Source organism: Patiria miniata, unplaced genomic scaffold (assembly GCF_015706575.1).
Source record: "Patiria miniata isolate m_02_andy unplaced genomic scaffold, ASM1570657v1 HiC_scaffold_1, whole genome shotgun sequence".
Classification (NCBI taxonomy): domain Eukaryota; kingdom Metazoa; phylum Echinodermata; class Asteroidea; order Valvatida; family Asterinidae; genus Patiria; species Patiria miniata.
Window position 1 is genome coordinate 24473362 of NW_024037047.1, and position 127361 is coordinate 24600722.

The 127361-nt window shown below is 40.1% G+C and overlaps 4 protein-coding genes across 4 annotated transcripts; 1 reads left to right on the forward strand and 3 right to left on the reverse strand.

Annotated features, from left to right (window-relative positions):
- Positions 1-7338: 7338 nt before the first annotated feature.
- On the reverse strand, positions 7339-40634 carry LOC119726453. The gene is made up of 5 exons (XM_038198136.1): positions 40459-40634; positions 20433-20519; positions 15807-15932; positions 13186-13303; positions 7339-8362 (listed from the first exon to the last, which is right to left on the reverse strand). The coding sequence occupies exons 2-4, from the start codon at positions 20510-20512 to the stop codon at positions 13192-13194; spliced, it is 318 nt and encodes a 105-aa protein (XP_038054064.1). The 5' UTR covers positions 20513-20519; positions 40459-40634; the 3' UTR covers positions 7339-8362; positions 13186-13191.
- Positions 40635-66747: 26113 nt separating this feature from the next.
- Positions 66748-77152, forward strand: LOC119726454 (alpha-N-acetylgalactosaminide alpha-2,6-sialyltransferase 6-like). The gene is made up of 5 exons (XM_038198152.1): positions 66748-66853; positions 69374-69620; positions 71775-72151; positions 73751-73858; positions 74889-77152. Exons 2-5 carry the CDS (start codon positions 69375-69377, stop codon positions 75142-75144), a joined length of 987 nt encoding a protein of 328 aa, XP_038054080.1. The 5' UTR covers positions 66748-66853; position 69374; the 3' UTR covers positions 75145-77152.
- Positions 77153-107394: 30242 nt separating this feature from the next.
- On the reverse strand, positions 107395-116638 carry LOC119731973 (discoidin domain-containing receptor 2-like). The gene is made up of 12 exons (XM_038205316.1): positions 116500-116638; positions 114860-115195; positions 112265-112419; positions 111020-111740; positions 110637-110747; positions 109965-110131; positions 109379-109492; positions 108844-108914; positions 108688-108728; positions 108422-108518; positions 107704-107809; positions 107395-107466 (listed from the first exon to the last, which is right to left on the reverse strand). Exons 1-12 carry the CDS (start codon positions 116636-116638, stop codon positions 107395-107397), a joined length of 2130 nt encoding a protein of 709 aa, XP_038061244.1.
- Positions 116639-116687: 49 nt separating this feature from the next.
- LOC119726458 lies at positions 116688-117639 on the reverse strand. Its single transcript, XM_038198164.1, has one exon. It carries the CDS (start codon positions 117486-117488, stop codon positions 116838-116840), a length of 651 nt encoding a protein of 216 aa, XP_038054092.1. The 5' UTR covers positions 117489-117639; the 3' UTR covers positions 116688-116837.
- Positions 117640-127361: the final 9722 nt, after the last annotated feature.

Genomic DNA, 127361 nt, shown 5'->3' on the forward strand with positions numbered 1-127361 from the left:
TTTAGTAAATGACCAAGGTAAGTTAGCACATTGCTTACCCTGAACCAAAGACTAGGTCCAATTCCAAGAAGAAAAGAAAAATGAGTCATAATTGATTCCAAGTTTGGAATTTTGGAACGAGCAGGCTACTGTACCAGAGATGTAGTCTAGTCCATCACAAGTCCCTGTGAGTCCTGCTGTCACAATTCAACTCACAAGCTGTTCAAAGTAGCTTTGACAAAGGCTTTGCTTTGTTAATGTTCATCCACTCTTTGAGATTGGACTTGTGATTTGCTTGAGATTTACTTCTGATTTACTTGTGATTTACTTGTGATGAACGTGTGATGGACGTGTGATGGACTTGTGAGGACTTGTGAGGACTTGTGATGGACTTGTGATGGACTTGTGATGGACTTGTGAGGACTTGTGATGGACTTGTGATGGACTTGTGAGGACTTGTGATGGACTTGTGATGGACTTGTGATGGACTTGTGGCGGACTCAACCACATTTTTGCTCTGTACATAACCGACACGGTTCAATCATGTGCAATTGGTATAATTGTTACATAGTAAGGAAATTAATTGTGAAATACAGGGTGAAAAATACCCCAAAACCCAAATGTCAGGACTTTTGCTTTTGTGCAGTTCTGCATGGATATGAAAGCCCAATTCATAAGCTTTCTTTTAGTACAAGAATCATTCAAATCACTTCTGTACTTTTCAAGTTACGGAATTTTAAACACAACTACCTTTTTAAAGTTCTGTCCACAGATCACAAAAAAGTGTGCGTTCTTTCAGCAAAACGAAAACAATTCACACACATCCCTATGTGATTTGATTTCGTTTTTTTTTTACTCACCCTGTATTTTGGGAGTTGCACTTTAATTTTTCAACAAGAGTCCATTTTGTTTTAAATTTTACATTTTTTAAATCAATATAAACATGTTAATGGTGTGTCAAGTGCATTTAAATGCACTGTGTACTGTTTTGAAGAACTGCTGATTGAAAAGTGTGTCAAATTTTATCGCAAGAATGATTGATTACTCAATAATTTGAAGAAAATAAATGACTTAAATTGCAAGAAAAGCAAAATTCAACTTTTATTGCTGAATGAATTTTTTTGCCCTATGAAATATCAACTTGTTTGGGTTGGTATTTGATAATTTGAAGCATAGGAGGAGTTTGGATGTACCAAAAATATCTGGTACAAATTAGTAAAAATAATATAGGTGATTCTAAGAAGATCGGGTAACTTTCCAAAAAGTTTGATTTTGAGAAAGAAAGCTTATTTGGGGGCAATAGTTAATTTATTTGGTAAATTACCATTATTAGTGGCAAGTGGTGGAAAGATGATGGTCATTTTGACTTGAAACCGACCAGTTTCTGGCTATTTATTTCTGAACCACATTTTATAAATGTATTGCTTTTTATGTATAATTATTGTCTAACATTTTCTGACCAGCACCACAAAATACAACTTTTCAAATGATGTGTATTTATCTCCGTTTGGGGGGTTTGTTTTCCCCCCCCCCTGTTTTATTTTAGTTTTTTTTGTAGATTTGGCTGCATATGTACAATAATTTCACCAAAAAACATGAATAATATTTTCCAACAATTGTTACATATGCAAGTAAATAGCTTCAATCAATTTCGAATTAACATCAGCTTTACAACTTTCTGTGTAAACTTGTATATGTATGGATATAACATAACATAAACACTTAAAATATTTTTTTTGATATTTCGATATTATATGTAAATTGTATTGATCAAATTTACTCATCGATCAATGGTCAAGAATTTTTGAAATGATAAATCGAATAATTTGTGCTCTGTCGGCGATATTCCAAAATACATTTATAAGAAAAATAATCTTGCATAAAATATGTTTTACTATAGAGTATCAATGTATCTAGTAATGCGTTGTTTAGGAATTGTACTTGTTGGTAATGTATGGTGTCTTTGTGAAGTGCTCCCACAAAACATGGACAAGGTTAACAAATCGTTTTTAGGTTTAGGCGTTTTCAAATTCCTGTGGTTTTCAGCTTCAAAATAATATATGATTGTCGGAGCTACTGTGACCCCATCACCCCTGGTAGAAGGATTAAGTGATAAAAAGCCTGACAACCAAATTATGAGATAAACATGTCGAGACCATTGTTTTAGTGAAGTTCTGCACTTTCAAAATCTAGGATATGAAAGCCCAATTCATAAGCTTTCTTTTAGTACAAGAATCAATCAAATCACTCATGTACTTTTCAAGTTACGGAGTTTTAAACACAACCACCGTTTTAAAGTTCTGTCAACGGATCACAAAAAGTGTGCGTTCTTTCAGCAAAACGAAAACAATTCATACCACATCCTTATGTGATTTGTTTTCGTTTTGCTGAAAGAACACTGAACTTTTTGTGATCCGTGGACAGAACCTTAAAACGGCGGTTGTGTTTAAAACTCCCTAACTCAAAAAGTACATGAGTGATTCGAATGATTCTTGTACTAAAAGAAAGCTTATGAATTGGGCTTTCATATGCGAGATTTTGAAAGTGCTACATGCAGAACTTCACTAAAACAATGGTCCCGACATTTGGGTTTCGTTTTTTTTTTACTCGCCGTGTATATTGAGATGCTTCTTGTATACGTTTCTCTAAACCTGTTTGTCACTAACTCGGCCAAAAAAAGAACGAGACATTTCTGGTTGATGGATAATATTCATCTTTTGGGAGGTTGTAAAAGTCACGGTTGTTAATTTCAGAAAATGGTCACTTCCACCACACAATCACTTCACAATGCCCTATGTGCGAAAACAACTTGTGCAACTTCGTCCGGGTTACGTTTCGTGAGAGCGGATCTCATATAATGTGTCTTGAATTACATTGTAGCATCTCAGTTTTGTTTGAGCCACACATATATAGGGCTTTTACAAAACTCGGCTCTGTCTGCAGCTTCGTCTTCGTCTCCAACCCAAGATAGGTAAGATCCCAGTTACGGATCTACCGGGGGGGGGGGGGGGAGGTTCTTAACCCCCTTTTGGGCCGCAAAAAATAACAACTCGTGTAGAAAACACAGTAAATGCCGTGTACCCCACACTTTTGGCAGCTAAACCAATCTCTTGATCCAAACTGGATCCACCCCTGATCCACAGAAATTATAATAAATGTATACCTGTAATTTTTTTGAGCAATAGAGATATTTTATTTTAATGTCGACACTATACTCGACATTTTGGGTTAGAGAGGTGAAACGATTCTTGATTGTAGTGAACTTTAACTTTCATTTCTTTCCGTTGCTGAAAATGTCTTTTTGGCGTTGATTTTATATTTTAATCACTGAACATGGTTTGTACATATGAAAAGAGATTAATTAATAAAATGTATCTACTATACCAGAGAATCTACATGTATGTATTTGTTTTGATATCGAGTTGCTACTTTTTCAATTTAAATTCAGTTCAAAACAGAATGATGATTAAAAGAGAATACATGTTGTATAGGCCTGTTTGCGGCGGCGTAGCCAGGGTTCTCATCCTAAGCGGAGGGGGGGGGGGGGGGGGCGTGTGGGGTGGGGGGGGGGGCTTGAGGTTACTATGGAGGGGCGCCCAAAAATTTCATCCGTGCTCGAATGTAGACAGGTTTTTTTTCACCGGACACCCGCCCTCCGTAAAATCAAATAGGGGGGGGGGGGGGGGGACACCATCTTCCCATGGGGACGCTGTTCAAAACGTAAATCATGATTAATGTTAGACAATAATAGGAAACAAGTTTTGTTAAAAAATACGCACAAAATCGCGCAAAATGGGGTCTTTGTGTTTTTTTCCTGCTAATCATGGTAACTCTTACGGCTGTGGTTTTCTCCGGATGCCAAATTTCCAGGGGGGGGGGGGGACAACTTTTTATGGGGGGCCTGCGGCCCCCCTCTACCCCCGTAGCTACGCCGCTGCCTAGTTGATATGTAGTAGGCCTATATTTAAAACGAAAAATTCAATGCAAAAGCCCGCAATAGTATTAATTTCTTTTACTTCTTCATCGGATTTTGACCAATCCTGAATTGATTTTCCAATTTGAAGGGCCCATGGGAAAGAATGGTGCATTGGGGGGGGGGGGGGGTCGTCACTTTCTTCGTCATTATATTATCTCAATGAAGGTCAGTCATTGCCAATATTTTGAGAAGACATAATCTAAAAATGAGAAACATTTCCTATGATGTTAGAAAACACATTGAAAATGCACTCTACTCTCCATGCAGTGACTTTCTACACAACCAAATTAGAAGTTGCATCTGGATAATACATTATTTCCGGCCCATGGATGGAATGTGATTATTTTAATGCAATAATTGAAAATGCATCCGTGTGCCAATTAACCTACTTATTTTCAATTTTTGTTTTGCCATTTTCAAGGGTATTTGGGTGCCTTTTTGATTTCACGGTATGATGCGAGTTTCAAAATTCATGAGCAAAGTGTGATGTCATTTCAGGCAAAAACCTCAATGTTGCAGCTATTGTGCAGCAACAAAAGTTGCCAGAATTGTGGATACTTTGCGGTGGTAAATTTTCTTTTGTTGAGTGATTCGTTGTCTTGAGTGATTCGTTCTCACAATTAATGTTTTCAGTGAGCACATCAATTGGTTTGGTTCACAATTAAACCCCTAAACTGAACAGTGTCTTCCTGAAATGACATCACAGCAACAGTGCAGCACCCTCAGTTGTCAAGAAAAACATGGAAACTGTTCAATGTTTAAAGAATTGCACTATTTTTTTGTAAAATGAACCACAAAAAGGACGTCTCAAAAGTTGTCAGAAATTTAAGCACAAAATGCCTTCCTAAGAAGCTTCATCTCATGGCCCTCTGATACTTATTGTTTTCACACCGTAGGGAGTCAGGGTTAATATGCAGAGCCAACAAAACAGAAACTAGCAAAAGGTGTCATCGTTATCCCATTTGACCAATGACAAATATTTGACAACAAACACGAGCTTTTGTTTCGTTTCTGCGTCCCTCGTTGATGAATGAGACACCACATGTGGACATGCGGCTTCAATTGTAATCGTTAATAGGCCTCGTAAGCTCTCATCGGCCCAAAATTGCCGGAAAAACACTTGTTTTTCTTCAATGAAAACTCATCCCAATGATCTAAGGCTAATAGGTAACAGAAGACGTAAAACCCTGCACGACAAATCAAACATTTAATTGCGTAGGGATTTCCCGATCCAGATCGGCCCTTCCAATGATCGCATTTCAGGCCTCCCAATGGACTATTTCACCTCATTCTTGTGGCAGACGGTTCCGAAATGGTACCGATACATCAAGTTTGCCTCAAGTGTTACAACTGCAGCTGTACATCAGTGCAACTTGAGCCTTGAGAAAACGCAAGAAGTCAACATTTTTTTAGAGCACTCTTCCCCGTGGTAAAAGCAGGTTAGTTTCATGCTCCGACGAAGTGTGATTTCCTTGTATTGAAAACTGCAACTAGTCTGTGTTCTCGTGATCTTACCACAGATGTTGCTCGCGACCATAAATTGGCGCAGCATCCTTGAAATTCGATAAGATTGGTTTTTCATTGTAGACCCATTAGGGGGCCTATACATCAATGATTTTTGCACCTGATTCATTCGATAATGACTTTTTATATATAATTGCCAGGTATAGGATGACATCCTCGTTCGTTATCGCGGCTGCAGGTGTGGCATATGGAAATGTGGTCTTCGTAAATGATGCCTCCCAAAGCGCATTTTGCATGTCAGAAATTTTAATTTCGAGATTTTGGAACAACATAATCAGAGGTAAAATGGTAAAAGTAACATTAAACGGCAAGTTATATAAATGTAAATTAGTATCTCACGCAGGGTGACAATTTGAGCAGATTTTCTGTTAGATATGCCTGATTTTTTTTTGGGGGGGGATGAAAATAGCTAAAAATCTATTGTAAAATAAATAATCTACACGATTTCTAGGAGAATTCTGTAAAATCGGTGATCCTAGCAGAAAAAAAATGTAGAAGTTGTTTGAACGAGTTATCATTATTTCAAACATAGCCTATATAGCCTTGAACAGCGGGGGCAGGCTAAGCGCTGAGGTTCCCTGACGTGTACTATACCCAGTATAGTACGATAAAGTATGGTAGCCAGGCTAGACACACGCGCCTATTTGTTCTGATTTTTTTAACCAGGCAATTTTATAATTGTGTTATATTTAAATTGATGTATGCGTGCTTTTTGGGTGTGGCACCTTGTGAAATAGATTTTCAAATTGAATTGATATTTTTCTAGTATAACATGAATTATGAGTTTCCAAATGACACATCGCACGAAAAATCGGCCCATGACAAGTAATCGATTAATTAATTTCAACTTTTGAATTATGAGCGGGACGCTCCTACTTCGTTCTGTATAAAGGCCTTTAAAATCAAGCAAGCTTTTTTTTTTTACAGGACATTATTTTCCTTTACATTTCGTTCGGAAAAGAAAGTCGAAATTTTGAAAAAGCACGTATATACCAACTTAAGTAGGACATTTTTATAACATGGGCGTGTGCGTATAAGTGATTACAATGTATTTCGTGTAATTTTAGGTGATTTAACAGATTTTGTATAAATTAGCAGAATTTCGAAATGCATCTAGCAGAATTTTGCGACTTTCATCTGGTCACCCTAAGCTTAAAGGGAACGAGACACTCAGCCTCATGTATAGTTAGGGGAGCACATTTGCGCATTAAATTAAATTAAATTGCTGAAATGACCAAACAAAGTGTACGAACGTGCACACGCTGCGTCTTTGTAAATACTAGTCCAGATTTCCTTTTTTTGACCAAAAATCGCGACTCAAAAGGAAACTTAAGATATGAAACGAAAGCAGCAAACAAAGCTATCATCCGGTTTCACTTCTCTGATAAAAAGCTTGGCGACTCAAATTGTGCCTTAAAATGCATATAGGATCATTTGCTTGTTACCGATGATAACACCACTCAAAATCAAAGCGGAATGTTCAAAACCTAACCTGTTGAAGTTTAAGGTCAGTGGATATTACACTTGTCGAGAAAACAGTGAAAAACCATCCATAACATTTTGATCACGAAACACGATTTTAAACACACTCCAAAAATCAGTAAAACAGACTAATCGTTGGAAATCATTTCTTGATTTTCTTCTCAATGACAGCTAGCCAGATGGCAGATGGAATGATCCACGGGTGGATTAGGACAAGTGTGATCTTTAGTCCAAGTAAGCTTTGTGGATACTAATTCGGCAGGTCACTTTTGGGATCAATGCAAAAGATCCTATATGCCTTCAAGTAAACCACACGAAACTGCATGAACTCAACCATGATATGCATTGGACACAAAATGGACACGGACAATTTTGGGTGATTGCCGGTGCTTTTATTAAACTAAGGGAACCCTTCTCGTGCGTATAAAAATGCTTGTTCATGCCAGCATAACGTACACATTTTGCTTTTGTTTCTAGGGTTTCTCACTTCTGGGATTAAAATCGAAGAAAAAAAGTTGCAGCGAGGTAGCGTGAAAGTTAGGCCGTCGTAAAATTTCTCTTAAAATAGATTGCAAGATGAAATTGTTTCTTTGATGATAGACTTCTTTTAAGCTGTACAAATAAGTGTGCAGACTTCTTTACTTGACATTTCCTCTAAATTTACAAAATAGGCCTAAGCGTTGCGACTCTAATAATCTACTACTGGATAAAAGAATACTTAGCCAAAGTCAAAAGCGCGACACAAATAATACTCAAACAAAAACATGCTCTTTTCCTTAAATTAAGCATAAAGGTTTAGTGCTTCAGTGCATAATCACTTCCCAAAGTAAAGGCTGTCGTGCTAAATGTGAACAAACAAATCTATGATTGCCAGTCTCAAACCATTTCCGGCGCTACAAAACAGCCACTCCCCCAACAAAAATAAATAAAGTGAGTGCAACTCCCGAATCCAAAATTAATATTATTAACTATTTCGAAATCCCTACTTTACCTATAGTAAACATTTGAAGATCCAGTGTCAGAATATAATGGATATGGGTAGAGGGGCTATATGATTACAGTTCAGTTGGTCAGTGAAATAATGTAACAGATACTTTCGGTTGTTTTAACCAGAAGTACTTTAATCGGCCCGTGTCTGAGTTTAACGGGATTTGCAAAGTGACATAATTGATAGAATCGGATGATGGTGGGACTTCATTAGACTTTTAGAAGTTCGTTTTGACCTTCAATATTTTCAATCATATTTCATCACGCGCGGGTTCTATAGTCAGTATTTACATTGGTTCCTTATTTCGACGGGTCCTTGAGTCTGCGCAGTTTGAAGAAGTAAAGGTCACTTTGAAGACAGCCTGGGTTGTGGAGGTCAAATGTCATCCGTGTCATCCGCGCTCGCCTCAGACTCTGTTGGGATCAAAAGAAAAATTATGGAGTTAGCACCAAGCACTGAGTATTTGTGTTTTGTTCGTTTCCAATACCGCCAATCAAAATCCAAAGAAGAACGTTAAAAACCTAGCCTAGCTGTTGAAGTTTCAGCTCCGTAAATACCCCTTATGAGAGAACAGTACAAAACCATGCACAGCCTTTTGATCACGAAATACGATTTCCTTATTTCCAAAACCGGTAAATTGATTGATCGTTGGAAATCACATACATTCCTCGATTTCTTCTACATGACAGCAAGCAAGATGGAATAAAATTCACAGGGTGTTCATCAATACGATCTTTCCCATTAAGTTTTTAGAGCACAATTCGGAAGGTTACTTTTTGAGAGATATGATCCTTACTGTAGGCTTCATCCAACCTGTGTCGAGGCAAGTGGCTAATAATCCACTAGCCTTTAGTCAAGTCCCACGCGCTTACCCGGACACGTGACGCACTCCGGATACTGACGCCTAAAAACACTAGCACGAGCGGCGAAGCCGCGAGGGCCTTAACCATCTCGCGGCGAACGATTATGATTTTCTTTACATTTTGTCTACCGATTTGGTAGACATGCGTAATGCATATTACCCGTTGTGAATTGACCAATGGAAATGCAGAATTACTATTGTAAATCAGCCGTCGTCTGGTGCTTTTGCTGGTAACCGCAAACCACTGTTAGATGATTGGTTTATATTGCTTGATTAATATTACGTGAATAAATGAATAAGTGATTAGTTCCACGAGAAAGTAAAGGCCCTCGCGGCTTCGCCGCTCGTGCTAGTCTTTTTACGAGCCAGCATCCGGGGTGCGTTACGTGTCCGGATGGTCCGGGTATAGGCGCGTTGGACTTGACTAAAGGCTAATAATCCACGTGCCCTAGTGCATTCTCTGAAAACCGCGGAATTCTGACTTGTTGATTACACTGCTAAAAATATTCTGCGCTAACCACACAAGTACGAAAGCCTCAGATAAAGGATGTGTAAGCTAGCGCGTAATAAGTCATATATTCCTTGCGGTTCAACCGTACAATTCCCTTACCGCAAGAATAGAAGATTGAATGTAATTAAAGTGGAGGTCCTTAGCTTATGACATAAGCATAGCTGTGAATTGGGCCCCGTTGTATCAATGGAAATCAATGGACGGACCTCCCAAGACAAAATACAAAGTTGCAAACTAAAAAGCAAAACTACGCCCGATGCTCCATGCGAACAAGACAGCAATTTCTTGTTAACATCTAGCCAGTTTACTCAAAATTGAACTCTTTAATTTCCCGTCAGGTTACACCTTCTCTCATAACGAAATACGGAGGACCTGATAAATTTGGACTCGTATTGTCGAACAGAATTGGAAGACCATGCATGATTTGTGAAAGCTTTTAAAGTGAGAAATATTTCTCTCCACATCTGACAGACCGCCTTCAGTGGCCCGTAAAACTAGTTTCTTATGCCGAAGCGGTTTTGAAAAAAAAAATCATCAATGGCACTTCTTCATAGTTTGATTCATTGCCAGCAGTGTATTACCATGTCTTGTGGTTATACTAGTGAAGTCTGTCGTACATTAACGGAATAGGCCCATGTTGTCTTTCGATTACTGAAATCCACGAATGACTACATTTCTAATTGAAAGCTGTAGAATGGTGGATCTTCGAATGTGGAACACGTTTCGACTTGGACCGTATAAAAAAAAACGAAGGACGGAATTATTGCTGGGCACAATTTCATGGCGCTGTTTATAACAGTTAGCAGACAAGTTGTGCTTACTAGAAAAAATGTGCTAACCTTAAGCATTATTTCACGGCGTGCATGTGCTAACCACGGTCGCACGTGCATGAAGATTTCTATTATACGTCACTAAGTTAAGTAAATTTTTCCTCTGAAGTAAGCGTGCTGTTGCTGTGCTTATGCTTACGGTCTGCATGAAATAGGCAAAGGCTCTGTTAGCAGAAAATCGTGTGCTTAGCAGCGCCATGAAATTGGACCTTGGTTTTGATGTTGAATTTGGAGGGCTGCATAAATTACGTTCCGCATAAAATAAACAACAACAACACCAACTCCGAATTTCACTGTGCAGGTCAAATCGTCATTCTACCTCTCCTAAAGAGTAGTGTCTGCATTATCGCATTATGCCCGGAATCGACGCGTAAGGTCACTGCGCATGCGTTTCGTACACTTTGCGCCTGGGGCACGCGTCGCACCGAATCTCTGTCGATAGCGATGCATTAAACTTTTCCTTTAAAACAAAATATAGCAGAATTAGGCCACAAACCCAGATATCGAACATGTATCTTTACTCCCAAGCAAGATAACATTTTTGGAAAGGTAATTTCATTCTGATATTTTCTTATCAATGTTTCAACCGGAATCCCGGTTTCCAGGACGAACTGCGGAAGTGCCCCATCAACGCTGATTATTCATTGCGCCAATTTTGGCACGGCCTATTAGTCCAATGCTGTCACCAAGAGTCCTCCCTTGATGCGAGTTAGTGTCGGCATCGCCTCAAAGTGCGCCTCGGTCCCGTGTTTACATAATGATTGCCCGGCAAACTAAACGGGTTCCACTCCAGAAACAGACACAGTACATTCAGAGGATGTGCTCCGATGCTAGATACATAGTCACAGAGGCCCGAGCGGAGGCGAGGACTCAAGAATGATTGCCCCAATTCCATGGCAAGAGCAGTGATAAATTTGTCACTTAGGGGCGTGCCACTTAAGATAAGTCTAATCAGAAATGGCTCGTATTCCGGGCAACATTTCGGCATGTTGGGCAGGAGGGGGGGGGATCACTTTTGGTATGCGCTTGTTGGTTGGTTAATTCTCACTGAAACAGTTCAGTTGCACTCGCTTTGATGCACCGATCTGTAAATTTAGTGCGAGGTTCCCGAAACACGTGAGAGAGTTAAGTTTTTTTTTTTATTACAGTGAGACATTTTGCTATTGAGGAAACTTAATTCAGTTGACCACACATTATCGCACAGCCTTCCTTGATTATTATTCAACGCGGGAAAATAGACTAAACTGAGCACGAAACGATTATACATTCACTAGTTGAGGCCCCTTTCATGGCGAAAGCATGGTGCTAGCTGTTGTTCGGGTAATCCGTCATGGGGCAGTTGCTTTGTACAATAACTGGCACAATGCTTCCACCATTGAGGGGGGCCCCTGCGAAAGTAGGGAGATATTAAACGTGTCCACGTATATACGTGTTCTTTAGTACCTCAACGACTATTTCGTGTTTAGTTTGTGCTCCCTAAGATTTTTTAACACTTAACACATAACGTAGCGGGAACCGAAACATTTAACAACCATTCATTTTTGACATTCAGCATAGACAGAGTGCGAACCCTAAAATTCAAGCTTCCCTTTACGGATCAAAATGGGACGGTTGAAAAATACAGCCCTGAAAATAATACATTGACGAAGGATGCACTTCTTTTGCAATTAATTTTCATCAATTGTCTGGGAAATGCCGACGCTTTCTCCCTTGTTATTTTCTTGGCAGGCATGGAGGACAAAATGATTGCACCAAATCAATAGGCATAGTGTGTACATCCTAGGCGCGCGAACAATATAATTCATCATGTCGCGCGGCTTCGAAACCAACGTTATATTCCTTTTCCTTCTGTAATGACAGATAATAGGTTGTAAATGGTGGAGCCGTGTGCACACACCCTATGCAGAGACCTTGTTTCGGTATACTCAATCACAATCAATGGCAAATAGACGACTTGCGCGCAAACAAAATGACGAACGCACCAAAATTATATGTATAATTTGTATAAGGAAAAAAAGTGAAACGCATGGCAAGACAAAAAGGTATATTGTCACTGTAATTGAGACAGATACGCGTAGGAATGAATGATACCCATTTCACGTTGGGTGAGCAGCCAGAAAATGTCACACTGTATGTGGTCGGTGTACAATAGGCCGACGATCTTCACGCTTGAAACTGTACTTTTGAGGAAGCCAGACCCCACCAAAATATATGTCACCTTCCCTTAATCTGAGGTAATATTAAAATGACACATTTTCATATAACAAATGAAAGGATAAATGTTCAGGCTTGTTAAAACTGACTTCACGTTTATGCATCCATCATGCCTTAAATGTGGTCTGGGTGAAATTGTGAAATTCCGCTTCTTTAAAGGGGCCAGACCAGTATTTGGCCTCAAATTGCCTACGCCGGCCAAATCACGATTTACATGCCCTCAAATTCTTCGGTATGAGAGCAATTTGTGGGCCGTGAACTTGAGGATTTGTACAAAAGAAGGGTTGAAGCCTTGCACAGGGCTGTGAGCATGTATTTCTCTGAAATTTGGCCCTAAAATCGCTCTATTTTGCAATGGAGCATAGGCGTCGTTTTTCAAAATGGCGATGGTCTTCATGACTACTTTTAGGGGTGATCATCTTCGGATGCAAATTTGTCAAGAAAGGCATTGGATTACCCCCCAAAAAAATTAACAGAAAGTAGAAGATGAAGAAATAAGCTTTAATTGTATGCGTGTCTTGAACATCTCTGAGAGTTGTGAGTATAGTTTTAATAATTTTGAGAAGTGCGCGTAATTCCCGCTAAGGTCTATGGCAATGTTTACTTGTCTGGACCCTTAAAGTTTTAAACAACTGACGTTTTTCAAAGCGCCCTCTTTTGTTTCAATGTCAAATGTCATTGGGTACCCTAAGACGCCTCTTTTGTTTCAGTGTCAAAGGTCATTGGTGCCATATGGCGACCTCTGCTTTTTCAATGTCAAATGTCATTGTTCACTATGACGCCCTCTGTTGTTTGGCGTATATGTGACCTTTGACCTACCTACTCCTAGGACTGTGCATCCAATTGGTCGAAGTACCTCGCCATTAGTCTCCTAACAATCTCGCTGTCCAGTCCGTCCTTTTGGTACAAATCGTTCTCGAAGTCATTTCTTTTTACTCTACGGGAAAAAAAATAGCAAGAAAATTATTATTAGGACTCCAACATTCTTGTTGATTTAAGGGCTCCTAGCTGGTTGGTCTTACCTGGAAATTAACTTTCATTAATTGCCGACCGACCCCCGGCAAGCTCGGTGGACGAATGGCAAGATGTCTGCACCAGTACAGGGTGGTGCAAAAAGCTTAAAAACCTATTTTTTACAGGAATTTTAACCTACTTACGTACCCCATTTTAACTTTTTTTTATAATGTAGTAATGTATAGCTCTTCAACCATACGTGGTGAAAAAAAAATCTTTGAAAAATCGCAAGAATAGTGTTATTATGCTAATTTGAATACGAGTCACCAAAATCACTGTTTTCCACGTGTCAGTCTAGTGTAGTTTTTTTGTCTTCAAATCAAGCTCCGGAGCTCAGTCAAGAGGATGGAATAAAGCCGTCCGTGGACAAACAGGTTTGGCACATGAGATTGAACCCTAACTCCCTAGGGAGTGTGCAAAATTGTATTAAAATTTGAGGATTCAGGACTGTTTTTTTTTAACTACCATATCTCAGAGACAAAATATGCATTTGCAATCATTTTTTCGTCACTTAAGTTTAGACCAAAAAAAAATAAGTTTCCGGTTTCTGGTATGCGCGCGCGTCGCCGTAGCCATGCGCGTCGGCAAAATGAAAAAGTTTTTTTTTTCAATGAAAGATGATGTCTCAAAACCGCCAAACTCACTGGTTTGACTGGAATACTGCTGCTGAACAATTTTAACGTGTTTTTAGATTGGGTTATGGTCGAGAATAAGCTTTATGTGGCCTCTCTGGACTCCCATATATTTGCACTAAGTTTAGTCGGGCACCATTTGCAGTCATCAGCACACATTTGAAGCAAAAAAATCAGGTGAAAAAAAAAGCCGCGTCGCCGCATCACTTTTTGGGCAAGCTCCATACCAGAAACCGGAGACTTTTTTTTTTAGCCTTAGAGATCAATTTTTTAATTCCATTGATTTGAATTTGTGAAATATGCCCAACAAGTATAATTGCTGTAAAAAGTGGGTTTCCTTCTTTTTGCACCATACACCCTGTAGTTTGTGATAAGACAATCTCACAATCACAGGGGACAAAACTGAGTATTCAGTGTTTATAACGTCTGTGGAGGGCAAAACCTAATACAAAATTTAAATCACCCGACGCAGAAATGCGATCTGACGAAGAGCAAATTTATTAAACTCGTGCCGCCGTTGTAAACCGCGTGTTTTTGCAGCAAACAACTGTGATATTGATTTACATCGCAGAGTGACATATAGCACCAACAACTGTTCAGACGATGAAGGTGTGTGTTATATAGACAGTGTCGAAAAAAAGTTGAATAGATCCAAGTATTTCTATATACAATCATACACGCGGCATAAAAATGAGCGCATCATCATCATGTGATACATGTCACATAACCGAACCCCCCCCCCCATTCGTACGATTTATAATCCACAACTTTCACATGGTAGAATTACCCCGCATGAGAGGAGTGATGACGTATTCATGACGTCAGGAAGGCAACAACTGTGATTGGCCGTGAACAGCTGCTGGTGCTATATATCTCGTCCAGTTAGACACCAACGACCCAAACAATATGACTCATTTGACTTCCCGCTTGAAGTAAATATTTAACGCGAGGGATGAATGATTTAACTTTGTTTCCTTCTTTCTTACCTAGCCCCATAAAATGTGGCTCAAAATAGAACTAAACTTCGTCCGTATTGGGAGCAACACACCGGTGATAGCAACATATGTGGACAAGTTGTTTAGAGAAGATGGAATCGAATCCGGGACTTTTTTCACTTGATTATAAATTGTACGAATGCCTGAACATGTACTGTGTTTAGATATGTTGTTTTTTGTAAATCACTCTAAATACAGCATGCTCATTGAGTCTTACCTCGTGTTATGTACGTGTGACTTGACCATTCAATATTGTTCTTTGTATATTACTTCCTTTCTCTTGATTCGGGCTCAATTAACGAGCTTCGTAATGGGCTCCTCTGCAGTGCCTTCAAAACATTCACTTTCTATAGTATATGTAGGTTGTTGTATTATTTGTAACTATTTTCTCTTATTGATTGATTTTGATGCCGTGGAAATAAATATACCTTGAACCTTGAATCTATGGAGGATGCTTACCTGGTTACATGTAACATCTAGGAAACATTTAGTTATGTACCTGTAGATGTTTAGTTATCCTGTAAGTTCAGGCGATGTTTGCAGAGAGTTCTTCCAAAAAAAGCTGCAGTATTTTTCTCAAGTTCGTGGGTTGTGACCTTTGAGCGTTTGATTTTCTCTGGTTATTAACCAGGTAAGATCTTCCATAGGAATATTGAGTAAATAAGCAGTCCCGATTTCGATTTCCTTAAAACAACTTTTCCCACAAATGTTGCTATCACCGGTGTGTGGCTCCTGATACGAGTTCAGTATTCGAGCCACATTTTTTTTTGTGGGGGTGGGGGGAGGGGCTCTCTCTTACCCTGATCTTTTTCCAACTGACTCCATCATATTATCCAAGAAACTCTTGAGTTCTTGCTGTCTCTGCATCTCCTGCGCGGCGTTGTAGTTGGCCTGGAAGAAATCGTTGTCTCCTATTCTCTTCTCCCTGGTAAATAAAATATGATACCATGATCTTATGCATGACTCACTGAGGGCATTCTTTTCTGATTTGAGGGCGTTCTTTTCTGAAGACCAGGCCACAATTATTTTTTGTATGCAACCAGGTATAGTCAATGACTATAATGCGCATGCGTCAGTTGGTAACAGAAGGGTTCTCGGACTTAATTCTTCCCTTCTAACAAAACAAAAATTAAAATCCTACAGTGACATAAATTAGGAATAAAAAAGTGAAATTTATTTCATCGATGGATATAGGACATGATTAACCACAATTTGAGATTCAAAATTCGCTCACGTGATATATTCCACGCACGCGTATTGAGGTAAATGACTTTATTAGGCTGGTCAGAGAAGAAAATATTGCGACCAGGCAACGTGCTTTGCTATCAATGTGAAACAGTTGCTACACGCAACAATTGAGGTATGTCGCATTGTAGCTCACGCCAATGTGTTCATGAGTTATTTTGTTTCCGATAATTGCCTCCCCTCTAATTTCTGAATGGAATAGCTGAAAATTACCTTGTCACAACTATAACTACTCAACATCACTCTGCACATAACCCTTGCATTAAAGGCAGTCATTAGCGAATTGTGTTAATATTTTTTAGAAATCGCCCGAAGTTGTAATTAAAAAAAAAAATTACCATACGTTTAATTTTCTATTGCCTCATTAAATGTTTTGGTACGATTTTGATTGATTTCATGCATTTTACTCATTTTGTAACTAGCATATCTAGTAAAAGTAAAAGAGAAAAAAATACGGTAAATAAATTAATATTTACTTCATGAATAACTCCTTCATTACAACGAAAATGCACAAATATCCTCTTTACCTTAATTTCACTTTAAGTAACAACATTAAATGGTTAAAAATAATTAATGTTTTGGTCCTGTCCACTTTGTAAACCCTTGAGTCTCATTTAACATTATGGTTTTCATTTTCACCAAAATTTAATTTTCTGATGCTGTATTTTTTTGTCATTTTAATTTAAAGATTAGTTTTGCGGAGGCGGACGCACATTTCCTGGATTTGCAAGATCCGGCCGAATATTAAGCAGAGTCAATAATGTCGTTCCGTTTTTTTGTTAAATTCGGCAAATACGGATGTCAGTAAAGCCAGTCACACAGGTTTTGCAGATTATGTTGTTTGTCGACTTGGCCATGTCAGCGTCCGACGTGACTTCGGTCCCAATTCAGCCGAGTTAATCAAATCGATTGTACATGACACTTTGTTTATTCGGTTATGATCGAAAATGTGTAACACGAGAACACTATCAATCAGTAGGCGAAGCACCAAGGGGAAACGGAAGGCCAAGCTCTGGCAAATTCATGCCCCCGCCAAAAATTATTTTGACATTTTATTTTCAAATTCCAGCTCTCGGCCAAATCCCAACTCTGTTGGGTATTGTCTGTAACATTTCTAACTTCCAGGTTATGTTTTTTCAACCAGAAAACATATTTCGTTTCTTCAACAAGCCTTCTTGTTATTCATGTTCAGGGGCCAATTTCGTTGCTCAGCTAGGTACAAAATATAGCTTTAATGCCAAACTTATATGCTTGACAAAACATTAGCTGAGAAATATTCACCAACACCTGGCATAATCAATGTAGGTCCTGCGTCAATTTGCTTTGACCGATTCTGCTCCGCTCCTTTGTATGATAAAGTTTCGACCGAAAATTGGAAGTCACTTCTTAAAAACTAGAAATGTTGTAGATGGTCTACCGGTTTCCACTCCACTGTTGTATGGAAAGGGGCCGAGATGTTTAATGTCACTTCTCACAAATTTGAGACTAGGAACCAAAAATGACTGAAACGCTTGTGTTCCGTATTAAACCTGAAACGTGAATGACGATCATAATTTCAGACATTTGGTCACCGTTTTCAGACATTTTATATCAACCTGTAAAAACAAACTTACGTTTCCGACATTCTGCTAACCTCAAAATACCTGAAATGTAAGCCTATCAAAAAACTGGCTATGTTAGAATTCAGACATTTCAAGCGACTGGCATGCCAGTTTCTTGATTTAATAAGCATTACTTTTCATATATTTTAAGGTGATGCAAAATAATAATCGCCATTGTTCGCGTTTCAGACATTTCGAAGTAACGCCCAAGTTCACGCCAGTGTTACTTCGTGAAAACCGCTACACATCGGGCACTGAGGGGCGAACGATTTTCGTTTTCACTAAGTTACAACACTGTCACGGAAATACTATTTGATAAAACGTTGAATCCGTATTCTTGTGGGATTACAGACAATGAAAGCCTTTAACCATAAAAGGGCCAGGCTATTTTGACCATCTCTCAGCCGGGGGGGGGGGGGATCCCCTCCCCCCCTTAAGATCTCGGCCATCGAGTGACGAAAAATTATGAAGCTCGGTACATGCAACAACTATTCATGAACATACCCATGAAATTTCATCTTGCCATTCGTCCACCGAGCTTGCCGGGGGTCGGTCGGCAGTTAATGAAAGTTAATTTCCTGGTAAGACCATAGAGTGCACCGTAGTGTACATGAGTGTAATACTTCGTGATTTCAAGCGAAAACCACTCGGTTCTGTAAAATACTCGCGCGTATAGCGCGCACTCAATTCCACTCGGGTCTTACTTCGTACGCGTGGTGTCCAGGGGCGGATCCAGGAATTTTCGCAGGGGGTGGGGGGGGGGGGTGGTTCATCAGCCAAAAAAATCTGAAAATGTACACAGGTTTTTTTTTCTCCGGGCACTTAATTGGCCTCCGTAAATTCCAAAAATGGGGGGGGGGGGGCCGCTGGTACCATATTTCAATAGGGGGCGCTGTTCAAATTCGACGATTATTAACACTATAGATTACAGAATGGTGTACCGTATTTTGAACAGGCGGACATTAAATAATTTTATGTTTTAGGAATTTGTATGATAATTTTTTTTTTCCGGACAGAGCTGGGGGGGGGGGGGGCTGACCGTTTTAAGGTTCTGTTCAAGGATTTTTTTTGATCCATGGACAGAACTTTAAAACGGTGGTTGTGTTTAAAATTCCGTAACTTGAAAAGTACATAAGTGATTTGAATGATTTTTGTACTAAAAGAAAGCTTATGAATTGGGCTTTAATGTCCTAGATTTTGAAAGTGCTACATGCAGAACTTCACTAAAACAATAGTCCCGACATTTGGGTTTCGTTCTTTTTATTTACTCACCCTGTATAAGAAACCTCCGTATATTGTGTTCACTGTGCTGTAACAAGTGCAATGCATTTCTCATACAGAAAATCAATCTGACGAGAAAGCATCGACAGGAATTCTTCCTGCCCGGAGTGATCCCTCTGTACCACGGAGCTCATTACTGGCGGTATTACGCGGAGGGGGAAGCGGGACTTTGCCCGTGGTTACCGAGGGATCAACAGGGTCAGGCAGAGCAAGCCCGCAAATCCTCCCAACTTGGCCCTTGCCGCAATCTCCCACCCACAGACATAAAATATTTTTTTTATAATGCAAGGAAGACCTAGTTCCGATCGCATCGAGTAGCAATCAGTATCTGATTTCATTAAGGTTCAAATTCTTCGCTCACTTTCCACCCAATAATCCGTGCGAGATGCACTTTTCCGGAATTACACGGTGGGTCAATCTTTGATCTGAATTCATTGTGTTGCATTACCTCCTGCCAATTATAGAAAAAGCCACAGAAAAAAACTGATGTTTTTGGCCAGCTTATAGGAACAAAATTGGTCGGCAGAAATGGTTCAGAAATTTTGGTCATAGTGAGCTTGTAACTATACGCGAGAATGGAGCTTGCAAAAGTAATAGGCTAAAAACTCGGATTCTGTAACTTCAACGTTTTAACATAAATCTCAGTTTGTGGCCCAATTCCAACCAGATGAGCTACAATTTTCCAGAGAGTCCGAAATGGCATGAAGATACGGTCTTCAAAACGGGAGAAAAAGAGGTTCAAAGATTTTGCCCGCGAACATCATCAACATTGTCTGTGTCTGTGTAACTGTAACTTGAGCTTCAAGGGTTCATTCAAAATAAAGTATAACGTAAGTGGCCAAATCGGCCGTAGCAACCTAAAGACTGAATCTACGTTCCTTGTTATAACTAAAGTCGAAATGTCAAACAGCTTTTCACGGCAGGTAGAATGCTAGTATTTTATGTTCGGAATTTTGAACAAATTTTTCGTTTAGAAATCGTGGCGATAGCGAAAGTTGCGTAAGAATGAATCTACGTTCCTTTTTATAAAATAACTAAAGTCAACTAGCCAAACAACTTTCACGGTAGAATGCTAGTATTTTAGGTTCGAAATTTTGAACAATTTGTTTTGTTTAAAAAGCATGGAGATACTGAAATTTGCGAAGAGGTTAATGTGTCACTGGGATAACTTTAATCGTCGGAAATAGGGCAGTGTTCGAAACGGGTATAAAATCTACGGCTGTGGCTAATCACCAAACCGGCCCAATGGAGAACAATCTAAGCCGTAGCCACAGAATACTCAATACAGGCTTACTCACCTGTGTTCGTCTGTACAGTGTGTATGAGCGGCCAGTAGAAGAACGACGCCACACACGGCTAGCAATGTAAGCTGCGACATTATGGTTCTGTTAAAAAAAAGTAAAAAATAAAACAATGCATAAAATTATATGAGTGTTATTCATATCTCTCAATACATAAACTTCCGTTTGTAAGTATCATTGACTTTTTCGCCAACAGCGAAACAGCATTGTTTTTGTTCAGATTGTTCTTCTTCTTCTTCTCCCTTGTTTTTCTAAATATATCTCATAGACTAAAAACATGTTTCATTCTCGGGATCAATTAAGACAATAAACAGACTTCAATCTTGATGAAACTTGGCATACACTAAAATCCCATAGTAAAGTCGTGCGTGGAATTGTGACGTCATGATGACGTCATCATGTGTCATGTGACGTCCTCTGAAAGGTGCCTTTTTAATAGCCAATATCTAGTTTGAAATTTGTAATTGTCCTTTTAAAAGTGTTTCTAACTTAGGTTTCTCCAAATGGCGTTATCGTCGTCGCTTCGACTAATTTATCACAGTTTACTTTTAATTCGATTAACGTGACACTAATATAGGCTAAGATATTTGTTAAATCTGTTTCTGTACCAATAAACATAGCAAATTATGATATGATGCACAGGAAACTTTGGCTATTATGGACAATCAGATGTTAAATTTCCAATTTCATATCTTGTTCGGTTTAATTTCACAGTAATGCAATTATTGATGGATCCTGAGAAGATTTCCTTGCGACTTCGTTCGGAATTTGGAATTGGAGGTACGCCGAGATTTCCTTGCGTCTTCGTTCGGAATTTGAAATTGGAGGTACGCCGCTTATTCATGAAATTCGTCGTCAATTATTAAAGCGTTCATTCCAAGACGGTAGGCATTCTTTAGTCAATTTGGTATTTTATTGGTAAATCATTGCTCAATTTCCGATTAATATTTGTACCAAATGCTGGTTCCCGCAACCTTTTAGGCAAGGCGCTTACATGTCTCGCCTTTAATGTTAATTCGTTTCTTTCAATCGCCGCTTTCCGCGCGATATGGATAATTACCACACGAGAGACAAAAAGCTTAGCCCCGCGCGCAGCACGCGGCGCGTCAACCAATAAACACCTAGCAATCAGTCAACAGGCCCCTGAACATGTATTTTAGCTCGTCTGTAGAATTTCTCCCAATGGAATGAGGGCTGGTGATACAACTTGTGTCCGTGACTTAATCCGCACTGATGATGGAGGGGCCAATATATTGATAGCATCTGGTGAATTGACAACCTCGTATCCATTATGGTACTATTGGAAAGGAGGTGGAAGATAAAGTAGGCCTTGGGGAAAAGGTTGGGTGTCTTGCGCATTGCAGTCTCAATGATTTTGATGACAACTTCCTTCAAAATGTACATCATTATTTTGAAGCAAGTTGTCATCAAAAATCATTGAGACTTCAATGCACGAGTGTGCCCAAAAAAGTGCAACATTCAGAAAACAAATGATTAAAACTATGTCTATTTTTGCTTCTTCATCAAAATTATGCATTAAAATAAAGCACGACTATTGCTAAATCCACTCCTTTTTACCCCATTCCATTTGGGTCCCCAGATCCAGAAATACAATCAATTAAGTTGGAAGGGTGTACATTTTTCCTTGGGTAATTCTCACCTGTGAAGTCACCAACTTCAGTGTCTATTCAATGCCTTTTCAATGCTTAACCCAGATTCAGCATGTCCAGGTGAGAGTGGGCCAAGTAACATTTACACCCTTTCACTTAATTGATTGTATATCTGGATCTAGGGACCCAAATGGAATGGGGTAAAAAGAAGTGGATTGAACAATAGTCGGGCTTCAATGTACATGCACTATATAATTCAATTGAAGAAAAAATATTAAATAGTTTTAATTATTTGTTTTCTCAATGTTTCAACTGTTTTGGCACACTCCTGCAGCATGTAAGCGTGCTTACATTAAAAATTGTTTTAACTTCATGGCTAGGCCATTGTTTCATTGCCCGAACTGTCGCCACATTTATCGATCGGTTTGATAACATCATTAGGCCTACTCGATATCAGCCACTTAAATTCAACCTCCAAACATCGTGAAACTGTGTTTTGCTGTAAACAATACATTGATGTTACGTATATACGGGTAAACTACAAACAAGCTTGAAAAGATCTAGGAACAGGGTGACCGTTTCAGCCGATTTTCGGCTAACTTTGACAGAATTTTTGTTCAAAAACAAGTTTGACAGAAAATTTTACAGAACGGATATTTTTGGCAGATTTATGGCAGAATTCTGCATAAACGTTTTTCTTTGACAGAAAAACAGCAAATTTGAACAAAAAAGTGTGCATGTATTTAAAAAAAGCTTCAATCCTTTCAAACAAACCCTTGCATAACGGGACAGGTTGGCTGGTCTAGCTGCTGAGGTTCACTGGGAAACGGCCCTCGACGCCGGCAGGATCCGCATTTTGCCCGAAATTTACCAATAATTTCACAACATCTTTATGTGATTAGATTGTTTATTATGTAATATTATTTAAGGCAATACTACCAATCTGCACGTGATTTTAAGTGTTTATAGTGTATTTCGAATAATTCTGGGGAATTTGGCAGATTTTTGATAAATCTGACAGATTTTTGATGTGCATTTAGCAGAATTTGGCTCGGACCTTACGGTCACCCTGTTCATGCACGAGATATGTGATTGTGCCCGTTAATTTATGGAAGGAGTAGTGTTTTGAGTACAAAATCAGGTTTTAACCCCAGTGACCACATGATGGCATTTGAAGGTCAGTGCCACGAAAGAGGGTCAGGGCCTGTGGTACGAGTTGATATACATGTATAGCAATGCAAGGCTGCAATAAAACGTTTGTTACTCACGAACGGAGAGACACGACGATTTGTTGAGCTGCTGTCCGCAGCTGAAACATAAATGTGACCTCGTCTATATTTCACTGTTACAGTCAACAGAACCAGCAGCAACACTGGTTTATTCCATTTTGCAGAGCGTACTTTGCAACCTCGCCGAAAGAGAGCGTTAAAAGTGCCCTCTGGTGTATAGATCGACCTGACCCAGAGGTAAACATTTTTTTCATTGAGACGACAAAGTTCTAACTTGCAAACATGATGTAATACAGTGGCGTACCCAGGATTTATTTAGTGGGAGGGGGACCACAGGGGGATCAAAATATCATGGGGGGGGGGGCACATATCACAAACGTCCTATTGCAGTTTTTCCCAGTTGGGCCCCATAATGCCTCGCTATATCCATTGAGTAAGCCTTTGGCTAACTGAACAAGTACAAATTACAAAAGCCCTTTTTGGGTGGGGAAGGAAAAGGGGCATTATCAGTATGGAGGGAACCTGGGGGCACGGAAAATTAAGGGGGGGGGGGTACGTCCCCCGTTGCTACGCCACTGATCATTTATGATCCCGCTGGCTACGCCTATGATGTTCCATTTGTAACGTAGTTGTTCCCGGGGCGTTAATTTGTGGGCAAGTCCACACAACGTCGCTGCTACCTGGTTTATGTGGACCTCTTTTGTTCGGAAGTCGACACAGTGAATGTAACGCTTGTACGGTAAAATCAGGATGGTGTGCGCCGGGCTTAAGAATAGGTTTCTATTCCCAGTTGGTGCACCAGTGTGTTTCCAAATACCGGAAACCGAATTCCCATGCAACCTCATTATTTCCTGTCTAGATCGGACACACTTCGGACATAAGGTAAAAATTCTGTCATTGGAACGACAAAGTTACAACTTACAAGCATGATGTAATATGATCCCGGCATCGACATATTTTGGATGAGTTTGAGATCGGCCAGCACATGACCTTCCTCAGAGTAAATGATTTAAGTAAATTTGTTTTTAGTGCGCACACGAAGTTATCGCATGCGAGTCCTCTGTGCATTACTTCTAGGGTTAGGGTTAGTGTTAGGGCTAGTCACAGCCAATCAGAGAACGGGCATGGCACAAAGCGGCCAATAACATTTCAGTTAATATGCGGAGGCTGCTTTTCGACCGGCCTAGTCCCCTCTGAGACTTTAACAACCATGGTTACAAACAAATAACTTTATTACATGGATGCATGCTGCTTCGAAAGTAAAGTCTGTCACGAGCCAATATGGCTCATCAGGTCGGCGCTTATCTCCAGTTTCCTTGACATAAAACGACTGAGATGACCCAGCCCATCACGCGTTATACTCCCCAGTTAATTCCAGTACCCATTGATATACTCTTCGGTGGAGAGAGGCAAGTGGACGTGAAGTGGCTTACCCGTGGACACAGCATAATTTTGGCCATCAGCTGGATTCGAAAACACTGACCCTTTGATCATGAGTCGGCGTCGCCAGTATATTTTTCTAGAGGGGGGGGGGGGGGGGGGGGGCAAAGCATATTATTTTCCAAAATCCTTGTAGGCCTACTTTCTCTAGCATATTCTCCACGTATCAATTTGTCGAGGTTAGGCGGTGGGGGGGGGGGGGGGCATTTTCCCCCTACACCCCCATTGACACCCCTGCGGACGCCCATGTTTTGAAATGTGCATTATATACATTGCAATATGACTTCGCCCCTAGACTTCTCAATTTTTTTCTCCTTTTTGTTTGGGGGGGGGGGGGGTGGTGGTGTTCGCTTTTCCGGGGGGGGGGATGACGCCAATGGTCACGAACCCTAACAATTGGGCCAAACTCCTCCGAGATTGAACCAAAATGTCCGGTTTGAGCCTCGGCCGGACATTTCTTCGCCTTGATTAATCGACACCTGTGTCCCATGCACCCGGTCCATTTTTTGATTAATTATAGCGGGACCCCCCTTCTCCCCTCACGAGCCCTCAGCTGCCGGTTCGTTGATGAAGGCCGTTTAGAAAGACGGCACACCTCGTCTGCCGGGTGCTGAGGATATTTTCATTAAGCAGCTGCGGTATTGTGGCGGGATCACTTCGCGAAGGAAGAAAACAAAACCCTGATTTATCACGATCAGGAGGAGGTGGGTTGCTGAGCTCTGCCACACACGCGCGACATGGGCGAAAGCTCGGCTTTCATTGATGTAACATCGCATGTTATCTGCCCGCGCGTAGGCCTACGTGTGCCGCCTCCGGACTCAAAACTAGGTGTTGAGATGGAGTAGGGCCCGAGTGGTCTGCATCTGAGGCCGTTGTTATGGAAAATTGTGACCCTTACTCTTTTTACCTCATAATGACGCACAGCTTTACTCACAGGTGTCTTCAGGTTCTGTAGTTCTTTGCACTGACATACGCAGTACTGCCACCGTAAGCCCAGGTTCATGGGGTCAATAGTTCATACTTTACGAGTGTCATGAAATGTGACTGTATTAAAGGCCAATCTCTTTGTCGGATAGGAACTACAAGCCTCTGATGTTCTCGAGGTCTCATCTGTTTCAGACATGCGCAGTAATGTCCACATGTCGTACAGACCAACTTGTACTGCACATTTTACTTTAACATATGTGATTCCATCAGGTACATTATAGTCAGCTTGTTATATTGAGTAACAATAATTGAATAGCAAATAAAGACATTACACAAGTGCACTTTGTATACTTGACAAACAAAACCACACCAACAAAACAATAACTTACAAAAGTCACACAATATATTGCAGTCTGTGGATTATAATAATTATATACAGCAATGCATTAAAAGCCCTCTCCTAAAGTTTGTTACGTGTTTGTGCATCAAGTTAACATTGTTTCGATGCAATGAAGCTCACGTGTACAACCATGTTTATTCATGATAGGCCTTTATATATTGTCCATTGTTAATATTTAAAAAAAAATATGTAGCACCAAAAATAATAATGACTGGAAAGCCAATTTGCTTATTATACAGGGTAAGTAAAAAAAGAAAGAAACCCACATGTCGGGACCATTGTTTTAGTGAAGTTCGACACCCGCTCGACGACAACCGTTCTTTAAAATGCTTTAACGTAATTGGTTGACTAAATAACAATGCTCTTGATATCATTGTTCCGTTTCATGAATAAACATACTGGCCCGATCGAAACTACTGAATTATTCATGACTTTGCCACGGAAAAGAAATTCGCAACCCGACACACTTCGTGTAATTACATTTCACCAGACATTTTCAAACAATAAACAGTACGACGGCAGGGGCAATATACTACGTGCACTCATTTTTTTTGTTTTACCAATGACAATTATGCGCAGACATTCATGTTTTCCCTATAATGTATCACCAATATGCCTTGGACTTTTTACCCTCTTGATAAGGTGTTACAATTCGATTTCTCGGGGAGCCGTCGTGTTATTTGGCGCGTTGGCCATGGCCCGCGCCTCCGTCAAAACATTACACAATTGCAAGCGGAGACGCTAGGACGGAAACGATCGAATGTGAATAAGAGAACCACTTAATTCCAACTGAAACATGCTCTTTTTAACGAGCCTGTCCGGAAACAAAACATTCCCAAGCAACAAGTAGGCCTACTACTAGCCATGTTCACGTCGAGACAGTCAGCTGCTATTTTTATTGTCACTGAATGACCCCGTGTTATGTTTTCATCGGCGTTTGTTAGTTTGTTTGTTGGTTGGTTGATTTGTCTGTCAAGGAGTGGTCCTTGGTACAAGTACAAATCAATTTGATTTGGAAGCGATCCGGATCTGGGTCTGGATCCAGGATTGTTTTTAAAAGATTCTGCACCAGTTATGCGAGTATCATTTTCTTTGGGTGCATGTACTGATAATATGGCTGGGAATTGTGTAGCCTTGGCGGAGGTTATGGGTGCTTTCTAGTTTGGGATTTTCCACGCCAACTTAGTAACTGCAAAACCCTTTTTTCGGAGTTCTCTTAGCTATTCAAGGGCCCTCTTTATTGAAGTAGCGCGTTATTGTCTCGCACTGAAGTCGCACTCGTGTCCGAGAGAAAATATTTTCTTTGGCAGAAGCAACTGGATATTGCCATTGACTTTCATGAGAGAAACCTTTAACAAAAACCTCAACGCATAACAGAACATCGGCATGATGTCCTGGCTTGAACGGACGGGGCTGTGGTTACTGCAAGCTTAAACATCGAAACTCCAAATATTTGTCAAGGATTGCTTTTTAACAAGACAGCGTCACAAATTCAGTAGAATATTTCTGATGAGTAGTTTATGGAAGAACACCCTCCAAATCATCTTGGTTATGACGTACATTACACTGCAAATTCAGGCTGCACTCGTCATTCCCCCACGGATACCTCAACAGGCTTCAGAATAATGTCTGAATTTACCCAAAAAGTGCGCCATTTTACGTCATAATTATTCAGAATGTCTCGGCTGATTTTCTTTCCCTTTATTTTTGACCGTCTTAGGTTTGAGACACTTATTTGCACGTACAGCACGGTGTGGCGTACAGTTTCCTGTTGAACTTTGGAAGATTACTCTGATCAAGTCGAAATGGGCCAATTTATCAGGTGCTAAAAGGCAGCCCATTTCCTGACAAGATTTCGAGAAGACATCGCCACGCTTACGTAGTGGTTCGGGTGTTGCCATGGCGGGGCGGGTTACGACAACCCGAATCATGCCGTCGATTTGGCTCTGAGAGCCCCATCTTCGATCGGTTCGGACTCGGTATCGATGTGGACGGAACGGGCAAAATGTTACCAGGTAGAAGTTTATGTCGGGGAGAAGGTCAAGGGGTAAGTGGAGAGTGCCTTAAAAGGGTTAAGAGATGGCCTAGCTGGGTAATGATGGGATCGGGTTTCATCTTGGAGAGGAGTAGTGGATTGGAAAACAGGGGGGAAAAGTTCAAAATAAGACAGGGGCACGCTTTGAGGTTGATAGGGCACGGAGCAAACATTTTAAAGGAAGGGGTCGGCAGAAAAGATACGATCAAGAAAGAAAAAGGAAAATAGAGTTGAAAACATGATCAGAAGAGTCCAGCGCTGTCAGTTTAATCCAATATTGATCCTACATGTTGTTGACGAATAACATGTGTCAGTTTAATCCAATATGATGTTGATCCTACATGTTGTTGACGAATAACATGTGTCGAGTTTCACCCTACACGTTATGTATTTCCTTCGATTATCCTACGTGGTGGGAAGTCATGTTAGCCAGGCAAAAAACAACAACAAACAACATGGGAAAGTAAGGTGGCACTTATGCGACCCCGTGCGCCAGTCAATTGGAGTCGACTTTAGAAATTGTGACGTCATTTCGATCATCAGAAATGCGGACTGAGCTGTTAATTGGTCAATTTGGCTGCCATGTTATTGTATAAATGCAACAACCTATTATTGAGTACCGGATACAAGGCGCCCGCTGAATGGTCAGAATAATGAGGTCAAGACGCAGGACTGTTTTGCATATAATTAATGGCCAAATCTGTTTGCATACACTGTGCAAAGGTCTATTCCATGGACTACAGGCTGAGCAGCTCAGCAGTGCAAAATACTTTAACGAGTAACGCAAAGGATTGTGGGTGCACGGCTTTAAGCGATGACGTCACCCCATCATGACGACCTATCGCGGCGCGCCTTTTTGAAAGACGTTACGTGCAAAATGTCTCAGGAGGGCGCTGGAACTAGCAAGTTTTGGCATTGAAACGCCTCATTATAAGGAATTGTGAGAACTTTGAGAATAAGGATTTTGACGACGCTTGTACAAATGAACTTTCTCCCAATAACTACACAAAAAAAAAAAAGCCCCGCCAACTTATTTGATGTAAACAAATTGGACCATGATCATGAACTGCATGCAAATGCCCATATTTTAGCATGTAAACAGATCATGTCACTTTGGTTTCATTTCACCATGGAGGAAGGAACACATGATTTCACCGTGTAAGATATTTGATAAGAACATCGCCAGATTCGTGACGCAGATGTCTATTTGTTTCCGCCGTGTCCGATCATGTGTCACTAGTGCCCTTACCCCACAATGAGCGGCACAACACCGCGCTGAGCTCACGTCCGCGCGCAATCATTTTGCATCATCCCTGCCAGGCCATAGTTAGATATAATTACCACGCCAAACACTCGATAGGTAGCCATTAGGGGCACTTAACGCGTGTTTGAACGCGACAGTGACTGTTGACTCGATCAACACGGCCAGAACCCATCGCCTACAGTCCGTGGCCCGCATCCACAAAGCGCTGCGGTGGGGCTAGCCTCGTCCGATATTGGATGACAAACCTCCTCGTGTTGCATTGGATCAACAGCAGAAGGCCACGGCTGGTGCCGGCGGCAAACAGGGATCCACGGGATGGTAATGGATGACACAAACTCGAGAGAGGGTGACAGGGACTTTGATCGTATCGACCGCGATCGGTTCGGAGTTGGGGGAAAAGGAAAGGGGACGAGGTTAGGACAGAGAAAACCCTGGCTCATACGGCTTTGGGTTGTTTGTTTGAAGAAGAGTGCGTTGTAGGGAGGTTGTTGTTGGTCTGATGTTGTTGCCATTGCTGTTGTTGTTTATTTGCTGCTGATTAGCAGTTAGAAAAGAAAAAAAAAGTTATAAAAGAAAACGAGGAACGAAATTCTTTAAGATGATTTCTCAAGGGTGAAGCTGTGATGGTGAGGTGGTCGACGGTCATTGTGTAGTTGTTTCGCTGCTGTTGAAGTTGTTGTCGCTGCTGTGGTGGTTGTGGTTGTGGTCGTCAGTGTCGTCGTTGTCGTTGTTGTCAGTTTTGTCGTTTTTTGTTCTTGTTGACGTTGTTTTTGTCCTTATTGATAGCGTTACGTTTGTGGTTGTTGAGGAAGTTGTGGCTGTGGTTATCAGTTCTGTCAGTTTCGTCGTTGTTGTCGTTGTCAGTCTCGTCGTTGCTACTGCTGTTGTGGTTGCTACTGCTGTTGTTTTTGTTTTTGTCGTTGATGTTGCTTCTGCTAGAGTTGCTGTTGTTCCTGTCGATGTGGTTGTCTTCGTCATTGTTTTGGTGGTGTTCCTGTTTCTGATGAGCTTTGGTGTTAATATTGTGGCTGTTCTTTTTGCAGTGGTTCTGGATATGGTGTTAAACCACCACATCGGCTGACAATCAAGAAGAGATAAATAAGTCATACCGCGAAGCAACTAAGAGAAAGACACACCGGCAAATATCTCAGACAACACCCAACCGTAAAGAAAATACCAACAAACACCCCAAGATCTGTTTCCATTCAACCCATTAACCCCTCCAGTAGCCCCTCTCCTTCGTCCCATTCCTCCGTTCCTCAATTATTTACTCTCGCACCTCTCAACCTTTTTACTCGACGCGACTCTAAGTGAGCAAACGCACACACGCCTCGCTCCGCGGCCCCGCCACTTCAAACTCGCTGAGTGACTACGGAACTGGAATTTCAATCAGTTCCGTCGTGTCTTTCTTTGGCGGAGTCAGCGAGGGGAACAAGTGACGGAGGGGTGATTGATGAAGCCATAACAGGTAGCAATGGAGAGACAGGAACACGAGGAATCTTTAATTAAATTGCGAGATGTTGCTATAGTATAATAATGTTATCAGTGTGTATGATCTGGAGAGGGCGAAGAAAACTAGCTGGGGTTACTTTGCTTTTTATTGAGAGGGATTCGGGGGAAAAAATCTAGGAAGCGGAAAGTGAGATTTTGGAAAACTGAGAATTGCAAGTTGACGAAAGTTGGACTGTGATGGGTGTAAGTAGTAAAGTCTGTCTCGAGCCAATGTGGCCAAGCAGGCCAGCGTTTATCTCCTGTTTCAGTAGCATGAAACGACTGAGCATATTTCTATTCCTCCTGGATGGGATGCTAGTCCATGCCGGCACCCATTTATACTCCTAGATGTAGAGGCAAGTGGGGTGAAGTGACTTGACTGTGATGAGTGTACTGTAAAAGTTTGAAGTAAAAATGGAATGTCCAATTGAAGTGCGACTTATTTTATTCTCTTTAATATTCTCATAATGCTCACAAACCCTCATTTTGGACCTCTGCCCAGTTCTGTCCCATTTTGCCAAAACGCTTTACAATTTGAAACAAATTTACTCAAAAGGTCATGCTATAATCTGTTGCACTTTTAGAAAGCAATTATTGTTCACGCCCGCTTTGAAAATGTATAACACTCTTTGATTTTTAAAATGTAGTCTGTGGCACGAATGACCAATCTACAGTACTCCAATTAGTAAACAGGCTCTCGCAACGCAAGGCACTTTTAATTATGAAAATGCACCTACATTTTCGATATAGGTTGAGGGAGGAAAGGTCCATTAACACTCCTATAGGTAATCATTAACAAGCAAAAGACGCTTTGGTAATTGTAGAATTTAGTTCTACCTCCGAGGTTTTGGTTCAAGCTGTGTAAAGAGACCAGTTTAAGCTGTTACAGTAAGGTCGCGTACGGCCCGGAGATCATTTTTTTTGGTTTCACGCGCGGGCGTCGTTTGTTTCGTCACGCGCGAACGCGGGGCGTCATCTTTAGCACGTGTTGTGGGATTGGGTGTCGAGGGCGCGTTGACTTGCGAGAAATTGATCTTGGTAATCAAACCGATTGTTCCTTTGTGTTTGATTCGGTTGAGTGCTCAGTTGGGCACAGAGGCCGTAACGATGGTTTCACGTTTTCTTTCTCATTGGTATTTTATGCACATCCCTCAGTCAATAAACGTGTATGCAACTTGCGAATCTAGGCGTCCACTAGCGAAATAAAAGCAATGGAATGACAAAAAACTCTGTTGCAGTAGAAAAGAAAGTAAAGATTTCCGTTTAGTACTTCTATATTTCTCTATAATCAGTCATTATGTCGTATTCTTCCAGTTAAATTATTAGCTGGGAAAAAATACTTGAACTATATTCGAAAGCTAAAACGAAAACTATACATTCTCAGGTAGTTTCTTAAAAACTAGTGAGCTACAGTCAGCACTTTGACTATGCTGTTTTACATTAAGAATGTTGCATTTAGTTTCCAAGGATTTTTTTTCTCGCAGCAATGGTTATTTGAATATTGACTGTTGCAATTTGTTCAATTTGTCACCCCAAAATTCAAATACTGGAAGCTGTCTAAAGGGCTTTATATAGCTTTACGGTGTGAACTGCAACTTTTGCGAGCGTCATCTGTTGCATGACGTACGTTAAAATGCACATAAACGCGAAATCTGTTTTGATTTTCAATGTAGCCTAATGTTCATCTTGAAGATTTTCACAGAATGACATTTCAACACCCTTCTTTTTTCATTGTCTGAGAAGTAACTCGGTAATTTGTAAAGTTGGTTACGGGTACCCGACCCCATAATCTGGAATCGGTTCTGACTTCAGCAGTTGGGTGATCGGGTGTCTGGTTCCGATGCACTCGCAAATACAGTAGATGGTCCATTAAAAATAAAAAAATTCTAGAAAAGTTGGTGTTATCGACAAACTTAAAGCCTTTGCCCCTCCGAATGTGTTATTTACTCTCTACAACGCCTTAATTTTACCTCATATTAGCTCTGGTATTTTAGCACGGGGGAATTGTGGAATGAGTAATATTAATACAATACTTACTGCTGCCCTTCAAAAAAAAAAAAAAGCTCTGAGAATAATTAACCGTACTGACTTTCGGGCCCACAGCAATCCTTTATTTTATAAACAAAAAACACTAAAGGTCAATGATATTTACGTTCTACCTTTTTGGGACTTTCCAACAATAACCTGCCTAACACCATCTGTTCAATGCTTTGTAAAAATCAGGATGTTCACCGTCATTTTACTAGGCGTTATCATGACATTCATCAGACCTGGGCTCGTACAACTGCAGTTAAAAAAAAACCTGTCAATGAAGGGCCCAAGCTGCGGAATTCTCTTAATTCTCTTAAATGTGTATATTCAAACGCAAATATAAACCCAATTAATTAACAAATATGTGGTAGAATAATCTCCTTTTGATAGACCAAATAATTTTAATTGGTTTTACTAACTCCGTACCATTTTTTTGGGTTATTATTTAACTTCTATCGTTGTCTCTGTAATTGAAATTGTTCTTCGTTCATTTTACACAGTGGGGTCTCCACTCGACAAGCTCATGCTTTTAGGTGACCTCCATCCATCCATACACAATAATTCAAATGTTAAATACTTTTATATGTTCATGTATGTGTTGGGAAAAAAAATAAAGATTTGATGATGATTATCATCCCCGAGGTGACATGACAATACAGGGTGAGTAAAAAAAACCCGAAACCCAAACGTTGGGACCATTGTTTTTAAGAAGTTCTTCATGTAGCACTTTCAAAATCTAGGATGTATGAGCCCAATTCATAAGCTTTCTTTAGTACAAGAATCATTTAAATCACTGATGTACTTTTTAAGTTACGGAATTTTAAACACAACCACTGTTTTATGTGAGTGAATTGTTTTCGTTTTGCTGAAAGGACGCACACCTTTATTTTGTGATCCGTGGACAGAACCATAAAACGGTGGTTGTGTTTAAAATTCCGTAACTTGAAAAGTACATGAGTGATTTGAATGATTCTTGTACTAAAAGAAAGCTTATGAATTGGGTTTTTATATCCTAGATTTTGAAAGTACTACATGCAGATTTTCAACAAAACAATAGTTCCGACATTTGGGTTCGTTTTTGTTTTACTCACCCTGTATACCATCACTAAATAAACTTATTATAACAGTGCAAATTAATGAGGACACAATTGACGTAAAGCCAAAACAGTGTTCCATTTACAACCACTAAATCTGCGTCATAGAACAAAATTAATTGTTCCCATGGAGTTAATTTGTTTCGCTGACGTGTGAGGGAGGAAAAGCTGTTACATTGTGTCAACTTAATTAGAGCGTCTTCGACAAAAAAAAACCCCTCCTATTTCAAGTTGGTGGACTGTATAGCGTAATTCTAATACCGGATGCTGAATTCCTATAAGACCTCATTAGTTTTCTACTGAAAATAGGAGGTTGTTATTTTTAAATCCGTGAAATTATTTTGCTGGCTTGCTGTCAAGAAATCAAGAAACAAACGTCATTTTCCCCCCAATGACAAGTCAATTGACTGATTTGTGGGCGTAAAGAGTGTTTGTAATATTCGAAATTATGTTTTGCAAACAAAAGGTTGTGCATGAGTTTTTCAATATTTTCTCGAAAAGTGTAATATCACTTGAGCTGAAGTTTCAACAAGTAAAGTTTTGAACATTCTTTTTGATTTTGAGTGGTGTTATATTATTGGAAAAAAACTATACATGAAAAGCAAATATGGCCGTAACGATTTGGTGACGAGCTTGAAAAGTTATACCGTTTTTCTGCATGCGATGGTGATTCGTGACCAATATATGAATTATGATTAAAAAAAATAGAATACGAGGACAGTTAAGTTTGTCAGTGCCAACTAATTAATGAGTGGTATAATACTGGGTGAGTAAAACAAACACGAAACCCAGATGTCGGGACCATTGTTTTAGTGAAGTCTGCTTGTAGCACTTTTAAAATCTAGGATATAAAAGCTCAATTCATGAGCTTTCTTTTCGTACAAGAATCATTCAAATCACTTATGTACTTTTAAGGTTACGGACTTTTAAACACAACCACCGTTTTAAAGTTCTGTCCACGGATCACAAAAAGGTAAGCGTTCTTTCAGCAAAACGAAAACAAATCACAGAGGGATGTGTGTGAATTATTTTCGGTTTGCTGAAAGAACGCACACCTTTTGTGTGATCCGTGGACAGAACTTTAAAACGGTGGTTGTGTTTAAAATTCCGTGAATAGTACGAAGTTATTTGAACGTGCTTGTACTGAAAGAAAGCTTATGAATGGGGCTTTTATGTCCCAGGTTTGAAAGTGCTACATGCAGTAATGCAATCAAACAATAGTCCCGACATTTGGGCTGCGTGTTTTTTTACTCACCCTGTAGACTCATGTCATCTTCTTCCTCGAAATTAACAAAGTACTCAGTGCGGAAGACGGCATTCGATATGTTCTTAATATGACAAGGACTAAAAATGATTCATTAATAGTAGCTTTGTCATTTTGAAGAGGTCTTAAAATAAGCACCATTATCCCAGCGTACTAAAATGACACGTGACAACGATGCACAACAGAAGGCAATTACAAATGTATTATCTAAATGTGCATATGGTTTGTATTTATATTCAGTATTGATGTGTCTAAAGCTGCGGCATATTCTGAGAAAGAGATCAAAATATAAAGGCATTAAAAATCCGAAAGAAATGTCTATTTTTATCACTTCTTAATAACAAAATACTTAGGACGGTTGTGCAGCAACGCCAGTATTCGCACGCGATGTCTAATATCGTTAGAGTAGAGCGTTATAATTCGATATTTTTTTTTTTATAGAACACAAGCAGTTGATATTGTTTTGTTGTACACTTTGTAATTATTTCATCAATATGTGCACGAGGTTTAACGCCTGATGTGTTTGTCGATAAAACTGAAAGCAATCACTAAGAGTTTTAATGTCTCCTACATGCCGCGAGGAAATTTATCCGTGTGTTAAAAATAGGAGAATTTTTTTATTTAATGTGCTTAGTATGAAAAGTGCGCGCGTTGCTGTGTTCAATTTGACGGAAACGTGTCTTCGATTGTGTTGTGGCGTAGGATATTATACACAAATAACTATGCATTGAACGTACAGACGAAAAAGAGGACTCAATTTTATCAGGCATGTGAAATTAATTTTTGGTTAAGGAACTTTGTATGATGGCTTTCAGGATCGTTAAATGTTGGTTACTAAATATCATTTGACGAACGTTACCAACAGCTATATGCAAAAGCATGGCTACGTAGACCAAATTAATCAAAATAACATAGAAGTAATAACAATAAAATTGAATATTACGGGTAACGGTACCTTAGCGAGACAATCTCATAGACTTGTGCGCATAAAACCCAAACTTCAATCAACCCTAACCCTAGCCTTACTTTATTCTACCCAGAGTTTGTAAATTTAGGTTAAAAGGAATCGATCTACCCTATTTGCGACACTAAAATCTTGCCTGGAAATAAGAGTTGAAGATTGGGGGACATTGAAATGTCTCTATAATCTACCTTGTCTCCCAAGGTAGAACCTTAGATGATAACATGTCTCCCAAAGGGTACATTTACAGGAATTAACCATTGTGGTTTGTACAACTATACTTTTTCCTTCTCGTATTTTCTCGGCGTTTTTCCTGGCTTTTGCCTTGACACCATTAGAACCAAACCGAGGCTCCACTTGCAAAACCAGACTGCCTGGCCCAACTAGGCTATCGGTTCAAACCTTAGTTGGTACGATCCCAACTACATTAACTTTGGACGATCCCATCTTAAGTTGAGACAATGGTCTGGTTTGGGCAAGGCATCGTTACAGTGTAGGTTGCTAAACTATTACGTAAGAATCTGCTCAAATGGCCGATACAGGTGAGATCGCTTTTCCAACCAAGATGTTCAAAAGGCTTATAGGGTTTCCCCTTCTTGCGATATAGCCTCATTTCTAACGGACAACAATTACCATCAGCATTCCATTCAATTGACTCACAGTGGCTATTAATTGGAAGTCTTTTCGTGCTTTTCGTCTACAGAGTGGGTCAGATTTAGCCCATTCATTGCTGTTAAGGGGTATTCCTGTACGATGGCACCATCCGACTCAGTAATGACAGTTAGTCAGTGTGTGAATCAGTCAGTGCGTCAGTAAGTGAGATAAGTGCAAGGGCGATACTGAGCAGATCCATTCGGACCAGCAATTTGCTTGCCAATCGGTAATGTCCAACACTTACACTGGTTAAAACCCGACACCAAAAACACGTGCGTGTTAACTTTCGCAGCCGTGTTACTTTCACACACGTAACACGAGCCAGCCCGATTGGCTTTGAAACCCGACGAGATCTCTCGACCTCCGCGCCCGGGGTCTGTTTCGGTGGATTTTCCCCGTCGACGACTCTGGGGAGATGCCTCAACCTCGTCCCCACGGAATCGGGCGCCGGGGACTGCAGATTTAGTGGCAGATTTCGCGCCGTATTGTCATGATTAGCATAAATGTGGTGTCGATAGACTTAGATTGGAGAACTAATGCATATAGAGTAGACAAAAAGTCAACAATGATCTACTCCAAAAAATCAGGAAAAAAACAATACTTTTTGTCATCAATAACCTATCAATATCTTACACTATACTTTTTTTTATGACTCGCTTGTATAGGATAGTCATATGACGTAAAAGTACCACGTGGCCATCTGGTTTCCCCGTGATTGGCCAGCATTGCAGTAGGCAAGCATTTGGTTAGCAACCACAACAGTATAGTAGGGCTTATTGTCACGTAAAATTAATACATGTATTGGTCACTGTGTACCGTGTACGGTTGTCATAATCGTGAAAACAAGAGCTGCGTCTTGACTCCAGTTTTTTTTCCACACAGTTTTTGCCATTCGTCACAGCTTTGAAGGCTTGCATACTACACTTTAAAAAAAAAACATTAGTCAGATTTGACTAGAAACCAGTCAAATTTGACTAGCCATTCAGGGTCAGCTGGGTGCAACTGAAAATCAGTCAATCTGACTAGATTCTTCCAGTCAGTATTCATTGACTTTAGAAAAATAGTTATGCAAATAACTAAAATTGGAGTCGAACCCAACTACCTTTTTAGTCATATTATGAAACTTTGCATGATTAACTAAATTCCTAGTCAATGTTCAATAACTAGGAAAACCAGATATACCCACTGCACGCAGCGCTTTACGATCATCGCCTACTTCAGCGGCGACGCTGACTTTCCGGTATACTCAGATATAGGCTAGGCCACGTGAGTCATTGGCAACCCTCTACTTTGACGAAGAGAATAACTGACGATTCTACATCGTGTACGTTTCAAGTAAATTATTCAGATTATTAAAATCATCAGTAAAAACATTCATGGATTATTACAAGCGTTCAAAACATGCATTTTAAATAATCCTTTATAATGAGCGTTCAGGACTTTGTAATAGGGCATGCGAAGGTTAACACTAGCATTTTGCTGTTTTGAGGACAAGGACACAACAAGTGCAAACCTCATTGCCATTTTATGCATTTTTTAAAGCAACATGTATTTATTCAAGATTTATCTCAGTAGATGTTCTTACAGGGCTTATAGGGAATTCAAAGAGCTTTGAGGTTTTTTTCTTCTGTTTTTGACGGGTGCCGTCTTGCGGCACGAGGCAATGAATAATATTACAGCATAGTCAATATTTTCACCGGTCTGGGGGATATTAATTGGATGTTAGAGTGTGTTTTGAGAACATGGTGTTCACGATATTCGCTTGAGAAGGTTTCATGCATTGAGCTATTCCTATTGCAAATCTTTGATAGTTCCTGTAGGTTTCGTGTGGTTCTGCACATAAAAGTGCGAAAAGTACAGACTTAATGCAACATCAGGGGTGTGGTTGATAAAGATATCATGTGATATCGATATTCTAACATCGCAATTGTTTTGCATTTTGCATGTGTGTAAGTAGTCGATGGGAAGAAATTTGAACGGTTTTACCGTACAAACCGAGTCGGAGGTAGCTGTTTGGACTTTTTTTAAGGATATGTTTTGAACACAATTCATTTTACAATCTCTTCCCGCCGTTTCTACCTATAGTGTATGTTCCACTCCAACTATAGCATCGTCTCAACTAATTGGATCATACTATAGCTATTATTTTAACACCTCACTCACAAATATTGTGTATCTTGATTGGCCGAGAGCTAGTCACATGGCATTCGATATTTTTTGCTAACTTGCTGCAGTACACAACCAAAGGTACTAAATCCATAACAACTAAAGTACCACGCCCGTAGCAACCAAAATACTATATAAGGTAGACGCATAGTGAAAGCCGTATATAGAGCTATATTACAATTCGTGAAGGGATAGGTTTGAAAAGTGCGAGTAAATTTTCAACTCATTTTGTATTCAAATAGAAGTACATTTTAACTGTATTCAGAATAAATTAATCAGTTATCGCTTAAAATCAAGCAGAATCTGTGGGAGAGGTGTTATAAAACAAATACTGACTGTTATATCTCGTGGTGTATAGTGAAACGGTGATCCATGGATCGGAGCACCGGGGAAAAAAGAATGATTCATGGATCACCTCGGGAGGCTAGTTTTACAACACCAATCGAAGCAGTCAATATTTGTATACTGCGAAAGTTGATGGACACTGTCCGAACTAGTGGGGGGTCATGACAGTATGTGTGCGTAACAGTGGCAATACAAACGAATAACATTATGTTCTACGATGGAAGTATTCAAGCTCCACAATCTTGAAGGAGTTGGAAAAAATGTCGCTTCGAAATACCTCTATTTTCACAACTATAGAAAAGCGATCTCTACTATAGGAAGATGGATCTGCAACAGGAAATGTGTATACCGACGACCACTAGAACGTACGAGACGGCATTTATCCCAAAAATAACCTGCCGAATTATTATCAACAAGCCGCTAAGTTGGATTAAAGATCGCACTGGTACTAAACACCCCGTGAAATCATTTTGTCTGGCTTGCTGTCCATTCGAGGAAATCAAGAAATGTTAGGTGATTACCAATTATCAGTCAATTAGGCCTATCGGATGATTTGTTTTCAAAATAAAGAGTGATATGGACGAAATCGTGTTTCGTGATCAAAAGTTTGTGAATTGTTCACTGTTTTCTGTAAAGGTGTACTATCCGCTGCGCTGGAACTTCAACAGGTTAGGTTAACATATTCTACTGTAAATTTCGAGTTGTGTGTACTATTCGAAATAACGAACAAAATTCATGAAAAGCTAATGATCCTCTAGGCATAGGCCTATGCCTTTAAAATTGCCGACAATATGGAAATAAACGCACGGGCAATTTGTCGTATACCACTCAGCTCAGGCTTATCTAAAAATTATATCCGAAGACGATAAGCTCTTCCGACTTGTAGCACGTTAAAACGCTGGGACTTTCTTTCCAACAAATCCTTCCATCGCATAGTACGCAATTAGATTTTATCCTTGCACATAATGTCTGAAGGCGAATCCGTAAGTTTAATTTTGTCTCGACTCGCGAGATTGTACAGATACATTAATTTACTCGGACGGGAAATTATCCGCCCTTGAGTACCACTAATGTTGAAGATTTGACAAGAGATAGTTCGGTACAAGACTTACCTTTATACTCGTGTTCTGTCAGGGACGAAGTGTACGGTTTGCTGGGCTTTGCTGGCCGATCCACGTGGCGCGTATCACGGTGTCCGCACGATGTATGTTAGCCAGCGCACGACGGGGGAGAACCTTTCAGGTAACCGGTTAAATAAAAGCGCTCCGTTCGGGTGCAAGAAAGCTGAGTGAACTCGCCGCGCGTAACCAGCGCTTTTAAGTACTGCCCTCCTCGCATTGCATTGTGGGATCGCCGCCCCCAACGGCCGTGACACGCCGCTAATTTGTTGACGAACAACTGGTATGATTCGTCGGTTACAAGTCGCGCACTCGTCCATTACGGGCTTCCGTCAATTAGCAAAGGAAAAAAAAAACCTTCTTTTGGGGGGAAACTGGGTAAACTTAATGCCGCATCGCTTGGAATCTAGAGCGATCCCCGGTAGTCGCTTCTTGGTATTCAGTGCGCATGAACAAGCCAGGCGAGATAAAAGGCGGGTATATTTGGTCAAATTGATTTGTTTGTCTCTGGCGCGTGACGCCTGACCTTTTTTTTTCCTCGAGAGAGAAAAAAAGTCGAATTTGTTGATTGCGTGAACCACTTTCAAGAATTGACATGGGCTCTCAATCCTCGGCGATATCAGAAGCGATTTTTTTCTCTTTCTGTAAGAAAACCCAGAAGTCATGTTGAGTTGACGTTTCGATCCATTTTAGCAGACCGTCTTCATCAGTGAGAACAAATTTGAGAAGAAAGAACTAATTTTACTAAAAATTGTCACTTCGGAGGTCGAAAACGGCTCTTTAAATGCACACTGCAAAAGCTTCGGTATGATCGTTGTGTGGTATATTCAACCACGGATGGGGAAAATAAACTGTTAGGCATCAATGTTGTCCTTGTGTTTAACATGAAAAGGTAACAAAGCTGGTAACAAAGCGCACACAATTCTGTTCAGTCGATTCAGACTAGAGCTATTTTCTTGAAGTCTTGACATGCATCTTCGCCAGGGTTGGCATCCTTAGGCGTTAAGGGGTAATTTTATACGATTGGACTGCCCGGCTCTCTTCGTCAGCCTACAACTAGTCTAAGTCACAAGTGTCGGGGAGTCAGTCAGTTGGGGGGTCGGGGAGTCAGTCAGTCGGTCAGTCGGTCGGTCCGTCGGTCTGTCGGTTAGCAGCCAGCCAGCCAGCCAATCAGATAGCTACACAGAGGACACTTAACTTCCCTCTGCGACACAGTGGTTGAAATTCTTAACGCAAGATACATTCAATCAAAACACATTCTGTTTCGTGAAAAGTATGTTGACACTTAATAACTTCAGAAAACGCACGACGACCGTTCAATCTTTCGACTATGAATTATAGACTTTTAAGTTTATAATCTGAAGATTTATGGTTTTGAGTGATTTTACATTCGCACGACCTTTTTTTTTTAGCAGGAAGACAAATTTAAGTGTTTGGATGGGCAATTAATTATTAGAAATTTACAAAATTAAGTGACAAAGAATTCATCCGCAATATGCTTAAAAAAAATCGACATCAAAATTTGAAATTTTGAAATCATCATTATTTCGTATTAAAAAAAATACAATTTAAATGTTAACGAATGCAACAGTCAAAGACTTTAATTCTAATAAACACTCACATGGAATCATCACATCCAAACAATTTCTAAAGAGCTGTTTTACCCTCGCGACAAAAAATAATGACACGGCTAAAATTTCACGTCTATGAATAGAAGTCTCTCATCCTATCAACTAAATAAAATTTCTTGTCTGTTTATAAATTCACAAGTCATTGAAGAATTATTATGCCAAGTCTCTGGAGAACTCCATCTCTAAATGCATCGATTTATAAACGATGTCTCCAGAGAGGGAAGTTGGCAAATAAGGCGGTATATTGAGATCAAACGCGTGGTTCTCCTATCCCCATCTTTTTTTATCAATCGTTTTATCATTCCGCCCCGACTTCCTCTATCGTTGTGTATCATTGTGTTTAATGACTGACCAATTGTCGTGCCCTACGGCTGTTTCTGTCTGTATATTCCGTGAAAAGGGATGATACGTTCTTAACTTTGTGAACTTAAATGACCCATGCCACTTAATTTTTGTTTTAATGTAGTCCTTGTAAATGCACCTTGTGTTCTATTTCACCTTGTGTCTTCCTGAAATTACTTCTCGGTCATGGCGCCCTCATTTTGTCAAGAAAAAACACGGACAATTGTTAATGATTAAAGCAGTGCACTTTGCCATAAGATTGACCAAACAGGGATGTTTTAACAATAGTTTTCATACATTTAAGAGTAGGAAAAAGTTGCCCAAAATGTGTTCCCAAGTAAAATTCATGTAATAAGACTTAAAACGGTTGCCTTCAGCAGGTGAATTGCCTGAATTTAGATGCCTTCAAACGAGACTCCGAGTTCTTATTTTTGTTGGTCGCAATGTTGCCATTTCCCCCTCATAACCTATAGGCTCCTCTCCAGTTCATGTTTGAGAAAACAAAAATGATTTTCGGTTGAATAATCAAGCTCACATTTTGAACAAGAATAATCGTTCACCAGGTAGGCACGCAATGGGCAGACACTCTTCAAATAGTTTCTTATTTCGAAAGAATAAAAAAACTTCAATCTGTTGCGTGTGACGTGAAAGATCACTGAAACGAGAGACGAGATTGTTCAGTAGCGCAACCCCCCCCCCCCACCCCGTTCAGCCTCTGACTAATTTAATGAAGCTAGTCAAATAGGGCCAAACATATTAAATGGAATGCTAAAGTTCCTAAAATGATTCCTGAGTTGCCTGAGAATGCAAGAGTTTTCATAGTAGATTTCACAATTTTCCGGGGGCATGTCACGGACCCCCCTCCCAGCTCGTCCCCTTTATATCACCCCCTCCACCCGTTTCATGAAAGGTAGATCCGCCCCTGTTTTTTTTTAGAGTGCAATTCATTCAATCAATAATCGATCGACTTTTCACTCGAATTTAATTTCGAATATTTACTATTTCAATTTAAAAATAGAGTGGTCACCTCTCTAAATCGTCCGAGTCTCCAATTGAACTCCCCACGGTGAATTTTAACGCCAAGGATTTGTAGTGTAAACGCAAATCTACGAAGCACTGAACAGAAGTTTACAAAAATTAGCTTGATCTCAAACGGCAGTAACACAGTATTCGAAACAGTCGTCGGGTGAAGCCGAGGCGGCCCGGCTGCCTTGCTTCAATCACCAGGCAACAATTCATTAGCCGCTTCTACAACCCATCCCTCACAAGGCGGCGGCGCTGACCTTGCGGTAGCTGAAAGCGCCTGCGACGTGTAACGCTTGACACCACAAACCAACCAATCTTACCTCGCTACATGCGACTTGATAATTTTGTTATTTATATCAGCCATTAAGCCTGAAGTACATTTTGTATACGCGGAATCTCAAGTTGAAGATCCATATCTTTCTCTTTGTCCGTGTTTCAGGGTAATGTTCCTCCAATGTGCTCGGGTGGGAATGGCTTACTTTGTTATTTATTCCTGCCATTAAAATCCTGAAGTACCCGAAGGTGTCGCAAGACTTCAAAGAATGAAATGTAATTTGTTAAGAGCAGAGAACATTGGCGTCAGATGCGCAACTTGTGACCCGCTAACCGCAAACTTACTCGATTACATTGTGTGCTTTATTCAATTCAAAGTCACATTTCTGATCTGTCGTAAATCCAGAGTACATGGTGAGTCAAAAAGAAAGTGGGCCGTATCATAAGTCCGACGCCTCATAGGTCCGACGCCTCATAAGTCCGAAATTTCGGAGTTATGAGGCGTCGGACTTATGGGCCTTTATTTGGTTAGGGGATGTGATTTTGTCGGACTTATGAGGCGTCGGTTCTATGAGGCGTCGGAATTATGAGCGGACTCCAAGAAAGTGACCCGAGTTAAAGTTCTTTTCTTTTCTTAAAAAACAATCAAATTGGATACACCAATGAAGAATGTCTTTAAAATGCTCTTCCACTCATCTGGAAAAAAAAGAAGAAATACTGAAATTGATCCATGTCATCAGAAGTTATGCATGTTTTACTAAAAGTACCCATTTTTATAGTTGTCCATGGAATGCCATCGGAAGCTATTAGGCGCAGTGAGAATTCCAGATTACACACAAACATTCAAATACAACATTTTAATAATTGAAATCAAGACTGAAACATTATTTTTTGGCTGTTAGATGTTGTATTTTAAATATGAGGAACAAGTCAACTCTTTTTTTCTGGAAATATTGATGGCGATTTTTGTCTGTTTCCTTTGCAAGTTCTCGTTTGCTCGTCCATGTTTCATTGTACTCACGGGGTATTCATCAGTTCGTAGAACGGACAATGATTATTGGTGGCCAGCCCAGTTTTGTTTTTTAACCATCTCAACATTTTCCGCGATAGCCTCTAAAATTTTTTTTTCGCAACTCAAGCTGTTATGACCTTTTAGCCTCGAGCTTTACACATCTTTTGATACCAAAAACATAAAAATCGGACCACGGGTTGCCGCGTAGCGAACAATTTTCTGGCGAAAACTCAATTTTCCGATATACGTCGTGTACTCAGAGCAGAATTGCCATTCGTTCATTTGAATAATTAATTACCCGTAATTCCAAAACCCTTTGACCTATAGTCATGACATTTCTTGGGCATGTTAAGGACGAGTTGCTCTATGCATGTACTGAGTTTCAACCTTTTTTCGTCAATCGATGGCCTAGATCTTATTAGGGGGTGGGGCGGATTCCGCCCCCCTCCGGCTGAGAGATGGTCAAAATAACCCGGCCCTTTTAGGGTTAATCACCCTATAGGCCTATATAGCTGCAGGAATGGTCTGGGTGCGACTATCCTATTTCATTCTCGACGTGCGACTGAGCTTTAAAGAAAACAGAATAAAACTTGATAAGAGAAAACGAAAACATTACCAACATGTTCGTTCTCCTATTACCAAAGATTGAACATTCACGCTATTCGCCTGAAATCAGTGACCAGATTTTTGAGGTGAAATACATTCAATCCAAGCGATCGAATTTCTCGGCAAGGACTGTTTGTTTCAATTTCTGTACGTTTAGTACTGGAGAAATTTCTTTAAGTCAAAGTTGTTTTAGTTCCTAATTGTATTTTTTGAAGTGTGAAATTTCACTCTTCGGAAACACGTAAGGGGCTAAATGGGTACAACGGAAAAAAACAGTAACAATATTGTTGACTTTTGAAAGTGTTATAGTCAATTGGAATCTAGTCTAATGCTTTCCAGTGTATAGTCATTATGTTGTTAAAATAATAAGAGATTCATAAAGGCACATATAGGATCATTAGCTTTTCAAGCATTTTGATCGTTTTCAATGATAACACCGCCAATACAATTTAATGTTCAAAGCCTAACGTTGAAGTTTCAGTTAGGCTACAGTGGGAAAAGCATGCAAAACCTTTTGATCACTAAAAGCAATATTTCGTCCATATTACTCTTCATTTCCAACAATCAGTCCATTGACTGATCGTTAGAAGTCACCTACATTTCTCGATGTCTTCCAAATGATAGTAAGCCAGACGGAATAATTTCACGGGGTGTTTAGTGCCAAAAGCCTACGACCTTAAATCCAGGTAAGTTTTTTTGATAAGAATTCGGAAGGTTACTTTTGGGGAAAATGTAAATGATCCTATAATGTGTCTATAAGCTTGTGACCAAACATTGCTGTCGCCTCGGTTATGAAACAATCAAGTCATAGCAAACGACAAAATCCATCTGTAAAACAATCATATTATTTACGACAATTGGTGGCGCTTTTCCAATTTAAGATGTACACTGTGACTCTAATTTCATATTTTGGCTTTACAGGTTTTGGATAACCCCAACATTTATGCACTTTTGTTTGCATCACTATGACGTCGTTCTCAATAAGTCAAATAAAATGTCTTGTAAGAAAAGATAAATTTTATTTCTGACGATTAGCGGCACTTTTCAGATTCACATTGTGACTCTAATTTCATTTTTTGGCAATACAGGTTTTTAATAACTCCATCATTTGTGCATTCACTTTTGTTTGCATCACTTTGACGTCGTTCTCAAGACGTCAACAACATTTCCTGTAAGAAAAGATTTTGATTCTTTAGTTGGAGAGGTCGATTTCAATTTTTGATTTCACCCTGCACCGATGTAATGTAATTTTATAAGCAGTATGTGCCTAATGTTTTGAAAAAAAAAAAACATATCACAAGCTGCTTGGGTAGGACGGGAACCCACAACCTCCTGCTTAAAGTTATTATCGTGCCTTATCAAAGACTATGGAGAGACATAGACTTACTGTTACTTGTCTCCGGAACCAATGTGATAAACTAGATAGCAGTGCAACATGAGGGATATTCCCGGATACTTGGCCAGATTTATCACGGTATCATGAAAAACCAACAAGTTGCTTTCCATCATTTAAGGGCGAGGTTTATTTATCATTATGATATAGCAGGCCACATTAACCATTATATAAACTGTGCAACTATTTTTATCGGCGTACGGGAGTCGATCAATCCTCAAGATACAACATTGAAAAGGGACCTCATCTGTTTCTTTGCCTCAATTTCCAATCAGAAAGCACACTGACCCGAGGCGCAGGTGTTGCCATCTACTATTATGTCTCGCGCTAATAACAGGTTCTTTTCTTTTCTTTTTCTTTACTTTCTTCAATTTTTCAATCATGTAAATTTCAAAGGCATATAGAACTAGTCCGAGAGCCCAGTGAGGCTTAATTAGAATATCGCGCACAAAAGGTTTGATGGTCGGAGCGAGTAGGTGGGGGTGTCCAACCTTCGAAACCATCATTCATAATGTCACACCCCGTGCGTTTGGGAGGGGACACCGCCTAAAGACCCCCCCCCCCCAAAAAAGACTTTTAATTAGAATATCGCGCACAAGCATGATTCTAACGTGAAAAGATAGTATTCAACTCATCAATGACCAATATTTTAAGAATGAAAAATCCCGTGCATTCCATGCTTAAGAATGGCCTAATTAGTGCTAATTATTCACCTTTAATTAGAATTTTGAGCACAAGAGCGAAACCGTCACTAAAAGCTAATTAACGTGACCAAAATGCAAGATCCGCAACTTAAGAATGGATTTTCCCGTGCATTTTATGCTTAAGAACGAGTTAAAGTTCAATAATTAGCCGCCCGCTAAGGAATCATTTGTATATGTGTTTAATTAGAATGTTAAGCACATCGATCATTCCAACACCAAACGATAGTGTATGAGTCAGCGTTTGCAGAATTACAACTTAAAGAATAAAAAATCTCGTGCAAAATCTACTTAAGAACGGCTTTATTACCGCTAATTACGATTGTATGGTACGGAGGCCGATTTCTGCACGGCTTAAATAGTGAAAGCGTAGTGTTATTGCAAAATAACGCGGAACACTTGTAAATAGATAAACTCTTTCGTGAACTAGCGCAATAGGATTGAGACAAGCGTGTCAGATTGCACAAACAATCCCAGAATCGCGAAATACCGTGGCAGTAATTTCACTGGCCGTTTCGGAAGACATTTCGTTTGTTTTAATATTGGGGCCTCCTTTATCCCGTTGGCTCTAAACATACCAACATTTCGTAGGGATCGGATAAAGTAAAATTGGGGTTAGGGGTAATTAAAGTAGGAAAAGGTTTGTGCAGAAGTCTATGAAATGTCCCCCCAGTGAGCTACTATCGGTAGTTATTTTATTACCTCCGTCAAGGAGATTATGTTTTCATCGGCATTGGTTTGTTGGTTTGTCTGTTAACAAGACAACTCAAAAAGGTATGGACGGATTTACATGACTTTTTTTAGGGGTGGTCCTTGGTACAAGTACGAATCGAGTAAATTTTGGAAGTGATCCGGATCTGGGTCTGATCCAGGATTGTATCAAAGGATTCTTCACCATTGGACGATAGGGCCAGATTCCACAATTTTGCTTTTAACTCCACATTAACCTCTTGAAGCCGGGATCATGCCTCACTTTACCGGCTTACACGCATGACCGCACAGCAGACTTGTCTGGTAGCAGCTGCACAACGGCCTTTGTCCTTTGTAGCGGCTGCACTGCCCACAGGTCTCATAACACGGCGTATTACGGTTTAAACAACATACCAGGACGGATTAGCGGAAAGCGGCCAACATTGCTTTTTTTCGATAAATTCAGAATAAGAGCAATCCTGTTAACATTTGAAATAAACAATAAGATATTGAAGTCCAGTAGATATGCAAACATTTCTTTTGGGTGTACTGACAATATGGCGGGGAATTGTTCAGCCTTGGCGGAGGTTTGCGCTCTCTGAGTGCTTTCTAGTTATTTGCCATCACTACAACAGACAAGCACAATACAACACGTGGTGACTGGAACAGAAACAGCGAACCTAATAACCATCAGGCATTCAGTCCCAAGGCAATGTAAAACAAATTAAAAAAGTGCATTCATTAAAACGAACATTAAACATAGGAACATTGAATACAACGACAAGAAATATTTGACGTTCTCGACGCCGGGCGACAGAACCTTTACAAAATTGAGCAGGGGCGGATGTTGCTTTCATGAAAAGAGGAGGAGGGTGATATCAAAGGGGGGGGGGGGTGATATAAAGGGGGATTGAAGGCACGCCTGATAGGGGCGGGGCATGCCCCCGAAAATTCTGAATTATGTACGATGATTTGTCTTCCATTCTAAGGCAATTTAAGGATTTGAGTATTCCATTTATTATTTGTTGGTCCAATTTTTATTAATTATAAAATTAGGCAGCTGCTGAACGGCGGAGGGGGTTGCAACCGCCCCCCTCTAAATCTGATTCTGTAGAAGGAGGCTTGTCGGAAATGAGAGGGTGAAACTATTGCCCATTTGTCTTTGATGGAGACAGTTGTTCTTCCTCATGAATATTTATTTGTGATGACAGTTTTTTTCTCAAAAGCCAGCCATTCAGTCGTAGTATGAGAAGCAATAAAAAGCTGCCTAATATTGGAGACATTTTTTTGATTCACATTATGACTACTCAAAAACAGAAACAGTGTGTGGCCCTCGTGAAGGAGGCTTTTATGCAATTGTTTACTGCACACCATAATGGATAGGAACCTCATTAATATTCGTGAGGCCTGAAAAGATTAATAGAAATTGCGCATGCCAGTGTTACAATTTTCAAAATTGCACGTAGCGAGGCCTATTTTTCCAATTTCAACGGAAAGTAAATGAACATATCAAAACGACTTTAAGCACATACTTGGATCATTATAGGGGAAATAAATCCTGAAGGTTGCAAGAAGATACGGTCTTCCTAACGGGAGAAATTAATTGTCAAAGATTTCACCCGCCAACGGGAACATGTCTGTGTACATGTAGCTTAATTCAAAATAAAGTGTTACGTAACTTTTAGAAATCGCCCTTTGCAGCCATATGGCTGTACTGGGGGAACTTTATCATCAAGTATTTGCTATTGTCCAGTTGGAAAATTGGGAAATCCCAGCTTGTAAAAGCAGAGTTGGACTAATTCATAAATATGCTAAAACAATTCAATCCTGATTTGTGATTCAAAAACTAGACTAAGTGCTCTTTCTTCTGTAGTCCTCGGTGTCTATCGGTGGCTAATACGTTAAGTATTGCGTGCAATGATGCCCGCATTCCCAATTTCAATAACATTTGGATTTGACTCTACAACATTTAATCCGCTCTGCAAGTGGGAAAATTACTCCCCTCCTGGGGGGCTTCATTTCATTTTCGTACCTTTATAGCTCCACGGTCTAATAAAGTACAGCAACATTATCTCGACTTATGCGCGATATCCTGACAACGATACTTCTAAGTGGCCCATCATTTATTTTTTATTCATGGCTCTGGTCAAATTGGGTAACGCGACACGATATCGTGAACCGTTGCGAGGTAGTGTGGCGACAAAGTGTAGGCTGACTCTGCTGGCATTGGACAGCGAGTTGTATTGTACATGAAATGACTTGGGTTTTTTGGATGGGAAAAAGAGGTTTTCCCCGGCCAATTTCCAAAAATGTTCATTCACTTCTGAAAATCAGTCATTCATTTTCGTCTGTTTTTGAGAATCGTTATGAACACGCTACCAGAGAATTCGATTAATTTTCGCTACCAGAGAATTCGATTCCATTTCAGTTCAATCAATTAAGTGATTGAGCAGCACCTTTTGTTTATGTCCGTTCAGATTTGTCTACAAGACTTCTCTATCGCTTTTTGAGGGCGATTTCTAACGATCACCATTCTATTTGACTTTTAGTTTAATGCCATTGGCACCAGATACACCAGGATTTTTTTATTTTTCTTAAGCATCATTTAAATTAGCTGTACCTTAAATCAATTTAGAAAAGGTAAGCAGACGTAAATGAATGCACAGGTAATTGGCCGTCTGTTTCTCAAAACCGAATGCGCGGACAATGAAAACGACTGAACTCTTTAAAATTAAAATAGGATTTAAGACGTGCATTCAATTCAGACGAAAAGTAATGACCGATTTTCACAAGTGAATGAACATTTCAGGAAATTGGCCGGAAAAACATATACATTGAATCCGAGGGGGTGTTGGCGTGCTTGTGAATGTTGAGGAACATTGGATTTCATTAGAGAATAATGACCAATTTCCCTTTCCATCTCGAAGTCGGGTTGTTTATTGAGATTGTTATGACTTATCGTTTCAAAGTAAATCGAAAATTAAGTGCAAATAGGTATTCCCGGCTGTTTTAAAACGTTTATCGTTCGAATTCACCGATTCTAATATATATTCATATAATTTCGTCTTTTGTTCGACAAATTTATAGTCCAAGCAAATCAAACAATGATCACACGGTGTCGTTCTGGGGTGTGCCGGATTTGCCTATTGAACATGTGTTGAAGTTTGCATAATGATGGATACATATTCCTAAATTTAGCTTCTTCTTTTTTTAAAGGGAATGTACATTATTTGCGCAAAGTTCGCCATCAGCGGTACAAATGCGAAAGATGACTGTTGATACTGAAGGACACACAAATGTCATGTAGCACCGTTTTCTGCATGCTCCTAATATCAGGTGCATTCCTAAGTTCTCATTCGATCTCTCGAGTTTGTGCATATTATCAGTCGACAACTGTTTTTCAGAAAACGGTTACCAGTCAAAAATGTCATTGCTCGTGCGCTTAGACCTAGGCCTATATTGCTTGGTGCTTGCTCTCTACTGATTGTTGCTTCGCGTACGTTCGTCGGTTGCACCACGAGCCGGCGTATCTCGATTTTTGGCCAAATTGACTTTTTGTCACAAACGTTTTTATATCATCAAAATACTTATCATCACAAAGTGTTATTCCGATCTGAGTTCTAATTAGCTAAACACACTAATTAGACTCTGCGGTGTATCTCTAAAGGCTCTGAAATCGTTCACCACTAAGTACATTTTACAATAACGCCGCTTTACCCGCTAATGTGCATAGTGCTATGACGTCACCAAGGAGCATCGACATGAAAAGTGTGAATTTGGCGTTTCACGATCCGACGTATCGGTTTTGTCGTATCCCCGTATCTGGCACACGCGCGCGTCGTTTGAAATACGATAACCAGTGATAAAAATCTGTTTCAACAAGTGACGTGTATCTTGGGAACTGAATTTCTTAAAATTAAGCAACTCAAAAGCACACGGATTAATGCATACAATAAACTTCAATCTGTAATTTACTAGCAAAAACGAAACAGCTTGAATTCTTACACAGGGAGTACAAGGAATAAGCATACAAAATAATGACAAACTTTAAATCGTTTTTTCCCCCTCAAAACACAAAAAAAGAATGGGAAACCTAGGTTCGTGGTGCAATCGATTTGCACAGCAACTCTTCGGCGCAACAGCCCCTTGTGCTCTAACAAACTTGCGCGTTCAAGGACTTTCATTTTTCAGCTACACTACCAGACAATTAAATTAATCTCGCCACATTTTATTTCGCGTCACCGAATCTTCCTATTCAACCGGGCAATTGCCCTTACACACAGACCACAAAACAATAACGACCGTTTCATTTGTTCACTCATGAGTGTGCAGACCTGTAAAATAGGCCCGAAATTGCCTACGCCGGCCAAATCACAATTTGCATTTCCTCAAATTCTCCGGTATATTTGAGCATTTTGAGGACCGTGAACTTGATGATTTGTAAACCAAAAAAAAAGAAAGAAAAAGGTTGGAAGCCGTAGAGAGGACTGCGAACTCAATATGTGAAATTTGGATGAAATTAAGCCCCAAAATGGATATTTTGCAATGGAGCATAGGCGTCCATTTTCGAGATGGCGATGGTCTTCGGACTGCTCTTAGGGGGATCATCTTTGGATGGAATTGTCTCTCAAAAGGCATTGCTTCACCCCAAAAAATTGAACGGAAATGAAAGATGATGAAATATGGTTGATGTCTCAAAACAAGCACCTTGGAGAATTGTTAGTATTTTTAATAATTGTGGGAAGTGCGCGTAATTACTGAGGTCTATGGCAGTCTTTTACTGGCCTGAAATAAGCCTTTACCACGTAAACGGTATTTCCTGTGATCCTGTCAACTTGGAACACTTCCCTGGTATGCACTCATATTCAAAACAAGTGATGTTTGTTCATGCGAACCAGCGACGTTAACTTGCCTATAACTGGCTTCCTGTGCATTTTTTTGGAGTCTACGTATGGAGGGGCCAAACACCAGCCTTCCCCAGATCTCACAACTTCCAAGTCATTAATTGAGTGGTCGGGCACAACCCGACCACTGTCTGGATTTGTTCTCATAAATCTTCTTTCTTTCCTTTTTTTCCGGACAATACTTCTCCGCGGGTTTTCTCCAAAACGATATATGGTATGAACTTGTAACTTATAACATATATCGACCCTCATCCGAAGTGGTGCATATTACTCTGACGTCATGATTACGCCATCGGGTGTCAAATTACGAGGGATTTTATCTGAAAAAGTGCTCAATTACGTTCACCTATAACTCTTGAACTCAATAATCAATGACGATTAACTGCAAAACATTTTTTGTCGTGTACGTAAACTCGCTTGACCTTTACTTCCGGGTCTACGGGAAGGTCAAAGTTAGGTGAATTCAAAATGAAGACGTTAGCCTGAAATCAAAACGAAGCACAATTTCTTCCGAACGGTTTACGGTATGATCCACAAAACCGTGTGTGAACTTGTACCATGTTTCGAAGATGTTGTAAATTTTGTTACGTCATTATGACGTCATCAGATATAACATTACAAGCGATTTAAGGGCAAATTTTGCCAAAATAGTTTGCGTTATATCTTTTGAACTTAACACAGTAACGTGTTCGTTTTTTTCGTGAGGTAGTTGACTATGCCGTGAGAAACATTTCTAATCCCCGGACACAAAACCGCTTGACTTCTACTTCTGGTGTAACCGGAAGTGCAACAAAGACCTGATACAAGTTAGAAGCGGAAGCATTTTACTACAGACATGTATATTATGCAAGTGTTTAGTGAGAAATGCTAGACACAAAAACAGTGTGATGACGTCATCATCCAAAAGGGCGCCCCCTAGTGGCACATAAAATAGTGTTTGTTTTCTTTATTTTGAAAACCCTCCGTTCAAATTTTAGCAAATCGCCCCTTGATATTTGTTGATTAACCACAGATAACTTGGCAAGATTTCAAATTCATGACGTCATCAGACCGGAAGTTACTTCTGTGAGAATTTGAAAACGATCCTATTTTAAATTTAATTCTATCATTTGATCCATGTCGCATATCTTCGAAGCGTGGACAAAATGCAATGGGATTGCATTTTGTCCACACTTTGATTCTTGTTGGAAATTTGGTTTCCACACATCCCCTGATATAAATCTTGAGTTTACCTTGAAAACATTAACTGACTTCAACTTTGTCATCTTTGGCTACAAATTGACGATCAACTTGAGTTTTGTAAGCTTTAGCTCAGAATTGACAATCGGCTTCAGAAAGTTATCGTTGCCTTTGAATTGGCAATCAACTTCAGCAGGTAATCTTTGCCTTTGAATTCGCAATCAACTTCAGCAAGTAATCTCTCTCTTTGAATTGGCAATCAACTTCAGCAAGTAATCTTTGCCTTTGAATTCGCAATCAACTTCAGCAAGTAATCTTTGCCTTTGAATTGGCAATCAACTTCAGCAAGTAATCTTTGACTTTGAATTGGCAATCAACTTCAGCAAGTAATCTTTGCCTTTGAATTGGCAATCAACTTCAGCAAGTAATCTTTGTCTTTGAATTCGCAATCAACTTCAGCAAGTAATCTTTGCCTTTGAATTGGCAATCAACTTCAGCAAGTAATCTTTGCCTTTGAATTGGCAATCAACTTCAGCAAGTAATCTTTGCCTTTGAATTGGCAATCAACTTCAGCAAGTAATCTTTGCCTTTGAATTGGCAATCAACTTCAGCTTTGTAACTTTAGAACAAAATAGCTTTAACACAGAACACGTTTAGCTCACAAAAACAACTTCAGCTCACATATAACAACTTCAGCTCACATATAACAACTTCAGCTCACATGTAACAACTTTTATTCATATGATATTTAGGAGATAAAATGTTGGAGGGAATGTGGAATGAACTGAACACACTAAGGAATGAAATGAGATGACAGGGCAGGGTTAATGGGACAGACACACTGGACGAACTGCACAAAAACAGACCAGAAGGAACTTGATGTCTTGGATGGTGTCACGACACTCTTCATTTCTGAAAACAAAATAAGAAGAAACTAGACATATGTTTGTGGACAAACATAGGGCTGTTTCGGTAGCTTTTTGTGACATGTGTTCCATCAACAAAGGATGTGTAGTTCTGTTTATACTAAATGGTGGCATATAACATGTGATTCCATTCGCATAGGGCTTTGAATTATGACGTCACATGTCACGTGATGACGTCATGATGACGTCACATAAAGTTTCATCTATTACTATAATATTATGGTAAAGAACAACTTAGCCAGAGCAAACATCGTTGAAAGCAAGTTCGCGTCTTTCACCAATTTTAAATTACAAAGCACTTCCGGTTTCAACCAGAAGAAAGGGTCACGTGATTTATTTGCACATATTTAAAAAATGAAGACCCTCGATAATTCTATCAATTCCCGCAAAAGTCATGTTCAGGTCTCGACCACCTAATTTTTTTTTACCTATAACACATTCCGGTCTAGCCACATACCAAGTTTCAACCCAATCAGACTTACAGTTCTGTAGATATAGCACTTCATAATATGCACGTAAATTTTCAAAACTCAATGAAAAAAATATGGTAATGACGTCATCATGACGTCATAGTCTTGGCATAATTTTTGTATGAGGGTCTTCCTTGGCTGTAACATTGATGACGATTCCAGATCGCCAAGTTATAGAAATGGTGGCTTGAAAACGTGTACAAAGTCAATGGGCTAACACGTGTACAAAGTTAACGGGCTAAAAAAAAAAACCACTGCAGAAAAATTGCACCTTTAAATTTGTAATTTGCCTTTGAACTGAAACATTTTCATGAAATATTACTTGATATTCTGACCCTAAGGAATATGTTCAATCGAATGACAGCGCGAAAAAAATACGATTTCTCTTTCCTTCTCATAGTAATTCTCGGCTGAAGTTCAGAACTACTCAGTAAGATATCAGTGTTGTATAGGAAAAGACTTGTGGAAAATCCCACTGCAGAAAAACTGTACCTTTAAATACGTAACATAGCGACTTTTCGGCATTATTTTTTAATCATACGTCCCTGCCTATGCGCATGCATGAACATAACATCTGTCAAAGTTAGCCGAAAATCGGCTAAAACGGTCACTGTGATGTGGACAGGATTTGACCTCGGCAACACGTGCTCTGCAGGCTGACTGACATACGATGTACATGTATTTGCGTAACGTACGTGTATGTACAATGTACATGTACATGTACATATAGGCGTTCTGTGCATGTTTTAGAGCAGAGGTATTGTCAGCCTGAAGTTTTAAGCGTGCGCAGGGCATGTCCGAGTTCGCTTATTGCCTCGAAGCTTTGAAATGTTTTAGACCTACCCTTAAATCGACAATTAAGGTAAAAACTAACATAAAAACTGCCATGGTTGATTTTTCAGGAATTTTCAAATGAAAAAGGGTCTTTTTATTATAACTTCCGGTCTGATAACGTCATTCGCCTAAAACTTCGCACAAGTCTTAAGTGGGTCAAGGTCATCATATATACCAATATTTAGGCGATTCAGACAAACTTCGCCACAGACATCTATTCAAAATACATTTTTGCTGATTTTCAATCTGTCGCTAGAGGGCGCTCGAAGATTGCATGACGTCATTGCTAGATGATTTGAAGAATACTTTTAGCCAAAAGACTAACACCGTTAAAAGCAAGTTCATATCTATTACCATTTTCAAATAATAAGCCATTTCCGGTTTTGGCCTTTTTTGACCGGAAGCAAGGGTCACGTGATTTCACGCACACTGAATGAAATAAAGACCTCAACCTACTCTACCAGTTGCCGGTAACAGAATGCTGCGGACGCGTACGGTTGATTTCTTATGCATTTTTAAATACTAAAAGTGTCACAATTTAATTGCCTATAAATACACATCGGATGACGTCATCATGACGTCATCATTACACACTGTTGTTTGAATTAGGGTCTTTGCTTGGACAAAGATTGGTGCAAATGAATTACTGGCAAAGAGTCAAAAATGCCCTTTGAAAATCGACGATTGTTTTTAATTTCTGTGTACAAAGTCTATGGGAAAAATTAAATATTCAAAATTCTATAAAAAAAATTGTCGATGACGTCATGATGATGTCAATGTTCGGCACACAACTTCAGATGCTGGTCTAAGTGTGTGCCAAGTATAAAGTCAATTGGATTGATTTTAGTGCCCAAAGTGCCGGTAACAAAAAAAAAACGTGTACAAATGCTATGGGGAAATGAATGAAAAAGAAAAAAAAATAAGAAGGAAAACAAAAGAAAAAACTAATTTTTTTAACGAAAACAAAGGCTGTTTCGGCAAAGTGCCGAAATAGCCAAAAATACATTTGTAAATGACGTATGCATACAGTTAGGGTAACAACTAGTGTGTAACAACCGCAATACAATTCTTCACAAAATTGCCTTTTGTCTTGCACAACATGCAGATTTGTGTAATACTCAAGATTTTAAAAGACACATGATCAACTAGAATCAAAAGACATTTGCCTTTTTCAAGTGACTTAACTACATTATGTACAGTCACACTCTTGGGGGGGGGGGGCGATGTGGGCTTCAGGAGTATGTACATTTTTGAAAAGGAGGGAAAAGAACTGAAGACAAATCATATATGTATTGTTCAACCATTTTGTACCAGAACATACTCAGAACTCGTGAACATCTGTCTGTGGAGGGCATACACACCCCTCCCCCCACCATAGTTATGTAATTGATGTTATCTTCCACATGATCACATGCACTCGCACGCAAATATCACATGCAAATATGTGTCGAACACAAAGGTCAAGCAGGTTGAAAAATGCATACAGCATACACATCTGAATCCGTACGCGCGATCATGCCACACTTTACACAACATACAGATCTTCAGACTTTTGGCATCATGCTAAAGGAGCTTAGATTGTAAATACTTTATTGTATTTGTAAAGGGCACTTTTATTTTGTTTATAGTCAATCCTTAATTTGTGAAAAATACCATTGCAGTAGTAACACTTTTCTAAATGTTGAACGTCAATAAGCATAAGGGTCTGCCGTATGACGAATGATGTACCAAAGAATTTAATACACCACTTTGTAAATTGATCATCTAATGCAACACATCATATATGTATAAATTGACCACAGCAACCCACAAAATAAATAATTAACATAGACTGCTTTAACAATACTGCCTACTTTGTAGTCACCTAATACTCTTTGGGGCATTTCAATACAGTTGTATGCCGCTGTAACCATATTGAGTCAACTGAAATGCCACAAAAGACAAGGGCCTACCAAGTAACCACATTCCTCAAAGATAACACCATACGATCATTCAAAGAAACGACCGACATTCCTTCTGTGAATGTCGGTCGTTTCGTACCCAAGTCGTTTCGTACCCAGGTCGTTTCGTACCCAGGTCGTTTCGCACCCAGGATTCATTGCACACGTGACAAAGGGTTCCAAATCCTTTTCTATTGAACAACAATGCTACTGTCAATCACTCTTGGTGGTTAACGGGACTTGCGTTCACGGCGCTGCGGTTTGTTTTGTCTGAATTTTTAACCTGTTACTGCATGTTTTTTGTTCTTCTTGGAGCTTGGATTTTATCTACCCTGCGGTTTGTGGGTCTTTTGAGCTTGGGTTATGATCGATGATGTTTGTCTTCTATATTGTAGCGTGATTTTCTTTGCTTGCTGTTTTTTTTTCGAAATTGTACTTTTTATAATTATCAAGTTTTGACTTTAATTAAAAAACTATTGTAAGTCACAAAATGCAATTCAAGAGGTTTTAAAATTTTCAATGTTTGAATCTACCCTGGTGTTAATGTTTTCACTCTGTTATAATTATCAAGTTTTGATTTCAATTCAAAAAACTGTTGTGAGTAATAAAATGCAAATCACTAGTTTTGAAATTTTCAATGTTTTTCAATGTGTTCAGTTTGGCATTGTTTTGGCAGTAATAAAAAAAATCAATTTCGCATTGCTTAAAAAAGTAGGCTCAATTCTAACCTGTGGAGAAAACAAAATAAATGTATTTTTTTTTATTAATCATTTATTTCCGTTTTTATTCTGCCTTTGATGCAAATCTTTAAGACAACAATCTCTCTTGTAGATATGTTGGTCCTGAAAAGGACCGGTTGTTTTGTTGTTGGTCCTGAAAAGGACCGGTTGTTTTGTTGTTGATCTACAGGGCTGGACCTGTCAGGTACTTGCAGGCTGCCAGGAGTCCCGATGTTGTGAGGCGACGGGCTTGGTAGTCGTCCCACAACTTGAAAATCTTCCCTTGAACCTGCCGGTACATCCGCCGCTGGTTCCTGCAGAGTCGAGCTTCTTTGACCAGCCTTAGCTGGACGTTTACGTAGCTGGATTCTGCGTACAGGAGCTTGATGACGTTGTAGAATTGGACGGTGTGACGTCCTGCCCGCCCATTAAGTCTCCGGTGCCAGCCCTCCACGTCGTTGTTCGAGCGGATACTCCGCATGTGTTCTGTTTGCAAACAGACATACAGCTCTAGTCTTTCTTTCTTTGAGTACAACCCGACCACTCTTTGGATCTGTTACGATTAATCTTTCTTTCTTTCTTTTTTCTTTTTTTTTCGGACAATACTTCTCCGCAGGTTTTCTCCTAAACCGTATATGGTATGAACTTGTAACTTTCAATATATATCGACCCTCATCCGAAGTGGTGCATATTACTCTGACGTCATGATGACGTCATTCGGTGTCAAATTACAAGCGATTTTAGGTGAAAAAGGGTCCAATTACTTTCACTTATAACTCTTGAACAGCATAATCAGTGATGTTTATATTTTGTAATCAAATATACCATGAATTGATTAACATTTCTTTTCGTGTACGTGAACTCACTTGACCCTTTCTTCCGGTCAACCGGAAGGTTAAACTTAGGTGAATTCAAAATGAAGACTTTAGCCTAAAATCAAAACAAAGCAAAACTTCTTCCATACGGTTTACGGTATGATCATAAAACCCAGTGTAAACTTGTACCACGTTACGAAGATACTACACAAAAACAGTGTGATGACGTCATCATCCAAAAGGGCGCCCCCTAGTGGCACATAAAATAGTGTTTGTTTTGTTTATTTTGAAAACCATCCGTGCAAATTTTACCAAATCGCCCCTTGATATTTGTTGGTTAACCACAGATAACTTGGCAAGATTTCAAATTCATGACGTCATCAGACCGGAAGTTACTTCTGTGAGAATTTGAAAACGATCATATTTTAAATTTAATTCTATCATTTGATCCATGTCGTATATCTTCGAAGCCCAAATAACGATATACATTACAATGTTCACCTTTTGCGTCCAAATACTGTGACGTTATTTAACTTCACAATGAACATTTATCCACTCCGAACTAAATGAGTACCGTAAATTTCGGAATATAAGCCGCGGCTTATACGTTGATTTTGCCCATGAAAATGTTTACTGCGGCTTATACACAGGGCGGCTTATACGCCGAGCTTTGAAGAATAAAAATGAAATTCACATGTGTATTTAATGTACTGGTATAAGAAGAGATATGTTGCTGAAATGAATTATCAAGTCATTAAAGAACCGAAACCACGTGCCACGTAAAGGTGCCGAGCGGTAAAAAGTGCGGTGAAAGCTGTCTTCGATCGACGCTTGCAATTCGCAACAAGCCGTACGTGATACTAGTGCTGCTGCATGCAGCATGCTTTCCCCAGCGGACCACACCATTTGAGGTAATATAGGGGTGTACTATTTTGGAAACAATAATTACCAACATTTCCGCTGTTTAAAAAAAGAAAAAGACGACTAATACTTTTTATGGTGTCCGAAACATTTCTTTATTCGATAATCAGTTGTTCAACTTCACAATATAATTTTTGTACTTGAAATGTATTCAAGAAACGATGTAAACCTCCAAACAGGGACTACATCACACCTTACAAAATTTATGGATTCGTCCATGAAAATGGCAGCATCGTTTTAACTATTTTCGAAGAAAGTTACGATCGAAACTTGAATACTGCTCGTTTATAGTAATCACAAAAATTTGATAAGTTTTGAGATAAAAACGGACCTGTATATTTTTAGGACAAAACAAATCAGCATCTGTTGCCACAAAGCAAGATTTGTACGTAGCGCACCAGTCAGACAACACACGCAATGGGGGAAAATCACGGTGGGTTGCATACTCTCTCACGTGCTGCAGGAAAATGTTGTCATAGGCCGGCGCGGCGCAGGCTGCCGCGCCGGGCGATGTATTATCTTTTACGGCCGGGGACCGGACGGGGCAGCCGGCAGCAATTCCCGGTGTTTATTTCTCATCATCAATTTCCACATTTGTTTGTGAGAGTATCGATTGTAAATGATTTGATACAACTTTTGTGGCCCTTTTAATAGCTTCTGTAGTCACTTCCCGTGAACATATACCATGGTACAAAAATGTTATTAATTTTGTTACGTCATCATGACGTCATCAAGTATCAAATGACAAGCAATTTAAGGGCAAATTTTGACAAAATAGTTTGTGCTATATCTTTTGAACCAAACAGAGTATCGTGTTCGTGTTTTCGTGATGTTGTAGACTATGCCGTGAGTAACATTTCTTGTTCCCGGAAACAAAACCGCTTGACCTTCACTTCCGGTGTTACCGGAAGTGCAATAAAAACGGCATATAACTCAAAAGCGGGAGCATTTTACTACACACATATAAATTATGAAAGTGTTAAGTGAAGAATGTCAGACACAAAAAAACAAAACGATCGGTTCAAATGTTTCCAAATCGCCCCTTGATATTCTTTGATTAGCCACAAATAATTTGGCAAGGTTCAAATTCTTGACGTCATCGGACCGGAAGTTACTTATACGAGAATTTGAAAATATTAATATAATATTTTAGATTTAATTCTATCATTTGATTCATGTCGTATATCTTCGTAGCCCATATAACGATATCCCTTACAATGTTCACGTTTTGCTTCCAAATACTGTGACGTCATCAAACCGGAAATTAGGTGTTAAGACTACATAGTTATATTTTCCATATTTTCATACGTTATTTAACTTCACAACGAACATTTATCCACTGCGAACTAAATCGGTATCCACTTCCCGTTTTTGAATTATGACGTCATCAAGCCGGAAATAACTTGTATGAGTACAGAAAATGTTTACTAAAATTTATCACACCGTTAAAGATGCATTTTTTGAAACAAAATAATTGATTGTACTGGAAAGGATTTACTTGGTGATCCTTTGTTCTTACATAAACATATTCATACTCAATTCGGCAGTGTTTAATGAACAAATTGCCTGCCCGACCACTCTCGTTTGTAACAACAAACGCGAACCTCTAGTTCTTCCTTTTTTTCCCGGACAATACTTCTCCGCAGGTTTTCTCCTAAACCGTATATGGTATGGATTTGTAACTTTCAATATATATCGACCCTCATCCGAAGTGGTGCATATTACTCTGACGTCATGATGACGTCATCCGGTGTCAAATTACAAGCGATTTTAGGTGAAAAAGGGTCCAATTACTTTCACTTATAACTCTTGAACAGCATAATCAGTGATGTTTATATTTTGTAATCAAATAGACTTTGAGTTGATTAACATTTCTTTTTGTAAACGTTAACTCACTTGACCCTTTCTTCCGGGTCAACCGGAAGGTTAAACTTAGGTGAATTCAAAATGAAGACTTTAGCCTAAAATCAAAACAAAGCAAAACTTCTTCCATACGGTTTACGGTATGATCATAAAGCCTAGTGTAAACTTGTACCACGTTACCAAGATACTATATATTTTGTTACGTCATCATTACGTCCCCCCTGTGCTATTTTTTAGAACACGCGTAAAAACATGTTTTTAGAACTTGCAAAATTGTAATTTTTACCCTATTTTTGTCCCTCAATAAGTCAACTTGCCAGGATTCTCAGAATATTTTCCTTCTGGATTTGATCAGAGCCAACATTGGTCTTTCAATATCTGGTGAGAGAAGTTTTTGGGAATCGTCCCTCGCTATTTTTCCTCTCATACCTTAAATGCAGACAATTACTCTTTCGTGCCATTCTTTCGTTAGCTCGGAGCAGAATTTTATTAGCCCATGCAAAGACAAAGAAAAACATTAAAAATGAATTTATTTTTAGATGTTAAGCGTATGTTGCATAAAACTCCAAACTCCATACTGAAGTCTACCGATACGGTTTCTATTTTTGAGCTGCCATATTTTTTTATGTGCAGCTCCAGACATGCGCTTCAAAAACTAGACCATGTCTTCCGTGTTTTATGTAGGCCTATGTCTGCCGAGTCAGCAACAAAGTTCATATAGTCTAAGAGTAAACAGCGATCAAACTCTTTTTTATTGCCTTTTATAACTTGGTTGGCTGTCAAGAGTACAAAGCAGGAAGACAATTCCTTTAAGGCATTTTCAGCAAAGATGTGTTAAAGTTTCAGTCTGTCGTCCTGTGTGGAGAATATATATATATATATATATATTATTTAGTTGTATTCAATAGAAAGAGCCAACGAACTGAACCTTTTGTGTATGTGCTCAACAACTCATTCCTCAGACTTCAATTGTTGTTGTTGTTGAGTGATCGGGCCGATCTCGATCACCCTTTGTTTCTGTCAGATATATTTTTGTTCATTGTGTAATTGGGTGATCAAGCACAACCCGATCACCGTTTAGTAAACTAAATCACAGCGCTTACATTATTATTACCCATGATCATTGGGCCTGTTAGGCGCAAGGAGGCTAATTCAAACACAATAACCATCCCTGCTCTGACAGGTAGCCATTTACTCCTGGGTGGAGAGAAGCAATGAGTGACACCGTGCCTTGCCCAAGGGCACACGCACCATAACCCCAGGCGGGACTCGAACCCACAACCTGCCGAATTACCCGCAGACCACGAATTCAATACTCCAGACCACGAGGACGGCCACGGCATTCAACAGATATCGTGTTTTTATTACTACAATGTAGTACTATCTGCCCTAAATAAATGCTCTTTTGTTCAGCCTTCGGCCGACATTGCATCTTTTGGACAAAAAACCCAAAGAAAACAGCCCCCAAAACGGCATGCCATTCACATATTGAACTATGAAGAAATTCAGACATGACGGCTTTTGCTCGCACGATACAACGATCAGTGTATGGCCCCGCAAAGGAGTTGTCAATCCCCCTCCCCCCGTGTGCTTATCGCGGAAAGTTTACAATTTGTTTTCCTGCAAATCGAATCGTAGCGAGGATTGTACAACAATTTGTGATATCAACAACATTTGTTGCTAAAGACAAAGTATTACAAATTTTCATTCTAGTTTTACCCAGGATTCTTAGCAGCGACCATTTTTAACATAATTAGTTAATCAGACGGATTGCTCCTCTTGAAATGATTAATTAACCTATTTTTATTCACATCGCCGCAAACGGATGTCGTTAAAATATAATTTACAGTTAGGCAATTGGAATCATGTCATGGTGTATTGGTTTTCACTCATCGTAAATGACAGCCCCTGGAAGGGGGGGGTCAGGTTTGGATGAAGCGGGGGCTTAGCTGCCAACAGTGGGGTTACTGCGTTTTCTGCATGATTTTCTATTTTTTCTGCGGTCCAAGGGCAGGGTGGGTTTAAAAAAAAAAAAAAAAAAAACCACACACACACACACAAAAACACCCAGACTGGCCCCTCACCGTCCGACGAAAAGAACAGATCTTGCCCGATATTGATAAAATTATAATGTATTCAACATAGAGGCTAGACCAGAGTCACTATTTTTCAGGCATCCGTTCTCCCCCTTTTTAGTAATTTTATGGTTATTACTTTGTGTAGTATTTATATCGTTAGCAGATGGAACTGCCAGAGAAGAACAGATCGAAATCATGCACCCACATTTTCTTTTAGAAATTTTCTCTTAGAAAACCCCAAAGCGGGCGGTACTCATTGACGTCAAGATTTCGTAGCAAATAACGATCGCGTTTTTGTTTATTTGTTTTTTAGTACGCAATACGCCTCAAACAAGCGAGAGCCTAATAGAAGACGCGGAGCATCTTCTCAGCAATCTGTGACTTTGATTTTCCGCCTTCAAGTGTTTACGAAAGCCTTGACCAAACTTGGAAGTAAATACCCTTTGTTTTCCCTCATATTTCAACGCCCGCCATCGGACCGCAGTAATGTACAAGTACGGACAGATTTGCAACGGGCCAATAATGGGTCTTCACACCCCTCGCTTCGAGCTCAAAACTTGGAAAGGTTGACTACTTGTTTGCGGAGTTAATGTGCCGCGAAGTCACCTGAAGGGTTATGCATTAGCACGCGCTGGTGTCCCCAACCATTCTCAATTGGCCAGATAGATCACGGTTATCAGTTTAAAGTTGCTTAATTGAATCAGGGGAAGCGGTAAATGGCGTGGCGTGCGAGGGAGTTAAGATTGAAGATGCCTGGATTCTACCCCACTGTTTCTTCACGCCGTGCGCGCGCGCTGTGAAGTGCGAAATCGGAAGCCATTTTTAGTGGACTCAATTACTAACCGTGATGCATGGGTGCAGGGAAGCGAAGCTACCGAGCTTTACCGGCTTAGAAAAAAAAGCTCCAAAACTCCGACACGTACATATCTTTTTCTTCTTTCAAACAGGATGTATGTCTGTTTGTCTACTAAAGTGCTGCAGAGTCTTGTTGGCGTCGCGTCTGGAGAACTGATTCAATAGTATCTTCGATGGCGAAGTGCCCCCCATTCACGAAACTTAACGGTAGACGCGTTGTACGCCAAACCATCTTCGGCATGTTTTTAATCGGACTCTGGAAAGGTCGAAGAGACTGCTGCTGCCGTGAAGTGAATATTGATTTCTTAGGTGTTCCGAATCCATTTGGGGTTTATGAGCCCGATTCTAGGAATATACCGAATATGGGGGTCCGTGAGAGGTTTAGATATAGAACCGTAACGGGATCTCAGTAATTTGCAGGGGAAAAGTTAATCGGGGACCTCATTTTCGGGAGAGGGCATAGTTCCTCAGTTTTCTCCCAGTTGCCTATGAGAGGGGTTACAAGAAGGGCACATAGTCTCGAGAAGGGGCTTTCCCCCGCGCCCCGCCCTCTCCCGCCGTAGTTACGTCATTGAAGCGCTCATCTATTGTTCTTTTTTATGTTATTGTAACTAATTCAAATTTGTACAGGCGCGGGTAATGTCCTATACTCCTTGAACATTTTGAATTGTTATTGGTTTTAAGTGGATCCGCAGGGGGGGGGGGGGGGCAATTGGGCCATTGCCCCTAAAACGAACTTTATGTGACGTCACAAAAAAAGGCAGCTACTGCGTGCACCACCATCTTTTGCTTAAAAAAATTTATGGTTAAAGTAAAAGTCCAGGTTTTCGAGCCCAAGAAGGGCGAATCCATTTTTTCCCCCGATTTTATTTTATTTCATTTAAGTGGGGGCGGGGGTTGAAATAACACTCCTTAAAAAGAACTTCCTGATATTTTGAATGCAATTTTACATGATAATTTATATATTTATATTTTTGGCGCAGAGTCGACCTTCCAATACGTAATTGAACACACATGAAACAGCCGTTGTGTTTATTTTTAAAACTAAAGAGGGCGCTTGTACCTGGCTCACTATTGGCAGTAGAGGGCGTTGTCTACCGAAGCAGTCCAACTAGTACATCATGCATGACATGTATTTCATTTTCATGCGTAAAATTCTTTCCAAAAACGTCGTTACTTATGTTTTAAGGCATTGTTAGTCGGATCATCAGGTGAGTGGGAAAGTCAACAATTAATGATTTGTGGACCCGTAAACCGTGCCTTCCTTAAACCCCTGCCTGTGCATAGAAATCAATAACCACATCAATCGAACATGTTGTCATGGTTGTCGTTAACTAGGCCTAGGGGGCAGGCTAAGTAATTTAAGTTGTAGTCACAATGACAATGTGAATGGTCAATGTCACAATGACAAATGTTTTGCAGTCCAGTGCAGTGGATATTTATAATTTAGCCGGATCCGGTTTTAGGCCTACATGTATTTTCTTTAAAATTTCCTTAAGTCCAGAGCAACGAATCAGAAAAAGAAGATTGAATAGGCCTATCCTACCTAGTCCGAGTAACTTGGACCCAACTTATCGCCTTTTTTAACATTTGGACATGGTCTGGCGATAGTGGGGTCCAAGCTAATACCGCGACCTGGACAACATCATCCTGTCACTGTCCCAAAAACCAACATTTTCCAACAAAAAACATCAGATTTCACCTTCAAAACGGCCTCCAAATGACTAGATATGCCACCTGAGGTACAAGTAGACATCGATAATTAAGATGGTTGTACTGAAGTTTACTTACGATCCGGAAAAAAAGTGAAATTTTCCGTTCATTTCGGAGAGCTCCCCTCGCGATCTTGAACACGTTAAATTTCCGATCGTGTTTAATGTTTGAACGACGCGATTTCTTCTACATGCCCAGCGTACATTCGATGGTCCCCGTATCCCGAGTGCGATTCCGTTACCGAGCGCGCGCAATGCATCGATTATAATAATGAGTCACGTTTGTAAACACATACATGTGCATTTCGAGCTGTAAAAGGGAATTGGGAACCAGCTTGAACTGGTACCCGCCATAAAAGCTGCGCTAGTTCCCGACTCCCTATTATCGTTTGAAATGCACATGTGTTTACAAACGTGATCCAGTCTACTCATTATCATAATCGATGCATCGCGCGCGCTCGGTAACGGAATCGCACTCGGGATACGGGGACCATCGAATGTACGCTGGGCATGTAGAAGAAATCGCGTTGTTCAAACATTAAACACGATCGGAAATTTAACGTGTTCAAGATCGCGAGGGGAGCTCTCCGAAATGAACGGAAAATTTCACTTTTTCTCCGGATTGTAAGTAAACTTCAGTACAACCATCTTAATTATCGATGTCTACTTGTACCTCAGGTGGCATATCTAGTCATTTGGAGGCCGTTTTGAAGGTGAAATCTGATGTTTTTTGTTGGAAAATGTTGGTTTTTGGGACAGTGACAGTGATGTCCAGGTCGCGGTATTAGCTTGGACCCCACTATCGCCAGACCATGTCCAAATGTTAAAAAAGGCGATAAGTTGGGTCCAAGTTACTCGGACTATATCCTACCCTGCAATTAAATTTTGGAGTTAATCTAAAATAATAAAAGAAGTATATTCTTATTCTATTGAGTATTGGGATGAAAATAAAAATGGAAAAAGTCGAAGGCTGGGCTAGAACTAGCTGGAGGTACCCAGCCCTGAGTTTTATCATTGGGTTGTCATTTAGGGCTGAAGCTAGTTTTTCACGTAACCGAGCAGCGTAGGCAGGTCCCAATAAAAATTGTGAAAATTTGTGGAAAATGTTCAATTTTCCCCGTTACACACTAATTGCAACTGCAACTCACCCCAAACTTGCCTGGAATAACCATTACACAGGTCCTTGAAGTAAAAAACGATCCACGATGAAGATTCAGCCTACAATTGCAGTGAAAAAAGGAGGAATAACCGCTAACCTGACAACCTTGCGGGCATGGCCAGGACCGCAATTGGTTTGTGCACAAAAAAATTGTGTACAATGAATGGCGGTCGGTTACCAGGCTGTCAACTAGTCGTTTTTGCCGGCTGCGCTGGCTGTTGGCGCATGACGTCACGCGTAAGCGTAACACCTGATGACTGTTTCATGCACTATCGGTTGCGGTTCCAGTACCGCAGCTGTGATGCGAGTGGTAAACCTCATATTAGTGCATGAAACAGTTTTTTACTTCAAGGACCTGTGTAATGGTTATTCCAGGCAAGTTTGGGGTGAGTTGCAGTTGCAATTAGTGTGTAACGGGGACAAATTGAACATTTTCCACAAATTTTCGCAATTTTTTTTGGGACCTGCCTACGCTGCTCGGTTACGTGAAAAACTAGCTCCAGCCCTAAATGACAACCCAATGATAAAACTCAGGGCTGGGTAACTCCAGCTAGGCTAGAACCAGGGATCTCTCACTCATGAGGCAGAGACGCTATCTTCTCAGCCACACGTGCTGCACAAACGATGGTGGTAATATAATACGTTTTTGGAGGGCGCTGTTCAATCTAGCCAGCTACATTTCCTGCACTAAACTTAATTAAGGAAAGCCGGTGTTGCAATGTATGGCATTTATGAGCATATCAGATAAAACCTCCTTCAAAATAACATTTACTAAAAATAACTGTGATGGTAATATATCCACTGCCTGTTTTGTGCAATACTATTAATGCAACTGTTCTTTTTCCTTCTTGTTTTTACAGCATGCATAAATTACTGACCTTGTTGACGGGCCTGACGTTAGCCAGCCTTTTCTTCTACCTCCTCCTGAGTGTTTACGTCTTCATTCACACAAGCCGTCCCCCCTCGCCATTCAGCATAAAACGTGGTTTCATCAGGAACGCTACAGATCGGCCGAAGGTTTTAACTGGTCCGAGTCTGCATCCAGAAACAACCTTACCTCCAATCCATGGAGCTGTTCGTCATTACAAATCTCTTCTGGATAATCGGGTGAATTTTTTTGTGTGTGTTGCATGGGTGGCACAGTGCGTAAAGCCCTTGCCTCTCACCGCTGTGGCCTGGGTTCGATTCCTGGCTCGGGTCATATGTGAGTAGAGTTGTGTTGATTCTCTCCTGTGCTGCGGTTTTCCTCCGGAGTCCGGGTTCTTCGGTTTTCCTCCCTCTGCAAAAATCAACACTGGGTGTGCTCTGTTATAAGACGAGGGTTAATAGCGGCTTCCTAAGGTGCCCCTACACAACCTTCGGCTCGGCCATGTTAACTGAATCCCTCACAATTTACATGTAGCTTATGCTGCGAGTTAGCTGGAGTTACCCAGCCCTAAATTTTATCATTGGGCTGTCATTTAGGGCTGGAGGACATTTTTCACGCAAACCAGCAGAGTTGGCAGGTCCCAAAAAAAATTTGACCGCAATTGGATTTGTGCACAGCGCGTGTACCAGTTCGTTCTTGCCGGCTGCGCTGGCTGATGGCGCATGACGTCACGCGGAAGCGGAATACCCGAGGACTGTTTCATGCACGATAACAGGCAAACTTTGGTTGCCGTCCAGTAGCGCAGCTATGATGCGAGTGGTAAACCTCAACAGTCGTCGGGTATTCCGCTTCCGCGTGAGTGACGTCATGCGCCATCAGAGCCGGCAAGAACGAACTGGTAAACGCACTGTGCACAAATCCAATTGCGGGCCTCGCCATGACCGCACGGTTGTCGGGTTATGCCTCGTTTGTTTCACTGCAATTGTAGGCTGAATCTTCATCGTGGATCGTTTTCTACATGTACTTTAAGACCTGTGTAATGGTTATTCCAGGCAAGGTTTGGGTGAGTTCCAGTTGAAATTAGTGTGTAACAGGGACAAAATTGCACATTTTTGAATTTTTTTTTGGACCTGCCAACTCTGCTGGTTCGCGTGAAAAATGTCCTCCAGCCCTAAATGACAACCCAATGATAAAAGTTAGCGCTGGGTAACTCCAGCTAGCTGCGAGTAAGGAAAATTGGCTTAAATTTATTTAAATAGACCTGTCCCTAACATCCCATTGTTTTCCAACCTGTAAAAAATACCCTGGTGCCCCGCCATGCTTCAAAAGTGGCCGCCATGTTTAAAAAAAAAAATAATAACAACAAAAAAGACAAACATTTGGGACTACTCTAACTTTCCAGGATATTTTGGCTAGAAACCCTGCCAAAAGCAGTAAAATGCAACACTTGTCAAAATGACAAGCCTGCCCAATGAAACAAGATCCAGAGAACTGGTGAAAAAACTCAAGGGCAAACTGCCTTGCAAAAAGCGACCCCTAGCATCCAAAAGTATGTCTGCAAGTAGCGCCCCTAGCATATAGTGTCCCCCCCCCCCCCCCCCCCCCCCCGCGATAACCTGCCGCCACGAGAGGGCGATACCACGACCAACCAATATAACCCACGAACCCATCAGGAACCACGTCTAGGGAAACTCGTATCAATTGGTTGTTTGGCCTAATACATGTAGATGCAGGCGAGCAATGAGCATTCAAAACATTTCATTGTTGTTCCAAACCAAACTCTTAAATTTCTTCCAATAGTATTAAAGATGCAGCAATACTTTTATGCAACTTCACTGGTCAGCTGTTTTGTGGTGTGTAGTGTACGTGGGACTGAAATTGTGACGGGTTCATGGGTGATATTGGTAGGTCATGACAACGCCCTCTCACGGCGGGGTTATCACAGTGGCGGGTTATCGCATATCAAACCATAACGTCTAACCCCTAGACTATGGGCTCCGTACACAAGTACATGCATGTACCCCATCAACGGCTAGAAAAGGAGAGTTGGGGGTGACCTAGACTGGTTCCCGATCATTGCGTATTTCGAATGTATCCAAAGTTATTGGAGGTAGGGATTAGTCTCTGAGACCATCGCAAGTTGAATTCGATTGTATTCGTGCGCCAATGACGCCTGACGCTCCTGCAAAGACGCGATGGCCATAACTTTTGCACATTCAGGAAGTCGTGCATACTTTGCGCGCGAACCAGTACAGTATGGGCACTCTGTATCCCGTCGACGGAGCTCTCAAAGGAGGTAAAAACGTGCCCTCTTTTGTTGGTGCATGGAGCCCATAGGACTTGTACGTGTAAGTATCATTAACATATTAACTTCTTGCTTTCTTGCCTACCAGACAGTGGACTTGGGCTGCACCTCCTGCGCTGTTGTCTCAAGCTCCGGATACTTGCTCGGCACAAAAGCCGGGCCGGAGATCGACCGTCACTCCTGCGTCATCAGACTGAACATGGCACCGGTCAAAGGTTACGAGAAAGACGTCGGAACGCGGACAAGTCTCCGTGTCATGAACTTCTTCATGTTGGGCTTTGAGCCAGAGACTATGCCCCCCAATAGCCACATCATGGTCTGGGGTCTGTTGAAGAGAACGTCTTATTTAGAGAATGCAAGGAATTTGTCGAGACGACTAAGCACAGGCTCGACTATTCACGGCCAGACGCATAAAGGAGAACTGGAAGCAGAGGAGTTGTTTGCTAAGGAAACTGGACTTCATCCGTGAGTTTACAACGTGCATTGTTGCTTAATTTGTATTTCTTAAGCCTAACGCACCTGAATCCATCAAAATTTACACCCCTGTTTTGGAGGATTTTGGCGGATTCAGGATACCTCCATATTGGAAAAGTCGCAGGATTTTGATGGATTCAGGACAGTAAGCCTAGCGGTACTGCAGGATTTTGATGGATTCAGGATACCTCCATATTGAGTAGTTGGGGGACTTTGATGGATTCAGGATCTCAACAGATTTACTCCCGGCTAACTGGTGATTCAGATGGACTCACTGGCCACCAACATTTTTTTTGCATGGCAAAATTGATGGATTTTGGTGGATTCAGGATACTTTTTAGTAACAGTACCCAAGGGGTTAGGGTTAACCCAATTTTATGGGTTTCTCCCAGACAGGGCTCTGGAGTGCTCTGAAACATGCAAAACTAAATCAGGCCCACTTTACTCACAGTTTAGCCAGCAAATTTCTCCAAACATTCCAATTGGGCAAAGAAAATGTCCTCAGTATTCCACCTACCAAGTTTGCAGACTCAATTAAATTTTTTAAGGAGATTTTTCTTCAATATTTTGCACATGAGAGTGAAGCCAAGTGATTTCAAAATGGGGCTAAATACTAGACTTTTTCTGTGTTCACATGCACAATGATTGAAAAGCGTATCCATGGACTGATCCATGAACCACAAATATTTTAAGAGCGCATTGAATAAACCTGAAAATGAATGCTTTAAATCTCACACATTTCGAATATTCGAATACTCAATCAAAATCCAAGTTGTAATAATCCAATACAACATGTTAATTATTTGAAAATACACAGCACTAGTCAAGTGTAGGCATACATGTACAACATGCCGGTCGTTATTTTTTTTCTCCCAAACGACATTCGCATACATTATGGCATTTTGGACTACATTTCTAAAAACATGAAAAGAAAAGATAAAATTAGAAAAAATGAAAAGAATTCGAACGTAATGAAATTTGGACTTGTATTTCCCTTTAAAAAAAAATCCTCCGAAGCCTCAGGTTAGAAAAGAAAAAAAAGTCGGGTACAAAATGGTGATTCGAACCCGCAACCTTGCGGTGTAAAATCACAACCCTGAGCTATTGCACTGCTCGGCAAAACGTGGGGGAAAAATTAATTTTATACCTGCTTACGTATCATACAAGTACCGCTAAACAACCATGTGTGTGGATTTAGTTTGGGAAAAATAAGATTTGCATGCCGGCCAGTGAGACGCCATATGTCAGTAAATGAATTCCAGTTGTTGATGTCATATCTCAATTCCTGTTAATGTTCCTTTAAGGAGACATTGTTTTCGTCCCAAGCTGTACCAATAGGGAGACACCGGACATTATGGAGACATTTCAATGTCTCCCTAATGTTACAACTCCTATTTGGAGGCAAAATGTTACGTTCGCAAATACATTGTAGGTTAGATCGATAGCTTGTGGTTCAAAACATACATGTATATCAAAATTCATGGGGTAGGATAAGAGAAAATAATGTTTATTAGAAGTCACTAAAGTTGGAAAAAAAATAATTTGAATCATCAGTAATTGTTTCCTGCTTTGTGTTTTGACTCTCTTCAGCGTGAAGACAAGATCCTGGATATCCACTGGTTGGTTTGCGATGATGATTGCCATAGATATATGCCGAGAGATTCACGTATACGGCATGGTTCCATCCGACTACTGCGCGTAAGTTCTCCACTTTGGTTTCATTTCGAGGACAATTATTAGTCGAATACTGGACTCGATGTGTGTTGTATCTGGGCGCAAAGTGTTGAATGGCCAGTCATAATTTAGCCTTGTGATGTAAATGGAGATGTAGTCGAATCCATGGCAAGTCATGATATTTGATCGACTTGTGATGACTTGTGGTTGATTTGTGATTGACTTGTAATTGACTTGTGATTGGCTCATGATTGGCTTGTGATTGACTTGTAATTGACTTGTGATTGACTTGTGTGATTGATTTGTGGTTGACTTGTGGATGACTTGTGATTGACTTGCAATTGACTTGTGACCAACTTGTGATTGGCTTGTGATTGGCTTGTACTTGGCTAGTGTGGTCTGTATGTAAGCTTTTGTTTGTAACGTACCCAAATTTTACAAGGTTATATTCCTGTTTTGTGGGGGAAAAAACAATATGCAAATAACGAATGTTTATGAGTGCTGTTGTACGAATAATTTAATGAGGTAAGAGATGGATGATGAAATGGAAGGTCCCATCTGTCATTTCATGAAATTATTCTTTCCCTTTTAAGAATGTGAATTAATATTTATTTTATATAATGCGTGAATGAATTCTCTTCATCCGAATGGTAATACATGTAGTGCAATGGAAGTTCTGGAAATAATGTTGCATCCTGACGCCACTTTTTTTCATCATTTTATATCATCTCAATTGAGGTCAGTCATAGCAAAAAATTTGAAAAGACATTAATCTGGGACTGATTCCAATTTTGTTAGGAAATAATTTGAAAATGTTCTTGACTCTCCATAAACTTTGTACACAACCAGATATGTTGCGTCTGGATGTTACATTGTTTACAGAGTTCTTTTTACCATGGAATGGAATGTCTACTTCGGAGGTGCACATTTCTTGTGATGCATAATTTTGTGACACATTATCCATGACCTACCAATCAGATGACAGGGATTTATTCAAATGTTGTATAAAAAAGCATCCATGTTTACAATATGTGTTTTCATTTTGTTTTTGAAGGAGAAAACCCAAGAAGGATGTTCCCTACCACTACTACGAGACTCCCTATGTCAAGGAATGTTCGACCTACAACAAAGCACAGGGCGATAAAACGGGTAACCATCGTTTCATCTCGGAGAAGTCCGTCTTTGCGAGATGGGCTCAACGATTCAACATCACTTTCCACTATCCTAGCTGGTCAGAGGGACTTGACCCGCAATTGTTTCAAAAACCTGGCCCGTTATTAGAGACATTAATTCATTGGATCCGGACTTAGGTTTGTACCACTGAGACAGATATAGAAACAAAATTCCCACAAATCTGACCGGAGCCAATCATAAGTCAATCGCATGACCATCATCATCATCGTCATCATCACCTACATGTAGCAGTCGCAACCGAGATCTCGTTCACAATGCCACATGTACTGGGAAGGTCTTCAATTTCACATTGGGTGTCTCTGCCAATCACATCAATGTAGTTGAAAGGTCTTTGTCCTCTATCAGTGCACGGAAGTCTCCAACATAATACATGAGATATGACCTGGTTTACAGGGGGCCGTGTCATATTAGTCCGACGCCTCGTAGGTCTGACGCCTCATAATTCCGAAATTTCGGACTTGTGAGGCGTTGTACTTATGAGGCATAACATTTATTTATTCTGCCTCATAGGTCCGACGCCTCATAAGTCTGACACCTCATAAGTCTGTCGTTGGAAAAACGAGGCGTTTAATTTGTCGGACCTATGAGGCGTCGGAGCTACGAGGCGTCGGACTTATGAGGCGTTGGGCCTATGAGGCGTCGGACTTGTGGGCCTTTATTTGGTTAGGTGATGCAATTTTGTCGAACTTATGAGGCGTCGGACCTATGAGACGTCGGACTTATGAGCAGACCCCATTTACAGCACGATAGCAGTGGCCAGCAAAGCGATCTCATCGTTAGGCAACAATAGCAGAGACAGGTGGAATGTCTCCGTAGATCTGTTCCTTAGTCCTGACCATAAGTCAGTCATAAGTCCTCACAAGTTTAGTTATCGCAAGTGTCCTACTGACAGAGATGTAAATATCTTGTCACATGTCAGCTTTGATGTCCTTGCAAATTCATCACAACTCAATCACAAGTTAATGACAACCCATGTTTCGGTGGATGATCACAAGTCAGTCGTAAGTCCTCAGGAGTTATCTTAAGTGTATCACAAGTTAATCAAAAGGCAATTAAAAGTCAATCACAAGCAAATTACAAGTTGATAACGCTTTTACAAAGCCAATCACACACACAAGTTACAAAGTCAATCATAAACAAGTCACAACTTGATCACAAGTTCTTACCACTGAAATTTAATCACAAACAAATGACAAGTTGATCGCAAATTCTTACAACTTGAAAAAAAGTCAGTCACACAAACAAATCACAAAGTTAATCACAAACAAATCACAGGTTGATCCCAAGTTCTTACAACTCAAAGTCAATCACAGACAAATGACAAGTTGAACACAAGTTCTTACAACTCAAACACATTCAGTCACATAAACAAATCATAAAGTCAATCACAACAAAATTACAAGTTGAACGCAAGTTCTTACAACTCAAACATAGTCAATCACAGACAAATGACAAGTTGATCGCAAGTTCTTACAACTCAAACATAGTCAATCGCAGACAAATGATAAGTTGTTCGCTAGTTCTTACAACTCAAAGAAAGTCATACTTTAGTTGGTCATATCAAGTCACCAGCTGTTCATGAAATTATCTGTGACAATCATCATTTGTCATTGTTTGTGCAAACGTACTTAAGACTTGACTTGTGGTTTTACTCGTGATTTTACTTTGGATTGATTTGTGATTTATATTGTGATGGACCTCACTTCAACTCGGACCATTGAAATAAAATCTGGCCAGGGGCAGTTCTTTTCATTAAAGGGGACATTTTGCAGTACAAAGTAGAAGACCGAAACAGTGTATTTAAGTGTTTTGATGATTCACAGGGATTTATACAAACATATTTATTTATTTGTATATTATAGAATGTCCCTTCAATTGCACACTCACTCCAGGTGAAGCCTGCTCCTACTAGTTTTCTCTGTAAAATTTTGAATTTTCTGTATAAAATGACAATTATGTAAATTTGATTTTATCTCAAATAAAACTGTTTTTGAAGTATACATTATTGTATTGCTATTAAAACCATGCATTGTTTTGTTCTCCTGTTTTACATATAACAAAGTACAGAACAGTTTTGTTTTTTTTATTATTAAAAAACATGTTTTTATACCAAAGTTGATTGTTGGAACATTTGTCTGCCTTCTCTTGCTGGTCCCAGAGGGACAGCCTAATGACCTAGCTATTGTCTTCTTTGCACCTATCTCTCTCAAGGTTTGACTGACCGACTGCCAATCACTTGTGAACTGGACAGTGCTATCGTATAGGATAACCCGTAACACTAATAATTGGGGGTAAATCTGGCCTATTGTGTAGACCAGATGCATGAAAAACCTCCAGTGAATATCCCTTTTGAACAGATTGAAAAGATCTTTGCCAGCATTTCTAGGACCAGATTAATATCACCTGGCGTTGTCTTGTTTAAATGGTATAACATGCTTATTTTTGGCGGTGCATATGCATGCAGTAACGCCTCACCCTTAGATTCTGTAACTTGCTTGGCCAAGAGCAAGCCACATGAGATTGGCTTATTTTTGCTATCCTGCTGTGCGCGGCCAAACGTGTACACCCGTAGCAACCAAACTACTATACGAAGATAACCGGCATTGTAAGCAAATGCATACGGGTGTGTGCATTGCGCGTATTGTTCCCAACCGCTAGCGGTACAGAGCTGGTTTGAAAATAATTATTACGTAAGGGGTAGTTTGGAAAAGTGCAAGTAAACTGTAACTATTTTCATATTCAATTTGAAGTACATTTTAATTGTTTTCAGATTAAAATAACCAGCTATCGTCTAAAATCAAGCAAAGTCAAGCAGAATCTCTATTGACTGTTTTTTTTTTCGTGCGTATTCTCCCTCGGCTTCGCCTCGGGACAAATATAATGCTTTAAACGAATCACCCCGAGAGGCTAGAATTACTTCACTTCTCGAAGCAGTATATAGTCGTATATTATTCTTCCTATAAATAAAATCAGCTACTAATAATTTCCAATACTGAAATATAAACCCTAGCTAATTATAAATACCTGCTATCCACTGATATCTAATAAGCACATAAAATATTCATGTCTAGCATACGGGTTACCAGCGAAAATGCCAAGTAAATAATATTGTTGTCCCCCAGTTATTGGCGGTATATTACAGCGCCCCCATTCACTTAAAAAAACCAACCAACTACACGGCCTATTGGGCCACGCGATAACGGCTTGACGTAGTTGAAAGTACACTGGTGTTCAGTGCTCAGTTGTCATCAAACTCTGGCCGGATTGCACTCAAATTCTCGTAACGCACTCGGTCAAATGAAAAATAGGTCTGAAAAGCAAATAAAATGAACACGTTTTTTTAGGAGTGTGTTAATGACGTCGTGGTAAGTGCAATTTAGTTGAAAAGATTCAGAAATCCGCAAACATAATAATGGCAGATTTGAAACATTTAGGGTAAATCAAGATTGCTTCCAAGAAAAATTGTGATTTTAATTGCAGTGTACGTATTAAAATAAAATGATTTAAATAAAAAGATTCCCTGTAACTAGTCTGATGAGAGGAAACACTATGCCGCGATAAATTGATAATGTTGACAAACGTACATGTTGAATTTTACTGGCATCATCCGTGTCACTTAGGATGGAGACGAGTTCAGAGAAACTTGGTCTGTTGTTCGGATCCTCCTCCCAGCATTCACGCATCACGGCGTAACTAAACACATTATCAAGGAAACTGTGTGAGTGAAATTGGGGGGTCTTTTTTTCGGATCCCCCTGCCGGTGTGATCATTTAGACAGACATCAGGTGAATTTACGTTGTTGTATTTTGACAATAACGTATTGGTGACAATAATCTATAAAATGCGATGATTGAATCCTTGTGCATATGCGTGTCCTCAGTGTTATAAAGCTCCAAAGATAATGTAAGAGGGGCACACAGTATTCCTTTTGCCATCACAAAACACACATGAATTATTAACAGCAAGAAGCTTCAATCCTTAATACGGATGTTTCAACCTTGGTATTCACATGAACGAAGTTCAAAAGCTGCCCAACATATGCATAGTAGCCTGTGTTCTCAATTTATTCAATTTGTCTGCATCTTTTTGCCTACGAGACTACCATTGGGCCTAGACCTATACATTATATGCTTCTATTGAAAAAAAAGTATGGCCTACGGGGGATTGCGTCAAGTTTGCCTCAAGAATCAGCTTGAATATTGACACGCAGAAGTGCTGACGCTCGCTATCTACCGTTCCGCCAAGGAAACTTTTCAGCAGGTAGTTTGCCAGTAGCATAACTTTTGGTCCGCAAAACTACCTGCTGATAAAACTGTGCAACTATTAAGTTGACATCTTACCTCTTGTCGTCACAGTTGCTGGGCTTGGGCATACGGTATCCTCCCTTCAGCTTCCTGGCCAGTGACTCGCTCTTGGTGGTCGGGTAGGGGGTTCCACCTTGACAATTTCAGTTGAATATGCATTCAATATTGCGGAAAAGGGACAGGACCAATTGTGTAGAAGGTTCTTGATGTAAGTAAAGTTGCTTTAAACCGTTTGATGATATCTGGTCTCATTTCGTATATTTAATCTAAAGAGGGCAAGACAATTTCTTTTTATATTTCTTACCTATTGTGGCTATTTCCCACAAGAGAATACCAAACGACCACCTGATGATCAGAAAAAATAAGACAAGAATTCTTAAATTTCGTCAGGCCCGAATATTTCGAACATAAATTTAATGTTCCAGGTTTTGGCTTAGGTATCTTGCATAAAATACTCCATACGATAAGGTTATATAAGGTTCTTTGTACTTACACATCACTCTTTGTCGTGTACCTCTTATACCTGATTGACTCAATAGCCAACCAGCGGACTGGAACTCGTCTCTATAATCAAATACAAAGGAACAAACATGACAACTACTATTAACATCTGGTTATATGGACATGTTCCTTTTAACGCTCTTACATGCCAAGACCAACGTCAAGAATCATGATCCATCAAAATGGCAGTCTAGCAAGCAAGGTCAAATTACAGTAAATGCGACGATATTTTCTTTTTTTATGAGAAAAACTGACAAAGGATTACCTTAATTTGTCACGGTTGATTTGGACCTTGACTTGAGATGGAAGAACTAGTCATTGACTTGTGACAGACGAAATCGATTGACTTGTAATGGACCGATCCAGTAAGCCCCACCCATTGCGCACGTGGGCAAATTAACACGCTTCTCTCCAATGCCACACTGCATTTGCCGCGCGCACCATACGCGCGTGCACGCATGTCGGACATAAATCACGGCTGTGATTGGTCAGAATACCATGGGGCGGTGCTTACTGGATCGGTCCATTCACTAGTCACTGCCTTAATTGTGACTGACTGGCAATACGAAATTGGGTTTAAAATTGTGAGGAGTTCAATATCAATTCGTACGAATATACCCTTCAGTGCAAATACTCATTTAGTCCTAGTTAAAACCTCGTGAAAAGTGAAGCACGATGTTAGAATAGAGGTCTGGAGTTTATACTTTAACGATTTTACCTTTGATGTTTGGACGTAGATATCCTCCCCTCTGGACAGTCCAAAGTCTGAAACCTTAGCAATCAGCCCTTCAGATAGTAGGATGTTCCTGGCAGCCAAATCTCGGTGGATCACCTTTTTAGATCACAGAAAACCAAAAAAAAAAATACTATCAAACCCATTTTGGGAGCTGTTCTTTGATTCTCCTTGCAGACAAAGTCGTAGAAATTGCTTCATAAAAAACTCCCGTGTCAAATTTGATCGAAATCCGGGCCAGATAAGACTTGATACCTTTCCGAGTCAAAATTGCATTCTCTCATTCTCCAGGACCACTTGACACGAACAATGTTCATTATCATTAAAACACTTCTCATTTTAACCAAGAAAAGTGTTATTTATTTCCGGGTCGAGTCTGACTCGGAACTTATAAGAATGCAGGTTGCAATTTTGACCTGGAACGTGTTCAAGAGATGTGTCATTTGATCCAGATTTTTTTTTTTGATATTTTCCGTGACAAGTGTCTAACCGAATAGACGAGGATTTTGGATTATTATGACAAAGGACCTTTAAGAGTGTTAAACTACTTGGAACATCAACAGATCACCACGGGAAGATACTCCAAAAACAACGTACAACACCACTACCTGATAAACAGTATGACTCGACCAGACACTGTGATTCGTCCCGACTCGGCAAAACCTTCTTGATCTAATGACTCGAATCGACTAGAGTCAGTTGCCTAAAATGACTCGACTCGACTCAAGTCTCAAAATAAAATGATTCGTAATACAACTCTGGACTTTTGGGTGTAGGTTGCCATTTTGACTCGAAACGCAGGTGATCCAGAGAAGTGTCATTTTTGACCCAGAACAAAGTTTTGGTGTAACCAAGAAAAGTGTCAAGTCAAACAGAACTTTGATTTCGGGTCAAATCTGACAAGGGACTTTTTATTAGAGTATAAGAAAACCGAGCCTTTCCTAATGTGACAAAATTGCAAACACGCGATTCCTGCTCCTTACCCCCGCTTTAGCAAGGTGCTCCATTCCCTTGGCAACATCCAGAGCAAACTTGACCAGCTGATCGGAAGACAAGGCATCCTTGTCCAAGTCTGACTTTGAGCGAGCCGTCCGCAGGTAGCTGCGCAGATCACCGCGGGGAAGATACTCCAACGCGACGTACAACACCTCTGATTTAAAAAAAAAAAAAAAAAAAACAGGACATAATGAGTGTAACCCTTTGCAAAGTCAACTCGTTGACCATATCGTGTGAATTAAGCTGCTTGGACCGGCAATTAACCTATCGCGGTAGAAGCGCGTCACTGCAGCTTGTGAAATATTGTCAAATTACATGATATACAAATGGAAGCCGAACGCGCAAAATCTGAGACAAACCAAACTTAACTTACAATTCCATAGGGTTGTCGATAAGGGGCGTGGCTAAGGACATAGGTCACTAGACCAATCACCATTAAGACACGCCCCATTTTAGACCAAAGGAGGGGGTGATTAATGTCTGACATGCGTGCACAAAAGTCCGACATGCGTATGAAGTGCGGTTGGAACATGCAGCTTGGCATTGGAGAGGCGCACGTATTGGTTGCCTCCGTGGGTAGTGGGGGCGGGGCTTACTGAAGCTTAAATACCATCCATTGCAACCTCGTTCCTATGTTTTCGAGCAGTACACTCCTGCCACTACCTGCTCTCCCTTGTATTGGATCATTTGCATATGATATGCAAATCAGGAATAGACTGGTGCCTGGCTGCGCTTAGTTCGCATCAGTGTTTGTTTTTGTATGCGGTGTCTGGGGTAAAACCTAAATCAACTCGCCGCGGCTTGACTTACGAGACCACGATTTACAATCTTATCGAGCCAATGTGCAGTCCCACATTTCATATACGGGCAAATTGGTAAGGATATAGGAGGCAAGTTTCCATTCTATGGCTTACTTTTTGAAACCAGGTTGAATAATAATGAAAGCCCTCAGGACGAGGCTGCATCCACTGTATTTGTGGTATGATCCAACTGATTTACGTTTAGAACAGAAATTTTTCGAATTGTTCACCTATGGGCATAATGTGAAACACGTTAATTCTTCGTTTATTAATGCAATGGAAAACACGACTTTCAGGTTTTTTGACTTGATCACAAAGCGAACTACCAAACTACACTATATATATTATCTTAATTTCAAAGGTGTCTTTGTCTTTTGTACGTCGGTCTGTGTTCAGTTTTACTCAGTCAGTTATCATCAATATATATTGAAAACAAAATGAAATCGATACCTCGGTGCTGACATGCGCCAAGCAACAACACGACATTAGGATGGCGTCCGATAAAGGTCATCGTGTGGAGTTCATCCATGAAATCACCTCGATCACTTGTAGATACATGGCCTGTTGGAGAAACAAACAACTTAATAATTCCAAAGTAGCATTAAAGTAGTTGCTAAGTTGTGCATATTTGTTGTACTCTGTGCTGATTAGCACTGACCGATCAAGAAGGCCACGCCCACTGCGCACATGCCGCCACTTTTGGTCGCGCGCATACGCGCGTGCACGCATGCCGAACGTTAATCACGGCTGTGATTTGCAAAAACACCATCAGGTGGGGCTTCACGCAGCGTATATCACCATTCAGTATCTTTAATAATATAATAACCTCACAAAATAAGTAGTTATACGGTACCTTTGAGCATCTTGATAGCAGCCCTTGTCAGTTCTCCATCTTTCATCACACCACCTGATCGCACCTCACCAAAGTTCCCACTGCCAAGGACTCGCTCACCGACGATGAGGTCGCAGCGAGGCACCTTCCACCCCTCAGCCCAGGGAGGTAGATTGTCCTCCTCATCATCATTATCGGGTAGCATTGGTGTTGCCTCCTGTGGTGATGTGGTGTCGTCATTCTCGTGTTCATCCAATTGCGGTGAAATTCTGTCCTCGTATTTGTGTGGACCTTTTGGTGTAATTTTGTCCTCGTTTTTGTGTGGACCTTGTGGTGTTATTTTGTCCTCGTATTTGTGTAGACCTTGTGGTGTAATTCTGTCCTCGAATTTGTGTGGACCATGTGGTGTTATTATGTCCTCGTATTTGTGTGGACCTTGTTGTGTAATTCTGTCCTCGTATTTGTGTGGACCTTGTGGTGTAATTCTGTCCTCGTATTTGTGTGGACCTTGTGGTGTAATTCTGTCCTCGTATTTCTGTGTACTTTGTGGTGTAATTCTGTCCTCGTATTTGTGTGGACCCTGAGGTGCAATTCTGTCCTCGTGTTTCACCTCCGGTGACCTGCTGACCTCAGATTGACCCGGTTGTCCTAAAACATCCTGGTCCGGAGCAACATCCTTGAAAACAAAAGACAAAATATTTATTGTGTGATTCAGTTACTGTTCTCCAAACTAGCCAGGCTTTCCTCCTTTTGACTGGATTTGGGGAAGCCATTCTCAAAAGCTTGCAGAAGTTTTAATTGAACAGAAATATTGACAACAAAGTCAAGTCCAAGTTTTGGGAGAATTGCACGTTTTTAACCCTAAACGGGCCGGGTTATTTTGACCATCTCTCAGCCGGGGGCGGGGCAGATTCCCCCCCCCTAAAATCTCGGCCATCGAGTGACGAAAATGTTTGAAACTCGGTACATGCATAGAGCAACGCATCATAAATATTCCCCAGACATTTTCATGACTATAGGTCAAAGGGTTTTGGAATTATTAATTAATACGAATGGAAGTTGTGCTTTATGCACTCGACGTATATTGGCAAGTTACGTTTTCACGGCGCGTGGTCCGATTTTTATGTTTTAGCTATCAAAAGATGCGCAAGGCTCGAGGCAATAAAGTTTGTACAGCTCGGGTTGCGAAAAAAATGTCAAGGCTATCGCGGAAAACAAGTTGAGGGATGGAGGCGGATTCCGCCCCAGCCCGTTTAGGGTTAACTGATTTGTTTATGCCATTTACAAAACAATTGCTTTATTTTAAAATTCCTGTTCCCCCCCCCCCCCCCCCCACAAAATTCAGTGTTTTTCTCCGTGCAACTTTCATTTTCTAATTGCCTCGCGTGACAATTAAAATGAAATTCCTCCATGTATTTATTTTCGGTTTCCATTTTCATTTTATTCGGTCGTTAATATTTCCATTTATGTTTATTATAATGAATCAGTCAAATAAACAAAGGCTCACCATTTTGACAGACGATCGTACGTCACGTTTGATCTGAACACTACGCTGTGCCCTGCGGTTCCTTCTAAACTTGATGAACATCACGATTGCCAAGACGACCAATGCGCTTAGAACACTGACCACAGTCACTATGGCGATAACCACTCCATTTGCACCTTTTGAGGAGACCATTTTTGTAATTAAAATAACGAGCAGATCCGGCATTTGCATGAACATTTAAATATTTGTTAGGCACAAGTCGAGGTGTTCTGTGCTGTCACACCCAAAATGTCGTTTACATGACTTGAACCGGAATCGGGGTCAGAGTTGACAGGATATCTTTTAGGGTCAAGAGTTATATATTTTTTTGCTGATCAAAATAACACTTTTGTTAAGATTTCTTCTGGGGCTTTAAATCATGATTGAAGAAAAATTTGACCCAGAAAAGTATAAGGTCAAATATGATCCGGAATTCCGATCAACTCTGACCTGCGACTTAAGAATGGGTATTACACCTGAGCAAGGAACATGTATCTCATGACTGGGTCAGCCTCTAGTACATCAGATTCGTGATAAGATTGTTCATTTGATGATAAAGGCATGAAATTCAGAACCATCAGAGTATGTCATGAAAGGCGATAGGGCCATCGCAAATTTGTCCTGGGGAAAAAAATATCATTTGTTTAAACATGCAAAGGCCGCCATTTGGGAAATTCTGAAAATTGCTTGCTATGCTATATTTTTTTTTTCAAAGGACCAAACAATGGCCCTATAGCCAAATATATTTCCGACTTTATACTCTGTGCGCCATTTGTCATGCTTTTATCAACAAATGAACAATTCCATCACATTGTGCACCAATCGCCTGACTAATCAAAATCATACGCTTTCCGAATACATAAGATATTGTATCATTTTGTATTCATTCTATCTTTGCTGAAAAGTACCATAATGTCATCATCTTTCAGAAAAAAAAACAATTTTCCCCTCTTCAAAATTTCAGATCAGATGTTGAGGTGACGATGTTCTCTATCAGAACAAAGAAAACAGTAAATGTAGTGGAATAAATTGTGTCCTTGCAACCAAAATAGAAAATTATAAATGAACGGTAGTTTCGAATACTCGGTTTCATCGAATATTTTGCTTTCTCTTCAGTGTGTCATAAACAAGTAGATTAATCATGCAATGGTCAGGCAAAAGATAACAAACCTTAGCCAAGATCGAAAGAGATAAACTCTGTCACAACACCTGATTTATTTATCTTTCTATCCACCCAGATTTGAACGACCATAGAAAAATCTCTGAACTTTATGAAGCGTTAAGATCATTCACACTTCAAATTGATGAGTCCCTTGTATTCACTCTGAAACATACATTGAGGTTGTATCGATATATGAAAAAAAAACCCACCATGATGCCCACTTGTCACATCAATTTGTTTTTTTTTATAACATACAAAAGAGAAGTGAATCAGGAAAACTCAAGAATTCAACACTGAGGCTTCCCTTGCAAAGAAGAAATCACTTACCAGAAAAAAAATACAATTCTAACCTGCACAAGACGTTATCAGCACTCTGGTGCTCAGTGACTGATCACTGCTCGTTGCGAGGCACGTTAGGTTACGTTCTCGAGTCTCGCTGCCAGGGTTTGTCACGATGTGCCAGCTGCTCACGTTGACCAGCCCAGCTCCGGTCCGTGCCTCGCTTTTAGTAGCGATCGTCTGATTCCCAAGCATCCACGTGAAGTTCCAGACCCCAGGTCTGGCGTCTTGAATCCTGCACTCGAATCGCCGGGTGGTGCCGGACTGGACGCAGACGGGGCCATACTCGGGATCGTCCAGCACAGCTCCCGTGGATGGGTCAAGCAAGTGCAGAGTATGTTGACGATCTGACGAAGAGTTTCCGAAGGAACAACATTACTTTCCACTATTATTATTTTGTTCTTTAAATAAACGCTACAAATAAGCAAGCAATGGGCTACACATAATAACGGGGTATGTGGTTCATAGCCCTGGGAGTGAACACAGGGGTGGGCGGGGAGTATTAGCCAATCGCCGTTTGCGAGTTAGCCACGCCCCTCAGACAACCATACGGAATTTGTACACGTAAAGTTGTGTTTGTCTCATATTTTGCGCGCTCCGCGTCCATTTGTATATCAACTAATTGGACTATATTTCACAAGCTGCGTTGACGCGATTCTGCCGAGATAGGTCTTTATATACAGATCAGTGTTAATACCCCCAACGTCCTCAAAATCATTATTACGGTGGCTGTGTTGTGAAAAATACTTATGTCTAAATATAGTTCTTTAAAAATACCACATAATTGAAATAATACATCCACGAATTCCTCATTAAGAAAACACGACACTGCAAGCCTAGTACAGATGGTCCCAGTGCATACAACATTCTATCCAATTAATTTAGATTGACTATTAATTGAAAGTCTTTTCAAACGTCTGTTCTACACAATGCGCCAACAGATTTACACCAATCTTTGACAATACGAGCCTTTTGTTTTACGAGGTAATCCTATTTCAAACTGCTCGAGATTTAAGCAGGTGCTATTCACAAGTGACAATCAGTGGGTGAAACAGTGAGTCAGCCATACGCAAAGAGGTATAGGATGGCCTACCAAGAACCACCAACAATAATTTTCGGGTCAAAGCAGAAAGGGCTTAATTATACCATGCTTTAGGTCATTTTTTTGTTTTTTGATGGTAACTGTTTACTTTCAGTACAGTCTAAATCCCAAAGAGGTTTTATGTTAATTATTCATCCAATTAAGGAGTAATTAAGAAATTTTAAAAGGACTTATACTGATCTTGGCATACAACTGGGAGCAAAAAGGCCTTATAAGCTCATTAAGCCTTTTTTCCTTTAAACAGGCAAGACCTTCTCTTTGAAATAACTGATAATGTTGGGAAATGCAAAAAGGGCTTAAGAGCTTGTAGGACCTTTTTGCACGCACCCTTTTGTCCTTTTGTCATTTCTTTCAGTGTTATATTGGGAAGGACCAAAAAAGGTCTTATTTTTTTAATTAGCTGTAATTAAATAATTAAGTTACAAAAAATGGCAAGTAATACTTAACTGTTAAGTTAAAGAACCCCCTTTCACAATATGCATAATTTAAACTATTTAAATAACATTTTGCAATTTTCAAAGCAGTGTGAATCTTCAAACTCGATTATCTTGAAATACTGGAAAATGCTGAATAGGGCTATAAGTCCTTTCTGCTTTGACCCGACGAATTGTTCAATCGGAGAAGTTCTCAGTGATGTGGATGCGGCAACTTACCAACTATTGACTTCCCACAGTTATCTACTTTTAAGTGAACGTTCCTCGTGTAACTGCCTTGATCAGAGACCGGATTGATTAGCTTGCAGGTGTACACTCCCTCTGCTGTCGGCTGAGCAGTGATGGTCAAGTTGCATGTCGTGTTCGATCCATCCCCGATGCGGTCCCTCAGGTTTTCGCACCAAATTTGAATGTCATCCTTAAATAACCATTTCACACTAGCGAAGGGGGTAATTGGGGCGAACACTATGCAGTTCAATGTGAGCTCGTCACCGGTCTTAGCACAGACATCTGATCCCTCGAAAATCTGTATCCTAGTCTTGTTAACTGTATCCCCTTCAATAACTGAATACAAAAATAATAAATAATAATAACTGCTTATTTTTTGATATGTAAAAATATGCAGTACTCTGTAGGGGCGTTTAGAGACTGTTTTTGCATAATCAATTCAGGATCAACGGTGATTTAACAAAATTGAGTGCCATAATGCCTCAACAACCAAAACAGAGGAGGATGCAAAAACAAAATAATATTAATTGTTTGTTTAAAGCTCCAGAGTATTATCATTTTCGATGTTTCTGCTCATTACAATGGGGTTCATTTTCTAGAGAGGGACTCACTGACATACCGATTGACATACTGAAACAAAGTGGTTCATCTAAAGTCATCTTACCTGCTAAGCACTGCTGGAAAATCACAACAAACGCTAGCATTGAGGCAAGGGCCATACTTTACTCACGTCGAGCTGTGATTGCGAATATCTCAACACTGCATGAGCCGATATGGACTTGTGGTTTTGACAGCGTCGTAAATGGACGTGTTCACAAACAGAATGATACAGATTTTTTTCCAATCACACTTCCTTGTTTTGTTTTTAGTCCTCCAATTGATAATTATATCAACGGTATCGTGTTTTCGTAAGAAATAACTTGTGAAAAATGAAAGTGTGAATAATTGAAACAGTAATGCTTACAGAAGTAATATTGCTTGATGTTTCGGGAGTAGTAACCTCCCCCAAAAGAAATAAACAAACTGTGCATATTGAGGCCAAAAAGGTCTTTTGGTTTCTGGTTTGCGCGCGCGTCGCCGTAGCCATGCGCGTCGGCAAAATAAAAAAGTTTGTTTTTTTCAATGAAAGATGACGTCTCAAAACCGCCAGTTAGGGTTACGATCGAGTATAAGCCTGATGTGGCCTCTCTGCCGGTGGGCGCCCATATATTTTGCACTAAATTTAGCCGGGCACTATGTGTAGACGGTGTTGTAATTTTGTTATTGTGCGTCTGGCAGACAGACTGACGAAGCAAGGGTCGTATAGGTAAACGCTTCTTAATTAGCGCAATATGTAAGGGAGCAGACTAATGACTAGCCCGGCAGCTTATGCACGATGTCGATGTCGCTGTAGTGTATGGTCCGATGTTACCACTCTCCCAGATTTTTGTCTTGACTTATCCCAATTTCCCGACCTCAAGCTCCACCCTGAAGGAAATTTTTTTTATACTACGCTGCATCGGGAGTCCTGTTTATTTGGTCACGATTTACTATGTTTTGTTTGCTGCCCCAAACGACGACTTTTACACAAATTGCACATTCAGGTCGAAACAGGACCTGCAAAACAGCTCTCAAAAATAGCTTTTGTACTCATTTCATGACGGACACAATAGTCGTTTTTTTTTTCATCACACCTTAGGCTAAACCCCAAAAAATGACGGAAATGTCTTGGAGCATTCCACAACCTCTTTAAGAATGATTATATTTGTATCTAGCCAGTTTTCCAAAGACAATTAATATGTTAAAAAAAACGCAATAATAAGGCTGGATAGGATAGTAAAGAGCACCGGTGTCATTACATTTGGACTCCTTTGCAATCTTGTACATTTTACCTTGAATGGACGCTAACTCCTGAATGTGTCCTGATTGTATTCACTGCTGCATGCGAAATGTTTTAATCTAAATCATACCACATTATGCCTCATCGCCAGTTAGTTACATGTATAGCGCCCTCTTGTAACCTTTTAATTTTTCCCATGGACGCCGCCATGTTGTTTTTCATCTTGTTTGTCTCTATCCATTGAGTTGTTCGATAAGTCTCGTGTTTGGTCATCTTTTATTCGTGTGTTCAATTGCCCTTCACTATCGATCGAGTGGCGCATGAATATCGAAAAGCTTCCAGCAAGGTAAGTGTGCAGTGGCACAATGTCAAATTGATCTCTTTTCTGAGTATGTGATGGTTTTGAACCGGTATTTTAACCCAACGTTTCGGACAGCATACTCTGTCTGTCAATTCCAACTGAAACGGAAGTATTTGTAGACTCAGAGAAAGCGTTGAAATGAAAACTGGGATCTTGGAGACCAGGTTGGAATGGCTGTCAATTCATATGTGTGTCATCGGAACGCAAATGTCCAAAACACCCTTCTACTACCAGTAAAAGAAAACGATAAATACATCTAAATTATTTGTTTAGTTAGGAACTCTTTTGTATCGTTATGGGGTTGGATTCTCAGTAGTGGGACACCCTGGTTTAAAAGAATGAAAAGTACTAATTATTCCAAACTTGTTTAGTGGGACAATGGGAAGATTGTTCAAACTGGGGAACATACCTCGAGGAGGAAGGGACAGTGCACTTCCAGTTGTTACGCCTCTGTGGCACCTTCCATTTCCCTTTCAGCCCAATTAACTACCTAAATTAATTTAGGAACCTTATTGTAGGGGTTTCCCGATTGACATACATTGACATTGATTCATCTAACGTAATCGTACCTTCTGTAAACTGCTGGAAAATCACAACCAGAACTAGCATGGATACAAAAGCCATACTGGTCTGTACAGTTGATCGAATAGTCTGAAACTATGTTTTGGTTATAATGCAAGCCGAACTGTGAAAGGGAATGCCTCGCAACTGTGCATAATGTGAGTCATATAGACTGCACGCCAATTATTGTGTGGAAATCAACAAGTCACAATTAGTAGTGGACGTGTTAACACACAAAACGAAACAATAACATGTGTTATTTAATAAAGCTTCCCTTTTTGTTTTGTTTTTACCCCTTCAATAAATAAGTTTAAGTATGGTGTTTTGAAATTTCCACAATGATCAAAACTAACAATTAATATATTAACGATTTTTTAAATAACAAAACAATACAAATAATATAAACGTGTAGATGATGGAATCGAAAACAAAAACGGAAGGAATAGTGCTCGGGATTACGGGAGTTGATACCCTCCCCTCAAATAAATAAGCTCGAACAATTATACAATAGAAAATCCATTTTCTAAGGTTAACCCTAGTACATAATCTCATAGAACCACGCGCATGAGCGATAATAAGGGACCGCCATAGCTTCCAGCTTGGCCTTTTTTTTTGTATTTAGGAATCACCGTGTCGGCAGTATGCACTGTATTGACAGTCTATCATAGCATGGACTCCATGATCATAGTACACACATACAAAACACGGTGCAGTTTTTCTTTTGTGCAGTAGTACTGACAATAGACGTTCTTTATACGCTGTCAACTTCGGCAAGTTAGCTGGAAATTCCCATTTGGTTCGTCTGAAAACAAGGTATTTTCCAGGTTGAAAAATATCGTGTGGGAAATTCCATTTGTCAAAATACAACAACACTTTACCAATCAAAGCCCACTCGTTATAGCAGAGGTAATGATTACAGTTAATTCAATTTTCAGCATGCTGCTGCATTGTAAATTGTGAGGATGCCAAGCCAAAGCGCTATGGACCACATCGGTGTTTGGGTTTTGGTCTTTCTCAGATGCTGCAATGCACAGTACAACATATGCCCCCCTGAATCGGGTGAGTGGTTTTACTATTAGTAATTACAAGACAAGCATAGAAAAGATAAAGAAACACACAATCTAAGGGTTGCATGAATGATCCGATTGACAGGCACGCATATCCAGAAATGTACTTTCTAGGGGAGTATGTATGTGGGACCCCGTGCACTCCCCAAGAACTAACTTTCACTAATTTTTTGGGTGCCTTTTAGGGTCCTAAAACACATTTTGGATGTTAACAGTAAAAACAAATCCGATGCGAAGGAGATATCCAAGATGGTGGCCAATATGGCCGCCAAAAATGGTTAACACTGGAAAAAAAGCCTTAATCAGCCAAATTATGTGATAAAAACATGATTAAAATGGTTAGTTATGTGTTTTAGACCCTCAAAAACTCATTTCTGGTATCCCTTTTTTTGCTATCATGCTTCAAATTCAGGATGGCGGCCAATTGGGTGGACAATATGGCCGCCATCTTGGTAAAAAATGGAAAAAGTTACACATCAGCCTAATATTTTGATAAAATCATAAGTGAAATTATTAGTTATATGTTTTTACCCTCACAAATTCATTTCTGGTACCGCATTTTTTCTATCATGCTTCAAATGCATAATGGCGGCTAAGATGGCAGCCAATATGGCCACCAAAATGGGACAAAATGAAAAAAAAAAATCATATTTTAGCCAAATAGTGTGATAAAAGCATCAATAAAATTGTTAGTTATGTTTTTGAACCTCACAAATTAATTTCTATCATCCCATGTTTTGCTATCATCCTTCAAACTCAGGATGGCTGAAAAAAATGCTTAATTTGAGAAAATGATATATATATATATATATATTAGCCAAATAATATTAATACTATTAAAAATATTAGATACATGCTATTAACTCTTATATTTCATTTCAAGCATTCTTTTGTTTGCTACAATGAGCCAAATTCAAGGTGGCTGCAAATGTGGCTGCCAAAAATGGCAAAATTTTAAGAATAGCAATGTATTCGCCATATATGTAAATGATATGCATGAGTAAAAGTTGAGATTATGTAATTGAGACTTCTTTGCATATCTGAATTTGTCTTAAACATGTTCCAACTTCAAGATATTGGTCTAAGTGACCGTAGTAAGGCCGGGCTTCCACCACCGGCTGGTTGAAGTACAGGCCAGCCAGTAGCTCGGCCGGTTAGTTTAATCCTCTTCAAACCGGCCGAGCAGCCGGCCAGACCCTGGCTGAGGCACCCACCCACTATATAGGTGATCTATCGTGTTCACGCCTGATGATTGCAGGTCCAGCATCTGGGACCAAACAATGAGGGGTATGTAATTCGCTTAATCCTCCACGGTCAACAAAAGGCCTTAAGCGCGTGACTGCTATAGCAACTAACTGACCACTTTTCTGGGAGAAGGACTTTCTGCTTCTTCTTTTGGTAAAGTTTACTTTCATAGAAACCAAACTGTTAGGTTATGAGATATGCAACAAAATGTAATGAATAAATATCTGCCTGCCATCCATCTATGGAAAGATAGAGTCTAGAAACTTGTTTACGCCTTACACAATAGACACTAATCCGCTTAGAACTCTGTCTTTTTTTTTTTACTTTGGAGGCAGACAGGCTGCATAACAGTAGGTTGTTCGTTGAGTGACTGAGGGGAAAAATACCGGCTAAGGATCATACCGGCCTCGAAGGCCCGGTACTAGGGCAGCGCAGTGGAAGACGTCAGATCATAATGGTAGAATTAGATGTGCCCATCCAGGAAATTCTACCTCCTAGAGAGTACATGGTTACATTATTTGGCTAATATATGACGTTTTTATTTTTTTTACCAATAAGACGGCCATATGGGCCGCCATATTTGCCGCCATATTGAATTTGAAGCATGATAGCAACAAACGGACACCGAACAATGAATTTACGAGGGTAAAAACAAATATCTAACAATTGTATTGATGCTTGTATCAAATTATTCGGCTGATATATGACTTAAAAATACCAATGAGGCGGCCATATATTGCCGCCATTTTGAATTTGAAGAATGATAGCACGAAATAGAAACCAGAAATGAATTTGCAAGGGTACAAAACATAAAACTAACAATGTTATTGAAGTTTTTATCACATTTTATGGCTATATATGACTGTTTTTTTTATTAGCTTTTTGGCGGCCATATTGGCCACCAAATTGGCCGCCATGTTGAATTTGAAGCATAGTAGCCAAATAAAGAGAGAAGAATACCCGAAATGTGTTTTTTTTCCTCTTAACATCCAAAATCAAAATGTGTTTTAGGACACTAAAAGGCACCCCCAAATTTGGTGAAAGTTAGTTCGGGGGGGGGGGGGGGTTGCACGGGGGGTCCCCCATTCATTACTCAACTATTCGTTTTTGTAACCGTCCCTCGTATTAAGAAGAGAGAGGTATGATTACAAATCCCCTTGTAGCGCTGACGTTTCAATGGAAATAAATAATGACACAGACCTTGGAAGATAATCCAACAAACAAACACACATTCCAATCTAATGTTTTAAAAATAATTGCCCACTCACATGCACATAAAAAGCGACAAATATAATATGCTCGAGACAAAGATAAGCCGTATTATTGAAGAGAAAAGCAAACATTTTCTGATTGGCAATAAAACCAGATGTATTAATCACTGAAATGCATCCCCATGTTCAAGTTGAAATGTAAAACGACACACTGAAGGAAATATCAGACGTTTTGGTGTGCATCTGGAACTGCCTTTCTTCAACTATTATCCTGGGCATCATAGCCACACTGACAAAGGCATGGAGCACTTTAACAGTTCACTTCACAGTCCTATCCGTTACAAAATGATTTCAGTGTGATGGTAATGACCATATTTATAAATTGAATTGTATATGCAAACTCAAACTGAATAGCCTTCAGTTACAATTGTTTTAATATGACAAAGCATAATATGAACGAACCTATGAATACAAAAAAACAGAGATTAAAACACGAGATCAGAAACCCATTTCACGGGGGGGGGGGGGGCGTCATGTAGATCAATGATAATTTTTTTTAGAAACTCAAAATCTCAAAATCTCAGTCGCTGTCCCCCCCCCCCCCGTAGTTACGCCACTGCAGGTCATACAGTTAAAGTTTACGTAAACTTGTATGAAAAGTCAAAGAACTTGCCGGTAATACGCCCTAAACAATTATCCAGGCAAATATATATTTATCTTGTTACTTTTTATGTTCGTCTGTCAGTCTTCTACGCTGTTATGTTTACTTTTAGGTACCTTCAATGGTACTATGTTTAATTAACCTCTTCATTTGTTTAATTAAACCAATAACGCACATATAGTTGCCAAATATGTCACTAACAAGTTTGAGGTCGGCAATTTCGTCTTTAAAAATCTGGTTACGTCGGGCTACCGTACACACAATTGTCCTGACAACAGTACAGAAAGTCGTACGAAAGAGCTCCCCAGCAAGTATCGCTGACGCCATTATGATTCCAAAATTTCTCACTGTGTCACACAGTGAAATAACTGAACAGCGTCGTTGTATTGTGAACACATAAAAGCATCCACGTCGCGTTCTTGCACACTTTCTGCAAGTCGACATAGATATCCTTGAACCACTGCCCCTGCTTTGCATAACAAGTGCACATGAATGAACGATTCAACTTTTATTCAAAGAAATGTCCATGTACAGTCACCAGACTCTATTCAGTAAAGTCCCTGTCAAAACGAAAGTAAAGAATCCACGTGCATAACGCACGGCTACACCATCGTACAGTGTGGCAGGGACACCAACAAGTAACAAAAGCACTATTTTTTTTTAAATTGATAAATATTCCGATTGAATTTGGTAATAAATTTCGTGATAAAAACGTACAATATTACAATATGCAATTTTGAGGGAAATGGGCAAAATACTGCATAAATAATTTCACTTGATCATATTCATAATACACAAACCCACAATTTTCATTTTCAGAAATTTTCAGAAATATTGTTAACACTGGTCTACATGACGCCCCCCCCATGGAACATTTCATGGGGGGCATCATGTAGATCAATGATTTTTTTTTAGAAACTCAAAATCTCGGGGGGGGGGGGGGGTGGGAGACTGGGGGGGGGGGGGGGACAATGTTTCATGGGGGGCTGTCGCCCCCCACGCCCCCCGTGGCTACGCCACTGCCAATACAGTATTGTAAAGCAACGGTTTATGCGTTTCATTTTACACTGTGGCCTACGAAAGTATAGACACTATTTTGTTTTCTAATTTATGTTGAATTTAGTTTACAACTCATAAAAACATTTCACATTTGTAAAGCTTGTATTAAAAAGAATGCAAACATATCACTGCACATTGTTATTGCTTTCTAGTGTTAACAATAGGGAGTTTTACATTCAGAAGAGAAATATGAGTGGATGAAGGGGTGTTGCACTACGCGACCACATGAAGGCGATCTTGTGGAAAACGCCCGTGACTTACACTTGCAATGTGTCTAGCTCTAAGACACGGTTTTGTTTCACACGCACCGAGCATCCCCTGTTGAATTGTGGATCTTAGTGTTTCTGAAAATGGGTGATTAATGATTGTTCTCAGATAAAAATTTAACTTTCCTTCGAGAAGAAAATAATAACCGTGCTTGGTCGCACGTACTTTCTATCTCTATTTTTATTGTTTTGAATTAAGCTGTATGTTTTATTGATTTGTCAAGATTAACTTTAAATTGGAAACGCTACAGACTTTTGAGTTGGATGAAGGTGCCATTCCAATTGTTTTATTCATTCAAATTGGTGACAAGAAAACCAATGGAGCTAATAAGCCAAACATGATAAACTTTGTGTCTTTGTAGTGCTTAATTCTTTTTCCCCCAAATGTGTAATGTACATGTACTTTGATTATCTGATATTTCCTTCAGCACGGAGAGTCCAGAACGTTTTTGGTCAGCCAAGGAACGTGCAACGTGGAGTCTGGCACCTAATGTCTTGCCCAACACTCCGTCGCAATGAAGACATTAAGGGTGTGATTTGGTACAAAGGGGAAAGCATAGATGACCCGTCAAAAAACCGGCTCGTCAGCCTCTATTCTGGTGAAGTCCTCCCAGGCACAGATCGATTCGGCATAAGGTCCAACTTCAGCCTCGTTATACAAGGTGTTGATGACAGCGATGAAGGTAGATATCTGTGCGAGGTCGTGACAGCTTCAACGGTGGACAGAATTGGACAAGTTGACATTAGGGTGATTGGTAAGTAGAAGCAGCTTTACAGGCAGAAGTTATTGATATAAGATTGGAATCAGCAAAATCTGCAACCAAATTGAGAAGTCTTAAGTTGAAACTGTGATATGCTTTGAACACCCCTCCCCATTATGGTTCTTTTGGGGGTAATTAAGAAGAGTGAGGGGAGGAGTTGACAAGATCACTCACACATCTTATTATGGGTTTCCCTTTCGCTTTGCAATCCTTCCAAAAATATGTTAAATTTTGATGTGATCGAAGTACTCACGCTAATCTTGATTCAAACCTTTGTAAGCCTGTGATTTTTTTTAAGCATGGCTGTTTTGTAAATCACTAAGAAATTCTTGATAATTAAAAGGTTCAAACAAAAACAAATATGTGTATGAAACAAACCTATGAGGGTGCCCCGAACTGCAGAATTCAACTTTGTAAAACATGAGTATAGTTGGCATCATGAAAGTTCAAAAATTAAGTGTTGGCTCAATGGACCGATAAATATCAACTGATCATCTGTGTCTATTTGTTTTAATATACTTCAGGAGACTTCTTTCCAGCCAGCACAAGTGAAACATCATCCGATGTTAGTTTCCAGCGTGGACACAGACAGACGCTAACGTGTGAGTGCGTATCACAGACACCAGATGTAGTGTATTGGTCAACGGGAGAGGGCGTCACTACAGATACACAGATAATTGGTGCGCGTTTCTCTGATGGTGCTACCCTGCAGATCCAACATGGCGCCGATTACAGCATAGATAGCGACGCTTCACTTACAGTGAACTCCCTGAATGACGTACAAGATACACAGAGATTCTGGTGTCACGTGTTCCAATCAGATGGTTCGCTCAGAAATTGTGACATCAATGTCCAGATATCAGGTAATGCCAAACGTATGTTAAACGACGGAAAGGTCCTGTGTTACTTCGATGAAGTAATTCCACACACCGATAAAGCAATAAAAAGCAATACAGAAACACAAGAAACATTTTTGAATTGATTTTTCTTACCTTTAGTTCTATTTTTTTAAAATTCTTCCGTTGCCCAATTGAGAAGTTATTCTTTGATTTCCTCTTTCTTTCTTTGTAATAGATAATGAGGATTCAGATAGTGATGCACTGAAGGCATCAGAAAGATCTTTCTACCTCCGAAGCGACTCACAGCAGATGCTCCCTTGCCTGAGCTGGACACCTGGCGACACAGCTTGTGAGGTGGAGTGGAGTAAGCTCGACAACCCAGATCGACAAATCCTCAGTTATAACCTGTCGACTGGTGTCGTCGATTCTAGTCCTGAATTCGATCTCGCAAGTGACTTTGGTTTGGTGATTCAGTCCGTTGATGATGACCATGCTGGAGTGTATCGATGCTCTCTGGGAGATGAAAACCAGACAGATGTTGAAGTTCGAGTGATTGGTAGGTTTAAAGTTCGACCTTAAAGCTGAGACCTAGATTTCTATTTGATAATAATCACCATTCTATATATTTCCTTTTTGCACAGTTTTTACATGTGGGCATTATTTTGACATTTTTTTTCTCTTGCACTGTGCTTTGTTACTATAGGGGATAGCTTTCCATTGTGCGACGGCATTGCTACAGAAGGTGACAGCGTGACCTTTAAACCTGAGACTAGATTTTCTCTTCAATGTCCGGCTCTCTCAGCCATCTCCTTGACAACCAAATCAACTTTGTTTTGGTCCTTTGGCGCCCCTGATGCAGAGTCTACCACTGTGATCGGCACACTGAATCTACCAGATGGTCCCATGCATATTTCTGATCTGGGAAAGGACTGCCTGGGCATATCAATGGAGGGCGCTCTGCTCCTTAACAACTGTTCCCAAGATGTTAACGTCAGATACTGGTGTCATGTCTTCCCTGCGAATGACGATCACATTTGGTCATACGTGGATGTGTTGATAGAGAGTAAGTTAATGCCTTCAATGACGTCACGTCTTATCATAAGTATATGATAAGACGTGGATATTTCTATACAGTTCGGTATGTTTACTTGTATTTTTTGAAAGAATACAAAGTGACTGCACTTTAGTCAGGAGATCGATAGAAATTATCTGCTTAAAAATAAATTTCATTGAAAATGCAACGATACACCATGGCAAAAGATAATCAGAGTGAAGCTATTAAATCCTTTGTAGAATGCCAAATCATCCTTTTGTTCATCATATCATATGTAAAGCGAATGATTGTGTAAATAGCTCTGTGGGAGTGCATAATACTTGTAGATTCAAGCTATCGTTTGATATAGACGAAATTGTAATTGTCTTCCATTTCTAAAGGCGTTGTATTATTTATTCGATTTCCATTTGATTATCTGTATGCATTAGATTCAAACGGTATTCCTGAAACATCCAATATCGTCGCCGTCGCTGTGTGCGTGCCTTTATTCGTCATCATTCTTGGGATTGTTGTTTTTCTGATCTGGAAGCGGTGTCGACGATCCTCACATTACAGAGAAGACAACGAAAGAGGTGACTACAATCCGCTGAATAAGCAAGGTAAGAAACCGAGAAAGTTGATGCGAGAGATCGCTTTGGAACGTAAAACAAGAACAAGTGGAAAATGATGCAATTTTCTTGCATTTTTCACCGGTGCCAAAATATTCCGATGGGCATGTTTCTTTTGTTTCATATTAATGTTTAAATTCAGACCTACCTGGATTGTGCTTTTCTGGAATACGAGCCGGATATGGTAATAATGTATTTATTTATTTATTCCTTTTATTTACCCAGAATATGCCCCAACAGATAAAAAAAGTTTCCATTGGACACCTGCCTGAATAAAAAAAAATATATAAAAAAAATGTTTGACAGTAAAATTAAACTCACGAGAAAGAGCAAATCAATTGGTGAAACATAAAATAATAATCAAACCAGAAACATGATTGTTGGAGACGCATTACTCAATTTTAAATTAATTAGAAAGTTAAGACCCTTTACCTATAAATTGAAACCTTTATGTCGAAGTTTAGGAGATGTACAATGTATTATATAACGACACTACAGGATTGTGTTTGTGAGTTCAAAATTTGAAATGTTTTTGCGGTTTTTTTTACAGAGCCTGTCACGGAGCTGGATTTGATGACGCTTGCCTCAAAGATCAAATCGTTTGTCAGAAAATTTGACAGAATTCCCATTACATCATGGGTTGACAGGGACGGTGTTTGCTTCCCATCAATAGATACAGTCTATAGACCCTTAGAGATGTTCGTCAATGCCTTATACGAAGGTAGTACTGTAAGGTATCAATTAGACTCAGAGTCTGGTATCTTTGATGATGGTATTCCAGAATTGGCCAGTAAGCATGCTATAATACAAGGTAGACGGGGTTGTGGTAAGACTACGTTTTTGCACAGACTGATATACGACTGGGCCATGGGAAGGGAACGTGCACTATGGGGTAGCGATCAGATAGTTGTTCTTGTCCCAGCTTGGTTGCTTATTAAAGCTAAAACCATTGGTGAAGCAGTCGTTGAATACATGTTTCCAAAAGACGCAAACATTTCGGCCGAATCCTTTAATGCACACTATGCACGAGGCAAAAACAACCTGACAATTTTGGTTGATGACTGTAATGACAAGGACAGCATTGCCGCAGTCATGAAGGTACTGACAGACAATGAATTTCTTGGCTATCAGTTAGTTTTAACCACGAGAGGGGAAGAGCTGGCAAAAGCTGCGTCACGAAAATATAACATGCGCCATGTCACCATTGCCGGCTTTACACTCAGAACTGCTATCGAATATATCAATGCAGTATTGGATGCTGCTGAAGAAAGACAGCAAACTACCCCTGAGAAAAGGGCAGTCATGAGTAAAGCTGAAGCGAAATCAGGCTCGACTGTGGACAATAACATCGACAAACATCTGCCGGACACCGGACAGTCTTCAAAAGTGTTAACTCTTCAAGAAACTAAGGAAAGCACCACCACTGACGAAAATTTTGAGAAGATAAAAGTACCCAAAACGCCTACACGAAAAAAGATACGAAACCTTCATCGATATCTAGAAGAGGACATTCTTCAACCGGATATTTCATGTCTTCCAGCTGTCTTGGTAGCTCTCTGTCAACTGTCAATCTGGACAAAAGGAGATGCCTTCAAACCTGATGTTGCCATGGCAAATTTGTTTTTCAAATTGGTCAAGTGCATGTTCGACAGGATGGAAGGTCTGGAAGTAGGTGTCACTGAGGGAAACCAACTACGTCTGCTCACCGAAGACCAACTGAACGTACTGGCAGAGCTTGGTAGAGTGGCTTATTCAAGACTGTCTGACTGTTTTGCAAATGACGCAGACTACTCGGAAAAGGACTTCCTGAGTTCGTCAGAGAAGGGAAAACACGCCTTGGAAGTTGCAATCAAAGTTGGACTTCTTCGTCCGTTGCAGGTCGAGTCCAAGGTTGAATCTGCAGAACATAGTACCGAGACAGGTTCCTCGGAGGTATCAGGAGTGGATATACGGACAGGGTTTCTGTGTTTTAAGCGGAATCAAAAGCACCGACATGTTACTGAAAGAGATCAGATGAGGCAGGATACAGAACTCACTCCTCTGACAGGTCATAATGATGAAAGGGTTTGTTTTGTTTTGGATATTTTTGAGCAGCTTTGCGTTGGTGTGTTCTTCAATGATACCACAGGAAACATGACAAAAAGGTTCGAAGACATCACACAGATTGGCCACAGCGAGATTCTCCAGACGTTTTCAAATGTTTTCCAGTTCGCCATCCAAGATAATCAGTTTGACAGAGAAGCTCTTGATGATTATTGTGCAAAGATCATCGACAGGGGAAATAGTCAGGTCAGGCCCCTCCATGTTGTGTTGCATTGGCAGAAGTTCCTAGAGTTGTGTCTCCAGCTGAATTTCGAGGGGCAGTGTGAGGGCGCCTTGAACAAGAAGCTGAAATCGATCTTTCCTGACGAGAGGGTCCGCTTAATTGGGATATCGAGTTACAAACTGCGTCTGTTGTCGTACCTACTCGAACATGCTCAGCCGGAAGATAAGAGCAAGCTGAATGTGAAGTCGGTTGAATTGTTTCGAATTGGTCGATATGACTGGTCAGAGCTTCAAGAATACATTGAATATTTTATATCCGGTAAAAAGGAATCGAAGAAGACAAACTTTAAAACAAAAACCGATGAAAGTCGGACAGCTACAACTGTTACCCACCAGGAAACAGTCAGAGCATCACAAGAGGACACAAAGAAACTCCCGCAACATCCACTAGTAGATCATCTACCTGAATCCAAAAAAAACAATGAAGCACAGGGGGCGGTTAAATCCTGCAAAACTGAGCCTCGACCAGACTCAGGAGATCAACCCAAACTTTTACAACCCAAGGTGGGTGCCTCACCAACTGAGGATGATGGGAATGAAGATGAATCTATGGACTCGGCAGTAGATGAATATAATGCATCCTCCTTTGATGTAATTGATAGTAACAAGGATCTGGCTGTACCCAAAAAGCTGCGTGAGAGAATAGAATCTAAAAACCAAGACATGCCTCGATTTCCTTCTGACGAGTCAGACATCAGTGTGCTCCAAACTCTGCAGACTTTTGGTATACAGGAGCTCTTAGAGTCACAGGCAGGGGATTGCTACTCATCAGATGCAGCAAGAGACTTCACTCGCTACCTTCCTCGTCTGGAAATGCTTGAGAGTCTTGTGCTGGTTGGGACGATTCTGAGTTCAGACGCTATTTGCAACTTGGCGAAAAGTGCTCACAAACTCCCAAATCTAAAAAAGCTGGATCTCCGTCTGAATAGACAGTTCGATGACAGAGCCTTCGTGGCGGTAACACATTTACTGCTACGTCAGTGCAGAAAATTGACGGATCTCAGACTGTCTCTGTACGGAGTGAGAGGTACGGGATTTGATCTTGTTCAGAAGGAAATGGAGAAGGATGGCGAGGATTCGTGGGGAAGATTGAAGACACTGTATCTGTTGCATGGATCACCTACTGAGCAGTTTGTAGGATTCCTCAGCAACAGCTTAAAATACTTCTATTTTGTTGAATCTTTTCATATTTCAGCCACTTACATTCTACAAAGAATAAATGACAACATTCAGCGGGAGTTCGAACAAACTACAAAAAATCCGAACATCATGCCAAATCTCCAAGACCTCGATATCAGCAACATGGAAACATTAAGGGCAAGAATGGCGTCCTTGAAACTCCCTAAGAAGTACAAGGTACCAAGAATCTGGAATTTTTTTGCAGCTTGCTTGGACAACAATATAGTAAGCGAGATCGCAGAACCACCGTATTGAAGGACGGCCAGCGAGATTGCAGAGTCAGTCACTGACACGATAGACAGTGCAGCGGGTGCCGTTGCAGGAGCTACGGCTGTTGTGTCGATGCCCATAGACACAATCACTTTAGTGCCTGAATGATCAAGTGAATGGCAGAGAATAGATTCATAGTGAAACAGTTTGAACATTCCCTTGATACTTGCATTTTTTATGTTAATCATTTTTTTTAACACATAAGAGAAAGATATTAAGAAAACGCATAAACAAAATACATATAAAGAAAGACATAGCTGTGAAAACACATAAAGAAAGTGGCATTCTGTAGGCCATACACCCGCATTTTTACATTGGACTTTTGTTTGTAAAAATCGACATACGAATGAACAACGGATGCATTCAATATTTTTCAAACAAATATAGCTAATCTGGTGTTGTGTCGGGGACTTTGGTGGTAACAAGATCTACGCTTATGGACAAATGAACAATCAAGACCAGTTCCTTGCCGGCGCAACAAGATACCAGTGCCTTTAAAAAAAACCGACTTCTAAAACCCTGTGCGTTGATATCCGTATGCTTAGGCAAATGTGGGAAAGTATAAGGAATGCCTATTCAGTCAAAAATAAACAGACATAAAACAAAATCCCCACAGCAATTAAATGACCAAGTGTATCCAAGTAACTCGATCAATACAAAAATGACTCTAAACAGGCATTGGCGGATCCAGCGGTGGGTGCAGGGGGCGCACGCCCCCGGCAAATATTTTAAAAAGTATACTATCGGTGAAAAACGGACGGTGATCCGACGGGCCACGCATTTTGAGTTTGAGGAAGAACAGGCGTTCAAATGGCGGGGCAATTTTCACCCACCTCCTAAGACTTTATGTGCGGGTTTTGATGGCCGCACGATACGCGGATAAAATCAGGGTAAAACAAACTGTAGTGAAGTCTTATTTCGCGTATTTTTATAGTCTGGTTCCTAGACCAAAAGATTCCGACTATTCCTGATGAATCTTAGGTCCGGTAGCCTCCGGTAATACATTTTATTACAATCTACTTCACGTGACTAAAACGGAAGGAATTGCTGTCAGGATAGGATATGGCTAGATTTTTTTTCTTAAAAACGGGAGTGGCTGGGTGGCTGTTGATATGAAGGGGGTTGAGTGAGTCATCATCTGGACATTTTAAAAATCCACTATGCCTTATTATGCATTCAAAGTCAGTTTGAGAATAAATTTAGGAACTTTAACTTTCTGTTTATTTTTGGAGCACAGCTTTTTTTTTAGTATCATAGCATTAGTCAGCGGCTGAGCAACCTACCCTCGTGACCCCATGACCCGTCTTTACTTTACTTAATATATTTGTAATCTTCAAGATAAAAGTTGCACCAATGTTAGCTTTTTTTCCCCACAAGGAAATTAGTTATGAGCCCAAGGATATTCGCAATCTGACGTTTTAATGCTAACTATATTCAAACAATCTAGTTATTATACAAATATTGAATGCTTCGAGTGGTGTAGTAAAACTAGCCTCCCAAGGTGATCCATGGACCATTCTATTTTTCCGAGGCGAAAATAGAATGGTCCACGGATCACCGAGGGAGGCTAGTTTTACTTCATCACGAGATAAAGCATTCAATATTTGTTTTATAACACTTCACCCACAGATTCTGCTTGATTTTAATATTTTACATTATTTAAATTTGAACACTGTTGAAATAAACTTCAATTTCAATACAAAATTGGTGGAAAATGTATTTCTCTCTAAAAAACTACCCCTTCACGAAATGTTTGGACCCAAGTCTGCGGCGCGCTCTCTTTGGAATAATACGCGTTACGCACAACGCGCAACGCGCACACCAGCATGCATTTGCACACAAATACTGCGCCGTGGAAATAGTACTTTGGTTGCTAATGGTATAGTACTTTGGTTGCTATGCGCATAGTAATTTGGCCGTGCACAGAAAGATAGCAAAATTAGAAAGTAACATGTGACTCGCTCTCGGCCAATCAAGACACAGAATCTGTGGGTGAGGTGTTATAAAACTTTATATGGAAGCACGACTGAGGTCACAATACACGGAAGCAATACAATGCAAAATATAAAATTCTAATTTCTTAAATATTTAAGGAAAATTTAAAAAATGAGTATGAAACGAGTGACAAACCATGGTATAAAAGAAAAAGGAAGCTTGGGTAATGGTGCGATGTGTTGACAAAATTATAGTCTGCTGTTTAAAGCCTATAAAACAACATATAATCAGTAGTGTTTGGCTTTAAGGGTGTTACTATATTGCTTGGTTATGTAATTCTCGTTTTGTATTTAAGCTTTTGAGTTATTGATTATATTATACCTTCAAGTTGCTCTCCGGTGACATTTTGAAGTTTCACTCAAATATTTAGATTTCAATTGTTTTGGAATAATCAATCTGAACAATTAAATTGTGCAGTCCAATTGTAACTAAAATAACTTACTTTTGTCGGAGGTGCAGAGACACTAAAAATAAACCTTTTCGCAGAGGTTGCCGATGTCCAACATATAGAAAAGTGTTTTCTTTAATATAAACACGCCTTTATACCAATAAATTGAACAAAAAGAAACTAAAGTCTATATTTTGTTCAGAACAAGAAGAGAGTAAGTTCAATTTTGTTTTCTGTAAGTACGTTTCCATGTATAAAGGGATACTTAATTATGTCAAGTGTAGTCATCTCTTATTTAACATCGTTAAAACACATTTCTTTCGATTAAGTTGATGTTTCTTACCCGCAGTTGTTGTATTTCTACTGTCATTACGTTTTATTGACCTCTTTGGATTTATTTTACGGACAATAGAGCAGGTTAAAATGTAAAATTCATATGAAGAAGCAGAACACTGCAAAAGGGACTTTTAGGAGGAAATGAAAATGTCTTTCCTTAGAAAAGATTTAAGTGCTAAAATAGAAAAGCCTAATAAACTCAAAATAGACCTGCCGCAGCTGCGCCGTCACTACGCCCACACTAAGCTCTGCTCGCTTTTGATACTTCCTAGTAGCTCGCGTCACGCTCTTTATCCGACCAAAATTCGCCCACGTGACGTCACTTGCGCTTGAATGAACGGAAACAATCAAAATACAAAATGCTTAACCCATTAATGGTTTAAGGAAACAAGAGGGTAAGAAAGGTTTGATCTTTGCATATTAGGAAATGAATCAGGTTGACGGTGCATTGTGCAAACACTATAATAGCATGCTGCTTAAATTAACAAAAATTAAAATACTAGTTTTATTTTGCTGCAAGTGTATGTCAGTTGTATTGCCCTTGTAGATAAGATAGTTTAGACTCATATATTTAACACAATACGCTAAAGTTGCTTTTTGGTGATCTTAAACTCTACCTAGGGCTTAAATCTGAAGTACTGAAGCTGTAGTAAAATACTAGCAAAGTAGTTAGGTTCTTAAGACATAAAATGCTTAAGTGTTAAGTACTAAATTACTAAAGTGTTAAAGTACAAGAGTCTTAAAGTACTATAGTAATACATGTACAATTTATATGCATTAAAATTGTCGGTATTATAACTTTCTACTTAAACGGTAATCTTATGCTATTAGAGTCTGAGTATACTTTTTAAATCAATAGTAGGTTCCATCTTATGAATTGCTATTTAAATTAAAGTTATGAACAACTATAACTTTGGCGAATATCCAAAGAATTCCAAATATTGAGCGCTAATGTAAGCCTGAGAAAAAAAAAGTTTAGGAAAAAACGTAAAAAGGACAAAAAAAGTAAACACGTTTCAAAACGCATGGATATTTACTAGATTAATTTAAGTATATTTGATGATGTGATATATGTTAAAGCTTACACAATGAATATATTGGGGAGTTTTATAGGGAATTGTAGTGTATAAGAAAGAAATAAAATTTGCTGGAAAAGAATGGGTGTCATCCTCTTAAGTTCTTTTTCATGAAATTTCAGCAACAGAAAAGCGCGTTCAATTTAAAAAAAATATAAACTCATGTTTTCAAGGCCTTTGTTTGGTCCGTGTACGTTTCCTATATTTCTTTTTCGAATCTAACACGAAAAACGAATTTGAAAAACGAACAACTAATCTCGAATCGTTTTCGCTACGTACGGGCATAACAGCTTGACGCAGTTGAAAGAACACTAGCTGGTGTCCATTGCTCAGTTGTCATCAAACTCGGGCCGAATTGCACTCAAATTCTCGTAACGCACTCGGCCAAACGAAAAATAGGTCTGAAAAGTAAATGAAATTAACAATGTCCTTGTTATGTGCATGCACATACATAGTGGTAAGGGTCTTTTATTCGACCTCTAAATATATATTATATAAACTCGGATGTTCAACATTTATACTAGTAAATCAAAAATTGTGATATCAATTGCAATGTACATATGAATATTTTGGTTTATTTTCATGTAACTAAATAATCTAAAAGGAAAACGTTGGTGCGAAATTGAGGTTATACTTACATGTTGAATTTTGCTGTCACCCATGTCACTTAGGGTAGAAACCAGTTCAGAGAAACTTGGTCTTTTGTTCGGATCCTCTTCCCAGCACTTACGCATTAGGGCGTAACTTAAAAGAGTAACAAAGAAATCGTGTGAGTGAAGATCGGTCTGTGTTTTTTTTTTAGATCCCTTGTTAGCGCATCATGTAGACACAAATCAAGTGAAAGGAGACACAAATCAAGTGAAAGGAGATTTTTGTGGGCACATTATAAAATGTTTGGGCATAAACTAGTAACATGAGGATAAAATGTAACATCTAATCCTTGTGCATCACCTCAGCGCTAGGTTTTCTACGATTTAAGAAGGGCAGACAATATTCCATTTACCACCGCAAAAAAGTAGATTATAATAACATTGTGTAGTCTTTGATGAATTACGTTAGTAATAATTTTGCCATAAACGAAACTGAAAAGTTGTCAAACAGGCAGAAGCAGGCCTACTGGAAGTGCCTTGTCCTCATAATGTGTTGAATTCGGCTACACCTTTCTGTCCACAAGCCTAAGAAACTATTTACGTAGACCGTAACCTACATCATATGCTTGTGGTCATCAAAAGGGTAAGTCGTTGGCAAAAAGTATGGCCTATATGACACATATAGCTTTGTCAAGACGCGCGAGTCAGCTTGAATTTTGACAAGCAAAAGTGCTGACACTCGATGTTTATTAAGTTGACATCTTACCTCTTGTCGTCACAGTTGCTGGGCTTGGGCATACGGTATCCTCCCTTCAGCTTCCTGGCCAGTGACTCGCTCTTAGTGGTCGGATAGGGGGTTCCCCCTTCACAATATAAGTTTAATACGATTTAGATATAGCGAATAAGGAGAAAGATAACACTTATAAAGATCATTATCAAATTCAAGTTGCCTTAAATCATTTGTTGACACTTGTCTCAATTTTATTGGGCCTAAAAAGGGCAGGATTTCTTTTAAAGCAGAATATTTCTCACCAATTGTAGATATCTCCCACAAGAGAATGCCAAAAGACCACCTGATGATGAAAAAAAAAAATAATTAAAAAAATGCAGTTAATGTCCTAGGTGTTAGCCTAGCTTGATTCATCCCCAAAATACCTCAATTCTATAAACAAGGTTCTTTGTACTTACACATCACTGTTTGTCGTGTACCTCTTATACCTGATTGACTCAATAGCCAACCAGCGGACTGGAAATCGTCTCTATAATGAAAGGCAGAGGAATATACAACGCTAATATTTGTAAGTTGTTTTTTTATCAACTGGGACATGTTCTTGCAAATATGATCCATGACATGACACACACACACACACACAAACCAGTTATCACCGTAGATGTTTTGGGACGAAGACTGACAAAGGATAGTTGTTTCTGTCACAATGCATTTGAGGAGCTTGCAACCTCACTTTACACTAAAGGATTGGGATTGGCTTGTTACTGACACTGTTTTAGTGAATTGTGATTCAGTAACAACTGACTCGTTTACTGATTGACAATACGAGCTTTTGAGGAGTTGTAGGCACCCTGTTGGAGACAATTCCTTAATAACATCAAATGAATGCAGTATACCGATAAGTGCTCAAATTCACCAGTAAAAAAAAATACCTCATTAACATGTGAGGTAGCATTTGTTGTTTTCGTGTTCAGTTTAGTTCAAAGATACTACCTTTGATGTTTGGACGTAGATATCCTCCCCTCTGGACAGTCCAAAGTCTGAAACCTTAGCTGTCAGCCCTTCAGATAGTAGGATGTTCCTGGCAGCCAAATCTCGGTGGATCACCTTTTAGGATTAGGAACACAATATTAACAAATGGTTCTAAAACCATTGGAGGTGTTCTTTGATTCTTCTTGACGACATTCCCTAATAAGATTTGGTTCAGACTTAAACCAGGACATTTTTTTTCTGGTCAAGACAACACCTCTCTGTATTCCATTCCTCAGGGCCATTTGTGACTCCAAACCTGATTTTTTTATCAAAACAATGTCATTTTGACATGAAAAGTTGTCATTTTCACCCGGAAGAGTGTCCGGTCAGGTCTGAGCCAGACCTAATGTCAAATCTTCTCTTGAACGTTCAAGTGAATAACCTAAAGAGAACCATTTTGACCAGGAAAAATGCCATTCTTTACCCTGAAAAGTGTCAGGTCAAATGTAACCCACATTTGCAGTCAATCATCCTGCATGTGTAAATATGAAAACCGAGCCTTTCCTAATCAACATAAAAAAAATGCAAACATGCGATGGCTCCTTACCCCCGCTTTAGCAAGGTGTTCCATTCCCTTGGCAACATCCAGGGCAAACTTCACCAGCTGATCGGAAGACAAGGCATCCTCGTCTGAGTCTGACTGTGAGCGAACCGTCCGCAGGTAGCTGCGCAGATCACCGCGGGGAAGATACTCCAACGCGACGTACAACACCTCTAATTACGGAGAAATATGTTTCCGGGGTCAAGGTCAATCTTAAACCATTTACAAACTTAAGCTGCGGACCACCTCCTGTGAAGCTACTGGGAACGACAATAGATCGATCAATTAAACCACGCCCCATGATGGTTTGACCAGAGTGATGATTGATGTCGGACATGCGGGCACGTGTGCATGGCGCGCGTTTGGAATGTCAGAAACACACATATTGATGATGCCAACCTAAGCAGTACGCTAGGCCCACTGGATACAGTAAGTCTCACGTACAATTCCATTGGTTGTCAGAGCAGATTCATTTTTGTACAGAAAATATAAAATTACTCAAAATATTTAGCAGGTTCATTTTGATAGAAAGCACAAAACTCAGCTTTGTTCTACTTTATCAGAAAGTAGATTACCAAACTATAACAAATATCCACTATCTCAATTTCAAATGTGTCTGTTTTTTTCCCAGTCAGTTTGTGTCAAAAATATTTATATGACAACAAAACGAATCCATACGCCGATGCTGACATGCGCCGAGCAGCAAGACGACATTAGGGTGGTGGTCAAAAGAGGTCAGCGTGTGGAGTTCATTGATGAAATCATCTCTCTCACTCGTCGATGCATGGCCTGTTTGAGAAACACAGTGTTTAACATTTTAAAAGTATTTTGCTGCGAACTAAGTGGCACAAACTTGCCGTGTATATTCGAACTGTGATTAGAACAGACCAACACATGAGACCCCGCCCAATGCATTACATGCGCATATATTCATGTCGGACATTTATGTACGGTTGTGATAGGATTAAAAGACATTTGAGCGGGTCTTAATTGTCCGTGTATTGTCATGAGGCCTGTGTAATGTATATATTAACCTCACATTATAAGTAGTTATGGGTTACCTTTGAGCATCTTGATCGCAGCCCTTGTCAGTTCTCCATCTTTCATCACACCACCTGATCGCACCTCGCCAAAGTTCCCACAGCCGAGGACTCGCTCATCCATGATGAGGTCGCAGCGAGGCACCTTCCACCTCTCAGCCCAAGGGGGTAGAATGTTTTCTCCATCACCACTATCAGGTAGCATTGGTGTTTTCTCCTGCAGATTGCTGGTATCTTCGTATGTGTGTGCAACATGCTTGGAAATTCTCTTCTCGTATTTGTGTGGGCCTTGTGGTGCAATTTTGTCCTCGTAGTTTTGTGGACCTTGCGGTGTAATTCTGTCCTCGTATTTGTGAGGCCCTTGTTGTGTAATTCTGTCCTCGTATTTGTGTGGACCTTCTGGTGCAATTCTGTCCTCGTATTTGTGTGGACCTTGCGATTTAATCGTGTCTTCGTATTTGTGTGGACCTTCTGGTGCAATTCTATCCTCGTATTTGTGAGAACATTGCTCTGAAATGTTGTCCTCGTATTTGTGCGGACCTTGTGGTGTAATTCTGTCCTCGTATTTGTGTGGATCTTGCGATGTAATTGTGTCTTTGTATTTGTGTGTTCCTTGTGGTGTAATTCTGTCCTCCCGTTTTTGTGGATCTTGTGGTTCAATTCTGTCCTCATATTTCACCTCCAATGACTTGCCGACCTCTGATTGATCTTGTCCTAAAGTATCCTGGTCCGAAGCAACATCCTTGAAATAAAGAAATACAGAAAACAAGCAAATATTTGTGTGATACAAATTAGCCAGCTTTCCCTCGGTAGACTGGATTTAAGGCCATTTAATAAGCTTTTTGGAATTAAAGTTGATCAGAAATATTTACAGACATGTCAAGTCCTAGTATTTGAACAATTTACACTTTCTTGGAAAGACTTGTTTTATGCTGTTTTACACATAAATTGCTTCAGTTTAAAGTTACTGAATTGTTTCTCTCAAAATTTATTGTTTGCTTTCGTTTGATTATAATTTCATGTAAACATGTCCCGGATGTCTTCTCATTTTCAGGGCCTACCCCTTTGTCCACTTTTTTTTTCTCCTAGCAACTTTCATTTTCCAACTGTCATATAAGACATAAACCTGTTTAATAATCGCGTGACAATTATAATTACACTCCTACACACAAACATTTTGGGGTCATTTTTTTTATTTCCCTTCTTCCTTTATCAATATCTCCAATTTTAATTTGTAATCAATCAGCAAAATAAACGAAGGCTCACCGTTTCGACTGATAATCGCACGTCACGTTTGATCTGAACACTACGCTGTTCTCTTTGGTTCCTTAGAAACTTGACGCACATCACGATTGCCAAGACAACCAATGTGCTTAGACAACTGACAACAGTTACTATGACGATCAACACTCCATTTTCACCTTTGGAGAGAGCATTGTTTTAATTGAGTAACGAGCAGGTTCTTGTTTCAATTGATAATTTAAATATTTTAACGACAAATCAAGGGATTTCTTTGCTGACCCACTCAATGTCCCCAACAAGACTTGAACCGGAATCCGGATCACATTTGACCCGATATTCAGGTCCAAAGATTGCTTTGCTTAACATAATGAAACTTTTGTCAATGTTTTAGGGGCTTAAAAAGTGCATACAATAGTTATTACCACCAGGCTAAGTCTCATTATGACTCTGATAGGTATCAGGTAAACTCTGACCCAGATCTCAACAAGGAAAGGTATAAAATGACTGTTTCTGACTAGGTCAGCCATCAGAATAATAAGCTTATGGTATACTGTTATTATCAGTTCATCCGAGGTTTGCCATAAAGCATCATAATGACACGCCTATCCTTAAACAAATGTTCACAGTCAGTTGCCGTGTCACGCGTAGCTATACATTTCTCGCAACACAACTGACAGCGAACAACGGCCGTATAAAGGGATTCACAAAATTCGCAATTTTCATGGCAAACCATAACCGATCCATGCACATAAAGCTGTTACTGGTAGTTATATACCTTATACATACATCTATCAAGGTCCCCCCCCCTAAAAAAAGATTTCGATGCATTTTGACGACATGTTTCCGGGGTTTTTTTTCGACAGCGACGAAATTAGTCTCCCAATGTTGAGTTGATCATAGGAAAGAATAAACCTTTGTGCAACAAATCTTGTGAATGTGATGTCGTCAATATTTTAATAATTCCATATACACCTGAAGTTTTCAACAACCTCCAATTTTTTTACAACGCGAAAGATGGTCGCCAGTTTTCAAGCAACCAGAAATGGTGACCTTGTGAACCCAATAAAAATGTACGACCACAGATTGGTCAAGCTTCAGATGGCCTGCTTAATATTCATTAACATTCATTGCATGCAGTTCACGCGTGCTTTTCATTTTTATTTTGTAGGCCATCTTACGTAGGAAAGCATTACAGTTTACTCGCAAATCGATAGAATCTCGCAAAAGTCTTCATTTTCAACTGGCGAAAATCCTAAAAGAAGTGTCCACTATCCTGTACGTACTGAAACTTGCCATTTCTTTCGGTCTTTTTCAAGAATCGAATGTACACGTAAAACTATCGGCCCTCGCTTTTGCTGCTATATGTATATATATATATTTTTGACGCGCCGTAGCAACATTTCAATTTTGTCAATAGCAGTTAATAAAGCAATAAAGCACACGATTTTAAGTTTTCACTAACATCGTCATCTTGGGCGACAGTGGTACATTCGAGTAGTTGTCAGTGTTTTTTTGTAGTCTCGAATGCAGTCTCGTAAAATCTGGCGTAGTCATTTGGGCCACGCGTGCGTGATCCCGAGATAAGAAGCTGAGGCCGAACAGGGCTCTGCGTGTGACACGGCCACTGACTGTTCAACTCTTCTACATTTCAGATTGGGTTTGAGGTCACGATGGTCTCTATCAGGAAATTTAGCAGGAAGGAAACGGTAAATTTAACTCAATATGTTACCCTGAGACCAATAAAGAAAAGCGCATGACAAGAAGTTTCGACTATTCAGTCGTTTTGCTTTCTCTTTAATCAGTGTGTCATAAACAAGGAAATGAGTCATACAGTTTTCAGAAGAAAATAAGCCTGATATAAGATCGAAAGAGATACCATCTTTCACTCCCCCCCCCAAAAAAAAATATCGATAGATACAGTGTCTGTATTTTTTATGTTGCAGGAAAATTGATGGGTGTCAAAAAATGCCCTGCTGCCCTGAACTGTTTCTTGCAATATTATAGATTTTGTCATTGAATATCCACATTTTATCGAACGCAGAAATATATCTAAGATAATTCAGAGCTTCGTTTGATGAGTCCTTTCAATGTTAGCCTAAAACGTACACAGATATTATATCCCAGGAAAAACGAAATAAGTGAGACTGCACAATATACTCCGGCCGTGAAAGTCTTGCATTAACTGATCCCCTGCAAGAACTTAAAAATACGACCCCGAAAAATGCGACGGCGATGGAACACATGAAACACCATACTTTTGGTCAATTTTTCAGGGAAAGACAGAACGACCAACTGACCGACTACAAAGTGCCGTGTAGAAGATCCAGCCAAAGATTAGGAAGAATTTGACCACTTTTGATGTCGAAGCCTTTAACGTACACTGAGCTTCTAGTCAGTTGGCACATGAGAAAAAATCATCTTATATAATGCATTTTAGGGTACATTTCTTGAAAATTTCAGGAATTATCAGAGAAACGCTATTCACCCTAATCCACTTTTGCAATGCTCCGGTCCATCATTAGCTTTTTGTAGGTCGTCTGAAACCACTGTCGGTTACAAAGAGGATGATAAACTGGCCCTCTGTGACCAGCAAAAAAATAATTTGTATACAATACTCACCTGCACAAGACGTTATCAGCACTCTGGTGCTCAGTGACTGATCACTGCTCGTTGCAAGGCACGTCAGGTTACTTTCTCGAGTCTCGTTGCCAGGGTTCCCCACGATGTGCCAGCTGCTCACGTTGACAAGCCCAGCTCCGGTCCGTGCCTCGCTTTTAGTAGCGATCGTCTGATTCCCAAGCATCCATGTGAACTTCCAGACCCCAGGTCTGGCGTTTTGAATCCTGCACTCGAATTCACGCGTAGTGTCGGACTGGGCGCAGACGGGGCCATATTCGGGATCGTCTAACACAGCTCCGGTGGAGGGATCCAGAAGATGCAGAGTATGTTGACAATCTGACGAAGAATTTCCAAAGGAAAAAAAATACAAAACAACAACGTAACTGTCCATGAGAAGAAACATGTTTGTATTAAGGGTACAGCCATCCGAACAATGTGCTATTTAACGTATGGGTTATCTGGTCTATAGCCACATGCATAAATACAGGGGTTGGGTGGTGAGGGTACCCCAGAACTCTTCAAAACAATATTACGGTGGCGCTATTTTTAAACATACTGTCTGAAAATCATTTGGTTTTAAAAAAAACTTGGGGTTTTTATTTGACTCGTACGGTCATTTTCTGTGTCCAACCATGTCTCTTCCATCTGTAAATCAGTTAATTTTTACCTAGGTAACTTCTGGCGAATTCATAAATTCGTCGATGAAAACACATGTCACCATGTTGTTTGTACATTTATAACATCCCGCCTTGATCACCGCAATTCTTTTCTATTTGGTTTAACCAAAGGTTTTGTATAACCCACCCTGTTGCATGCTCGGTTCATCTTCTCTGTCAAATCTGTCTCTGTCATATACTCAAGTCTATGGAAAATGACCGTTTCCCGGTAATTGCTATTATTATTATTATAGGTTTTCCCGGACAATTTCGGAAAATGTGCGTTTGAATTTGTAAAACATAAATTCAATTTGGCGCCGAGTTTGAGAACGACGTACATCCTGGTTTCATTTTCGTAATAACTAGCATTCAATTTCATTTTGCATCAATCAAATGAATGAATGTGCATAGCGTTTCATTTAAGGGATTACAAATACGTGATTAGGTTTTCGGTTTGACGTATGAGTTGCCGATTATTACGAATGTGCAATCCAATTCGCAGAAAATCGATTGTCTATTATGACATGGGCTTAATTGAACATTCTTTTTCATTTATTACAATTTAAATTCGCATTTTCTGCATTCAATTTAAATAAATTTTACAGGCCTATACAAATCATGATACAACTTTGATTCATTAATTAATCAATGTATGCCCTATTGATCATTAATGTGTTTGTTCTTATATACACAAAGGCCTATGTGAAATGTAGGCAAATGAAATGTGAAAATGATATAAATATGACCAATATGAAATCAATAAAAATAATCATGTAGCCATATTATTGAAACGGTAAAGGGACACATCACGTGCCATGTTACAGGATCTGCATGGGGACTTTTTGTTGGTTCATTGTCTTAGTTGTATTTTAATTTCTGTATGTATTTCTTAAGGTTCTCTCTCGTTTTATCAGTTCGATTGTCTATCCTTCAATGACCTGTCCACCAAGACATCGAGGGAGATATGTCTGAGAATGGTTGTACCAGGCGGTGGTGTCATTTCGCAGGTGTCACCTCTCCAATGTTGAGTGCAGCCACCTCCTGGAGACGGAGGGATCTCCAGACTTGCAGGTTCACACCAGCTTGGACTCTTGCGTCTTGGTCTCCAAATCTGTCCTGCCATTCAGGAAGCCCCAGCGTGCGCCATTTCCGTAGGATTTAAGAATGGCGAGTATGGGGGCAGCAACTTGATGGTGAAATTGCCGGCATCAGGGGGTAGTTGGGCTCGGATATGAGGACGAGCGTTGTCATATATCAGATATATGCGTTCGCCTGCCGGGAATAACATACCGCATTCTTGTACAGTCGTCGCTAAGAAATCCTCAAAAGTCGCTCTCGTCACAGTCTCTGATGATATTCTGTCCAACCTCACCAGAAATGGCAAACGTGATGTTGACTTGCTTGCCTCTCTGGCCATGGACGACACGCCTTGCTGGCTCTCCACGAGGAGCGCGACCATAAGACCGACGGGTCCATAAGTTATACCCAGTCTCGTCAATGTACACAGTGTGGCCAAGGACACCAACCTGAAGAAACCAATTTCCAAATATGACTCGTGCAACTAATATGCGTGGCTCATGCTGTTCTGGAACATCTTCCGCTAGTTTAAGAGTTAAAAGCATACCATCTAGAGTTCTAGCGATGGTACTAGTGGTAACGAAGGGCTTATCGGGAAGATCAGCTCGCAGTTGAGTATTGAGTTGACGCAAAGTTAGAAGGGGGTTGTCATCTAGATATCCTTGAAGGGCATCTCTCATGTCGTCGTCAACCTTCTGGTTTATGGGTCCTCCTTTCGGCAGCTTGTTACGACGACCATCCCGAAGATATACGCCAACGATTGATCTGGCCGTTGAGTGCTTGATGCCCAGCGTATCTGCTACCTGCAGATAGTCAGCGTCGTCAGCCTCAAAGGCATCGATGAGGCGATTTCGGTCAACGTCCGAGATTCGTCGGTATCTCCCTCTTGCAGCCATTATTGGATATTTAAGGACTATGTGAACTGAGACTCTTGGCTATATGATGCGATTGTGGCAAATGCTGAGCAGAAAAAGATTTTCTTAAGGTTAGGTTTTTATATAGGATTTATTACAATAGTTGGTATGTTTCAAAAGACTACACCTCTTGGTTTTAGCTCAATCATCATGAATATTCAAATATTCAATCATTCAATCAAGCTTTCCTCAAATGTTACTTTAACACATAAATGAATTCCAATGCTTGACCAGGCATACGTTAAATAACACTGCGAGGGAAATCGGCTGCACATTTCGCGAAAAAGATTGATGACAAATTAAAAGGAAAATAAAATTGCGGATGTGCCTTCGATTTCGCGCTAAAATGAAATGTCAATACACTAAATGCAGTGCACATTCGGGAAATCGTACGCTGATTTTTTACGACTGAATGCACCTTCACGGAAAAAGAATTATCATTTGTTAAATAGAAACAGAGATTTGGAAGGTTCATTCTATTTCGCACGAAAACGAATGCTTCTTTTACAAATTCGTGTACACATTTTCCGAAATTGTCCGGGAAAACCTATATTATTATAATTACACAGAAAATGTGGTCGTTTCGGAATGGCAATGCTACAATCATTGGCATAACGTGGTCATCCTGTTTCAAATTGCTCGGCCGAAGTGAGATTTAAGCAGGTGTTATTCAAAAGTGACTTAATTAGTAAGTATAGTCATGCGCAAAGAGATCTATAGGATGGCATATCAAGGACCAACAACAATACATGTTTAATCGCACAATGCAAAGTGATTGGTATAATAATGTTCGCAGTGATGTAGATGCGTCAACTTACCAACTATTGACTTCCCACAGTCATCTACTTTTAAGTTAACTTTCCTCGTGTAACTGCCTTGATCAGAGACCGGATTTATGAGCTTGCAGCTGTACACTCCCTCTGCTGCCGGCTGAGCAGTGATGGTCAAGTTGCAGGTCGTGTTAGATCCATCCCCGATGCGGTCCCTCAGGTTTTTGCACTTAGTTTTAACGTCATTCTTAAATAACCATTTTACACTGGCGTGACTGGTTGTAATAGGAGCGAACACTACGCAATTCAAAGTAAGCTCTTCACCGGTCTTAGCACAGACTTCTGATCCCTGGAAAATCTGTATCATAGTCTTGTTAACCGTATCCCCTTCAATAACTGAATAAAACAAAACATAATAACTGCTTATTTTCTGATTTATTTTGGAAATTGCAATGCAAGCATCAATTACAAGGATTGAACACTATTGAGTGTCATAGTGTTTCAACAAGGAACAAGTGTCCCCGCCCACCCTCGATAAATGATAAATTGATAATATGTTAGAAAAACTACATGGATTTTGGGGAATTATGTGCCCCGCCCCCTCCTAGCAAAAATCCTGGCGACGCCAATGCTCCAGAGTAAAATTTCACGATCGTTTCTGCGCATGGTGGGCAGTGTTGTAGTCGAGGCCACAACCTCCGAGGCCGAGGCCAAGGCCGAGGCCACAACCTTCGAGGCCAAAGCCGAGGCCGAGGCCACAACCGCGAGGCCAAGGCCAAGGCCGAGGCCACCACCTCCGAGGCCAAGGCAGAGGCCGAGGCCAGCTATCAAAACACGTAATAAAATATAATCAATAAAACCAGTCTAGGATTATGTTGGAGTTTTAACATCTTTTTAGTTGAATTCACTGAGTTTTGGAGTGCCTGGCCTTACAGCTTGCAATGGGTTTCCTCTTGTAGGGAGTCCAGCGAATTGTATCTTTTAAAGAAAGAAATCTCAAGTTTTGTATCACTGAAAGCAAATTACACAACAAAATCAATGGCGTTTGAATCAGGCTCATAGGTGTTTGCCCTTTGGAGATACAACAATTTAAATGGCCAAATTTTGAGTTTCTATTCTGTAAGATTTACATTATTTACTTTTAGCATGTTTATAAATCTTATTTTCAAAACCTATCAAAATGCTTAATATCATAGGAATCCCCATTAAATAAACAACAACTTGATTTTTCAATCAGGTTTTTACCACACATAACCAATTAAGTTACGACCCCCCCCCCCCCCCCCGACCTTCGCACAGTCCAGGCGCGCGCCGAGCAAACACCGCGATGCGACCAGACAATGCCAGACGGCCCGCCGTTACGCACGGGCAAAGCACAGTTCCAATCCCGCTCCACACAACGGTATAAGTGTCCACGCATTATCACTGTTAATACCGCGGTACCAGACAAAGTCTGGCCGGCAATGGCCAATCCCGCTCCAAACAACACGGCAACACGGAACATGCGTGCATGATATCACTCAGTTCATCAAAATGACCATGAATTCTCGGATCATCCGATTTGAATCCAATGGCTTCGAAGAATTTTAAGATCATGGCAAGAGGTAGGGAGTCCAGAGGTTTTGGCCGTATATCTGTAACCACGCAAAATTAGTCAATTTCAAACCGTGCTTATTCATGTAATAAGTATCAACATGGCTCTAAAAATATATATTTTTTTAAGTATCCTGGTACCACGAGGCATACTGACTCCTATTATTAAAACATTCATGCAGAACTTTGCATTCATTTGGATGGAAAAACGAATTCTGAAATCGAACTTTCCATATCGACCATTTGCGCCAAACATTACCGTGTGAGCCGGAACTTTCATTTAAATCACCGTGTAAAAATAAAATCTACTTGATAAATCGTAACTGTTTTTATCATATCTTTATGAAAAAAAATGGTACGGACTGGTACACTCGATCGTACCCAGAAAGTTCAGACTTTTACTGAAACAGTGGCCTATAAAAAGAAATGATTAAGCTTGCTGCACCTTGCCGCAAATCATTTTTAAAGGTCGGGGTACAGAGGCAAAACGAGACAATTTTGTACAACACTGCAACCAGACTAGTCTACTACCACATGTTATTGTACGCAGATGGGATTGGTGCCAGACTTATGTAGTCTGGCACGCAGTAACAGTTATAACGCTTGCACGCACTTGGAAAGCTGAAGTGCAGGCTAGGCGAAGATGCTACGTACGCGACTACGTTCAATGCAACCATTTCCAGTTCATTCGTGCGTACATTGTATATGCGTTTGTTTCACGGAACCCACTGCAGCAGAATCTCGAGGGTTTGATACGGTAAAAGAATAAAATTAATTAGAATGGAAAACACATCAAAATGGGCGGCCTCGAGCCGGCCTCGACCGATTCGCCGAGGCCGGAAGGCTCCGAGGCCGAGGCCAAGGCCGAGGCCTTGCACCTCCAAGGCCAAGGCCGAGGCCAAGGCCATGAAAATCGGCCTCGAGGCCGGCCTCGGCCGGCCAACACTGCTCCCCAACATTTTTTTCTCGGTAAAACAACGAGGAAGCTAATTGCAGGGGTTTCCTAAATGGCATGCATTAATGTACACTATTTCCAGGTCTATTTTATCAAAACTAATCTTACCTGCCGAATACTGCTGGAAAATCACAACAAACGCTAGCATGGATGCAAGGGCCATACCGGTCCGTACAGTTGATAATTTTTTTTAAATAAAACTGTACTTCTTTTAATAAAGTCCAACTGCAAACAAAAAAATACCTCGCAACTGCACATAAAACTTCAGCTGATGGACTAACTACACGCATATTGTGAGGTGAAGCATCACAATTGAGTAGTGGACGTGTTCACAAAACGAAACAATAATGTGCATGTTTTAAAACTTCCTTGTTTTGTTTTTACTCCCCTAAAAAAGTAAAACTATTATGTTTTGAAATTTCCACAATGATGAAACAAACAATAATTATTGATAAACTTATTTCCATTAAATAAAATGAAATAAAGTTATAAACGGGTAGATGATTGAAACGGATATAATTACAGAAGGATTAATGCTTGGGATTGCAGGATTTGCTACCATGCAAGGGCGTAAATCCCGGGGGATGGGGGTATATGTCCCCCCCCCCCATTTTTGACCAGGGGGGATGGGCTATTGAATCATCAGCACCCGCACCCACTTTCACGTGTTGAGAATAAAATGCGGATTTCGAGGTATTTGTCGAACAACTCAACAACGAAAATTATAATAGGCTTGGCCCAAGACCGGCTTTAGATCATTTTCGACTATGTGCAGTTGGTACATCGCGTGCGCTGGCAAGCACTGCCAAAACGACATCAATGGAGAGGGCGCTATCGACGAGACGACCTAGTCTGGTTCCCCGACCTGACAATTTCACCCGACGTCCACTCGTCTTAATTGTAGGTCAGGCAGCCTCCATGGCTAAAAATAAACATGACGACATTGACGGCCTATTTTCAAAGCTCGGCTTCGTTTCCGAATTCGCTTTAAGCTTTTAATGTTCCGATAATTGTTTTGGAAAATAATTCACTTGCTTCACATATCACACAGTTATGATAATACAGTTTGATATATCTGTAAGAAAACACTGACTAATATTGACCTGGAATCTTTAAAATTAGGCACCCAAATAGCACTGTTAGCAGGCGGAGCTGAATGAAAACGAGTTTTGGAAAATCTCAATAACGGTCGTCAAATTTAAAATAGTACGAACCAAAAAGTTCGCCCATACGATCTGAGTATATCTGATGCACAAAATCGTCGTTGAATTTCAAGTTTTCTAAATGAAAGCAATGAATATTAATTATCAACTCATTTTAAAACTTTTCTAATAAGCAATAAGCAGTTAATTAAAATTATATTATACTCAGAAATACTCGGGCGCTATCCGATTGTCGACGAAATGTATTCCGTAATCTTCGGACATTTTCGGATAAAGGAAGAATTCCTCCTTTTTTTAGTCAGGTGACGTAAATTGTAATACAATGCATTATCAGAGGCTACCTGACCTAAGATTCATCAGGAATAGTCAGAAACTTTGATCTGAGAACCAGACTATACGAGACGATCCAAATCCGGGTTTTGTGAATCTGGCAGGGCTCCCCGAAAATTTCCAAGACCGGTGTCACATGAAAATCCGACTCCTATGAAAATCGGACCCCTTTTCCCTATTATTGGTTAATCCCTCTCACGTGACCGGTCACTTTCCTAATTACCATACTTACGCATGCGCGTTATTACCAATGAGTCCGAATTTCATAAAAACGTAAATTCACGCTACACCGGACTCAGTTTATCTCGTCGAATGCGCCCTCTACCGTTGATGTCGTGTGGTGGAGTGATGTGGCCTCGTGGTTAAGGGTACTGGATTCGTGGTCCGCGGGTAAAACTGCGGGTTGTGGGTTCGGGTCCAGCCGGAGTCATGTGTGTGTGCCCTTTAGTAAGGCACTTTGTCACTCATTGCTGTCTCCACCCAGGAGTAAATGGGTACCTGTGAGGGCAGAGATGGTTATTGTGATTGAATAGGCTTGCTTGCGCCTAACAGGCAGCATCGAGCTGTATACTCCCCAGGGAGCTGAGAGGGTATTTGGAATGTTTAATCGGCCCAATGATTAGGGGTAATAATAATACTGTAAGCGCTGTGATTTAGTTATCACGAAGAGCGCGCCCCAGCGTAATGTGGTGACTATCCCCCCCCCCCTCCCCGCGTTTCTATTTTCCACGGCAGGGCACTTATTGGATCATCCGCCATATCACCCCACTCGCCGGCACACATTTACAACACTGCTGCTACACTCCCCTCAAATGAATGATGATGAATTATAGTTCGATCCCATCTGATACACCTTCACAAAATTACTGGCATTGTTTTGTTATTGTTATTGTAGCGCAATGCATTTTATAGAGGGCGCACTTTAGTTCTTTACTGGTAGCCAGCGGGGTGCGCGTGCACTCACCCAGGTTTATGGGGGCACCAGCCGATAGCGCCAGTGTATATAAGCGGCCGCGCGCTCAGCTTCGCCCTCTTTCTGCTGTGGCCGTAACCCGAGCGCGGTCTTGTGAAGGGTTCTTGCACAGTTCTGATCTCCCAAAATTTTGTTTTTTATTTGGCAAAAAATGTTAATTTGTATTTCCATTGCTCTTCCTAATTTCAATGACTTCTCTAAATTAACATCAATCAGAGCAAAAGATTGTAACTGAATATGCGTTGTTTTAGTTTCATTTGCTATAAAAATTTGTATCACTTTACTATCATGCATAACATAACAATGCATTTTATAGATGCTTTATTTTGCCTTAGAAGATGTATGCATTCAAACCAAGCTAACTCAAATTGTCGATTTCAACATTCATCTTGTTTTGCATTGTTGTACTGAAAAAGAAAATGCTGACGTGAGAATGAATTCGTGTCAAAAATTCGTGACGGTCGGGACAAAATCTTTTTCCCATGTAATATTTTGACAATATAGGGCGCTACAAAATTTCAGCTGCCCTTCAAATAAAGATGCATTGCTTTGCCGTGGAATGTATCACAGAGTTAATAGTTTTGCTGCCTTTCAACCAAAGATACATTGTTTTGCCGTAGAGTTTCTTAAAAAGTGCTCTTGTCAAAACAAGATGAATTGTTTTGCCTTGGTATGTGTAAACCACATATGATAATTAAGTGCAGTGTAGTCAGGTTTATGGACGCACGGAAACCTCAAGATTTTCGAGAAGATCCCTGATGTGGTTGTTTACGATTACGTCACACGCTGAACGCGTGAATAACCGGCAGTCATTGGTGGAAAGTTCTTTCGCGTACATGTAAATAGCTCGCAATAGTTTGGCGTCGCGTCATTCTCGATTTAACCTCTGACCGGAGAAAAGGCAAATGTTTTGCCAATGAAACTATAACGCACGGCATAAGAGTGCAACTTATAAAAATGGTAATAAGTATAAGAAACCGAGCTTTTAACATTCTAAAGATTTCAGAATTTAAAGAAAATAATAACTGGCACAAATCTGTGTAACAAGAAACACAACGGTATTTAAAGCATAAAAATGGCAAAAGATGAAGCTTCAAAGTCTTTTTTTTCTTTCAAAATGATTATTTTCGAGTTGCATTGTTTTGCCTTGGAAGGGCCGTCCCCGACTCATGTTCATCACACCCCGCTTTCATGGCAATTCTATAAATTTACCCTCCTACAGAAAAAAACCCATAAAACCACGCGCGTGAATGGGACCGTGACCTTTCTGCTTTGTTTGTAAACTAGTGCAGTGCCCGTCTAAATTGTGCATGTTCATAAAGCGCAAATTGCTTTGCCGCTGGTATTGGTTGCATGTTTTCAGACTTTTTTTTTTAAACCGCTCGTGCAAACAACGCACGTGATTCAATGGTGTTGTATTCACAGACGGAACGTACACTCACGTCATTGTGTGTGCAGTACGGTGGCCCTGGAACGACATTTTAATATTGACCTTTTTAATGTGAACCTTTTAACCTCTTAATATTGACGTTGTACCTTCGCAATATGCACGTTGCACGTGGCTTAATATCGCATTTTGGAATTTGTTCCTTCTTAATGTGAATGTTCCAACTTGTTAATATTCACGTTCGATCTTGTCAATGTACACCATTGATCATGCTTGATGTCAACGTTGCACCTTGCTTCTTCGCAATATGAACCATGTACCTTCGCATTGTGAACGTTTGACCTTGCATCTTGTTAATATCATTGTTGAACCGTCCTCCTTCGCAATGTGAATCATGCATTCTAAAAAGTACGAGGTCCTTGCCAAGTCCTATAGTTAGACAACCAGTTATGATGGAGTTTCAACCTGACGGCTGTTTAATGTCAATTAACCTGGGCTTCTACCTTGTAGTGATTTTTATCATGACTCAAGGCTCTCTCTTTTATTTCACTCATCTTTTATAATTCATGTTCAGGCTAACCATAACCCAAGGTTGGGCATACATGTCAAAACATGCATCCTGAAGCAAGTTTGTCATTGTTTCAAATAACCCGATCTAATCATTTCAACCGTTTACTATACACAAATTTATACCGGTTTGCTCTCTGAATGTAATGATTTCTTTCTTCCTGTACTTTCATCTTTGTCATATCCCAATAATATTTGACTCGCCAACAGGGCTCCTTACCAAAAAGTATGAGGATCCCCGCTGTTTTGACGAGCATTTGGTTTTCGGGCTATGCTAAGTCGAACCCTACATACCCCCCCCCCCCGCTCCCCGGATATCCGTGCCTGACCGCCACATGAAGAATATTCACAATTGGCTGACGACCAGTCATGTATGCATGAACTCCAAGCAAACAACTTCGTATAGGGTGCCCCGGCAACACGCGATTCGCGCTAAACGCAACGGTGCGGTCGTGATGCGGCGCTCTTTCGCGGTGGCGGGTTATCGCTGCAGCGGGTAATCGCGCATTCAACCATAAAAACGTCTTGCCCATAGACAAGCTCGAGTATGTTGCGGGTGTATGCACTAAATAAACAATATCAATGTATATACATATCAATGTATGCCCTTACTTTTGTTGTCATGCTTTATAAGACGTCGATATTATTTCGTAACGTTACCACCGCATATAAATGATGTTCCTTTCAATTACATCTTTAGATCATACTCTTATACTAATGAAATACGCGGATTTTGACGGAAATCTCTCGTAACTATGATGAAAAACACAAACAAAATCTGAATAGGGCTTAAAGGATGTAAAGTATTATGATAAAAGCCAGCTTAACGTGATCACAGAACACTGTTTTGCATTATTGTAATTGACGGGGAGTATACCGTCAAGAAATTAATTAGTCTCATGAATTTGAACAAATTTTTTTTTTGTGAAACGGCGCTCATTAGCCTGAACATGAATCGGATATGTGAAATAAATCGGAGAGACTTAATTCAAGATAAAAATCACTACAAGGTAGACCCAGGTTAAGTGACATTTAAACAGCTGTCAGATTGAAACTCCATCATAACTGGTTGTTTAACTATAGGGCTTAACCAGGACTTCGTACTTTTTAGAATGCATGATTCACATTGATATTAACAAGATGCAAGGTCAAACGTTCACAATGCGAAGGTACATGGTTCATATTGCGAAGAAGCAAGGTGCAACGTTGACATCAAGCATGATCAATGGTGTACATTGACAAGATCGAATGTGAATATTAACAAGTTGGAACATTCACATTAAAAAGGAACAACTTCCACAATGCGATATTAAGCTACGTGCAACGTGCATGTTGCGAAGGTACAACGTCAATATTAAGCAGTTACAAGGTTCATATTAAAAAAGGTCAATATTAAAATGTCTTTCTAGGGCCACCGTAGTGCCAAGTTTGAGTTGTTCGGGCGAGTACATAGTTCTCGAAAATTCTTGAATTCACCCATCTGCTGTGTGTGCGCTGTATTGGATTGTATGCTACAGTCCACATACAAAGTACTGTACAGTACAATAGTACTGCCATTGTACACTGTGAACCGTAAATGCTGGGAATTCCCAGGATTGAGCAACAATTAAACATTTACCTTTCTGGACGATTTGTTTGGGAAATGTTCAACAAGTGATTCAAATCAGGTGAGATCCAATTTCAAAATGTATTGATCACTGAGCTCAAGGAGGTGGTCGACTGCGTTCTGAATGTAATGACTCCACTCCATATTAATTGTGCACACATGTATGTAGGTTGATAATACTTCCACTGATCGCCATGTTTTTACATGGATCCTACTAAGCCGTGTAAAAATTGGTACTACTCTGGCTCGTGCACACTCAAATTCATGTTGTGTTATAGTCCCTCTAACTGGGGCGCTAGAACTCCTTTTTTGACATTTGGGATGTTTACAGACCAACGACAGACAAATTAACATCCCAAATGTCAAAAAGGAGTTCTAGCGCCCAAGTCAGTGGGACTAGTTGTGTTAGATTTCATGGGTATTGTAGACATATTAACCAAAACATTGTATACTTAGCTGAACCGTAAACGAGGACGGTATCATCTGTATTTTAATTGTCCACGCATGATAA

Excerpts from the sequence above, each read along its gene's own strand:
- LOC119726453 (XM_038198136.1), bottom strand. The coding sequence starts at position 20,512 with ATGTCGCAGCTTACATTGCTAGCCGTGTGTGGCGTCGTTCTTCTACTG. Across the intron at positions 15,933-20,432 it reads CACTGTACAGACGAACACAG|GGAGAAGAGAATAGGAGACA; the intron begins GTGAGTAAGCCT and ends TTTATTTACCAG. Across the intron at positions 13,304-15,806 it reads TCAGTTGGAAAAAGATCAGG|AGTAAAAAGAAATGACTTCG; the intron begins GTAAGAGAGAGC and ends TTTTTCCCGTAG.
- LOC119726458 (XM_038198164.1), bottom strand. The coding sequence starts at position 117,488 with ATGGCTGCAAGAGGGAGATACCGACGAATCTCGGACGTTGACCGAAAT.
- LOC119731973 (XM_038205316.1), bottom strand. The coding sequence starts at position 116,638 with ATGGCAGGACAGATTTGGAGACCAAGACGCAAGAGTCCAAGCTGGTGT. Across the intron at positions 108,729-108,843 it reads TACACGACAAACAGTGATGT|GTGGTCTTTTGGCATTCTCT; the intron begins GTAAGTACAAAG and ends TTTCATCATCAG. Across the intron at positions 108,519-108,687 it reads GTGGGAGATATCTACAATTG|GGGGAACCCCCTATCCGACC; the intron begins GTGAGAAATATT and ends TATATTGTGAAG.
- LOC119726454 (XM_038198152.1), top strand. The coding sequence starts at position 69,375 with ATGCATAAATTACTGACCTTGTTGACGGGCCTGACGTTAGCCAGCCTT. Across the intron at positions 72,152-73,750 it reads AAGGAAACTGGACTTCATCC|CGTGAAGACAAGATCCTGGA; the intron begins GTGAGTTTACAA and ends GACTCTCTTCAG. Across the intron at positions 73,859-74,888 it reads GTTCCATCCGACTACTGCGC|GAGAAAACCCAAGAAGGATG; the intron begins GTAAGTTCTCCA and ends TTGTTTTTGAAG.